The 144,179-nt window shown below is 36.3% G+C and overlaps 1 non-coding gene across 1 annotated transcript; it reads left to right on the forward strand.

The window, feature by feature from the left end:
- The first annotated feature begins 121,040 nt into the window (after positions 1-121,040).
- LOC122496150 lies at positions 121,041-121,180 on the forward strand. The gene has a single exon (XR_006300696.1). It is a non-coding gene; the product is annotated as a U4 spliceosomal RNA (small nuclear RNA).
- The last annotated feature ends 22,999 nt before the right edge of the window (positions 121,181-144,179 follow it).

The following is a 144,179-nucleotide window of genomic DNA, read 5'->3' on the forward strand; positions in this document are numbered from 1 at the left end:
TCATAACAGGCTTACCTAACACAAAGAAAACAGAGATCTAAGCAAAATGTCCAGATGGAGGAATTCATCCCAAAAGAAAGAACAAGAAGAGTTCATGGCCAGGGATCTAATCAAGACAGAGATAAGTAATATGCCTTATCCAGAACTTAAAGCAACAATAATAGGGATACCAGCTGGGATTGAGGAAAGCATAGAAGTCACCAGGGAGTCACTTACTGCAGAGATAAAAAACCTAAAATCTAATCAGGCCTAAATGAGAAATGCAGTAACTGAGATTTGAAACCAGTTGGATGTAATGACCACAAGGATGGAAGAACCAGAGTAATGTATAAGTGATATAGAAGAAAAAATTATGGAAATTTATGAAGCTATAAAGAAGAGGGAAAGAAAGATATTAGATCAAAATGTAGGCTTACGGAACTAGCTGACTCCATAAAGCATAATAACATTCTTACGTAGAAGTCCCATAAGAAGAAGAGAGGGAAAAGGGGGCAGAAAGTTTATTTGAGAAAATTATAGCCGAAAACTTCCCTAATCTAACGAAGGAAACAGACATCCAAATCCAGGAGGCAAAGAAAACTCCCATCACAATCAACAAAAGCAGGCCAACGCCAAGACATATTATAGTTAAATTCGCAAAATAGATTTAAAAAAAAAGTCTAAAAGCAGCAAAACAAAAGAAATCCATAACTTACAAAGGAAGACAAATAAGATTAGCAGCAGACATCTCCACAGAAACTTGGCAGGTTAAAAGGGAGTGGCATGATACATTCAGCGTGGTGACTGGGAAAAATATGCAGCCAAACATACTCTATCCAGCAAGGCTGTATTCAAAATAGAAAGAGAGATAAAGAGTTGCCCAGACAAACAAAAACTAAAGGAATTTATGACCACTAAACCAGCCCTGCAAGAAATATTAAAGAGGACTCTTTGAGTGGGAAAGAAAAGCAACAAAGACTAGAAAGGAATAGAGGAATCTCCAGAAAGAATGACAAAGCAAGTAATAAAATGGTACTAAATTCATATCTGTCAATAAGTACTCTGAATGCAAATGGATTAAATGCTCTAATAAAATTCATAGGGTGTCATAATGGATAAAAATAACAAAACCCATCTATTTGCTGCCTATGAGAGACTCATTTTAAACCTATAGACACCTGCAGACTGGAAGTGAGGGGGTAGAGAACCATTTATCATGCTAATGGATGTCAAAAGAAAGCCAGAATAGCAATACTTGTATCACACAAACTAGATTTTAAGCCAAAGAGGTGAAGAAAGGTTTTATATCATAATAAAGGGGTCTATCCAATAAGAAGATCTAACAATTGTAAATATTTGGGTACTCCCCCAATTTGGGTTGGCTTTAATGACACACTGGATCAGATAGACTTGACAGATATATTCAGAACACTTCATCCTGAAGCAGCAAAATACGCATTCTTTTTGAATGAACATGGGACATTCTCTAGAATAGTTCACGTAGTAGGTCTCAACAAGTACAAATATTTGAGATTGTACCATGCATAATTTTGGATTGAAACACTATGAAACTTGCAGCCAACCACAAGAAAAAAAGTTAGAAAGACCACATGCTACTAAAGAATGAATGAGTCAACCAGGAAATTAAAGAAGAAATAAAAAAAATATGGAAGCAAATGATAATGAAAATACAACTGTCCAAAACCTTTGGGATGCAGCAAAAGTAGTTATAAGAGGGGAGTATATAGCAATAAAAGTCTATCTCAAGAAGAAAAAAAATCTCAAATACGTAACCTAACCTAATACATAAAAGAGCTAGAAAAAGAACAACAAATGAAGCCTAAAGCCAGCAGGACAAGGGTAATAATAAATATTTGAACAGAAATAAATAATACAGAAACAGACATCAACCAAAAAAGCAGTAGAAAAGATCAATGAAATCAGGAGTCGGATTTTGAAAGAATTAATAAAACTGATAATCCCCTAGCCAAACTTCTCAAAAAGAAAAAAGAAAGGACATAAATAAGTAAAATCAGAAATTAAAGGGGAGGGATCAAAACCAACACCACAGAAATAAAAACAGAGTATTATGAAAAATTATATGTCAACAAGTTGGGCAATCTGGGAGAAATGGACAAATTCCTAGAAGCATATAAACTACTAAAATTGAAACAGGAAGAAGTAGAAAATTTGAACAGACCCATAACCAGCAAAGAAGTTGAATCAGTAATCAAAAATTTCCCAACAAACAAAAGTTCAGGGGCAGATGGCTTCCCAATGGAATTCTACCAAACATTTAAAGAGTTAATATTTATTCATTGCAAACTGTTCCAAAAAATAGAAATGGAAGGAAAGCTTCCAAATTCATGCTATGAGACCAGCATAACCTTGATTACAAAACCAGTCAAAGACCCCACTAAAAAGGAGAATTACAAGCCAATATCCCTGGTGAACATGGATGCAAAAATTCTCAACAAAATACTAGCATATTGAATCCAGTGCTACATTAAAAAATCATTCACACAATCAAGTGGGATTTACTCCTGGGTTGCAAGGGTAGTTCAGTATTCACGAATGAATCAATATAATATACCACATTAATTAAAGAAAGGATAAGAACCATTGTTCCTCTATATAGATGCATAAGAAGCATTTAATAAAATACAGCATCCATTCTTTATAAAAACCCTGTCCAAAATAGGGATAGAGGGAATGTACCTCAACATCATAAAAGCCATATATGAAAGACCCACAGCTAATATCATCCTAAATGGGGAAAAACTGAGAGTGTTTCCTCTAAAGTCAGGAAGAAGAGCAGAATGTCCACTCTCAACCATTGTTATTTAACATAGTACTGGAAATGCTAGCCTTAGCAATTAGACAAGAAAAATAAAAGGCACCCATATCAGCAGGGAAGATGTCAAACTTTCCACTATTGTAGAAGACATCATACTTTATGTAGAAAACCATTTCAAAGTAGATGAAATACCTAAATATGAGACAGGAAACCAGAAAAATCCTAGAGTTGAACACAAGCAGCAACCTCTTTGACATTGACCCTGGCAACTTCTTAACCAGACATTTCTCCTGAGTCAAGGTAAATAAAAGCAAAAAAGAAATATTGGAACTTCATCAAGATAAAAAAAAAAACAACTTCGGCACAGTGAAGGAAACAATAAACACAACTATTGTTTTGTCTTTCTGAAGGCAACCTTCATAATGGGAAAAGATATTTGCAAATGACATATCTGATAAAGGTTTGGTATCCAAAATCTATAAAGAACTTGTCAAACTCAACACCCAAAAAATGCATACTCCAGTGAAGAAATGAACAGAAAACATGAAGACATTTTTCCAAATAAGATATCCAGATGGCCAGTAGACACATGAAAAAATACTCGACCTCACTCATCATGAGGGAAATACAAATCAAAACTACAATGAGATACTACCTCACACCTGTCATAATGGATAAAATTAACAACACAGGAAACAATAGATGTTGTCAAGGATGCAGAGAAAGGGGAACCCTCTTATACTGTGGGTGGGAATGCAAACTGGTGTAGTCACTCTGGAAAACAGTATGGAGTTTCCTCAAAAAGTTAAAAATAGAACTACCCTACAATTGCATTAGTAGGTATTTACCCAAAGAATACAAAAATACTAATTTGGAGGGACACAAGCACCCCAGTGTTTATAGCAGCAAAATGTTTATAGCAGCAGGAGCCAAATTATGGAAAGAGCCCAAATAGCTCATTGGATGAAGAATAGATAAAGAAGATGTGGTGTGTGTGTGTGTGTGTGTGTGTGTGTGTGTGTGTGTGTACATATTCAGCCCCCAGAAAGAATGAAATCTTGCCATTTGCAGTGATGTGGATGGAGCTAGAGAGTATTATGCTAAGCTAAATTGGTCAGTCAGAGAAAGACATATACCATATGATTTCATTCATGTGGAATTTAAGATGGAACAGATGAACATGGGAAAATAAAAAAAAGAGACAAGCAAACCAAGAAACAGACTCTTAACTATAGAGAACAAACTGGGAGTTGCTGGAGGGGAAATGGGGGGGGGATGGGTTAAATAAGTGATGGGTATTATTCAGGGCATTTGTAATATGCACTGGGTGTTGTACATAAGTGATGCATCACCAAATTCTACTTCTGAAACTAATATTACCCTTCATGTTAACTAACTGGAATTTAAATAACTTGAAACAAAGAAAAAATAATTTGTACATTTAAGAAATTCAGGTTGGGGGGCCTGGGTGGCTCAGTTGGTTAAATGTCTGTATCTTGATTTTGGCTCAGTCATGATCTCATGGTCATGAGATGGAGGGCTCTGTGTGGGTGTGGGGCCTGCTTGAGATTCTCTCTCTCCTTCTCTCTCTGCCCCTCCCCTGCCTATCTCTCTCTCTAAAACAAAAAAGAAATTCAGGTTATTTTTTATTTTTACACTTTGAGAAATCCTTACATTTTTAGGTTTTACATTTAAATCATTGGTATGTTTTGAACTCATGTTTCTATATGGTACATGCATGTATCAAAGTTTTTGTTTTGTTTTTTTTGATATAGGTATCTAATTATTCCAGCAAAATTTGTTGAAAAGACTATATAGAAAACTTTTGCTACCTATAGGTGTGTCTATTTCTGGACCTCCTCTTCTGCTTCATAGATCTATTTGTCTGTCTTTATGCCTGTAGCACATAGTCTTGATTTTATGGCATTATAATAAATCAACATCAGATAGTGAATCTCCTCCAATTTTATTCTTCTTTCAAAGTTGTTTGTCTCTTCAGTCCTTCACATTTTCTTATGAATTTTATTTTATTTTATTTTTAACATGAAATTATTGTCAAATTGGTTTCCATACAACACCCAGTGCTCATCCTAACAGGTGCCTTCGTCAATACCCATCACCCACCCACCCCTCCCTCCCACCCCCCATAAACCCTCAGTTTGTTCTCAGTTTGTAAGAGTCTCTTATGTTTTGGCTCCCTCCCTCTCTAACCATTTTTTTCTTCCCCTCCCCCATGGTCTTCTGTTAAGTTTCTCAGGATCCACAAAGGAGTGAAAACATGGAATCTGTCCTTCTCTGTATGACTTATTTCACTTAGCATAACACTCTCCAGTTCCATCCATGTTGCTAAAAAAGGCCATATTTCATTCTTTCTCATTGCCACATAGTATTCCATTGTGTATATAAACCACAATTTCTTTATCCATTCATCAGTTGATGGACATTTAGGCTCTTTCCATAATTTAGCTATTGTTGAGAGTGCTACTATAAACATTGGGGTACAAGTGTCCCTATGCATCAGTACTCCCGTATCCCTTGGGTAAATTCCTACCAGTGCTATTCCTGGGTCATAGGGTAGGTCTATTTTTAATTTTTTGAGGAACCTCCACACTGTTTTCCAGAGCAGCTGCACCAGTTTGTATTCCCACCAACAGTGCAAGAGGGTTCCCGTTTTTCCACATCCTCTCCAGCATCTATAGTCTCCTGTTTTGTTCATTTTAGCCACTCTGACCTGCGTGAGGTGATATCTGAGTGTGAGGTGATATCCTGATGAGGAGCGACGTTGAGCATCTTTTCGTGTGCCTGTTGGCCATCTGGATGTCTTCTTTAGAGAAGTGTCTATTCATATTTTCTGCCCATTTCTTCACTGGATTATTTGTTTTTCGGGTGTGGAGTTTGGTGAGTTCTTTATAGATTTTGGATACTAGCCCTTTGTCCAATATGTCATTTGCAAATATCTTTTCCCATTTCGTTGGTTGCCTTTTAGTTTTGTTGGTTGTTTCCTTTGCTGTGCAGAAGCTTTTTATCTTCATGAGGTCCCAATAGTTCATTTTTGCTCTTAATTCCCTTGCCTTTGGAGATGTGTCAAGTAAGAAATTGATGTGGCTGAGGTCAGAGAGGTTTTTTCCTGCTTTCTCCTCTAGGGTTTTGATGGTTTCCTGTCTCACATTCAGGTCCTTTATCCATTTTGAGTTTATTTTTGTGAATGGTGTAAGAAAGTGGTCTAGTTTCATCCTTCTGCATGTTGCTGTCCAGTTCTCCCAGCACCATTTGTTAAAGAGACTGTCTTTTTTCCACTGGATATTCTTTCCTGCTTTGTCAAAGATTAGTTGGCCATACTTCTGTGGGTCCAATTCTGGAGTTTCTATTCTATTCCATTGGTCTATGTGTCTGTTTTTGTGCCAATACCATGCTGTCTTAATGATTACAGCTTTGTAGTAGAGGCTAAAGTCTGGGATTGTGATGCCTCCAGCTTTGGTCTTCTTCAATATTACTTTGGCTATTCGGGGTCTTTTGTGGTTCCATACAAATTTTAGGATTGTTTGTTCTAGCTTTGAGAAGAATGCTGGTGCAATTTTGATTGGGATTGCATTGAATGTGTAGATAGCTTTGGGTAGTATTGACATTTTAACAATATTTATTCCTCCAATCCATGAGCATGGAATGATTTTTCTTGTGACAATGGATTCTATGTTTCAGCTTCTTTGAATGTCTCATAATTTTTATTAGATTGCAGACATTGTCATTTTTACTTATTGAGTGCTGTGTTTATATGTCTATAAATATTTTTGTGTTTTGTTCCTGAAATACATTAAGGTAACTTGGAAGTAATTTGGTTCTTTTGGGTCTTGCTTGTAAGCTTTGCTATGCAGGCCTGGAGCAATGTTTATTTTTGGTTAGTGGTTCTGAATTACAGGTGATTTTGGCCTGCGAAGTATATACTTGTTATATCTGGAGACATTCTTTATTTTCACTACTAGGTGATGGTAGTAGAGGTAGAGTGCTTCTTGAATCTAGTTGATAGAGGCCAGTGATGCTGCTGAACATAGTACAGTGCAAAGGATATCTTCTCCTAATTCAATAAAAAGCTATACAGATCAAAATGTCGGTAGTGCTGAGACTGAAAACCCTGGCCTACAAAAATGATGATGAGTTTGTGCATTAAGGAATAGGAATGATAAGGAGAAGAGAAGCCCAAACTGAGAATCATTTCTGAGGTCAAATAAACAGAATTTGAATCCCAACTACATGAATATTAAGAGAGAAGTCAGTGGTGAAAAAAAGTAAAGTGGATGCTTATGATTCCATTAATTTGGATCAAGAACAGTGAGAAAGAAGACTTTAGAGAAAATTAAGGGCCGCTTCTAAAATTGAAAAGACAGAAAATTGTTTCCTCTTCTGATAGATTTGATGAATGTGGAAGAAAGCTAACAGAACTTTCAATCATCACATTTGTAACACTTGACGATTGCAAGCTACTGTACAACGCAGAAAATATTTGTGAAAATTAAGTAGAAAATCTTTTAAATTAAGTTTAAAATTTATTTGATTTTTGTTTCTTGATGCATGATTTATTGTTACATCACATTGTTGACTCAAACATAATATCAGGACTTGTTGAGATCAAGGTTTCTGTTCCAACATACAAGGTTCATATATCCCTGATCTTCTCGCATACCCTTCCCCAGTTGACGGAATGGTGAGACAGCACTGTCTTACTACTAAATTGTCATGTGTAACTTCTTTCCACATTCCCATCTGTCTGTGTATTATCAGCATGTGAATGTAAGAAAGTCATAGAAATAAGATAAATATTTACTACAGCTAAATATAAAGCTATCCCAATAAATTATTTAGGAGAAATTCTTTCCCAGAGGAAATATCATGAATTAATGTTGGACCTATTAAGTTCAAGTTTATCTAGCCTGGAAATATTCATTAAGAAGAGGAATGTAGATATTGAGTTTGGAAGAAAGGGTAAGGCTAGGGATATAGCTAACATATACATGGAGGCTTGGCAATAGAAGAGAACATGGAAAGTGTGCAAAGCAAGAAATAGAATGGAAAGAAATGGAGGAAAAGAAATCTGAGAAAATTTAATGTAACACAAGAAGGTTTTATAATGTGAGAGTTCATACAATCAAAGGGGAGTTCATATAATCCCCTTTCTACAGACTCTCAAATAGTATAACCTTAAGTTTCTTATGTCTTAAATCAGGGAAAAAAAGGAGATGTAAATAGCTTTCTGATATATTTGTAAACATGAACATCATGTGAATGAAAACTTGGTAAAGTAGAAAAAGGCTACGAATTTTTATAATAGATTATTTTACAGGGGCATATAGGAAAACTTAACATGATATGAAGTAATTATTGCACAGTGATTTTAGTGAACCATTTTCTTTTGGTATAGTTTTGTTTTCAGTCTACTGAGAGAAACAGTACATATTTGGGGTTGAAATTGGCACCAAACATCAAGATGACTTACATATCTTCATTCTTCCAATTAGGCATAAACTCTTCTAGAATTCCTTGTAGTATTCACTGTGACATTTTTTTAAATTTTTTGTAAATTTTATTCATTTTTTGAGAGAGAGACAGAGCGTGAGCAGGGGAAGGGCAGAGAGAGAAGGAGACACTGAATCCGAAGCAGGCTTCAGGCTCTGAACCGATAGCACAGGGACCAATGCGGGGCTCAAACTCACAAACTGTGACCTGAGCCAAAGTCGGACGTTTAACCAACTGAGCCACCCAGGCGCCCCTATTCACTGTGACATTGTAATAACTGCCTGTAAAGAATAATAACTACTAGTTGACTCTTGGACAGCAGGTTGTCACTGAAACTCCCAACAACTGAAGAGTCCCATAAGCGTACTATCAATCTCCTTTCTCCCTTCAGTTTGACACTTTCTGATTTCTTAGTTAATAAATGTTGTTTTCCCTCCACATCTAGGAGTTGTTTGTTCTCTAAAGCAGAAAGCAAAGTTAACGTTAAAGAAATAGTTATATTATGAAATACTAAGATTTATTTTCCATCTGCCTGCTCACTTATGTTTCTTCATTAATTAAGCCTATGAAGAAAAGTGTTATTCAGAGTGTGAAATATCATTACTGAGAAATAGTTCTGAGAAAACTGATATTTTGTGGGTTCACCCAGAATTTTCAAATATTTTGGAGTAGACTTGGTAGTAAGCTTATGTCTGAACTTCTGTTAAAAATCAAATATTAAGCACAATTTGAAGAACATTGTGTTCTTTCGTCATATTTTCAGAAATGTCTACTTAAAAAAATTAACATTTGTTAGACTTTAGAGTATATGTTTTCCTAAACTGAGCATATTTTATACAACAAGTGTGAAACTTCATACACCACAAGTTATAAGGGTTCTGATATGCACTAGTAATAATGATGCAGAAACTATAAATAATGTTTTTAATGGTATTCTCAAAGTAAAATACATTAAAAACATGGAGAAATATATGGGCTTGATAAGATTCATTCATTCATCCACTCATTCTTGAATTTATTCATTCAAAATATTTACTGATTATCTGCTATTTCAGCAGCTCTGGGTATAAAATGGTAAACAGGTGAGCCATTAAGGAAATCAGAAACTAGTGGAAAGGGAAAAGATATGTAGATGATGATCACTCCACAACAGTATTGTTTTGCCTATTCTGTTATATAAAGAGTCCTTTAATAAAAGAGAGCCAAAGTACAGTGTTCGTAATTTAACCTATATCTTGATTGATCCTACTCCCAGTATAACCCGTATTTGTTCTTTAATGCATTACAGTTCTGCTACAATATTCTGTTGTCAGTGACAGCATCTTATTTTTCAGAGAAACGTATATTTTCCATGACATCTATCTATATTTATTTATTTATTTATTTATTTATTTATTTATTTATTCATTTATTTATTATTTATACAAGTTTTTGAGAAAACTTGTGTGAGCACATGCAATAGGGATAAAACATAACCTTCTTTATTATCCAGTATATTGTGAGTGAGAAAGAAGTTAAGGCAGCTGGGCTGTGATCCATTTGCTCCCTTTTCCAGAAGGATGCTCCTGGGGCAGTTGTAGGGAACCAGGGGAGGAAGTAGCCGACTTGGCCCAGTCTCCTTTTCAGCTGCACCTCTGAGTAAAACAAACAAACAAACAAACAGGTGAAATTTCCTAAAGAAAAAGAGCTATTTATAGAATGATCGTAGCAGAATGTCCCTGGTTAAAAATTACTGATGGTAGATAAACCTGAAGTCTATGAGTTTATGAAAGCATAGGTCTCCAGGAAATGTCATATAAGCTATACAACTCTATGGATTATAAAATGGAGATGTTTTATAACTTAAATGTTTTCTGATTAGTAAAGGAAACCTCACCTCACACTTGGAGACCTCATCTATGATTCAGGGCCAAAGAGTATGTACCTTAGGTAGAAAAAAAGAACACCAGGGGACAAACAAGATGTCCCAGATATGCCTTTATTTCACTTATGCTTCTTAAGGATCTATATCCTTGGGATTATTAGGTCTTACAAGGGAGCAGAATTAGGAGACCAGAAAATGTCAGTGTATAAAATATTGGTGGATACACAACGGGCATGATGATCTGCAGGCCAGATGGTTCTCTATCTTCTTTCTAATATCAGAGCACTTTAAGATGCCCAGTTATAGGGATAGGGTCTTTATATCAGCAACAATAAAATTTTTTAAAAGGTGCAAAGGATGGGGGCGCCTGGGTGGCTCAGTCAGTTAAGCGTCCGACTCTTGGTTTTGGCTCAGGTCATGATCTCACAGTGGGTGAGTTTGAGCCCCGCAATGGGCTCTGTGCTGGCAGCGCGAAGCCTGCTTGGGACTCACTCTCTCTCACTCCATCTCTGCCCCTCCCCTATTCATGCTGTCTCTGTCTCTCTCTAAAATAAATAAATAAACTTAAAGAAAAGGTTCAATGGTTCAAATGTGATGGAAAGTAGCCAAATTGCAAATAGTTTCAAATTATGTTAATAATCTTTTGGCCAAATTACTAATCAATAATTTAGACCAGAGTGTTGGGTAGGTATTAACCTATGAGACAAATCTGGCCTACTGTCTATTTTTTTAATAAAGTTTTGTTGGCTTATAGTGTTTTGTTTACATATTGACTATGATTGCTTTCACAGTACAGTGGCAGAGTTGTGGTAAGTGCAACAGGGACCATATGGGGCCCACAAAGCCTATAATATTTACTGTCTGGCTTAACCCTGATTAAGTCTCCATTTTATATCACAATGTATTATAATAAAAACAAGAATTCATTCATGTTTATAGAGATCTTTATAATTTGTTAAAAATTTTGCCATAATTTAACTATATCTTTTTAGGTAGGTGAGGATGATTTTATTATTCTTCCAATTTAATAATGTGGTAACTTTCACCTACATCAGTGTATGCATATTCTTTGAACTAATGATTATGTTTTGGGGTATATGTCTTTAAAAATAAAAATACAGAAAAAATCATTAGTATGCAATTATTAAATATAATGCCATTTTCAGTGGTTAAAAAATGGAAGGCAATTGTTAATTATGACATAAGTACTGGACTGAATGTTATGTAATCATTAACTATTTTAATTAGGAGAAATATTCAGTAATGGAAAAAGTCTATTATGCATCTTACACAAAACAAGTAGACATCAAAGTGGTGTACATTATGAATATAATTAGGTATAGAGGCATGTTTAAAGGACAAAGGAAATACATAAAACTAATAATTATGTTAGAGTAATAGTATGATAATCTTTGAATGTGTTTGATGTGTCTAGGCTGTAGTCCCAAATTATTTAATCAAACACAAACCTAGGCGTGGCTGTGAAGGCATTTTGTAGGTGTTATTAAAATCCATAATCAGTTGACTTTAAGTAAGAAAGATTATCCTAGATAACCTGGGCAGGATCGATTAAATCTTTTGAGAAGCCTTAAAAATAGAGCTCAGGCTTCCATGATGAAAAGCAAAGTCCATTTCAGCATTTTCAGCTTTATAAGAGTTGCAGCCTGCCCTTCATTAAGTCTTCTACTTTGGATTTTAGACTTATCTAGCAGCCCTCACCATCTTGTAAGTCAGTTATTTGTAATGGATACTTCAATATATATCTCTTGCTCATTCTACTGCTCTGATTGAACCTTGACTGATACAGATTTTGGTAACTGGAAGTAGACCATTGCTGTGACAAATCCCTCAAAATATGGAAGTGAGTTTGGAATTGCATAATAGGTGGACACTGAGGAATTTTGAGAAGTATGATTGAAAAAGCCCACATTGGGTACCTGTGTGGCTAAATCTGTTAAGCCTCCTCCTCTTGATTTTGGCTCAGGTCAAGATCTCACAATTTGTGAGATCAAGCCCAGCATCAGGCTGTGAACATGGAGCCTGTTTGGAATTATCTTTCTCCCTCTCTTTCTGCCCCTCCCCCACTCACACTCTCTTTCTCTCTCAAAACAAATAAGCTTTAAAAAAAAGAAAAACTACATTGCCTTGAACAGACTGTTAGTGGGTGTTAACAGCTCTCTTAGAACGAAGCAAGGGAATACATAAATCATCAGAAACAAAACAAAATATTTGTAGAAATATGGACATGGAAGGAGCTGCTAATAAGGGCTAAGGTGAAAAAGAGAAACTTATTATTGGAAACTAAAGAAAAGGAAGTCCTTGCTATATAATGGCAGAGAGCTTAGCTGAATTGTGTTCTTTAGTTATGTGGAAGAAATCCTTGTCTTTCTAGACTGCACAAGATGTGAAAATCAGGCTTGTTGTCAGGAAAGTATGCTCTTAAATGAAAGCCGAGGGTGTGGCTGGAAAACTTTTATTTAGTGGATCAGAAGGATAAAAAGGTCAGAGTATTCAGTTACATAGAGGGCTCTTTGAAGACATTAGGCATGTGATTCATAGGTCTTCTTGGCCATATCAGCAGAAGCCAGGAATGATTATCCAAGAGAAACGTGGAGAACTCTTGTCTTGAAAGAATTTCTTGACAATGTTATACCAGCAGAAAACCCTGCCACCTTGGTTTAAAAGGGATTTACCCAAAAGGTTAATAAAACAAATTAACTGAAAACATGTTCTACCTTTGAAGAGCAAGAAAGAATGATACCTAAGGCAGAATCAGGAGCCCAGAAAGTGGAATCACAAGGCACAGAGGATTATTTCCAAGACTTGAAACCAAATGGAGCTCTCCCAGATGATATAGAAATTGATACCAAATTGGGACCAGTAACACTTTTTAAACAATTTGTCTCCCCTTTTACCTGAGAATGTCTATAAAATGTTATCCCGTATCTGCACACCATTTTATTATGTATGCAAATAACTTGTTTCTTGAGTTTCACTGGTTCACAGCTGGAGATGCATTGTGACTAAGGATGAATTATATCCAGAACCTCAGCCATACCTGATTTAGATAATGAGAGTGGGGCTTTTGAACTGATGATATTTAGATAACATATTTGAACTTTGAGTTGATGCTATAATTGATTGAGACTTTGGAGAATATTAAAATGGATTTAATATATTTTGCATTTGAGATAGATGTAACTATTTCAGGGCCAGAGGGTAAGCTGTGAGGGGCAGAATAATGCTCTCACCTGAAAGATATGCATATTCTAATGCTGAGACTCTGAATAAGTAGCAAGGGGGGGGGGGGAATAAAGTGGTAGATATAACTGAGGTTTCTAGTCAGCAGGAACATTAAGATAAAGAGATTGTTCTGGGTTATCTAAAATAATCCAATAATGTAATTCCAACAGAACTTTAGTGTCAGAGTAATGCAATGAGAAAAAGATTCAGCTGACCACCGTTGGTTTGGAAGATGGAAGGGGGTAACTATAGAAGTGGAAAAGGCAACAAACAAACAAACAAAAAACCTAAAGTCATTCTTCCTTAGAGCTTCCAGAAAGTAATGTGATCCTGCTAACACTTCAATTTTAGTTCAGTGAGATTCATTTCAGACTATGACCTGCAAGCCAAAACATGATAAATTTTCATGTTGTTTTAAGCCACTAAATTTATGATCATTTTTATAGCAGTAATAGGAATGGAAAACACAGATTTAGAGGTAAAATTTTTCTTCCCCTTTCCCCCAAATTCTCTGCACTGTCTATATTATATTTGCAATTGAAAATACTATTTTTTTCTCAGTTTCGGAAAAGATTGGACATGTTCCCAATATTCCAAAGATATTAGATAGAAGAGCAAGAATTTAAACCTATGACTCCTAAGTCGTATATGCTATCTACTGTACCACCCACACTGACCTAAATATGATTAAACAGTGAAAAAAAAATAAAGAGGATATAGCCTGGATGTCATTTTGTAGATTTATACATTCAGCCAGTAATGATTATGCTTCTTCCAGGGGCCTGCTTTATAGAAAACATTGAACATACAAATCTAACAAGAGGGTGCCTGCTCTAGAGAAGCTAAATGTTACAGTATATGACAATTTAAAAGTCTAAAGTTGCTGTGTTGTGAAAGTAATCTTTTTGTCATGACAAAAATGCATGTGGGAGTCCAGGGAAATAAATTTTGATACATATGATGGATGGGATCATATTCTGAGAGCTAACATATCAGACACTTTCACATTGACTTGGTGTAAAAAATCACTAGAGATCTATTGGCTTGGGAGAACGGTCGTGAAATCATTTAAACAAGATTGCTCTAGTGTCTTTATGGAAAGAGATTCAAAAATGGAAACAGAGTAGGAGATGCCAATTAAAAAAAAAAAAACTCTTATAGTAATTCGGATGCAGGGCCATGAGAGATTAACTCAATAAGTAGTGGTAAAAACAGAGGGAAAGGAATGAATATCAATATTTTTTAAAAGAAATATTTATATATTTTCATAACTCTTTGACCCGATGAAAAGAAAGAAGAAATAATCATTGTGACTGTATATTTATAATCTATGAGGCATGAAATCACATCAGACCCAGCAATAGATCTAATCTGTGTGTGTCAATGTCTAAAGCAGAAAAGGTCAGTCCAGTAGGGTTCTCTGAGATTAAATGAAAGCCTTTAAAGAGAAAAAAAAATGATTTGGGGCTCAGGAACTGGCATCTACTCTGTGGTAGGTAACATTTGCAAGAAATGGAGTAAGCAACAGTCTGTGAAAAGGAAAATAAGATGCATCCCTAGGGGGTTGGGGAAGACAGACTATGGGCGCAAAGTACCCAACACTTGAAAGAAAAAATGGACCTGAGATTTAATCAATAGAAGATCCTAAGAGAATTTTCCAACAACCAACAGGTAGATAGAGCTAATAGTTTTGGGCAAGTGGGCTTTACCTCTGATATACCATAAGGCTGTCACCTGGCCCTGAATTCATAGAGAATATGATTTGACTGTTACCATCACCTCATTATATGTCTAGCAAAATTACATCTGTGGAATTGCATTATATACCTTTGTAAAGAACCTAATGTTGTTTTTGATATAAATCTTTGAATTTCATAATGAAAAACCATGTATGTTCCTAAAATGTGACAGTCAGCAAATGTATTAGGATTCAAATATAAATAAGGTGTGATTCCTACTTTTAAAAAACTTAAAATCTAATTTTACTTATTTATACTCATTGATCAGAATCAAATGCATTGCTATATTTAAAAATCTGGTCTTGGGGAAGAAATTCCTAAATATTGAAAATTGGCTGAAAAGTGAATCTTAAGTGAATGCACTCATTTTTAATTAGGTCAATATTTGTATTTCAACGATAATGATTTAAATATAAATGAGGCTCCATTTTCTTGCTTTTTAGACAAAATGTAACTACTTTACAGTCAGAAGTCTGGTTTTAAAGAAAAATGTGGCAGATGTTGTGTGCCCTCTAGTGGCCACGAGGTATATCTTTACATCTAGCTGGAAGTTTCAGGGGTTTTTGTCCAGAGCATTCTTCCACATGCCAAACATACTAATTTTATTAACATCACATTTTAAATATTCCATTAATTCTTACTTTATCTTAACTGCAATAGTTCAAAGTCCAATTCTAACCTTTTAGTATATGGAAAACATATGCTAAAGATTTCCTAGAGAAAATTTTGTAACCACAGAAAATTTTGTAAAAGGCCACATCCAATAAATGCAAAAGAGAAAATATGCAAACTAAATTATCCCCCAAATAAGTATATAGTTCATATTTCCCATTGTGTTAATATGGACCAAAAGAAAAACTGAGAACATCTGGATACTAAACTGCTCTATTAGTCAGGGTTCTACAGAGAAACAGAACCAATGGGGTTTATAGAGAGATGTATTTTTATGGAATTGGTTCACATGATTGTGGAGGCTGGTGAGTCTGAAATCCATAGGGCAAACCAGAAGGCTGGAAATTTATGGAAGAGTTAATGATGCAGTCTAGAATTCAAAATCGGCAGGGTATGAGTTAATGGTGCAGTCTAGAATTCAAAATCTACGGGGCAGGACAGCAGACTGAAAACTCAGGCAGGATTTTTATGCTGCAGCCTTAAGATAGAATTCCTTTTCTTGTTTTTTTTTTAACATTTTTTTTAAATGTTCTATTTTATTTTTTAAGAGAGACAGAGCGTAAGCAGGGGAGGGCAGAGAGAGAGAAAGACACAGAATCAGAAGCAGGCTCCAGACACCGAGTGTGTCTGCACAGAGCCAGATGTGGGGCTCGAACCCACGAACCGTGAGATCATGACCTGAGCCGAAGTCAGACGCTTAACCAACTGAGCCACCTAGGTGCCCCGACCTTTTCTTGTTTTTAAAGGCTTTAACTGTTGGCATACTTACATTATGTAGGTTAATCTGCTTTACGTAAAATCCAGTGATTGTAAACATTAACCACGTTTGCAAATACCTTCACAACAACATCTAGACTAGTATTTGAACAAACAACTAGGCATTATCGCCTAGTCAAGTTGATACATAATAAAAACTGCTATCATTACCAAGAACTGTTTTAAGTGCTTTAAATGTATTAAGCCATTTTTTTTTTTGTTTTCATCATAATTCAATGAGGCAGATGCTATTTGTAACCCATTCAAACTTGCCTAAGGGTCATAGTCAGTAAATGAGGGATTTGGGATTGAACCAGTGTCCTTGTTTTAAATACTAAATATTGATGTTTCAATGTATCTATATTACTTTTTTTTCACAAAATATTTCAGGTAAACACAAAAAAAATAATATAGAATATTGAACACCCTGTGCTTCCCAGTCAGCTTTGTCAGATTTTACCTTCAAAGTCAGATTTGGCTTCATTATTTTTTGAATTTTTTTAAAGTAAATAAATCATTCAAGACACAGTTGAGGTCAGTTGCGTATCTCTCTCTATTTCCGTAATTCACTCATCCCTTCAGAAGTACCCACTCTTCTGAATTTGGTTTTTATCATTTCTATGCATGTATTCTAGAAATTTTAAACACAGATTTATATTAATAAATATTACATTATACCCTTTTTCTTGTTTTCAGGTTTAACTAAATGGTTCAATATGATTTACAAATTACAGTTTGTTGAGTTAAAACACACATTTTGGGGATTTATGTATGCTGATACCTGAGGCTCTAATTCATTCATTTTAACCAGTTTAGTATTTATTGTCTGGATATATCACAACTCATTCCATTCTTTTGCTAGTGGGCATTTGGGTTATTTCAAGATTTTCACAGTTGCAAATAATACAACAATTAGTATTCCATACAAGTGTTTATGTGTCTCCTGTGAGATTTTTCTCAGAGTATACTAAGAAGTTCAATGACTAGTGAGGAGGCAGGTTCTAAGGTGAGCTTCAAAGATTTTCCTTTCTCGGGTGTCCACACATTTGTGTAACCCAGTCCCCCCCCCCCTTGACTGAGCAACCCCCAAGATTTGCTTCTAATCAATAGGATATGGCAATCATTTCCATGATTCAGTTATGCTATATGACTATATCATAGCATACTAGAGCCAGACATTCTCCCTACAGGTGTCATGAAATCAGCAGTTATGTTGGAGAAGCCCATATGGCAAGAAACAGGAGATGGCCTCTAGGGTTTCAAGACTGCCTTTAACCAATAGCAAGCAAAAATTGGGATCTTTAGTTGTATAGACACAATGGATTGTTTTGGCAAACAACTTGAACTTGGAAGCTTATAGAAGGTAAAATATGTTCTCAAAGATGTCCGCATCCTAATCCTTGGACCCTGTGAATGTATTACTTTACACGGCAAAAGGAACTTTGCAGGTGTTACAAAGGTAAAGACCTTCTGATGGGAAGAGCATCCTGGATTATCCAGGTGGACTCAATCTAATGGTAGGAGATTTTAGAGCAGATAACTTTTCCTAACTTCTTCTTTTTAGTAGTTACGGAAAGAGAAGAAGGATCAGAGAGATGCAACGTTGCTGGCTTGGAAGATGGAGAAAGTGCCACAAGGGATGTAGGCAGCCTCCAGAAGCTGACAAGGTAAACTAAAGTCCATAGTTGATATAACAGTCTGGTAAACTTTCCTTTTATTAACTGTAGCAAATATCTTTATCCTGAGTAAAGATCCTAATACCCCTGTCTTGATGATAATAGTAAATTACTTGTTATAATGCACCTAGTGTATCTTTTTCCATCCATCCTTTTTTTTTCTTTTAAATAGGCTACTTTTTAGAGCAGTTTAATGTTCACAGAAAAGTGAGTGAAAATTGTATAAAGTTTCTATATACCCTCTGTCCTCCTCTCCACAACCTCCCCTACTCTCAACATCCCCACCAGATAGGTACATTTGTTATAATTGGTGAACCTACATTGAAACATCATTATCCCCAAAGTCCAAAGTTTATATTAAGGTTCACTCTTGATGTTGTACATTATATGAGTTTTGACAAATGTGTAATGACATGTATCTATTGATAGAGTATAATGTATGTATACTATATATATTATTTACATACAAAATATATATTACAAGTATAAGTTATTACAACATAATTGCATACACACAATATAATATAGTATTATTTCACTGCCCCCCAAATCCTCTGGGCTCTGTATGTTCATTGCTACCTCCCCACTAATCCTGGCAAGATCCCCACTGATCTTTTTACTGTCTCTGTAGTTTTGTGTCTTCCAGAATGTCATGTTGTTAGAATCATATAGTAGATAGCCCTTTCAAATTGGCTTATTTTACTTAGTAATTTGAATTTGTTCTTCCATATTTTTATAGCTTAGTAGCTCATTTTTTTATGTTTCTTTATTTTCAGTTTTAACATTTCTATTTTTAAAATGCTTAAGAAATACATTTTTCATATCAAAGCATTTCATATTTGTGTTTAATTTTGAACATTTTCTCTATCACCTAAGTGGCTTCACAGATAAGGAGATATTTGGGCTTACCAGGCAGTCACCAAAAAGGTTTCTAGTAGGATCTAGCCAATCAAATAATTTGTTTTAAAACAATCAATAGCACATATGTATATTTTTAAATAGCATGTCTGTGTATATAATAGCATTTAATGTGTATTTCTAACATTACATGATTCAAAACCAAGATGTTATGCTTTTCCATTTTTTAATGGATTAACAATAGAAACCTTCTGACATACAATTTTTGAAAGTTGTTGAAAAAGCTAAAAGCTAGTTTTCAGTATCTCTATTCTTATGTCCAGATTCACCATGATACTGACACTGGATGGAAGAAGTGATTAAACACATTAGGTAGTAATTTATAATGTGTTATTTAAAGTCCAGGGGCGCCTGGGTGGCTCAGTCTGTTAAGCATCTGACTTCAGCTCAAGTTGTGATGTCATAGTGCATGAGTTCGAGCTCTGCATCAGACTCTTTGCTGACAGCTCCGAGCCTGGAGCCTGCTTTCGATTCTATGTCTCCGTTTCTCTGTCCCCTCCACCAGTCGTTCTCTCTCTCTCTCTCTCTCTCTCTCTCTCTCTCTCTCTCTCTCTCAAAACTAAATAAACAAACATTAAAAAAAAAGTCCAAAGCTTTCTTAGAGGTTCTCTGAACAAGTGTGGGTACTTTTTTGTTGAAAATACATGATTAATCGTTTGTATCTATTTCACCTGTTTAAACCCAGTCTGCTTTAGTTCCCTGACCAATGGAATATAAAAGACCCATCTAGTGAACTTACATCTTGGTTCTGCTGAATCCTGATTTCCCACACTTACCTTGGTGGTCATGATCCAAAACTGAAGTATGTCCTGCCTCTGAGAAAACAGTCTGCAAGTTGTGCCTAGAAATCTCCATTCTGTCTCAAGGTTGTCTATGCTTTATCCTCTGCTGTGTCATATCTTTTACCTTTAGTAAAGCTTTATATTAATGTATGTTGGTTTATAACCTCCTTGGGAGCTTCCTGGGTGAAATCTAAAACTGGCCCCCATACTTGGAGGGCAAGGAGAGACCAAAGATAGGGGCAGGCCACTCCAGGTTGGTAGGTGGGAGTTTTAGTGAGCAAAGGGAACTTACATATAGGGCTTGTCTTGGGCAGCAGCAAGGTGAGTAGATCTTTGCACCTGCCCACCAAATCTTAAAAGTTATATGGAGGCCTCAACTGGGTTTATCACAGTGGGACTGTATACTTGCCAGATGGTCTCAGTGCCACATCACTATCTCAAGGCTATTATGTCTTAGGGGCCGCTTCTGGGAGTGGGGAAAGCAAGAAAAACCCACAATCCATAGATGGGGATGTTGAAGAGCCTCTGATTGCTGGGGTGCACCTCATAGGTCAACTTGCAGTCGTGTCTTCTTGATGACCTTCCCCAATAGTATACTCTGTGGCTACATGAGTTCTTTGAGTCACCTGACCCTGTGCAATTTGCTGTAGTTGGTGTTCCAGGCAGAATACTTGAAGTGGCCTTGGGTCTATAATTAAATGATGGATAAGGCTTAGTTTGGAGGAAAGGAAGATGAAATGGGATATGGAGCACCTTTGATGCCAGGCTAGCTCCCTCAGGTTGACTTTCAATTCAGTGGTATTGTGACCATTGACAGCAGGATAAACATGTCAACTTGGAAGTGGGTAGATCTGGAGCTGAAGGAAATACCTAAATGGATGAAAAAAATTCAGACAGAAGGGAAGTCAGTCAAGAATTCTGTCCCTTGGCTGCTGTTAGCTGCTTTGGCAAAATGAGAGTCACTAAGAAAAAAACATGAGGCTTTTTGTCTGCCAAGTTACCACCATTGATTCTGTCTGTAACAGGAAGGGACATGATGAAATCAAGGAGTAATATAAATACTTCTTTTGATCAGAATGTTATCCTACCTAACTCACAATCACTAAAAAGATTATATAGGCTTTGTATGAGGTAAGGGTAAAGGTGGGGCTCAAGAGATACCCCAAACCTGGAACATTGAAAGGGCTCAGTCTGTCTACTTGTTGCATAAATAGGGATATCTTAACTTGTTGAGCTGGTTGAGTCCAGAAGGCAGGGTTATGTGAAAATACCTTGAGAGGGGTAATAGTCCAACTGCACTCTTATACGAAGCTGAGTAATCCTGAGGGCACTGAAATGTTGAAAGTACAAGCACCTTAAGATTGATCATATGATGATGAAGTATATTCCAAATTTAGGCTTTTAACCCAGGAAATGATTTATGTGTAAATGGGGCTCACATGCTTGGGATTCTTGTATGCCCCTCCTGTTGAGAGCATAAAAGCACTTGAGAGAAGCTGTCACAGATGTACTGGCTCAACTCCTAAAGAGTTAAGTGACAGGAAAAATACTATTCAGGAGAAAAAAGTTACTTTAAGATTATAAGGGATGAAAAAACCTTAGGACAATTAAACAGAGTGGGATATAGTTCATTAAAAATGTCATGAAAAAGGAATACGTTCCTGGAAAGATTATGTGGCCCATCAGCACCACCAACTCCAGAAGTTATAGAAAAGATTTGTTCACTTTATCCTAGTCATAGTGAATTTTTAAAAATCTTATGGTGATAGGGAAAAAATAAGGATCCTCATAAACAGCAGTGATTAAAACCAGGTGAGTTAAAGAAGATAGATCAGGTTGGTCCTAGAGTGGAAAGTGGGGTGCCATCAGTAGCAGGGTATCCAAGACCTTTTGCATTGGCGTGAGTGAAATGTCGTGGGCGTGATGGAGAAATTTTATCAGAATTGTTCTATGTGGCTTATAGTTTACTGTCATACCTAAACCTGCTAGTAAAAAGCAAAAAGGCAACATAATTAAGTTATGGGGATGTGGTAAATTTTATGGCTTGAAGTAGAAATTTATGAACAAAGATTATTTATGGTTGTGTATCAACTTTACCAGAATGTATTATTCGAACATATGTGACATTTGAATGGGAGGAAAGGAAAGCTCTTCCTTTACTCAAACAATTAGATAAAGAGATGTTGTAAAAATCTGCTCTATATACTGTTTTAATTGGGTGTACTAAATGGAAATCCTTAGAAAGATCTTACCCATTCAATTGGTTAATTTAAAACAATATAGTATACCTGAGGGCCATCAATAAATGCTTGATTTGGTTAAGGATATGTTAGACACAAGTATAATATCACCCACAAAATACTCTTTACTAATCAAATATTACTTGTAAGAAAAGTTGAGGAATCCTGGAAGTTAATTGTAGACTATGGAAGACTGAAAAAAAAAATGGCTCCTCCAAGAGCATCAGCCATGCCTAATAGTATAACACCTCACATTTGCAACAAGCTAAGGAGGATTGGTATTCTGTGATTGATTTATCTAATGGTTTCTTTTTAAATTTCAATGATGGAGGAGAGCCAAAATCATTGTGCATTCCTATTGGCAGAAATGTAAAATTGCAGCCACTGTGGAAAACAGTAGTTATGTTTTTTTTAAAAAATAAAAATAGAAATACTCTATTATCCACTAATTCCACAATTAGGCATTTACTCAAAGAAAATGAAAACACTAATTTGAAAAGATATATCCACCCCTAAGGTTATTGCAGCATTACTTACAATAGCCAAGGTATGGAAGCAATCCAAGTGTCCATCAATATATGAATGGATAAAGATGTGATATATATATGATATATATGTATATATCATATATATATACATACATATATATGTATATATATGATATACATATGATAGGTATATATCATGATATATGTCATGATATATATATCATGGTATACATATTACATATATATATATATATATATCATTATCAATATTACTCAGCCATAAAAAAGAAGAAGATGGCACAAAAACAGACACATAGACCAATGGAATAGAATAGAAACTCCAGAACTAGACCCACAAACGTATGGCCAACTCATCTTTGACAAAGCAGGAAAGAACATCCAATGGAAAAAAGACAGCCTCTTTAACAAATGGTGCTGGGAGAACTGGACAGCAACATGCAGAAGGTTGAAACTAGACCACTTTCTCACACCATTCACAAAAATAAACTCAAAATGGATAAAGGACCTAAATGTGAGACAGGAAACCATCAAAACCTTAGAGGAGAACGCAGGAAAAGACCTCTCTGACCTCAGCCGTAGCAATCTCTTACTCGACACATCCCCAAAGGCAAGGGAATTAAAAGCAAAAATGAACTATTGGGACCTTATGAAGATAAAAAGCTTCTGCACAGCAAAGGAAACAACCAACAAAACTAAAAGGCAACCAACGGAATGGGAAAAGATATTTGCAAATGACATATCGGACAAAGGGCTAGTATCCAAAATCTATAAAGAGCTCACCAAACTCCACACCCAAAAAACAAATAACCCAGTGAAGAAGTGGGCAGAAAACATGAATAGACACTTCTCTAAAGAAGACATCCGAATGGCCAACAGGCACATGAAAAGATGTTCAGCATCGCTCCTTATCAGGGAAATACAAATCAAAACCACACTCAGGTATCACCTCACGCCAGTCAGAGTGGCCAAAATGAACAAATCAGGAGACTATAGATGCTGGAGAGGATGTGGAGAAACGGGAACCCTCTTGCACTGTTGGTGGGAATGCAAATTGGTGCAGCTGCTCTGGAAAGCAGTGTGGAGGTTCCTCAGAAAATTAAAAATAGACCTACCCTATGACCCAGCAATAGCACTGCTAGGAATTTATCCAAGGGATACAGGAGCACTGATGCATAGGGCCACTTGTACCCCAATGTTCATAGCAGTACTCTCAACAATAGCCAAATTATGGAAAGAGCCTAAATGTCCATCAACTGATGAATGGATAAAGAAATTGTGGTTTATCTACACAATGGAATATTACGTGGCAATGAGAAAAAATGAAATATGGCCTTTTGTAGCAACGTGGATGGAACTGGAGAGTGTGATGCTAAGTGAAATAAGCCATACAGAGAAAGACAGATACCATATGGTTTCACTCTTATGTGGATCCTGAGAAACTTGACAGGAACCCATGGGGGAGGGGAAGGAAAAAAAAATAAAAGAGGTTAGAGTGGGAGAGAGCCAAAGCATAAGAGACTGTTAAAAACTGAGAACAAACTGAGGGTTGATGGGGGGTGGGAGGGAGGAGAGGGTGGGTGATGGGTATTGAGGAGGGCACCTTTTGGGATGAGCACTGGGTGTTGTATGGAAACTAATTTGTCAAAAAATTTCATATAAAAAAAAATAAAAGCCTGATAACATAATAAAAAAAAAAAGAAAAGAAGAAGATCTTGCCAGTTGCAACAATATGAGTGGACCTAGAGGCCATTATGCTAAATGAAATATGAGGAAAACAAATGCTATATTATTTCACTTATATGTGGAATCTAAAAAAAAACAAAACAAGTGAATAAACAAACAAAAGCAGAAACAGACCTATAAATACAGAAAACAAGCTGGTAATTGCCATAGGGAAAGGGGATTGGAGGGATGGACAAAAAGGGCAAGGGGAGTGGGAGGTATAGGCTTCTAGTTATAGAATGAGATAAAAGGTACACCATAGGGAATGTAGCCAATGGTATTATAATAGCATTTTATGGTGACAGATGGTAGCTATATTTGTGGAAAGTATAACATAGTTATTGAAGCATTATGTCATGTACCGGAAACTAATGTAACATTGTGTGTTACTTGTGCTTAAATTAAAAACAAACCTTTGTCTATTCATGTTGGACAGAATCCAATACTGGTTTACTGAGTTTCCATTAGGGATAATTAAATTCTACTTAGTGCCATAACTAGTTCAATTTGATTCAGTTGAAATGTGCTGTTACACATTTTATTGATGATATAATGCTGATCTCCATCTGAAGATCAAGTTAAGATAATTAAAAATGCTGATTAATCATATCACTACCAGAGACCAGGTAAAAATGCAGGTTCAAGAATACATGGTAACATTCATGGGAATTATGTGGCCCAGAGACATTAGCAACATTCCTCAAACAATGGAAAATAAGCTACTGTTTCTACCAGCTCAAAACTTGAAACAAAAATTAATTGGCTTGTTTTGTTTCATAAATTTAGTACCCACTCACAAAGTTACCAGAAAAAGAAAAGCTGAATGCGAATGGGACTCTGAACAATAGTAGCCTACCGTGGAGTGTCAAAAAGCCATTACATAATGGATACTTCTGGAGTCCTACAACCTCAAAGATGATCAAATGATAAAAGTGCCAGCAACTCCAACCATACTTGCTGAGCCCTTGGCCAAAAGCTTGTTACTGCCTTCCAGTAGTAACCACTAAGATTTTTTACTTGAAAATTTCCTAATGTATTTCCCAGCTCTAGTATCTGACGATTGTTACTTGTTATTGTGCTTTAGTTAAACCTGCTTCTATTAGAAGGGTGTAAAATTATTTTGAGATCTGAAATACACATCATGGCATGCATCATGTAAAAACAACATTCTAACAGGGAAAGAAATCCAACAGATACTCATCAAATGGAAATGGACCACTGCAATACATAAAAATGTGGCTTCCATGCCTTTGGGTCCTTTGTTAGATCCCCCCCCACCCCACCTCAAATGACAACATTCAGTCTGGAAGGCATTGTGACAGGTAATTGGTTATACTTTGAATAAAGAGGGTAAAGATAAGTCTGCTTAATGCATGGAATTAAAAATTATGTTCCTTGTGGCATCAGAGGAACTAGATCTTAAAAATAAGGATATGATATGGAGTTTTATACATTTTTGTATAAAAGCCAATGAACTGAAAATATGAAAGGACTGGAACATAAGAGGCATTTTACTCTAGAGTGCTATATTATAAAAAACCTTATTAAGGAGGAAAGTCCAAGTTGAAGCCCATCAAAAACAAAAACACCTACAAATTTATAAACAAACACAACACAACTAAAGCCATAAATTGCACACCCACCTTTGGTCTTTGGATGGCTTCTTTGTTATAATAGATGAGCAGCCATGGAAGAATTTGAGCAATGCAATGAAGGGCAGTAAAAAATGTATCCTACTATAGCCTGTCTGATGGGAAAGGATCCTGGGAGCTGCACCGGGACATCTCAAACCTCTTTAATGTTTGCCAATGCTTTGTTCCTACTGCTATATCATATTATTTAGCTTTATTTAAAGCTTAACATATATAATCTCTGAAGTCTTGAGATCCTGTCATCTGGCTCTGTATAATTAATTTAATCACACAAATCAAATTTTAAAACAGGCTCAAACAATATTTCTGTTTTTTTAAGGATCATGATTATCTAATCTTGTTATGGTTGAGTCTTCTAAATCTTATATATGATAGACTTTCCTTCATGTGTTTATTTATTATAGGCTTTGAAGTGTGTGATAATCTTTAGTGGGCTTTATATTGAGTAATTTTGTAGAGCTAAGGTGGAGGTCCCTCTAGAATGCTTTTGTGTTTGCTTTTGTAAGGTACCCCTGGCATTCCACCTCCAGAGGTTGTCGTTTTATATTAATTTCAAAATTTTCCTGATATTTTGAATTTTAAAAATTTATTTTTTATGTGCTGGCTGGCTTTCTTTTTTTTCTAAGTTTTTACTTAAATTCCAGTTAGTTAACATGTAGTGTAATATTTGTTTCAAGTGCACAACATACTGATTCATCCCTTACATACAATACCCAGTGCTCATCACAAGTAGATTCCTTAATCCCCATCACCTATTTAACCCATCTCCCCTCTGGTAACCATCAGTTTGTTCTCTATAGTTAAGAATATGTTTCTTGACCTTTGAAAATTTAAATATAAAATGCTTAACGTGATAGAATATAAAACACAGCAAGAGTGAAGTCAGCATAAATTGAATAGCACGAACTCCAGGGGCCTGTTCCTGACCAGAAACACTGAAAAACTGGCAAATCTGTCAGACTCAACCTTATATGGAATTCTGGAAGATAGTCAAAGGTTTAAAGCAAACAAGTGACTGTTTAACTGGGAGGAAAGCCACTGAAACGTGGTAGGAGAGGTTTTGGGCATTTTAACTTACCTTGGTTCTACCCTACTCTCCAGGATGTTAGCAATCTTGAAGACTTCAGCCCATTTTGGTGGCATGGGTACTTGGGTCCAGAAGGAGCAGAATGGACTTTGTTCCCAAGGAATCGTGTCTGTCTGTTTTGACCTGTCTGTGGGTTTGCTGGAGGACAGATGCAAGGATCTAATCTTAATTTCATCTAACTTGGCACTAAGTGCAGAGAAGTGCCTGTGTGGAGTATGCTCATCAAAGACACAAGTGAAAGGCAAATGAACAACTGTTCTGCCTGGAGAATAAAATAACAGTTGTGGAAAACAATAGACATGCTGAAAGCCTGGGTGGAAAAGCTGGAGAATGTGATATTTTGGGGCATCAAGATTTTAAAAGTTTCTGCATACACTGGGGAATCTAGAAAGCATGTGCATGCACAGAGCAGTGTGCGTGCTTAGTAAATACCTGAGAAGAGCATATGCTTTCACTTCTGGCTGATCTTTATGGTCATTAAAAATAAGAAGTAAAGGATCAAATGGATAATTAAGAGCACTCTGCCATCTTTTCCCTAAGACCATTGATTTTTACCCTCATCCAAGTTTGAAGGTTCCTTTGTGAAAATCTGGCAGTTCAGCAGAGAACTTTTAGCATACTATTAGAGGGAAAAAATCCAAAATTAAATGCAGTGAAGAGGGGCACCTCGGTGGCTCAGTCAGTTAAGCTTCCGACTTTGGCTCAGGTCATGATCTCACATCTCTTGAGTTTGAGCGCCACATCAGGCTCTGTGCTGACAGCTCAGAGCCTGGAGGCTACTTCAAATTCTGTCTCCCTCTCTCTCTGCCCCACTCCCGCTTGCGCTCTGTCTCTGGTTCTCAAAAATAAATAAACGCCAACTAATCTTTGACAAAGCAGGAAAGAATATCCAATGGAATAAAGACAGTCTCTTCAACAAGTGGTGCTGGGAAAAATGGACAGCGACATGCAGAAGAATGAACCTGGACCACTTTCTTACACTATACACAAAAATAAACTCAAAATAGATGAAAGACCTCAATGTCAGATAGGAAGCCATCAAAATCCTCCAGGAGAAAGCAGGCAAAAACCTCTTTGATCTTGGCTGCAGCAGCTTCTTACTCAACACGTCTCTGAGGCAAGGGAAATAAAAGCAAAAATGAACTACTGGGACCTTATCAAAATAAAAAGCTTCTGCACAGTGAAGGAAACCATCAGCAAAACCAAAAGGCAACTGACAGAATGGGAGAAGATATTTGCAAATGACATATCAGATAAAGGGTTAGTATCCAAAATCTATAAAGAACTTATCAAACTCAACACCCAAAAACCAAGTAATCCAGTGAAGAAATGGGCAAAAGACATGAATAGATACTTCTCTGTAGAAGACATCCAGATGGCCAACCGACACATGAAAACATGCTCAACATCACTCATCACCAGGGAAATACAAATCAAAACCACAATGAGATACCACCTTACACCTGTCAGAATGGCTAACATTAACAACTCAGGCAACAACAGATGTTGGCGAGGAAGATGCGGAGAAAGAGGATCTCTTTTGCATTGTTGGTGGGAATACAAGCTGGTGCAGCCACTCTGGAAAACAGTATGGAGGTTCCTCAAAAAAACTAAAAATAGAACTACCCTACGACCCAGCAATTGCACTACGAGGAATTTATCCACAAGATACAGGTATGCTGTTTCAAAGGGACACACGCACCCCTATGTTTGTAGCAGCACTATCAACAATAGCCAAAGTATGGAAAGAGCCCAAATGTCCATCAATGGATGAATGGATAAAGAAGATGTGGTATATATATACAATGGAGTATTACTCGGCAATCAAAAAGAATGAAATGTTGCCATTTGCAACTATGTGGGTGGAACTGGAGGGTATTATGCTAAGTGAAATTAGTCAGTCAGAGAAAGACAGAAATCATATGACTTCACTCATATGAAGACTTAAGAGACAAAACAGATGAACATAAGGGAAGGGAAACAAAAATAATATAAAAACAGGGAGGGGGGACAAAACAGAAGAGACTCATAAATATGGAGAACAAACTGAGGGTTGCTGGAGGGGTTGTGGGGGGGGGATGGGCTAAATGGGTAAGGGGCACTGAGGAATCTACTCCTGAAATCATTGTTGCACTATATGCTAACTAATTTGGATGTAAATTAAAAAAATAAAAAATAAAACAAGTTTAAAAAAAAGAACCATGAAAATCACTAAAAAAATTGAATAAAAATTTAAAAAATAAAAAAAATTAGCAAATGCAATGAAGAGGCTAAGAGGAACAGTTTCACTTTCCCTGCATCACCCCTTCCCTTGATGATACAGCCCAGTGCCAAGAGAAACTCCCTGAGGCCCACGGTTTCTCTCACATAGAAAAATGAGAGCATGTGAGTGAGCACCTTGCTTCCCAGCTGTGTGGGACACTGGGAAGAGATACATTTCCATTCAGAATACTGAGGTATGCTGATGACTGGAAGGTAGGAGCCATTGAAATCGTACCAAGTATCTTTGCTGAGCACAGTGGGATGAAACGGTAATAGCAGGAAGAAAACTGGAAAATTCACAAAATCTGAAAATTAAACAACATACTACTGAACAACCAGTGGGTCAAGGAAGAAATAAAATAAAAATTTTAAAGGCATCTTGAAGCAAGTAAAACTGGAAACAACATTCCAAAACTTAGTGGGTGCATCAAAAGTAGTTTTAACAGGATACTTTTGAGTGATAAGCACCTACATTAAGAAAGAAGATCTCATAAGGAAAACCTTATACCCAAAGGAACCACAAAAAGAACAAATGAAGCCCTGAGTTATCAGAAGGAAGAAATAACAAACGTCAGAGAAGAAATAAAAGAAATAGAAAACAGATAAATAATAGAAAATAAGAATGAAAATAAAAAGTAAAATTGACAAACCTTCAGCTAGACTGACAAACAACAAAGACTCAAAATCAGAAATGAAAGAAGAGGCATTACAACTGATATCACAGAAATACAAAGGATCATAACAGAATACTGTGAACAATTATACATCAAAATAAATAACATAACTTAGAAGAAATGGACAAATTCCTAGAAACATACAATCTAACAGGGCTTGATGAAGAAATGGAAAATCTGAACAGAGCAACAATGAGTAAGGTGATTTAATCAACAATTCAAAACCTCCAACAAAGAAAGGTTAGGAAAATATGGTTTCACTGGTAAATTCTACCAAACATTTAAGGAAAAATTAATACCTATCCTTCTTAAAGTATCCCAAAAATTTGAAGAGGAGGAAATATTCTCAAACTCATTTTGTAAGGACAGCATTACCCTGATGCCAAAACCAGATAAGAACACTACAAGGAAAGAAAACTCTAAGCCTGTATCCTTGATGAATACAGATGCAAAAATTCCCAACAAAATACTAACAAACTAGGAAGGAAAAATAAGATAAAAACAGAGAGGAGGCAAACTATAAGAGACTCTTAAAGACAGAAAACGAACTGAGGGTTGCCGGAAGGGACGTGGGTGGGCGGGATGGGCCAAATGGGTGATGGACATTAAGGAGGGCACTTGTTGGGATGAGCAGTGGGTGTTGTTATATGTAAATGATGAATCACTGGGTTCAACCCCTGAAACAATACTACACTGTTTGTTAACTAACTTGAATAGAAATAAATGAACGCATAAATACGTAAATAAAATACTAACGAGTCAAATTCAACAGCACGTTGAAAGGATCATACACTAGGATGCTGGGTGGCTCAGTCAGTTAAGCATCTGTCTCTTGATCTCGGCTCAGGTCATTATCTCATGGTTTGTGAGTTCAAGCCCTGCATCAGGCTTTGAACTGAAAGCACATAGCCTGCTTGGGATTCTGTCTCTCCCTCTGTGCCCCTCCCCTACTCACTCACTCTCTGTCTCTCTCTGAAAATAAACTTAAAAAAAAAAAGACAATCATACACCAGAATCAAGTAGGATATATGTTTTGAATGCAAGGATGGTTGAGCATATGCAAATCAATAAATGTGGTAATCACATTAATAAAATAAAGAATAAAAATCATATAAACATCTCATAGATGCAGAAAAAGCATATGATAAATTTCAACATCATTTCATGATAAAAACTCTCAACAAATCAGGTATAGAGGGAACATAACTCACCATAATATGTACTGTATGACAAGCCCACAGCTAACATCATATTCATCAGTGAAAGGTTGAAACCTTTCCCTCTATAATCAGGAATATAACAAGGATGTCCAATTTCACCACTCCTATTCAACATAGCACTGTCAGTTTTAGTCAGAACAGTCAGGCAAGAAAAATAAATAAGAGACATCCAATTTGGAAAGGAAAAGTAAAATTGTTTCTATTCGCAGATGATGTGATCTTATATATTGAAGGTTCTAAGGTGTCCAGCAAAAAGTTGTTAGAACTAATAAATGAAGTTGCAGGACACAAAATCAACATAGAAAAATCAGTTGTGTTTTTATACACTAACAGCAAACTATCTGAAAAAGAAAAAAAAAAGAAAACAATTACAGTTACAGCATCATCAGAAATTTAAAGAAATACTTAGAAGTAAATTTAATCAAGGAAGTGAAAGATCTGTACAGTGAAAACTATAAGACATTGAGGAAGGAAACTGAAGAAGACACAAATAAGTGGAAATGTATCCCATGATTGTGGATAAGAAAAATTAATATTGTTAAAATGCCCTTCCTACCCAAAACTACCTACACATTCAATGCAATGTCTACTAAAATTTAAATGGCATTTTTCACAGAAATAGAAAAAAAATCCTAAAATGTTTGTGGAGTTATAAAAACCCCAAATAGCTAAAAATTCCTAAGAAAGAAGAAAAAAGCTGGAGACACCATACTTGCTGATTTAAAACTTTATTACAAAGCTGTAATAATCAAAACAGTATATAATTGGCATAAAAGCCAATGCATAGACAAATAGAACAGAACTAAGAGCCTAAACACAATCCCATGTGTAAATAATCAACTAGCATTTGATAAGAGAGCCAAGAATACTCAATGAGAAAAACATAGTTTCTTCCATAAATGTTGGGAAAACTGGATATTCATATGCAAAGGAATGATATTGGGCCCCTAATTTACCTTGCTCACAAAAAATAATTTGAAATGGATTAGCCTTAAATGTAAAATCTAAAACCATAAAACTCCTTGAATAAAACATAGGGAAAAACCTCTCTGACATTGCTCTTGGGAACAATTTTTTGGATAAGATACCAAAAGCACAAGCAACAAAAATAAAAATAAACTACCTTCTGAACACTAAAATAAAGAATCAACCAAATTAAAAAACAACATATGGGAAGGGAGAAAATATTTGCTAAACCATCTGAGGAGGAGTTAATATCCAAAATATATAGTAAACTTGCAGCTCAGTGGTTAAAAAAAAAAGGAAAAGAAAGAAAAAAACTGATGAAAAAATTTGCATAGAATCTGAATAGATCTTTTCTAAAGGAGACCTGCAAATGGCCAATAGGTGAAATGTTCAACATCTCTAATCATCAGAGAAATGCAAATCAAAACCATGGTAACTTCTCATACATGTAATAATGGCTGTTATCAAAAACCAAAAGAAAATAAGTGTTGGCAACTATGTTGAAAAAACGAGAACCCTTATGCACTTTTGAAGGGAATTTAAATTGGGACGCTACAGAAATCAGTTTGAAGATTCCTCAAAAAATTTAAAAAAAAGCTCTGCTGTGTAATGTAACAATCCCACTTCTGGGTATATATCTGAAGGAAATGAATATACTATCTTGAAGAGATATCTGCATCCCCATGATCTCGCTCATATTTAGAATCTAAAGCTAAATTCATAGAAACAGGGCAGAGTAGTGGTTGCCAAGGACTGTAAGGTGAGTAAATGGAGAGATGTTGCTCAAAGGGTACAAACTACCAGTTATAAGTTGAATAAGTTTTGAGGGTCTACTGTATAGCATGGTGACTATAACAACACTGAATTATATACTTGAAAATTGCTAACAGACTAGATCTTAAATGTTCTCGCTGCAAAGCGACATTTTTATTATGTCAGGCAATGGATGTAATAACTTTATTGTGGTAATCATTTTGCAATATATATGTATCAAATCAATATGTTGTACACAAACTTGCACAATGTTATATGGCAATTATATCTTGGTAAAGCTGGAAAAATAAAGAAGCTAAGGCAGAGTTGTAAATTACCTTGCTATATGCTGAAGGAATGTTTCAACAAGAAGGATTTTTAAATTTTCTTATTTCCTTTTTTTTTTGACTCAAGGCATTTATGGAAATCTATGTTAAACCAATAGCTAGCGACTAAGCCAAAAGAAAAGAGACCAGAAACCACACATGATTAAAAAAAATCCAATGTGGCCCCAAGAAAGTTTAGAAAAGTTACTAAACAAAGAATTACAACCCTACATAAACCATAAACAAAAAATTCTGGTACAATGTAGAACCTGATTTCCAGTGTTTTCTTCATATCATAACATTCAAAATGTCCAGTTTTCAACAATACATTAAGATGCATTCCAAGAAATAAGAAAGTATGACCCATTCACAGGAAATAAAAAGGAGGAGGAGGATTAACAGAAACTGTCCCTGATGTAACATAAACATTGGATTTACAAGGCAGAGACGTTAAATCAATTATCTTAAATATGCTCAGGCAATAAAGTAAACCATGGACAGAAAGCTAAAGGGAAGCCAGAGAACAACATCTCAACAAATAGAGAATATCAATAAGGAGAGAAAAATTATAATAAAGAACCAAACAGAAATTTTGGAGCTGAAAAGCATGATAACTGAAATGGAACATTCATTGTAGGAGTTCAAAAGCAAATATGAACAAGCCACAGAAACAACCAACAAATTTAAAGTTAGGTCAATTAATTTCTCTACTCTGAAGTGTCAGGAAAAAAAAAAAGGAATGAAAATAATTGAACACAGCCTAAGACACTGTGGGACACCATCAAATCCACAAACATACACATAGTAGAAATTCCACAAGAAAAGGAGATGAATGAGAATATTTGAAGGAATAAGGTACAGAAGCTTTCTGAAGTTGATGAAAATTACGGTTCTAGACATCCAAGAAACTCAACGAGTTCCAAGTAGGATGAACTAACAGACTTACACATATAGGCACATTATAATCAAACTGTCAAAAGATAAAGGCGAAGAGAATTTTGAAAGCCTCATACAAGAACCAAATCATAACATAAAAGGAAATCTACAAGAATAACATTTTATTTTTTTATCATTAACTATGGAGACCAGAAGGCAGTAGGATAATATATTTCAGGCACTGAAAGAAAATAAAAGAAAAAAAAAACTGTGAAAAAGGAATTTTATATCTGGCATAGTGTCCTGCAAAATGGAAGAAGATTTGAAACATTCCTAGAGAAACAATAGTTGAGGGACATCATTCCTAGTAGCCCTGCCTTACAAGCATGCTACCGAGAGTCCTTCAGGGTGAATGTAAAGATGCTAGAGAATAACTTAAATAAATGATACAAATAAAGGTAACTAAATATGTAAATATAAAAACCAGTATTATTGTATTTTTGGTTTGTAACTTCTCTTTTTGTTTCTGTATAATTTAAAAGACAAATAAATAAGATAATAATTATAAACCTATGTTAAGAGGCACATGTCATGATGTAATTTGTGAAGATGACACTATAAAGGGAAAGGAATGGAGATGTAGAGCAACAGGGGAATTGAATACTATGGAAGCTAAGTTGCTATAACTTCAAACTAGGTTGTTACAAGTTGGAGATGTTAATTATAATTTCAAATGTAACCACTAAGAATATCACTTTAAAATATTCGCAAAAATAACTGAGAAGGAATAAAAATGGTATGTGACAAGAAGAAATAAATACGGGTGCCTGGGTGGTTCAGTTGGTTAAGTGTCTGACCCTTGATTTTGGCTCAGGTCATGATCTCGCGGTTCCTGAGTTCAAGCCCTGCGTTAGGCTCTCTACGCTGAGGATGTGGAGCCTGCTTGGGATTCTGTCTCCCCCTATCTCTCTGCTTGCTCACCATCTCTCTCAAAATAAATTTTAAAAATAAAAATAATTAATTAATTAAAAATAAGTCATTAATGGAAGAATCCAGAACAACAGAAAAAGATATACCATATTGAAAATAAATAGCAAAATGCAGAAGTAAGTTCTTGACTCTGTGTTATTAACTTACAATATGAATGGATAAAGTTTTTAGTTAAAAGACAGAAATTAGAAGAATGGTTAAATAAATAGGCCCCATCTATATGATTTCTACAAGAGACTTACTTAAGAGTCAAAGAATCTACTAGGTTAAAAAGAAAGAGATAGGAAAATATATTCCCTGCAAACCACAACCGAAAGAGCTAGGGTGGCTGTACTAATATTAAACCAAATAGACTTTAAGTAAAACATTGTTACAAGAGGCAATGAAGGACATTATATATTGATAAAAGGATCAATCTGTCAAAAATACATAATTATATGCATATATGTACTTAGTAATAGGGCCTTAAAACATATGAAGCAAAACTTGACAAAATCAAAATAGACAGTTCTTAAATAAATAACAGTTGAACATTTCAATACACCACTTTCAGTAATGAATAGAAAAATTAGATAGGAGATCAGTAAAGAAACAGAGGACTTCAACAGCACCGAAAACTAACTTTATCTAACAGTCATGTACAAAACACTCTACCCAACAACAGCAAATATACATACTCTTAAGTGCACATGGACCAGTCTTATGATAGACTGTATGCTAAACCACAAAACAAGTCTCAATACATTTAAAAAGACTTAATTAAATCACACAAAATATCTTCTCCAGACATAATGGAATTAAACTAGAAATCAATCACAGAAAAAACATTGGGATGTTTATAGTAGCATTATCAACAATTACCAAACTATGAATAGAGCCCAAATGTCCATGGACTGATGGATAAAGAAGATATGGTATATATTTATAATAAATATTATTCAGCCATCAAAACTAATGGAATTGACATTTGCAACAATGTGCATGGAGCCAGAATGTGTTATGTCAAGTGAAATAAGTTGGTCAGAGAAAGACAAATATATTATTTCACTCAAAGGTAGAATTTAAGAAACAAAACAGATGAACAAATGGGAAGCGGGGGGAGAGAAGAAAGAGAAACAAACTGTAAGAGACTCTTAACAATAGAGAACAAACTGAGGGTTGATGAAGGGAGGTGGGTGGGAGATGGGCTAGATGAGTGATGGGTACTAAGGAGAGCACTTGTGATCAGCACTGGGTGTTGTGTGTAAGTGATGAGCCACTGAATTCTACTCCTGAAACCAATCGTGCACTGTATATTAGCTAACTAAAGTTCAAATAAAAAATAATAAATAAAAACAAATTCTCAGTATTAGAAATAAAAAAGGACTACCCTGAGGTAATTTTGTGGCTATATCTGATTATGTTTTTTTAATGTTTATTTATTTATTTTGAGAGAGAGAGAGAGAGATGCTCAAGCGGGGGAGGGTCAGAGAGAGAGAGAGAGAGAGAGAGAGAGAATCCCAAGCAGACTCCCATGCAGGGCTTGATTTCACAAACTATGAGATCATGACCTGGGCCAAAATCAAGTCTGACACTTAACCAACTGAACCACCCAGGCATCCCTATCCCTGTTTCTGTTAAAAAGAAGAATGATCCCAAATCAAAAACCAAAATTAAACTGTAAATAACAAGAAAAACAGGAGTAAGCTAAAGTCAAAGCTAGCAGATGGAAAAAAATAATACAAATTAGAGTGGAGATAAAAGAAATAGAATAGAAAAACAATAGAACAAAAAGTTGGTTTCTTGCAAAAAATCAAGAAAATTGACAAATTTTTAGCTAGACCAGAGACAGAGAGAAAGAGAACTGGCATCAGAAATGAAAGTGGATGCATTATTAATACAAAAAAGCTATCACAAAGGACCACATACTACATTATTTCATTTCTATGAAAAGTCCAGAATAGGCAAATCTATAGACAGAAAATAGATTAACAGTTGCCTAGGGCTGGGGGGAAGTGGGTTTGAGAGTGGTGGCTAAGAGGTATTACATTTCTTTTCAAAGTGATGAAAATCTTCTAAAAATAGAGTGTGGTGATGGACATACACATCTGAATATTCTAAAACCATTGAATCATACACTTCAATAGGTGAAATGTATGTATGTGAATTATATCTCAATAAAACTATTAAATACTTCTGAACTAAAATATATTAAAAAGAGTTTGACCCTTTACATTGGAATCTGGGGATGAAATGGTGACTAGAACTGAGCAAATGAAGAAATCAAAAAGAGATCTTTGTTACTTCCAGGGCCAACACAATTTTGTGCAAGAAAGGACATGATATAAAGTAAATATTACTTAGCTATGAATTGTGATTCACAAATAATTATAATGAGAGGGAAAATAAAGGATGTGGTATAGTGGAGGACAGAATGGGAGAGAGTGAAATCCTTTTCTTTGATTAGGGAATTTAATTAATAATATCTAAAAGAGAAAAAAACATCAAGATGTAAAAGTATATGTACATTAGTTAGATCTATAAATGTAAATACCATCAGTCTGAAAAAGTTAAATACCTCTCAGAGAGGGAATTAGAACACACAGATAGGGACTCCTGTTTTTCATATGTATTTTTAATTTTATTTAATCACACTTAATTTTGATTAAAAGTTTAAATTTAAGGAATGCAGTAATGTGTACACTTAATATATACCTAAGCAAAACTGTCTAAATGAATAGCAACACACACACACACACACAGATATATATCATCATAGCTAAGAAAGTAGTTTCCTTTGTATTCTCTAACATTTCTATTATTTTTTAATGTAAATAGACCAGATCTATGTCTAAGTAAAAGAAAATTAGGCCCCAGTAATTTGATTCTGCCTCCTGCCAACATAGCTTGCACCGTAAAATATAAAAGAGGCAAAGAAAGGGTAAGAAATTAACAAAGAGACTATTGTAGATGGTAATTAATCAAGAACACAAAAATAGAATTCTAATGACTTTATACTAATTTAGGAAATGGCATGCTGGGAATAATTGCAAGTAGATTGCCCTATGCTGACACCTAATGTTCACAGAGAACTGTAAGAAAATTTTGAGTGTGGACCTGGGCAGAAAGTCAAGTTGGATCATCCAGCTGTGTGGATGTTCTTACTCAGAAGTTCCTTAAAAAAAATTAAAAATAAAACAATGGGTCACATACTCAGCTAATACACATAAGCCATAACAATTAAGCCCCAAGAATGCCACTTGTTTGTATGAATAAGTCTGTTTTTAAAAGTAACTTTTCCACAAGTCAGTAATACAAAGTATGGGAAAATGTAAAAATTAATCATTCTACTTAGTCTCACTGAGTGCACAATGAACAATTGGTACAGCAGAGATGGATATGGCAATTAAAACACTTTATAGATAAACTTAGGTTTAGATACAGATATATCTTCCTTACAATGTATCAATAGGTCATTTCCACAGGGAATGGGAACGGACACAGCCTTCTAAGTTGTCTCTTAGACAGTGCTAAAAAGCAATACAGGGGCATTAAGCTTCCATTCAAACATTTATCCCTGTAAAAAGGCTTTGCACATATTGTCTTTTGTTCAATATATAACCTAGTCAAAACTTATTTATCTTGAAGTGGCAAGTTTTTTTTTTAATTCTCTGCTAATAGAGTGACATATCACCATGTAAACTGCTGATTAAGGTTAATATATGACTAGGCATTAAAGGAGATAAAAAGGAAACACAAACCCCCTGGACTTAAGATACTTAGATGTCTCAGCTCTTGATTAGCACATCAGATACAGTGCTGCTGGACTCTTACTAAAAAGACATTGTCATCAGTCCTTCTCCCATTTCCATGACAATAATATTAGACTTAGAAAAAAATGAAAAATCTTCAAATACCAGTTCTGTTCAGTCTGTGTTTCAACATCAACCTCAATTTTTCCAGTGATGTTGCAAATACTACTCCCTGTGGTAGACTCAGCTGGAATTTAATCAAATAGAACTGGAAAAATTGTTGAATATTCAGATAGGACTAGGAATATATTATATTTTCTCTGTAAGTAAAGACTTAAAGGGAACTCATTACATTGTATTTCTCTTCAGGGGTCTTCTAAAATACTGTTAATGGTAATAGATCATCATTGCAATGTTAAAGGATTTTGTTGTTTATCAGGAGCAAATCCGGAAACATTAGCACTTTTATACACTTTCACCATATAAAAAGAGATATTGTGTGTTAGTTAAAGGCTTGTATTTGAGTATAGAATTACCTAAAATGTATCAATTCCTAAAAGCTTTAGACATATTTAATATTTGGAGCAAGTGAATCTCTATTATTAATGCTACTATTTGAAAAGGCAAGGCTGTTTAAGAGTATGAAGATATTGGCTTTTAAACATACAGTTCTTCAAAGAAGAAATATTTTGGAAATAAAGAAAGTTTGTATTTTCAACAGCGACTTACAGGGTGTTGTTTTTTCCTCTTGAACCGAGAGCAGCAAGGGTGACTGAGTGCTGTAGGAAAAACCTAATAAAACCCTGTCTCATAACCCAACTTCTTCTTAGTTTTCAGATCTTACTTTGCCTAGTTCAATATTTCCCTATCCATCAAAGAATAGCTTTAAATAACTTGATTTATGAGCATTATAGAAGATTATTCTTTTCCTTTCCCCCCCCCCCTTTTTAATTTACACTAAGGATAGTGAAGGAAATCACTGTTTAATTCCTTTGAAAAGAAATGTCATTATTTCTTTTCAAAATATTCTATATAGTTTATGACTGAACCATAAATCATCATGCCCAGTGAACAGAGAAGCATTATTGTGGATAATAAAGAATAGTTGCAGATCCAAAAATTACAAAAAATATATGTATAAAGTCTGTGTTACAGCAATCATAGATAAGAAGGTATCATTGATTTTCATTTCTTCAACATCTGAAAAAATCCTACTCTAACCCCACTCAAGGAACATATTGTTTGAGAAGCTGACCTTATTCTTCTAGTTAATTGTTCCCTGTTCTATGATTATTTCATATTACTTTGTAGATTACTTTGTACTATTTATGTCTGATTTATTTTAACTCCTGTCTGGACAATAAGCTCCTTCAGATTACTGTTCCTATTTTACTCTTATGTGCATTCTTAGCAGTCATTAATTGGTTCTTTCATTAAACATCATTTGTTGAGTATTCATTATGTAGTGTTGAAGGTGAAAGTAGTGTTGAATAATTGTCACCTTCTTTCCAAAGCTTCAGTCTAGTGGAGAAGACAAACGTTTATTTGTTTGATTCTTAATAACAAATGAAATGGTATAATGGTATACCATTATTATATATGGTATATAAATTGTATATATGGTATACCATATAAATGGTATAATGTTATAATGGTTATAAACAGAGATATATAAAGCTAGCAAAAGGGTTAAAGCCTCAGCTGACATCTGTAGCATGATAATATGTTAATTAATCAAAACAATGGCAGGGGTGAGGTAGGGAAAATTTTAGGAATTGAGAAAGTGCAGGGAAATCCTATGTGGTGAGAGGGAACATGGCCACCACAAGGCAATTCCCAGAGTAATTAGAACAAAAACAGAGGTTTAGGGATGAGGAGAAGCTGAAAAGGAAGGTAAAGCCAAGCCAATTAAGGGTCTAGCTGGCCATATTAATGGTCTTGTATTTTACCCTCAGAGCAATAATAAATCAACGAAGGGACTAAATGAGGTGATGTTTTAATAAGTTGTGCCATCACTCTCAATTTTACATATATTAATAGTTGCAGTATGGAAACCAGATTGGAGCAGAGTAAGAATAGATGATGGAAGCCAATGAATATAGGTCTTGGCCCAGTGCTGACATGATCAATGGATTGTTACCTCATCCGCAAATACATCTGGGTGGCTTACCCTCAAAAATTTTTATAACCCAATGACAAAAATCTCAGAAACAGAAAGGATTGCATTGAGGATTTTTTTAAATTCCAGCCTAAAAGTAATTCACTGAGATTCTGGAAGTCTAGAGAATTTGAAGTGATAATGGTTGTTAAAAAAGAATATTTAGAGGCTATTTAGATAGCTACTGTTTTCCCATCTTTTAAACACTGCTCTGTCCATTTGTTTTATATACAGTGAGACACAAAATATAAATGGGCAACAGTAAAATTATATACAATATAGAACTCTGACCCAAAGCCTACAGCAACGGCTGAGGAAACCAATCCATTATCTACAGTAACCAGCCCTTCAGGAACGCAGCCTGCTATTTGTAAGTCAAGCTTGTAAGAAGTCCGACTGCAATCTGTTGTAACAATCCAAGAGCCAAATAGTAACACTTAAGCCAAAAATACTAGACTTGATTAATACTGGAAGTTTCCATGATTTTTGTCTGACTTACTACCAACCAGAGAAAGCAAATATGTACCCCCAAATAATCACATAAAATGTCCCATTTCTTGTTAACTCATCTCCAGCTTCTGCCTACTAATAGCTTCCACTCAGGGCGGAATCCTTCCCTTTTTTTTTCTACTCCTCTGTCTGCCTTTGACTCTGCCAGCCTTTGACTCTGCCAAACCCATGAGTGATGATGGCTGACTTCCTTGCTAAAACTCTGAATAAGTACCTTTTGCTTCTGCTCATTTGGTTGGTCTTCATTTATTTCCACAATAGACTCTGCAGTAGTGAGTTCTGTTGTGGAGCTAAGTATCCATTTGCTACTTCTAGCTGAGATATTGAATGGAAGAGCTACTGTGTCTTTGAGTTAATATGTATGTGACTGTACATGTGTAAGAGAGAGAAAGAAAGAAACAGAGGAATAAAGAAACAGAGAATGAGCAGGATATTTAGGAGTGGAATGTTGTTATATTCATTTGTTCAGCTCATTTATATTGAGTGTCCACAATGTGTCAGGCACCATTTAAGGCCTTTTTGATACATAGAGGACAAGCCAACGATCCTTGTCCTCATGGAGCTTATATTGTAGAAAAGAAAAAGACAATAGGCAATGAACATAATTAAAAAGTAAATTTTAGGGGCACCTGGGTGGCTCAGTCAGTTGAGTGTCCGACTTCAGCTCAGGTCATGATCTCGCAGCTCCTGAGTTTGAGCCCTGCGTCGGGCTCTGTGATGACAGCTTGGAGCCTGGAGCCTTATTCGAATTCCATGTCTTCCTCTCTCTCTGCCCCTAACCTGCTCACATTCTGTCTCTGTCTCTCTCAAAAATAAATTGACATTTAAAAAATTTTAAAGTAAATTTTATAGCATTTTAGAAGATGGTAAGTTGTATTTAAAAAATAAAGGCAAGGTAAAGAGGTTGTCAGGGGTGTGGGTGGAGAGTAATTTAATAGGTTGTCAGAGAAAGCCACATTATGAAGCCGATAGTTGAACAGAAAGTTGAGGAAGAGGATGAAGAGTGAAATAAGTACATTTATCTGGGGCAAAACTCTTTTAGGCTGAGAAGAGCTAAACAAGGGCCTAAAGATAGAAAGATGCTGTGTATGTTCAAGTAATAGCAGAGAGGTGAATGTGGCTGGGGTGAGTCATAAAGAAGAAAGGAGATGAGGCCAAGAGGTGGTAGGGTTTATATGGGGGAGAGAGAGAGAAAGCTGAGAGGCCATTGCAAAAATTGTTGCTTTTTATCTGAGTGAAGTGGGGAGTGGTTGCAGACGGATGGGTGGTGGGCAGATAAATGGCATGACAGATTTTGAACAGACCCTCTGCAGCTGCACTGAAAATAGACTAGAGGGGACAAGAGTGGCTTTATGGTACACACTATACATTTTAATATTTACATTTAAATATTAGTGTGTTTAATAATATAAATATTCACAAAGCAACTAAAAATACAACTAGACAGTTCTGGAAACACCAATTCCAGAGGTGTTAGGGACTTGGGATTCTTTCAGTTTTCTCTTCCTCTTCACCTCCTCCCTGTTCCATCAAACTACTGTAGACTACTCTAGAAATTCCATAAGCCTGAAAGAGGACATATGGCCTCAAATAAAATTACATTAGGACAAAACATTTTAGGGGTGCCTGGGTGGCTCAGTTGGTTAAGTGTCTGACTTCAGCTCAGGTAATGATCTTGCAGTTCATGGGTTTGAGCCCCACATCAGGCTTGATGGTGCAGAGCCTGCTTGGGATTCTCTTTTCTTCTCTGCCTCTCCCCAACTTGTGCACCTGTGCTCGCTCTCTCTCTCTTGCATGCTCTCTCTCTCTCTCTCTCTCTCTCTCAAAATAAATAAACTTCAAAAAGAAGAAGACAAACATTACAATAACATCCCCTAAATTCAAGCCCAATTTACAGATCACATGATGCCTGTGTCAACTGTATAATTTTCAGTCTCGGTGACAGTTATGTCCAATATCATTCCACCATAAGTAATTGAGCAAGATGCATTGGGAAAGAGTATGAACCATTAGAGGAATTTACAATATACACATTCTTAGACAAATTGTGATAACTTCTAATTTTTAGGAGGAGAAAAGTAGAACTGAAATAAATGTAATTTAAATCATAACATTAATATTGAAGCTCCAAGAAACTTGCTTCCTCAGAATCTTGCCCACGGCTCATGTCAGAAAATCCCTGCATTTTGATGTTAAAGCGATGCTGAAAAGTAAGATACTGGACTGATACCAAAAGAAAAACACATGCAGAGAAAGCTGTCATATGCCATAAAACAAAACAAAATAAAACAACATCAACAACACAACAACAAAGAAAATGTGTGGTTCAGAGGAATTTATTACCTGAATATTCAATCTGTTTTCCAACTAATCATGTGAAGACAAATTTGAGATGGAGGAATGTAAAATGTCTTACATTTTGGCATCAAGAAGCTATTCTGCCTTTTTTCTATTTTCAATGAAGAGGAAAATGTAGGAATCCAGAAAGAATGCATGTCCAGTTAACCGGCTGTGGCCCACTGTCAAGTTATTCCTTTCCAACCATAATATTTTCTGATGGTTAAGGGATATTCCAAGAGTATAACTTATTTATATATTCAAATTAAATGAACAAAGAGCTATCTTCACTACTTTTTCTGAAGCCAGTTATCAATACACTTGCAGAATATCAAATTGCCGATTATCTTTTTTTCACATCCGCACATTTAGCGGCACTAAAATTATGTACTTAAATTTCAAATAATCATTAATTTCAACTAACAACTGCATAAAAGTTAAAATAGATGTGCCTCTACCCATTAAATTCATGCAGTATGCAAATGAAAATATATTAAACTCCAAGGGACTAAAAATAGCTTTGTTGAAATTATTGTTTAAAATAATTAATTTTAGGGGCTCCTGGGTGGCTCAGTCGGTTGAGCGTACGACTTTGACTCAGGTCATGATCTCATGGTTAGTGGGTTCAAGCGTCATGTTGGGCTCTGTGCTGAAAGCTCAGAGTTTGGAGCCTGCTTCAGATTTTGTGTCTCCCCTCTCTACCCCTCCCTCACTCACGCTCTGTCTCTCAAGAATAATTAAATGTTTAAAAAAATTTTTTTTAACTAATGATTTTATTTTATTGTTTAAAAATAATTTAATTTTAAAATGGAGTTTGCAACTCTTCTTTCCTTTCCATCTTTAAGACCTTTTACTGGAAATTGTATTAAATACACAAATGGGAACTCTTCAGACACCATTCAAAGAATCAAAAATTATTTCCCATTATATGACAAAGAATATCATAACCAGTTCTTAGGTCTTTTTTTTTATTAACCTGTTATTGACTATGGCACATGGCCCCCAGAATGAAAGCTGTATTCCTAAACCTGGCTTACAGTCAGGTGTGGCCACGAACTAAGTTTTTGCCAGTCTCTGAAACTTCTATTTTGGGTGTTTCTGTCTTCTAGCAGAAATTATGTTACCACTAACACACATTATAAACACATCTTATGTACCTGAGAGTACAGATATAAAAATTAATAAGTGTGGTATAGTGAAGGGCATGTGGAATATGGATGGCGTCAGTGTATCTGAGTTCAAGTCCCACTTTGGTCAATTGCAATAGCTGTTTACTTCTGGCAAATCAGTTAATTTTCAGAGCTTTGGTTTTCTCATCAGTAAAGTTATGATAATAAAAGTGATCTTATAGTTTTGATGGAGTAAAATAAAAATGTCATATAAAGTGAACCAGTCTATAGAAATTCTAGTTACAATAGTGATATGCCTATCTGAATATATAAATAAACGACTATATAAAAGTACAAATTCTTTTCACCTATGTACTGAAAGAATGTATATTACTGATGGTCTAAAACTAATAGTCTTTTTGGGGTTTGATTTTATTCATTTCTAATTGATTAGCAAAAGATAGGTAATAAAGATGAGGAAAACTAGTGTGATTTTCCTTTTTGCATTTAGCCAACAGATAACTGGAAACATAGGTGTGTACTCAGCCTTTTATAATACGAATGTGAGGCAGTGGGAGAAATTTGATTGTGTTAAGTATGTGGTGAGATTCTTTTGTGCTGTTTCATTTACTGTTATAAGCAACCTACCTACAATTGTTGACCCATACATCTTGCTTTGATGTATACAACATTCCTGTAGAATATCAGATTGAGTTAAAACTCATTTAGCCAAGAGAACAGAATTTAATTAAAATCAAGAGAATTCCTTTAGTCCCTAGAGTTCTTAATAGGAGCACTGTCTCATGGAGGTAAGATCTAACCACACCCCACAAGCACTTGCCACTGTATTTTCCTGCATACTATGGGCTTATTCCACTCTCATGAAAGACTGTAATAATTGAGTGCTTCTATATAGAGAAACATTTGTTATGAGTTCTGTTAGGTTTTGAAATAGGCACAGCATCAAAATATCTTGTCATTACTGGGTGAAAAGGGGAATAAGAATTAGTGCCCACGTAATCCTGAATAACATGTCTTCTTCCAGATTCCCAGCCTATTTTTCCCCATATGTGTGCATATTCGTACATGCATTAGTTGTGCAAACATTTTTTTGTGTAAATCTCTGTATATATTACCATAATTTTGCCAAATATGTCACTATTGGCTACGATCTTTAATGAAAACATTTCAATCTAATCTCATTTTCTTTCCATATATACACTTTCCACTATACACACATAGTCTACTTTGATGGATCCTAGTAGTTGAGTTGAGTTTCAGTAAAAAGTATAATTTAGTAGATTAGACCAGAAATACAATTGAATCCCTAAATCATCTCTCAATTGTCTGCAAAAATGGAGGTGGATAATTATATGAAAGTATAAAAGTATTTTCTCTGTGGGGCACCTGGGTGGCTCAGTCCGTTAAGCATCTGACTTCGGCTCAGGTCATGATCTCACAGTTTGTGAGTTCAAGCCCCTCATTGGGCTCTGTGCTGGCAGCTCAGAGCCTGGAGCCTGCTTAAGATTCTGTCTACGTCTCTCTTCCCTTCCCTGCTTGTTCTCTCTCTCTCTCTCTCTCTCTCTCTCTCTCTCTCTCAAATATAAAATATAAAAAAGAAAAAAAAGAGGCATCATTAAAAGTATTTTGTCTGTGGGTTTGGAAGCCATTTTTTGACCTATTATGCCAATATGGATCTTTTTAAAGACTCAGATATCATAGTGCTTTATTTCATACTTCTTAACAAAAAGTAACTATTAAGGTCTAATGCAGAGAAACTTGGGATGGAGCACAATGCTACATTCTGACATTGGACATGGACTAAGTCCTCTGACTGTGTATAGCATCTCATTGTGGAGAGACAGGCAGCAAAGCACACATTAAATCAGTGCAATCTCAGTGCTCACCACCCTTGGGTCATGAGGGAAGAGGTGTGGTATTCCCATGATTTTGACCTCTTTACATAGAGAAATTATTTAGGATTCTTGGATTAGTCAACAAAATCCTCCCCAAACAAGCTTAGCTGCAAATCCAAGCAAGTAGGCTAGAAAAATGCATTTAGATTAAGAAGCAAAAATAGAAAGGGCATATTAATTATCACTCTTCATAAAAATATTTAAAATATATATAAGAGATTTAAAAGATCCCGCTGTAAATTTACAATGTTTGGAATTCCAACCTTAGCATATTGGATGATGGAATGTCAATAAAGCTAATTAAATATTTCCATAAGCTGCAGAAGTAAAGGGACCTGGAGGAATCATCTGTTGACATTTAAATATCTGCTGTGCAAAGTGGAAAGCAAGATTTGATCCAACAATGCCACCTGGTTAATCCAGCAGTTTTTATTACCTGGCAAATTGTTTTTGTGCAATAGTGCGTTTTTATGAAATTAGCTGGATATTGTCAGTGTTCTAATCAACATTTTTTTCTCATCTCCCTTGCACTGGAGTAACTCCACTGTAACAGATGTTTCTCTCTTTAGTGCTGGGGTAAAACTGCATGTATCTTGACATAGGCAGGCAGCACTTGGCTTTGGAACATTAAGTCTTCCATCAGGTTATTCTTTCAGTTTCAGTCATTGGCTCGAATAGGACTGTTTCGTCCAAGCTCAACAACATGGTATCCAAACACTATTTCTCCATTAGTCACCTGGTTCCACACTCCAAAATGCAATTCATACTTGGAAACAAGTGTGTATCCATGACCTTTTAGGTCTAACATGGTCTGGTGAAAGCATATTGGAAGAGTGTTAGTCTCACCAACTCACTTGGTGACCTTTGACAAATTACTTGACCCCAATGTGCTTCATTTTCCTTTCTACACAGGGAACAGGAGGTGATAATATATAGCTTCCTTCCTTATCTTTCAGGATTTTAAGGATAAAATGAAATAGCTGTTACTTACATTTTGTTTTCACATGTTGATGCTGAAATGTCTTTTTCTGTGCTGGTAGAAACACGTCGCCACATTTATAAGAAAAATGTGGAAAAGGATTTAGTAGAAACACAATTTACTCCATTTTACTTCCTAGAACACATTTATTCCAGTAAATGATGATGCCTGGTATGTTTTAAAATGGTAAAAGCACAAGATTCAGAATTCAGAACTCAATTGAAATTCTGACACAGCTACTTTAAAGGTCTCTGCTTCATTTCCAGAGACTTTGCCAATACCTAGCTCCATACATTTGGGCATACTTAGCTCAATCAAATTTGAGATGAAATCTTGGCTGAGATGTAGAGCATTCTAACAGCAAGTTCTTACTCCCCAAATCCAGTGACTCATAAACATCTGCTGGCCTTCCACAGTGTTCAGCTTGTCTAGCTCCTTGCAAATAAGGTCCAGGAAACAGGATTACTACTTAGGATATCCAGGGAAGATGTGCTTCAAGTCACAGCTCTTCCAGACCTTGAGCCCCTTCTGTATGAGTAGTACAGTTTCCATTCAGGTCTAGAGTTCTAATGAAAACTCAACTCTGGCATATTTTCTGGAATACAGAATCATTTGTGAATGATAATGAGACTCTCTACCCTGCCTTTTTTTTTCTGTCCTCCTACCTAAGACTGAATCCATTCCCTCATAAATTAAGGTCTGACAACTATTCGTTCATCGGAAGACTGTTTCTGAGTTCTCTAAAGTTGTACTCAAAATTCCAAATGGAAATCTTTGTATCAGACCATTTACAGAGTCCTAATTTAGACTTTTAGGTCATCTGGACATGAATAGCCTGATCACTGGAAACTCTGAGGTAAAATTTTAAAGCTAGATCAATTCTCTTGTTTCTATTCCATTGTGATTTATGAATATCCTAGAAAGCAGGAACCTCTCCCAGACAGTCCACAACACGTATTGATTACGATGTGTCAAGCATAGTGTCTGGATGGAGTTATAATGAATTAACATTTATTTAATATGTGCTATGTATTAGGATTATTCTCAGTGGTTTTTTTTCATCAGCACAACATCATGAGTAGGTATTATTCCAATTTCCATTTTGGAACTTGAGGCACAGCAAGGTTAACTTATTTGCCCATGGTTACATACCTAGTTAGTGGTAGAGCTAGGATCTGAACGTGGACAGGCTGATTTCAAAATCCATGTTCGTAAGTGCTATGCTATCCTGAGTCCAGGGAAGTGATTAAATATTGTTTCCTGGGGAGGAGTTAAGATGGTGGGGAAGTAGGGGGACCCTGGGCTTTCCTGTCCCTCAAATACAGCTGTATTGAGGTCACATCACTTGGAACACCCAGGAAATCAATCTGCAGAATGGCAGAAGGATCTCCACAGTTGGAGGAAGACAGTTTGGCAGATGTAAGGGAATTGGAAGTGAATTGGGGGAGACAAAAATGGCAATGCTGTGGAGGGAGGGAAACCCTTTTTGTAGAGAGACAAAAGGGAGACAAAGAGGGAGGGGTTGAGAAAGTACAGCATCAAGTGTGCACAAGAGGAAAACCATTGTGGACCATAGCGGAGAGAGAAGTACTGAGTGTCCCAGGTCTTTTTGTTTTGGTTTGGTTTTTGGTTTGGTTGTTTGTTTTTGTTTTTGAAAACTGTTTGCAGCTCAAATTTGAGGTTTCAGAAGTATGCAACTTTCTTTAGAGTGGAGCTGTAGCATACACTCCTGGGGAGGAGGAAGCTGACCCCAGAGTGTATAGTGTGGTGTAGAGATCTCCAGGGTGCACTTGGAGAGAATATTCCCTTCCTAGAGTCTTTTGGAAGCAGATTTATTGCCTCCCCAAGGACAAAAGACCCTGCAAGTGTCAGGAAAAGGCCTTTCGTCAGCAGGGGACAGAGGTGCACCCAGAGGGAATATAACCTTTACTGCTTAAATGGTGATATACCATAGATTCTGTGCAATAATGTAGCTGTGGGCCTGTTTTTCAGGGACAGAGGGCTAAAGACATAGCAAGGAAATGCTCTACTCTGGAGGAGGAGAGCAGATCTGCACAGTGCTTTGGGTTTTGTATCCCAGCCGTACACCGAAGGAAAAATGCAGGAGAGTTGTGTCGCAGGGCATACTGACTGTCCTCCCTATTCTGTGAGGGCTGCCTGAACAGCAGGGGGTGTGAGATCCCCTGTCTGGGGATGAGTTATTAGGGTAGCACCATTTTTCATCCAACACCAGCATGGTGGTACTTCAAAGAGCAGCACAGTGGCCCTCAGTGGAGTAAGGACCTGCTTACACCAATCCTGCCCCCCCCAACCACGCATGCCTGGCAACTGCTTATTTACTGAGGCAAGACTGACTCTGAGCCAATGCAGCAAACCTCTTCTCCAGAAGACTAACACAGCCAGCAACCCCATGCACCAAGTCTACTGAAAACTGAGTGCTTCAAAATGACACCTACAGTTCTTTTTTGTTTTTTAATTTCTAATTTTGTTTTTCTTTTGGAACCGGGCTCATAGTTTCTTGTTTGTTTGTTTCATTTCCTTTTCTCTTTTTTGAATCAGACTTTTTAATATTTTTCTTTTTACTTTTTTTTTTCTTTTATTTCCCCTTTCTTTTTCTTTGGACTCAACTTTATAGGTTTTTCATTCTCTGTTTGTTTTTTACTGTTGCTGTTGTTCCTGTTCCTTTTCTCTTTTTCTGGGTTCAGGCTTTTTCCCACCATTTTTTCTATGGTTACTTCAACAAACAATAAAAGCATAGCTAGTTAAAGGAGCAAATGTTCCACCCCTGCAAAAAAAGAGGAACTCTGCATAGGACTGACCAGTGAGAAAGAGCAGCCCAAACACAAAAAAGTGTACACACAGCATACACCAGAAATACTTACTAAAGCTCCTGACCCCTTTTTAATATAGAAATACTCCCAGGTTTAGGGAACATAACAAGCTTTTAAAACACACAAAAGACAGAAACTTAACCAAAGTGACAAGATAGAGGAATTCTCCCCAAAAGAAAAGTCAGGAAGAAATCATAACCAGGGACTTGCTCAAAATAGATATAAGCAATATATTTGAATAAGATTTTAGAACAACAGTCATAAGACTACTAGCTGGGCTTGAAAAAAAACATAGAAGACCCAAGAGAAATCCTTGCTGCAGAGATCAAAGACCTAAGAACTAGTCGGGATAAAATAAAAAGTGCTATAACTGAAACGCAAAACAAACTGGATACAGTGACAATGAAGATTGAAGAAGCAGAAGAGAGAATCGGTGATATAGAGGATAAAATTATGGAAAATAATGAAGTTAAAAAAAAAAGAGGTATGGGGCGCCTGGGTGGCGCAGTCGGTTAAGCATCTGACTTCAGCCAGGTCACGATCTCGCGGTCGGTGAGTTCGAGCCCCGCGTCAGGCTCTGGGCTGATGGCTCAGAGCCTGGAGCCTGTTTCCGATTCTGTGTCTCCCTCTCTCTCTGCCCCTCCCCCATTCATGCTCTGTCTCTCTCTGTCCCAAAAATAAATAAACGTTGAAAAAAAATTTAAAAAAAAAAGGTAAAGGAAATTGTTAGATCATGAGGGGAGACTTAGAGAACTGATTCTATAAAATGAAAAAATATCTGCATCATAGGAATCCCAGAAGAAGAGTGGGGAAAAGGGAAGAAGGTTTATTTGAACAAATTATAGTTGAGAGCTCCCCTAATATGGGGAAAGAAACAGGCATTCAAATCCAAGAGGCACAGAGAATAATCCTCAAAATCAACAAATCAGGTCAACACCATGACATATCATAGTGAAACTTGCAAAATACAAAGATAAAGAGAGAATTCTGAAAGCAGCTAGAGAAAGAAAGTCCTTAACCCACAAGGGTAGACAGATAAGGTCAGCAGCAGACCTATCCACTGAAACTTGACAGGCCAGAGGAACTGTCAGGAAATATTCAATGTGCTGAATGGGGAAAAAATATGCAGCCAAGAATTCTTTATCAGCAAAATTGTCATTCAGATAGAAGGAGAGATAGAGTTACCCAAAAAACAAAAACTAAAGGAGTTCATGACTATTAAATCAGCCCTGCAAGAAATTTTGAGAGGAAGTCTCACAGTGGAAGAAAAAGAAGACCAAAGCAACAAAGACTACAAAGGACCAGAGAACATCACCAGAAACACCAACTTTACAGGTAACACAATGACACTAAATTCATCTTTTAGTAATCACTCTGAATGTAAATGGACTAAATGCTCTAATCAAAAGACATATGGTATTACAATGTATATAAAAAAAATTGAGATCCATCTATATGCTGCCTATAAGAGACTCACTTTGGACCTAAAGACCCTGGAAGATTGAAAGTGAGGAGATGGAGAACTATCATGCTAATGGAGGTCAAAAGAACCATCTATCATACTAATGGGGGCTAAAAGAGTAGCCATACATAGATCAGACAAATTAGATTTTAAAACAAAGACTGTAACAAGGATGAAGTAGGACATTATATCATAATTAAGGGGTATGTCCATCAAGATCTAACAATTGTAAATATTTATACCCACAACTTTAAAGCACACAAATATATAAATCAATTAATTAGAAACATAAAGGAATTCATTGCTAATAATACCATAATAAAAGGAGACTTTAATACCCCACTTACAACAATGGACAGATCATCTAAGCAAAAAATCAACAAGGAAACAATGGCTTTGAATGACACCTAGACCATATGAACTTAACAAATATAATCAGAACATTCCATTCTAGAGCAGCAGAATATACTTTCTTCTTGAGTGCACGTGGACATTCTCCAGAATAGATCACATACTGGGTCACAAATCAGCCCTCAACAGGTATAAAAAAAATCAATATCATACCGTGAATATTTTCAGATCACAATGCTATGAAGTTTGGAATTAACCACAAGAAAATATTTTTAAAGTCCTCAAATACATGGAGGTTAAAGAATATCCAACTAAACAATGAGTGGGTTAAACAGAAAATTAAGGAAGAAATGAAAAAATACATGGAAGCAAAGGAAAATGAAAACATGATAGTCCAAACCCTTGAGATGTAGCAAATGCAGTCTTAAGAGGAAAGTACATTGCAATCCAGTCCTATCTAAAGAAGCAAGGAAGGTCCCAAATGCAAAACCTAACCTTACAGCTAAAGGACCTAGAAAAAGAGCAGTAAATAAAGCCTAAAGCCAGCAGAAGAAGGGAAATAATAAAGATTAGAGCTGAAATAAATGATATAGAAACAAACAAACAAAAAACCAAAAACAAATCAATGAAACTAAATGCTGGTTCTTTGAAAGAATAAACAAAATTGTTAAGACCCTAGACAGACTCATCAAAAAGAAGAGAGAAAGGACCCAAAGAGATAAAATCACGAATGCAAGAGGAAGAGATTACAACCAATACCACAGAAATAAAAACAATTATAAGAGAAAACTGTGAAAAATTATATGCCAACAAACTGGTCAATCTGGAAGAAATGGACAAATTCCTAGAAACTCAGACACTACCAAAACTGAAACAGAAAGAAATAGAAAACTTGAACAGGCCAATAGCCAGCAAAGAAATTTAATTAGTTATCAAAATTCTCCCAACAAACAAGAATCTTGGGCTACATGGCTTCCCAGAATAATTATACAAGATATTTAAATAAGAGTTAATCCTTTTCTTCTCAAACTGTTCCCAAAAAATAGAAATGGAAGGAGAGCTTCCAAATTCATTCTATGGAGCAAGCATTACTTTGATTCCAAAATCAGACAAAGACCCCACTAAAAAGGAGAATTACAGGCCAATATCCCTGATGAACCTGGATGCAAAAATTCTCAACAAGATATTAGCAAATAGAATTCAACATTACATTAAAAAATCACTCACTATGATCAAGTATGATTTATTCATGGGCTGCAAGGATGCTTCAATATCTAAAAAAGGATCAATGTGATACATCACATCAATAAAAGAAAGGACAAGAACCACATGATCCTCTCAACAGATACAAAAAAGCATTTGACAAAATACAGCATCCATTCTTGATAAAAACCCTTAAGAAAGTAGAGATGAAAGGAGCATACCTCAACATCACAAAGGCCACATATGAAAGACCCACAGCTAATATCATCCTCAATGGGGTAACACTGAAAGCTTTCCCCCTAATGTCAGGAACACAACAGGATGTCCACTCTCACCACTGTTGTTCAACATAGAACTGGAAGTCCTATTCTCAGCAATCATATATTAAAAATAAATAAAAGGCATACTAATTGGCAAAGAAGAAGTCAAACTTTCACTCTGCAGGTGACATGATACTCTACATGGAAAACTCAAAAGAATCCACAAAAACAAAAAACAAAAAACACTAGAACTGATACGTGAATTCAGCAGTCACAGGATATAAAATCAACATACAAGAATCAGTTGCATTTCTATATGCCAATAATGAAACAGCAGAAAGAGAAATCAAGGAGTCTTTCCCATTTATAATTACACCAAATCCCATAAGATATCTAGAAATAAATCTAACCAAAGAGGTAAAAGATCTGTATGCTGAAAAATATAGAAAGCTTATGAAAGAAATTGAAGAGGACACTAAGAAATGGAAAAACATTCCATTCTCACGGATTGGAAGAACAAATATTGTTCAAAATGTTGATACTACCCAAAGCAATCTATACCTTCAATGCAATTCCTAGCAAAATAATGCCAGCATTCTTCACAGAGCTGGAACAAACAATTCTAAAATTTGTATGGAACCACAAAAGCCAAAGTTATGTTGAAAAAGAAAACCAAAGCTGGAGGCATCACAATTCCATACTTCAAGCTATATTACAAAGCTGTAATCATCAAGACAGTATGGTACTGGCACAAAAACAGACTCATAGAGCAATGGAATAGAATAGAGAACCCATAAACAGACCCACACATGTATGGCCAACTAATCTTGACAAAGCGGGAAAGAGTATCAAATGGGGGTAAACAGTCTTTTCAGCAAATGGTGCTGGGAAAACTGGAGAGCAACATGCAGAAGAATGAACCTGGACCACATTCTTACACCATACACAAAAATGAATTCAAAATGGATGAAAAACCTAAATATGAGACAGGAAGCCATCAAAATCTTAGGGATAAAACAGGCAGAAAACTCTTTGACCTTGACCACAGTACTTCTTACTAGACATGCCTCCAGAGGCAAGAGATATAAAAGCAAAAATGAACTGTTGGGACCTCATCAAGATAAAAAGCTTCTGAACAGGAAGGAAACAATCAACAAAACTAAAAGACAGCTGATGGAATTGGAGAAGATATTTGCAAATGACATATTGTTAGTATCCAAAATCTATAAAGAATATAACAAACTCAACAGCCAAAAATAAATAACCCAGTGAAGAAATAGGCAGAAGACATGCATAGAAGCTTTTCCAAAGAAGACATCCAGGTGGCTAATACACCCATGAAAAGATGCTCAACATCACCCATCATCAGAGAAATACAAATCAAAACTACAATGAGATACCACCTCACACCTGTTAGAATGGCTAAAATTAACAACCCAGGAAACAACAGATGTTGGCGAGGATGTGGAAAAAAGGGAACCCACTTGCACTACTGGTAGGAATGCAAGCTGGTGCAGCCACTCAGGAAAACAGTATGGAGGTTCCTCAAAAGTCAAAAATAGAACTACCCTACGATCCACCAATTACACTACCTGGTATTTATCCAAAGGAAAATATGCTAACTCAAAAGGGCACATGCATCCCAATGTTTATAGCAGTGCTGTCAACAATAGTGAAACTATGGAAAGAGCCAAAATGTCCATCAACTGACAAGTGAATAAAGAAGCCAAAGCATAAGAGACTCTTAAAAACTGAGAACAAACTGAGTGTTGATGGGGGGTGGGAGGGAGGGGAGGGTGGGTGATTGGGTATTGAGGAGGGTACCTTTTGGGATGAGCACTGGGTGTTGTATGGAAACCAATTTGACAATAAATTTTATATTAAAAAAAGCCAATTTAAATATGAAGACAGATTTAAAGGAAAAATATGAAAAAAAATAAAGAAGATAAATAAAAGATGTGATACCACATCTTCTTTATGGAAGATGAAATCTTGCCATTTACAACAATGTGGATGGAACTAGAGTGTATTATGCTAAGCAAAAGAAGTCAGTCAGAGAAAGACAAATACTTAATGATTTCACTCATATGTGGAATTTAAGAAACACAACACATGAACATAGGGGAAGGGAAGAAAAAATAAGATAGAAACAGAGAGGGGGGCAAACCATTAGACACTCTTTAGTACAGACAACAAGCTGAGAGTTGCTGAATGGGGAGTGTGAAGGGGCCTGGGCTAAATGGATGATGGGCATTAGGGAGGCACTTGTTTGCATGAGCACAGGGTGTTATATGTAAGTGATGAATCACTGGCTTCTACTCCTGAAACCAATACTACACTGTATGTTAACTAACTTGAATTTAAATACATAAATTAAATTTTAAAAATATATATTATTTCCTGGGAAGAGGTGATGTTTGTTAACAGATTTCAGGAGTAAGTAGAAATGGCCCAGGCAATAAATTTGGGAGAGAGCATTACCAAAAGACAAGACCATGGGCAGAGTATGTGAGCGTGAGAGTACCTAACTGGTTTGGGAAGTATGAGAAATTCAGCACAGAGCAAAGGTACGGATTGAAGGAGCAATGGAAAGATGGGAAAGAGCAAGAAGAGTCATGCCTAACATCTTAGCTGTTTGAGTTTTAGCATGATGTTAATGAGAAAAGATCATATAGTTCCAGCACAGGAGTGACATAGATACTACCACCCTTAGACATGGGCAAGATGGATCCCTGTGAATGGAATTTAGAAGAGAGATCTGAGTGATACACTTACAATTCTGTGTCATTAAAATTAGTAGGGATCAGTGTCACAAAGAAGAATGTTTATACTATAGACTATAATATGTCAGAGACCAGGAAAGAGCTGGTTTTAAAAGAGAAGGGGAGTTAACCTCTGTCAAATGCTCTAATATATCAGAAAAAAATAAAGAACTAAAACTTGTCAGCAAAGAGCATTGAGAGCAGAAAGCAAATTGCCAGTGAAGATGAATAATTAGAAACTGTGAGATTAAACTGCTTTTCCCAGAAGTTTGGTAGTAGAGGATAAAAGGTTTTCTGCTGAGTGTCATTGTGACAATGTGGCAGTGTTTGAGAGAAGCAAGAGTTCAAGAAAGATAATGTTGTTTTCAAGGTTAGAGTGGTGAAGGATGTTTATATTCTGAGTGAAAAGAGATAGAAGGTAAGGCTGAAGACATAGAGGAGAGAGTGTTGATAACTAATGGCATAAGAGAAGAGTGGATCCAGAGCACATATAGAAGGACTCACCCATGATAGAAGAAAAACTATTGTATGAAATTGGAGAGAAAGAGAATGAATGGATGTGACTACTTGCCTCAGTAGAAATTTTTTTGGTTGCAAGTAACTACAACCCATTCAAACTAGTGTAAACAAAGGGAGTGGGGGTAATATAAGCTTCAGAGGTATTTGCTAGGATCTCCAAGCAGAAGACACAAATCACCAGGGACTGGAAAGAGGAACCAGGGTCTCATTAAGATCCAAAATCAGTCTATTCGGGGCTGTAGTTCCCTCATATCAGCTTCCTTTGGTACCCCTGCTTCAATATTGCTTTCTCTCTGCCTTCCATGTGCACATGGCTCCTGAGTGTACATATGGCAGTTCAAAGCATCATCCAAAACTGCCTATGATCTCTGAAACCAAATTTCAAATTCCCAGAAAAGATAATCTAATTGACCCAGCTTGAGTTATGGGCTGACACCGTCATCTGTGGTCAGGGAAACAGAGTTGTGTTTTTGAACAAAGAAGAACCCTTCAGCAGCAAAGAACCCATCTCTGAAAATTCTGAGTCTGCATCTGAAACCCCCGTCCCTGACTCAAATTATTTATTATTTACCATGTAGGCAAGTTTGTTAGTGAGGGAAGGACAAGAATTGAAAGAATTCCTGTCAGATGGCCTTTATTTATTGAGTTGGGAGGCAGAGTTTACTTAGTGTGATTATGGCAATGTTATATAAAATAATTCTAATCAGAGTAAAAAAGGTTAAAAGTGGCTGTTGTGAGAAATAGGAGCTGGATTTCTATTGCAGCCTATGAAATTTCAGTAAGACACATTGGGTTTCCAGCTGAGACTAAAGACCATGAATCTATGATGGTGCCAATTCAAATTATGTGCGTATAGAAATTCTTGGCAGACAGGGTGTAAGAAGAAGCTGAATGAATGGACTAATCCTGGGTTAGAAAGTTTTTAGGGGGTATTGTAGAATTTTAAGTTTACTTAGAAGAAATAATAGACAAGGCAGTGAGATATGGGTGGCTTAGTGGTGTAAGTAATGAGGTTTTAGGGGACTGAGAGTCCGAGAGAGAGGGGGAGAGAGAGAATGGAGAAGAAAGGGGGGAAGGAGAAGAGAGGAAATCATGAACTTAGTAAATGATGTGTAAGCATAAAAATGTGAAACAGCTTGGTGGAAGTTGTGGTAGAGTTTGTATTTGGAATGTTGGGTAATTCTTAGCAATGACTAGTTCCAAGTTACGACCATGGGTATAGTTGGCTGCAGTAAAGTTGAGGTGCAGGTGATTGACGTTAAGAAAGGCAGTAAATTGTGATACAAGGTTACTGGATAGATGAGCATAGATATTGAAACCATCTTGGACGATAGTGTAATTTAGGGGTGTAAAAAGACTTGAGCCAGGTGCAGCAAATAAAGTCTGACCTTGAAGCCTTAGATACCAGCATTGAGGTGGAAGGTAGAATAGCATAACACCATAAACCTAAAGAAGAAATTTTTATTTGAGTGTGGTGGGATACTGTCTTTGGAGAAAAGAGGTAGAATCCTAACACTCTTTCCTTCTAGCCTGCAAAGTATAGAATTTTGGATAATAAGCAATCCCCATTTAAAGATATAACAGGGGAAGCAGAAATTCTCACATGATCGGATTTTGACTTTAACAAAAGTCAGTAGCTTAGAATAGTTGGTTTCTTTGTCATGAAATTGAATTATATCTGGCTCAGTGGAATGGGATCAAATCAGGAAATTGTTAAGAGGTGGAAAGAGTATCAATAATAATGAAAATTAATATTTTAGGTACTTCCTATTACCTAGACACTTCCAAGAATCTTAAATGTAACGTTATCTCATTTTTAATCATCACAAGAACCCATGCAATATATACTATTTTGCCTGTTTTACAGAGAAGAGAACAGAGACATCAAAGGGTTAACAGCTTGCCCAAACTTGTGAAGACAGTAACAGGCAAAAACCAAATGATTCAAGCCAGAAAGTCTGATACCTGAGCATCCTCTTAACCACTATGCTATAATGATGGAAAGATGCAGGCTAGTTGAGAGAGGAGGACAAATTTAGGAACTCAGCTATGGAAGTAAGGTGAAGACAGAAGGACTTGCCTTTTTGGCTAGTAGTACAAGATTACAGCAGTGCCAGGCACGGAAGGTTCATATGGTAATCACATTCCCTGAGAATGTAAGTGCCGTGTAACAGGTACAATGACTGCACCTCAAAACGTGCAGGCTGCAGAGTTTTCTCAGGGTTTCATAGAAACCTTTGGTGAGAAAAACTCACATACCTCAGAAAGTAAGGGGTAGGGAACCCTAATTCTAGTCCAAGTATGTAAGTGGAACAATTAGTTGGTTAAGGAAACATTACCCTCTTTTCAAAGAGTCCCCATCCCTTCTCCAAAGATGAGTTCACATATTGAAACACCTTTAAAAGAGCTCCAGTCTAATTGTGCATCTAACTAAATTAGTTGACTTACTTTTCCTACTCTTCCTTTCCTTAAATAGCTGCCAGAGGTTTTTACATTTCATGCGGTGACCCTAGATTGGCTAAATCACATGATCTCTGTGAATATTAGTGCCCTCACTCATAAAATACAAAAAAATTACAAATATCAGAGTCATAAGGGAAAGTATCAAAACATACATATGAAAATTATTAGAAAAATCAAAAGCACTAAGTAAATAAATGTTGCTCCTGTTAATATATAATAGTATCTTTCACATTTGGATCACTTGTGATATATCCAGAATTTTATTGTTTTTTATATTTATTATCTCATTAAACCCTCATCACAATTTTTAAACATGAGTATTACAGTATATCTACTTTATACATGGAGAAAATTATGCTTAAATGCCAAACATTAAATCATGGAGTGGGATCCACTTTGACTTCAAAGCAATGTTCTTAATATATACTATCCTCTTAACATTAGTTCATACTTTAGGTAATCATCAGTGGTACATAACAGTAAGCATAATTATTATAGCCCTTTGTATAGCCATATTTCAAAATATGGAGCCCCTAGATATGTGGCTTAAATATAAACCATTTAGAGCGGAAAAGGGAAAAGTACTGTAAAACCTAGAATAGTCATTATTTCCAATATTATCTTTTGTTTCAGCCCCAACTGACTAAGCCTTCATGCAACAGACATATTTGGAGTTGTAGTTTGTGTGAGTATAGCTGTCAGCCCAAGTCAGTTTTTATCTGTGCTATTACCGTGGAATAATCAATTACCTTTTACTCCCCAAAGCTTCCTTGTTTGGACTTCGAATAATATGAACACCCTACTTCAATATTTCTCACTAAACCTAGAGGGCTAGACCCTGTCATTGCTGCTACAGGGACAGACTCTGCTTGTACTCATATAGACAGCACTGTCTCAGAGTCACTAGAATATCCATCCTGAGTATGATGCAACATTTACAAAATGCTTCCTATATTCTACAACTCTTCTAGTAGGCACTTAGGTTAATTTACACTGGAAAAAGTCAGAAACCATGAAGTATAAAAAACTAATTCACATCCCTGTATTCTTACATAAATGTGATTTAAATATCATATTTTTATTTCTATCAAATGTCATTACAGTTAATTTTGAATTATATCACTAATATGAAGTAACCTATGGTAACCTATCTCTGGTGATACATTTTCTTTTTTTTTAATATTTTTTTTCAGATAAAGAGAAAGGGGGGGAGGGAAAGTGAGCAGGGGAGGGGCAAAGAGAGAGGGAGACCGAGGATCCAGAGTGGGCGCTGCGCTGAGAGCAGTGAGCAGACGCGGGGCTCAAACTCATGAACCACAAGATCATGACCTGAGCCGAAGTTGGTCGCTGAACCGACTGGGCCACCCAGGCACCCCTCTGGTGATACATTTTCTAAAATAAAATATTATATTTTCTAAATTTTCACACTCAGAAAATTACTCTTTGTTTGACTTTATGCTGAATTTTGAACTTTTCCTTGTACTGTTCTTTGCATGGTTAGAATTGTAATCTCTCTTGCCTAACTGAATACAGTTCTCATTTTACAATGCTTAAAGTTTCATCATGTCACCTTAGAGATACTATTATATTTTCCTATTCTATAATTTTCATATATTTCAAATATATTGATACAAGGTTTTTAAGATGATGATTTCTGTCAACATAAAAGAATATAGATCAAGTGCCTTCAACAACACTGTTTTCTCCAAACAGAAAACGGTAACAAGAAAGTTAAGAGCAACTCTTTAGACAAAGTACCTACGAACTGTTGAAATACAGATAAACTCCTAAGAAAAAGTTAAATGATATTTACCAATATAATAATTCACACTTGGATGGATTTTAAAAAGCAAAATACCTTTCTCTGAGTTTGATACGCAGAGCTTTCCAGTAGAGGGCTCCACAAGACTGAAGGATGTTATATTCCACAAAAAATGAGGAGGTTCCTCTTATGAAGCCATTTTATGATTATACCCAACATAGTAAACTGTATTTTGAAACTCCACCCTTAGCATTTTCCACAACCCCCTACAGTAGATTGAGACTTTTTAAAATGGTAATCCAGTACTGATTACAGTGGGATCATTAGTTTGATTTTAACACTCTAAGGTATATGTGAACTAGCTCTCTTCTATGGACTCTTGTCTGGTGATACAAAGCAATCTACTGTCTGAACTGCAGGACGCTTGTGGACAAAAGAAGCTGTTTCCTTGGAAACGACTATGTGAAAGCTCTTGGAACATCTCCTCCCCAGGAGTTAATTTGTTTCAGATGGAGAAAGGTGATTACTTATGAGTCAGAGAGAGACAGAGAGAGAGAGGGAGAGGGAGGGAAGCTTCTAGGGTTTTTTTTCCTATCATCACTCTTAACTTTTTCAAAAATGTAGAGTAGATGGCAACAGCAAGACTAAATATCAATGATCTTGTCACTACGTAAAATTATTCCTTTACAGCAATTTTTACCAATCTGTAAAAGAGACAGAGTAAGAATAGAAAAGGAAAATTTCCTAATTGAACAAAAGTAGTCCAAAGTGTGCTGCCTGCCCTTCCCAATTTCCCAACTTGCTGGAAGTTGTCCAATGCTCTGCTTCTAAATTTAATGTTGATCATTATAAAGCTCAGATGTTTACCACTTGGGTAGAATTACCTATAAAAGATAACGACCTCATTTAATAAAGATGGAATTCCTGACTTCTTAGTTTTCCAGTCCACAGCTGACACTTTTAAGTATCTATTTGCCACAAAGAAGGACCTAAAATCTCAGTAATTGTCTTGCAAAGATACTTCCTTTTCAAAAATGCCATGTAACAAGTAGCTTAGTTCAGTTACTTAGGTCCACTTATAATTGGTTTGTTTTGGAAAGTACAATAAAAATTAACTGTAGCACACATGGAAATTCCATATTAAAATGTAGGGATTAAATGGCAGCTTTTCTGAAATTTCTTTTTGAATGGCTAAGAAGTAAGTTTGATTACACAGTTTTTGGCCTAAAACACTGGGTTTTGATCTCCTATTTGTATAAGGACTTATCTGCATCTACATTGATACCAACCACTTTCTTCTGCTAATGCACTGTTTTCTCTGGCTCTTTTATACTTTTTCATTCATGTTTAAATGTGGGCCTTTCCCATTCTCAAAGTTCTTTTGAGACTCTGACTTTGATCATTTCACACATCTTTAAGTATAACTCATACACAAATTTTATCCTAAAATGTTCGCCAGTAGCTTTGATTTGTCACCATAATGTTTTGTTGATATCTTGCCTTGAAAGGTCAAAAATCAATCCTTGTCTTTTCATGCATCTCCTCTTGAATTCAGTATTTCTAAAGTTGTTTCGCTGTTTTTCCAGTATCCCAAGATTGAATCCTTGCAAGTGTCTTATCTCTCTCTTCAAGACTCCCACATAAAGTCAGTTGATAAAAGAAAAAAAATTCTGTCACTTTTCTTTACCTTAGTCTCTCACATCTTTATTCTGTCACCTTTGCTCATTCTTTCTCTCCTGTACTTTTATATGGTTTTGCAGTAGTACATTTTATGTCTTTCCCTTTTCATTCATCTTATACATTACTCTCAGCAAAACTTCCTAAAGTACTGCTTGGCTCCCTTCATGTACCTGATTTAACTAAATAAAATATAAATCTTAAACTTGACTTTCCAGACTATCTGTGATGTTGAGAACTTCAAAGTACTGTTCTGAATTCTCACCTCCATGCCACCTCCAAGCACAGTGTGCTCCAGAAAATTTACATAAGTGCTTTTCCTCAAAAACACCATGAAATTCCCTACCTCTCTGCATTTCTTATGCTATTCCTTCTGTTAAGAATACATTTTAATTTCCCTTCTTCTACTTAGGTCTATTTATCTGAAATTTTCTGCTCTTTCGGGGCCCTTGTTGTTGTAGTTAATTGTGATTGTGTGACAAATTACTCCAAGACTTTGCAGCTGAAAACAACTAACAGTTATTATCTCATATGTTCTTTGCCTCAGGAACTCTGGGCATAATTTGGAGGATGTCTGTGTGTGTCTCCCTCTAAGCTGTAATCAAGGTGTCAGGCAGGGCCGCAGTTATCTCAAGGCTTGATCGAGAAGAGAATCACTTGCAGACTCACTCATGTGGTTGTTGGCAAGATTCGGTCCACCATGGACTGTTGACTGAGGCCCTAACATTCTTACTGGCTTTTGTTTTGTTCTGTTTTTCTTTTTTTTAATACCTGTTTTTATTTTTATTTATTTTTTAATATAATTTATTGTCAAATTAGCTAACATACAGTGTATACAGTGTGCTCTTGGTTTTGGGGTAGATTCCCGTGATTCATCGCTTCCATACAAGCGCTCATCCCAACAAGTGCCCTCCTCAATGCCCATCACCCATTTCCCCTCTTCCCCTGCCCCCAACAACCCTCAGTTTGTTCTTGGTATTTAAGAGTCTCTTATGGTTTGCTTCCTTCCCTGTTTGTAACTACTTTTCCCCTTGCCTTCCCCCATGGTCTTCTGTTAAGTTTCTGAAGTTCCACATATGAGTGAAAACATGATATCTGTCTTTCTATGACTGACTTACTTCACTTAGCATAATACCCTCCAGTTCCATCCACGTTGCTGCAAATGGCAGGATTTCATTCTTTTTCATTGCCAAGTAGTGTTTCATTGTATATACAAACTACGTCTTCTTTAGCCATTCATCAGTTGATGAACATTTAGGCTCTTTCCATAATTTGGCTATTGTTCAAAGCACTGCTATAAACATTGGGGTACATGTTTATGAATCATCACTCCTGTATCCTTTGGATAAATTCCTAGTAATGCTATTGCTGGGTCGTAGGGTCGTTCTGTTTTTAATTATTTGAGGAACCTCCACACTGTTTTCCAGAGTGGCTGGACCAGTTTGCATTCCCACCAACAGTGCAAGAGGGTTCCCATTTCTCCACATCCTCACCAGCATCTGTTGTTTCTTGAGTTGTTAATTTTAGCCACACTGACCAATGTGAGGTGTTATCTCAGTGTGGTTTTGATTTGTATTTCCCTGGTGATGAGTAATGTTGAGCATCTTTTCATGTGTCTGTTGGCCATCTTGATGTCTTCTTTGGAAAAGTGTCTATTCATATGTCTTCTGTATGGAGGCTGCCCTCAGTTCTTTGCCTCCACATAGGTCCCCTCCCACTGTGGCAGCTTACTTCATGAGAGAAAGCAAGTGAGAGATCTAGAGAGACTGACCAAGGTGGAAGCCAGTGTCATTTTGCAATGTAATCTCAGAAGTGACATTCAGTCACCGTTGTGGTATTCTGTCCATTAGCAGAAAGTGACTCAAGGGGAGGGGATTACATAAGGATGTGAATATCAGTAGGTAAGAATTATTAGATGCTGTCTACCAGTTTTCACTTCTTAATTGTCACCCTTTTCCTGTTTCTCTCAGGAAATACAAGCTTACTTTGTTGGTATTTGAATTCCTATACTAGTCGATTGGCTCCTTTTTAGTGCCACTAATCACTCTTCTGTTTTTATTAGAGTACATCCCTACATACTAGCTTTTGACTGTAATATATTTAATTCTCAATTTATTTCTACCACTATGGTTTTTTTAATTATTTATTTATTTATTTACTTATTTTTAAAGTTCATTTATTTATTTTGAGAGAATGAGAGCATGCACATGAGCAGGGGAGGGTAAGAGGAGAGAAAGAAAGAATCCAAAGCAGGCTCCAGGCTGTCAGCGCAGAGTCCAATGTGGGGCTCCATCTCACAAACCATGAGAGATCATAACCTGAGCCAAAATCAAGAGTTGGCAGCTCAACTGGCTGAGCCACCCAGGCGCCCCAATCAACCACTATCTATTATGTTTAGTATTTTTTGACTAAATATTGCTGAATGGTTCCTATCTCTGTCATCATCTCACTTAACAGGAGAATCAGTGCCTTGGTACCTTCCTATTCAAACTCTTAACCTCAAATAGCATGAACACTCTAACCAGAAAAAGCAACATAAATTTCCAAAACACCCAGTGGAGGAAAACTGGTAAAATGATCCAAATTTTATTTTTTCTTACAGGACTCTTGGTATGCCATTGTGGTTTTTAAACAGTGGAATGTTTTTAAACAAAGTACTACTACAGCAAAATATTCTTGAAATCAAGAAATGGTTCTACTGGCATTTCATCTGTATTTGCATTACTTTCCACAGAAAGCACTTAGACATTGCTGATTAACACATGGTCCTGAGATAAGCACACCACAGGGTTCCTGTCTCTTGCCACATAGATGCAAACCTTGTACCCTGGAGAGTAATCTAAAACTCATAGTAATGAAGATTGGCTTATAAGGAAATGCTCATACTTTCTTACTGAAACTTCAATCCAGACAATAATTTCATAAAACATAGTCTAACAGTGAACAGATGTAACATCCTCACCTCACAAAATAGGGAAAGGGAGTAATTACTTACCACACATTATATTAGTCAAACAACACCCTACATTATTTATTTCTATACATCATGCTGTATAATTCTTCATGCTTTTTAAAATATTTTACAAATACATTGCCTACATTAGCTTATACTGTTCTCTTACCAGAAGTGCTCTACTTGCTTCAAGAGCATCCAATACTGGCCACTTACAAATGCGTGTATATTATAAACAAGTGCCAAATGTCAGTGATTTATTCTCTGCTTTGAATATAAATAATAAGTAGGCATGCAAATTATGAATATATCATATTATTCAAGTATTTTTTACTATCAAAACATAGCACCATCATGCTTGATTTTAATCATTGATAATTTTTCCTTCAAAGACATGTTGTTTGGAAGGCCAGAGGAATTAGGTGATGCTCCAGAAACATTCAGAGAACAACATTGCCCCACATGATACACAGAAGTGTCATAAATTAAATGTACCATCTTCTGCTGTTTAAATGAACTAGCAATTTAAAGGCCCTACGAAACATACACAAAGTTCAGAAAACATTATATGTTTTTTCTACAAAGGTAAGAACTGTAAAATTTGATTCCAGAGGTGGGGGGGGGGGAGGAGGAAACCACAAAATCCTTGAATTCCCTCTGAGATTAAGTTAGAATCCAGATCTTCCTGAATTCAATTCCTTTTAACATTTTGCATCAGATCTTTAGTTGATCTGGTTTCCCAAAAGATATAAGTTTCGCTTTCATAATTCATTCCCAGCTTGGCCTGGAATAAGATAGCTTACCTCCACATTCTTGGCAAGCGACATTTCTTTGCTGGAAGAAAAGTTCACCTCTTAACTGAATGTTTGGCTAGAGATCAGGAAAAAAGTAAGATCCGATTTCTTTTACACTTGACTTCCTTTTTCATGTGACCCTTGCACAGAATTGTCTTTATTCTTCACTCTGTCAGCTGAAATATAATAAATTATGCCAGTTCCTGTTGATCTAGCACTCTTAGGAATTCTTAAATATATTCCACAAATAATGTATCTTTCAGTTCATTGAAATTTAGCAGCTTGAGATTTCATTCATCTCAAACAAAGGATATGAAATGTGTCTTCTCTACTTCTTAAGAGGCCCAATGTACCAACTGCCTTTAAACTACTATTTGATTTTCCAGGCTTCTAACTAGAGCCAATGTTCCTTTACAATGTTGCTGACTCCTCCATTTTAACCTTCTCTCTTTTCACCTTCTGGGCCAGCAAATTTTTCTCATCCAATTTTTAAACTGCTGCTACTTTCTATACACAAAGTAACAATCCCCTACCAACTCTCCTTCTCTTACCTCCTCCCCCTGCCCCCTGCACAGCCTAGTCAAGAAGTGAAGGCATGCAGGGAAGAGGTAGAGAGAGCTGTGCATTCTAAAACCACATTTGCATGAGTAGAGTGGTTATAATTGAACCATTTTAATATTAAATTCTTGCTATTCCAGTGTATATGTGAGGGAACCTAACTATCATGTAAAATAAGTAAAAAATTAGATTATTTCAGTCTCAAATTAAAATAAGACAAACATGCCAAGAATAATGACATTCATTAAAATTTACCAAGTATTGAGACAATATAAGTGTTTTGTTGTTGTTGTTGTTGTTATTTGGTTGATAAAGTATAATACAATATTGGAGGTCTTCTGTTATTGTTTATCTAGATATCTATGTATGTACACATTGTTATACATCTATGTATATATTGTTGTATATATTGTTATCTATGTATATATTGTTGTATCTTTCAGTCATTCTCTCTGTCTCTCTGTCATCTATCAAGAGAACACCACTGCTCCACCATTGGTATTATGTACCCCTAATGGTGTCTTGTATAAGGTCTTGAACATTGGAGGCTCTCAGATTCTTGTTTAGTCATTTTGAAGTGAGTTTTTTTTAATGTTTATTTATTTTTGAGAAAGAGAGAGAGACAGAGAATGAGCAGGAGAGGGGCAGAAAGAGAGAGACACAGAATCAGAAGCAGGCTCCCGGCTCTGAGATGTTAGCACAGAGCCCGATGCGGGGCTCTAACTCACACGCTATGAGATCATGATCTGAACTGAAGTTGGACGCTTAACCGACTGAGCCACCTAGGCACCCCTGAAGTGAGTTTTTAAGTAAAAAAAAAAAAAATATATATATATATATATATATATATATATATATATATATATACACACACACACACACACACACACACACATAAAACAGAAGAATCTCTTGAAGTTTCAATAGGAACAAAGGCCCCTAAAGTGTTTTCAGCTGAATGTTTGAAATGAGAAGGAAAATAAAGAAACCTATCAGAATCTAACCAAGAAAACAGCTTTTTGTGCCACCTATTTTAATGGGGAAAATTTAATACAGGAGAATTACAAAGGCAACAAATGAACAAACAAAACTGAGTTAGCAGATAGTAACTTCAAGGGGCAGCCTTCGTCTGTAGGGCTAATGGAACAAAAAGGAACAACTGGTCTCAGACTCTAGAAGCTTGGAGCAGGCTTCGGAAGGGGTTGAGACCCACAGCTTCTAAAGGAAGTGCTGTCCTGTTGATGCTGGCACCTCAGATATTCTGAAAAGGAACCCCAAGGAGCTGAATTCACACCTCTGAGAAGCCCAGCACCAGGAGGGTGCTAGTACCTCCTATATGGCTATTTAGGTTACAAAATAATTATATAAACAATGAGTGAACCAACTGCTGCTGCCAGAGGGGGGAGGAAGAGCCATTCCTCAGGTGACACAAATGGGAATAGCAAACAAAACGGAGGGAGTATTTCCCTTCTTCCTCTAGCCTTCCAAGCTCCCTTCATTTGCAGAACCTAATAGGAAACAGCTGGTGAAGCAAAACTGTGGTTTGCTGAGTCCCAACCCCAGAATCACAAAACTGAACATGGAAGACTTTGAGAGATGATAGCTTCATAACCAGTGCAAAAAAGTTAGAGGGAACCCACTGAACAAGAAAGATATGCAACATGACTGGAGCAAATTGTCTGAGTGTGTGTGATGATTGGAGGATATGGTAAGAAGGCTGGAGAAGGGTGCTAAGGTAATCTAAGCGGTCAGGAAATTTTTTGCCCATAGTAGAGCCTTGGCATCTGGTTCACATTTCTTTCTCCATGTCATGGATGCTACTCTCCTTACCTCAGGCCTTTGATGACTCCTTGTTGGCTGTAGACTGAAATGCAACTGTCTTACCCTGTGCTCATATCCCTTTATGGTCTGGCTCCTTCCTTCCTTTCCCATCTCATCTTCTCATCCTCACAAGGGCCCCTGCTCTAGTTACCTAAAATTGTTTGCAATCTCCCAAATAGGACATGTTGACACATTGCACATGCTCTTCTCTCTTTCCAGTATGCTCTGTTTATCATTCAGAACAAAACTGAATTGTCTCCTCACACAGGCGAGCCCTGTCTGTGTAGCCAGGACCTCTAATAATTTATCTGTATCACTCTTTTTATTTTTCTGACCTCATGTCATGCTTCCCTCTCCCCAGCTCACTCTGTATCAGCCACACTTGCCTTTATGTTCTCAGGATTTTACACTAGCTTGTGCCCTCCTTGGAGGGCCCTTTCCCCACATTTCCATATGGTTCACCCCCTCACTTCTTTTAAATATTTGCTTAAATAGCTCCTTCTTGATGTTTACTTAACCTTAAGAAAATTGTGACTGCAAACCTATTTGCCCCACACTCTCTATTCCTTTCCTTGCTTTACTTGTCTACATAGTCTTTATCACTTTCCAATATACTATGTAACTTATGTCATGACATCTCCTCAGTAAAGACAAAATTTGGTCTGTTTTGTTTACTGTTTGTCCACAGCACCTGGACAGGGTCCGCCACATGCTAGGTCTCAGAAAACATTATCAAGTTAATGAGTTGGGACTGAATAAGACATTACAGAGCACTAGGATGCTGGAAAATTTTAGCTGCTGTAGAAAGGTAATGAAACATGGGAGCAAAAGAGAGGTAGTGGATTTGGTGACTGTGGAAAAAGGAGAGTTGCAGAAAGCCTCTGAATGAACTAGAAAGTTATACCATCTGCCCACAATGAGAAGGGACACGTGCTCTGCAGCACCAGCAGAAAGAGGACTTCCAAAGAGAGAGAGAGAGAATGACAAGTGCCCAGAATACCTGTCTAGCTCTGTGAGGCCGTACTGGAGTACATTCAACTGGTTCCTCCACTAGCTGTAGCTGCATTTCACAGAGCAAGCACACGATTAGTGGAAGGAGATTGGCATTTGTAAGCATTGTTTCTTAACTGAAGAAATGGCAGTGGTCTGAGAATAACTGATAGAAGAAGGCCGGTGTTGATTGGACCTTTTCTCTAGGACTTGGCAAGCAAGAAGTAGAAAAAAAAAGAATAAGTGCCACTTGGTTAGATTTTCAAGGAACGTAGGATGTGTGGGTGAGAAAGGTCCACCTTTCATTTAACATAATGAGTCGAAAGAACGTTTGCAGCAACATTAATAAGAGATTGCCCTCCAGCTTGAGCCAACTCATACCACCCAAGCACACAGTGGAAAAAGATAGATAGCTGGCCTGCAAGGGGTGTTGGAAACAGGACTGGCCAAAGAGAATGAAAAGCGGACAGAGTAGAGATGAAGTCAGTCATCTGCGGTGGTGATCGAGGTCATGATAATGAAGAAAAAAGTCTGTTGTGAGTAGTTTTGAGGGAATTTAGGAAAAAGATGATTTCAGAGTAATGCATTCAGATGATGTACTTGTGCAGTGTGGTGTTTCTTAGGTTTATTCATATTTATTCTGAATGTCTTATTATTCCCCCCACTCACTGCTCAATTTACCTTGCAAGGCAGATGACTGATTCCGTAAAACTCAAGGGACAATGCCAAGACACCAGCCTGTTAAAATTTCTTGTTTTTGAGAGTAAGAGTTCCATTATTTAAAGTACATGATTTCTGTGATCATATGCTGATTGGTTGTTTTCAAACTAAGGTTTTAAATTATTTATGGGGGCACCTGGGTGGCTAAGTTGGTTGAGCATCCAACTTCGGCTCAGGTCATGATCTCAAGGTTCATGACTTCAAGCCCCGCATTGGGCTCTGTGCTGACAGCTCAGAGCCTAAAGCTTGCTTCAGATTCTGTATCTCTCTCTCTCTGGCTCTCCACTGTTCACACTCTGTTTCTCTCTCTCAAAAATAAATAAGCACTTAAAAAAAAATAAATTATTTACAAACAGTATTAAAGTGCTTAAACTCCTGAGGTCTGGGATATATACTTAATATGCAGGTAGCTTAATGTAATGTTGGGTATGGCAAGAAATAAGTAGAACTTTAGTTTGCATCTGTATTAACCCTTGAGTTATTTATCAGGCTTTTTATTTTTCTTTTAATATTAAATTCTGAGTATTTGAGACCACTAAATTCTGAGATTTGGTATTTTAAATGTGCTACTAATATATCTAATTTTCTCATTTATATCATTTCAACTTATTCAAAATGAAGTTTATAAAAAAATGGAATTTGTCCTTTTACAGATTGAGAGTATACAATTTTTTTTTAATTTTTTTTTCAACGTTTATTTATTTTTGGGACAGAGAGAGACAGAGCATGAATGGGGAAGGGGCAGAGAGAGAGAGGGAGACACAGAATCGGAAACAGGCTCCAGGCTCCCAGCCATCAGCCCAGAGCCTGACGCGGGGCTCGAACTCACGGGCCGCAAGATCGTGACCTGGCTGAAGTCGGAGGCTTAACCGACTGCGCCACCCAGGCGCCCCTTGAGTATACAATTTTTTAAGAGGGATACAATTAAGAACTGTTGATAAGAAGCAGTATTAAATACACCTACAGATTTTTAAAAATATTATAAAACCTCTAAATTTTTGAAATCACTGTATTCTCACATATTAGGTTATTATGGGCTCAACTATTTCCAAAATTATACATTTGACCTGTTAATCCATTGGCCACATTTTTCCATGAACAGAATTTTATACAGTGAAAAAAAAACCATGCTATTCAAAAATGTACTCAACTTTAATCCAGCCTTACAGTGCTTTTAAAAGTACTTTCTTTGACAATGGAAGAATCTATATAGCATGCCAAAGTACACATAGCCAGCACAGATATGCAAGATTTTGCTTGTTTGGTTATAATTTTTAAACTAGTCTAATTATCTACTTATCTGGTGTATGACCTGTATTGTCACCTAATATTTTCTTACCATATTCTGAATTTTAGAAAAACATTCTACCAGGATATAATATCGTCTATGGGGTAAACAATGACGTGCTCATTAAACTCCCCTACAGTATAACTACAAAGCATTCTTTGAAAACTTAGTATTTAATGTAATTAGATTATAAAGAAGCTCAATGTCACAAGGAAAGTTTTTGTAAATGTTGAAAGTACATATGGCTACAAAAAGAATGAAATGTATATAAAAGTATTGAATTCATAATGCATTTTTAGGTAAAACCTATCATATACTGGGAATGACCATAATTACTTGGATTTAAATCAAGAAGGACACCAATCCCTTCCGAAAATTTGATTCTCTCCTTAGGCATATAAATGCTATATCCATCTGTATATTTAACCAAAGACTCTCCCTCCCCAGAGAACATGCTCTGTAAGGGTAGATACTGTCTTTTTTTTTCTTTTGTGGCAATCTCATCCATTGTATCCCCAAGACTTAGTACAGTGGTTGGCCCATACTAGGGGCTCAATATGTATTTGGGTGAATTAATAGAATAAATCTTATGAATCACCAAACATTTTAATGCCCACATGGCAAAGTTTATTATATTCTAGAATACATGGTTAGAATCAAAATTAGTTAAATATCTGAAGCCTGTTGAAAGAAAAATCTGGGGAAATTTATTTTATTGTTATCATTTTTTCAGTTTTTAAATCTTCTATTAACCCTAAACATCCATCCTCAGGGAAATGTTTTCCTAGGCTCTGGGTACATGACCACAGATGTATTGGATCAGTGTTGAAAAAGTAATTGAACAACTCAGCAAATCTGTTTTGCTAACGGCTGTTTAACATATCATGAGTTTCAGGGCCGGTACTTCTAGTTTCCTACTGATGAATGCAGGCTTATAGATGAGTCGTGATTCACTGTGCCAAGACAGTTTTCAGATTTTTCTGATTGTTAGTTTTAGCACTCAAACCATGATACATGATATTCATGATCATCTCACATTATTCACCAAAAATCTGAAAGTAACAGAAGTTACACTTAGAGATCTATCCAAGACCTTTGAACAATTACAGGACGAAAGAAAGTAGAAGAGCATTAGAGGCCAACAGAAGTGGCTTTCCTGGTATATTTTCTGACTCCAGACTTAGTTGCTCATGTTCAGTAGCTTTATGTATGTCCTAACACCTTTAAACAAATTTGTTGTCTTCTAGGGAAATTATTTATATCTAAAGTTATTGGATACTTAGCCTGACCATAAAGCAAAAGAATCATAAAGAGGATTTGATTGTCATGTCCTAGTATAATCTACATAAAGCCAAACTGGTTTGTTTATGCCTAGAAGTCAGCCTGAAGACAGAGTTTTATTAAAATAACCAAGAGTCTGGCAATAGTAACAGATTAATGTAAAATAAACTATCTAATTGTCTTAGGTAGGATTCTGGAATAGAAAAAGCACATTGAGAAGAAACTAATGAATTTTGAATTAATTCTGTAGTTTAGTTAATAATAATGTATCAATATTGATTAATTAGGTGTGACAAATGTACTATAGTAATATAAGATGTCAATAAGAGAGGCAACTGGGTATGGGCCATTTAGCAACTCTCTGGACTATTATTATAAGTATTTTGTAAATCTAAACTTGGATTAAAGATTTTAATGTAAGACCTGAAACCATAAATCTTCTAGAAGGAAACCTAGGCAGTAAGTTCCTTGACATAGATGTTACCAATGATTTTTTAAATCTGACACCAAAAGTTAAGAGTAATAAAGCAAAAATAAACAAGTGAGACAACATCAAACTAAAAGCATCTTCACAGCAAAGGAAACCATCTGCAAAATAAAAAGGCAACTTACTGAATGGGAGAAAATATTTGGGCTTCATATATCTGATGAAGAGTTAATAATATCCAAAATATATAGAGAACTCACACAACTCAGTAGCCAGACATACAAAAAAACACAAAAAAAAACAAAAAACAACAAAAAAACAATCCTATTAAAAATGGGCAGTATATCTGAATAACATTTTTTCAAAGAAGACATGCAAATAGCTAACAGACACATGAAAAGATGCTCAACATTATTAATCATCAGAGAAATCCAAATCAAAACCACAATGAGATACAACTTCCTACCTTTAGAATGGCTACTATCAAAAAGACAAGAAATAGCAAATGTTAGCAAGGATGTGGAGAAGGGAATTCTTGCATACTGTTGGTGGGAATGTAAATTGATAGTCACTCTGAAAAACAGTATGGAGGTTCCTCAAAACACTAACAATAGAAGTACCATAGAGGTGCCTGGGTGGCTCAGTCACTTAAGCATCTGGCTCTTGATTTTAGCTCAGGTCATTGTCATGGGGATCTAGCCCTGTGTCAGGCTTTGTGCTGACAGTGCAGAACCTGTTTGGGATTCTCTCTCTTCCTCTCTCTCTTCCCCTTCCCCCCTCTCTCTCTCTCTCTCTCAAAATAAATAAACATTAAAAAAAATAGAAGTACCATACAATCCAATAATTCCTCTCTGTATATTTACCTGAAGAAAACAGAAACACTGATTTAAAAAGATTTATGTACTTCTGTGCTTGTTGTATTTACAACAAATAGCTATTTACAATAGCCAAGATAGGGGAATAACCTGAGTGTCCACTGATGAATAAATGGTAAATAAATTGTGTGTGTGTGTGTGTGTGTGTGTGTATGCATGTATGTATATATGTGTGAGTGTGTGTGTGTGTGTGTGTGTATACTCACACACACACTCTCACACATATATATATATATATATATATGCAGCTTTAGAATTTAAACTTTTTTTTAATGTTTATTTTTGAGAGAAAGACCATGAGCAGGGGAGGGACAGAGAGAGAGGGAGACAGAGGATCTTAAGCGGGCTCTGTGCTGACAGCAGTGAGTTCAATGTGGGGCTCAAACCCACGAATCACAAGATCATGACCTGAGTGGAAGTCAGATGCTCAACTAACGGAGCCAGCCAGGCATCCCTAGAAAAATTTAATGGAAAGAGGTACAATTTGAGATTGAGATTAGGCAAAACTGCAGTAAATACATACCATAACAACTGTAATTTAGTCCAAAAAGAGCATGTCATCAAGTTTAATAGTAAGTGGGGGTGGAATGGGAAAGCTGGTAATCTGTGTTTTATCTTGTTTTTAATATAGGATGGATAATACATTCTTCAGGTTATACATATTTTTTAATTAAAACATTTTTTTAATGTTTATTTATTTTTGGAGGGAAAGAGAATGAGAGCGGGGGAGGAGCAGAGAGAGAGGGAGACACAGAATCTAAAGCAGGCTCCAGGCTCTGAGCTGTCAGCACAGAGTCCAACTCAGGGCTGGAACCCACAGAACAGTGAGATCATGACCTGAGCCAAAGTTGGACGCCCAACCACCTGAGCCACCCAGGCGCCCCTAGGTTATCCATATTAATTAAATATGCTTTGGAAACAAAATTCCACTTCATATTCTGGCAAACCCACCCTACGTTCCTTAGGTTAATATTTTTACTCTATTAATCGTACTGCTATAGCTAAATCAACTAAATACCAGTTTATGTATTGTTGCTCGAAAGACCTACAGACAGCAAGGTCTATATTTACCTCAAAGGGAACTTTTTAAAATAAAGGAGGAAGCAATAATGTTCCATATGAGTGGTACTGGGCAAAATACATAATGAAATATTACTCAGCCATAAGAAAGAATGACATTTTGCCATTTGCAAAAACGTGAATGGGCCTCAAGGGCATTATGCTAAGTGATATAAGTCAGACAAAGAAAGGCAAATACCATATGATTTCTCCTATATGTGGAATCTAAAACAAAACAAAACCAAGCTCATAGATACAGAGAAAAGATTGGTGGTTGTCAGGGGCAGGGAGTGGGAAGATGGGGGAGAAATGGGTGAAGGAAATCAGAAGATTAAAAAAAAAAAAAAGAAATTCAATCTTAAAAACCAACTTGAAACCACAGTTCTGTGACCCATCTTGACTGTTATTTTATAACATTAAAGTGGAAAAATGGAACGTAATATATTTTTAAAACCAAGTAATAAATTGGTTAATTATAATTATACAGAATGCTTAAATGTACCTTAGTAAAGATAGATTATTTTGAATTATAAAAATGGTTTAATATTTATTATTTTTGGTTAATTTGTTTAAGTTTGGTAGGAAATTAAAATGGAAGAAAGAGATGTACAGAAAGATGATTCAATGCAATTTAAGTAGAATCAGTTCTAAACAAGTAACTCTGTGATACTTTAAAATAAAATTTTATTTTATTTTTTTAACGTTTATTTATTTTTGAGACAGAGAGAGACAGAGCATGAATGGGGGGAGGGTCAGAGAGAGAAGGAGACACAGAATCAGAAGAAGGCTCCAGGTTCTGAGCTGTCAGCACAGAGCCCCATGCGGGGCTCGAACTCACGGACCACAAGATCACGACCTGAGCCGAAGTTGGACGCTTAACCGACTGAGCCACCCAGGCGCCCCTAAAATTTTATTTTTTAAAGCAAATTGCGTTGAAATCACTCTAAAAAAAACCACTAAAGATTCCATTAAACACACCAAAATGATTGAAATGCAGCATTTTTTATTCTTCTTTTCCTTAGTATCTTATGCATCATACCTGCCTCAAAAACTCTTTACACTGCCACATGAAGATTCCTAAATTCTTATCCCACAACAGACTGCTAGAGCTATTTAATTCATCCTCCTGTTTCTCATTTCTTCCCATCTATACCACAGTTTCTCTGTTATCTGCTTCATTTTTTTTCTTTTCTTTTTTCTCTTTTCTCTTTCTTTCTTTCTTTCTTTTTCTTTCTTTCTTTCTTTTTCTTTTTTCTTTCCTTCTATTAAAGTTTTGCCTCCCTCTCTGTTTTTATCTTTTTTTTTGCTTCTCTTCCCGTACGTCTATTTGTTTTGTTTCTCAATCCACATATGAGTGAAATCATGATATTTGTCTTTCTCTGACCAACTTCTTTCACTTAGCATAATACACTTTAGTTCCATCCACATTGTTGCAAATGACAAGATTTCATTCTTTTTGATCACTGACTAGTATTCCATTGCATATATACCACACCTTCTTTATCCATTCATCAGTCAATGGACATCTGATAGTGCTTCCATAAATATTGGGGTGTGCGTGCCCCTTTGAATCAGCATTTTTGTATCCTTTGGATAAATACCTAGTCGTGAAATTGCTGGGTTATAGGCTGTTCTATTTTGAATTTTTTGAGGGATTTCCATACTGTTTTCCAGAGTAACTGAACCAGTTTGCATTCCCACCAACAGTGCAAAAGGGGGAAACCTGCTTCATTATTTCACCATATGCTCAGTCATACTTTTCTGCAATCATTGTGCAAGGCAAATTTTTGTATGTGTGTGAGAAAATGACTGTACATGTATTCATATTTTAGAAAGCTATAGATTATAGCCCAAGAGGCTTTCAACAAAACAATATTTTATAAAATAGTTCAAATGAGGTTTGAAAAAATGTTTCTTTTATTATTTTTTTAATGTTTGTTTATTGATTTTGAGAGAGAGAAAGAGAGAGGCACAGAGAGAATCCCACGCAGGCTCCATGCTGTCAGTACAGAGCCAAATATAGTGTTTGATCTCATGAATCATGAGATTATGACCTGAGCTGAAATCAAGAGTCAGACGCCCAATCAACTGAGCCACCCAGGCACCCCAACAATGCTTCCTTTACATAATCTAGCTGTCTTCCTTGACATGGAAATGAAAGCTTGATAGCATCATATTGCCAGTTCTCTACAAATTAATGTATGTAGTCATAGAAACTCTAAAGATATTCCTTCAAAATATTATGGAGCTTAAAAACTAATTCTAAAATCTGTATAGAATGGGATGGGTTCAGAAGTAGCCTAGGTAGTTCAGGAATGAGAATAAGGATAAAGAGCTGTCGTTGTAAGGTAAAGTTATCACCATCTGCTATACCTATATTTTATGGTTTTTTTCCTCTTTTTTCTACAAATAAAATATGTTTCTTGATGGAATATTGTCTCTCCATCCCATTGTTGTATCCCTTGTTTCTTCAGCAATGCCTAGCACATGATAGCACTTTATTAATATTTATGGAAAAAACTAATTATACACATATTATCTTTAGGTCAGTGTAGTAATTGTGGAAAGTAGCCAAATAGCAAAAGACCAAGAAACAAACACAAATATACTTGGGATCTTAGTATAAATCAAAGAAAGCATTAAAAGTCAGTTAGACTCAAAGGAATCAGGACTTTCTGGTCAATTTCATAACTGGGACAAGAAAAGAAAAAAAATGACATGAACCTGAAACATCTTTTCTGCAAAAATAAGAGTAAGTAAAGATGTTAGGTAACTACATTAAAGACGGAACCAAAGAATGATGGGGACACCTGTAAAAGTCATAGAAGTCATCTTGAAGGGGCTGCCACTGGCCAAATTTGGGATAATTTACACATCAAAATAAATATGATATTAGGAGATAATATATTGAAGAAATTAAGAATCCATGAGTCAACATTGATATAAATGAATGAATGATGCTGAATGAATAAAGGAATGAATGAATAGTGAATGTTCTTCGTTGCAGGAGAATGCCATCTCATAAATGTAGAAGGAATGATAGAAATATAAAATTACCATTTGCCAACCATCATAAGGAATTAGATGCAAGAAGGGGTTGATGTAAATATGTGTGTGAATCTAAATAAACATTGGCTATATAAAATAATATAAATAAAATAATATAATCTAAAATAATAATATTATAGTCTAAGTTGTTGGATTAAAATTTAATAAGACAGAACTAAAATGCTGGACAAGACCATAATATAACTTTGGACAGGTTGATTAGAGTTAAAGCATACTACACTCTTTTTTTTTTTTTTTAATTTTTTTTTCAACATTTATTTATTTTTGGGACAGAGAGAGACAGAGCATGAACGGGGGAGGGGCAGAGAGAGAGGGAGACACAGAATCGGAAACAGGCTCCAGGCTCTGAGCCATCGGCCCAGAGCCTGACGCGGGGCTCGAACTCACGGACCGCGAGATCGTGACCTGGCTGAAGTCGGACGCTTAACCGACTGCGCCACCCAGGCGCCCCTACACTCTTTGTATTAATCAGAAGGAGTAAGAATAAGGATTGGTTTTAGATCTTTAAAGTTAAATATGTTTTGTTGCAAAAATCTGCAAGAAATTTCGTTTGTCACTAACAGTTACAAACAAAATGTTGGTTGGGGTTATGGTAATCCAGACTAGGAAAGCTGAAGAACTACTTGCAAAGCTCACTCATATGCCTGGCAAGTTAATGCTGACCATTGACAGGAGACCTCACTGCCTTGCCTCAAGAACCTCTCTATAGGACTCCTTGGGTGTCCTTTCAAAGCAGCAGCTGGCTTCCTCCAGAACAAATTATCTAACAGAGAGAGAGATTGAGAGAGAGAGAGAAAGAGAGAGAAGCCCCAATGTTATTATGACCTAGCTTTGAAAATCATACTCTGTTTTTTCCATAATATTTTATTGGTTACATATGATAGCTTTATTACATATGGAAGGAACTGCACAAGGGCAGTGAATATCAAAAGGTAAGGATAATTGGGGGACATTTTCTAAGTTGACTTTTAAGAAATGTGTATTCTACAGTTGCTGGATATGATATTATAAATACACATTAGCCCAAGATTTTTATCTATATTAATTAAATCTTCTATATTCTTATTTTTTAATTAAAATAATGTATAGTATACTAATAATAAAGCATACAAATCTTGAAATTTGACAGATGTGTACATCTATGTAACTAACATACATATCAAGAAGTAGGACATTACTGGGGCACCTGGGTGGCTCAGTCGGTTGAGCGACTGACTTCGGCTCAGGTCATGATTTCACAGTTTGTGAGTTCGAGCCCCATGTCGGCTCTGTGCTGACAGCTCAGAGCCTGGAGGCTGCTTCTGAGTCTGTGTCTCCCTCTCTCTCTGCCCCTCCCCCACTCATGCTCTGTTTCTCTCTGTCTCAGAAATAAACATTAAAAAAAATTAAAAAAAAAAGTAGGACATTACTAACACCCAGAAATCCCCTCCAGGCCTCCTCTGAGTAACTACTTCTCCAAAGGAGACTGGCTTTTGACACTGTAGTTTAGTTTTTCATGCCTTTTTTAAAAAGGTACATAAATATAATCATACAGTATACACTCTTTTGTGTCTACCTTCTCTTGCTCAGTTTTATGAATTTCAACCGTGTGGTTTCATATAGCAATGGTTCATTCACCTTCAGTGCTATGTGGAATTAGACTATTTGATTACATGAAAACATTTCTATTGTAGCTATTAATGTTCATATAGGTTATTTCCAGTTTTCAGCTATTACAAAGAATGAACCTCTAAAAAGTTTTGTACTTGTATTTGGTGTACAGATGCTTATAGTTCTATAAATGTATATAACTACAGTGAAACTGTGGAGTCAGAGTCCCAAGTGGTTTACCGAGTTATATTCCTTCCATAGGCATATGAAAGTTCAGTTGCTTCACATTCTCACCAATCCTTAATGTAAACTTTTTATATTTTAAAATTTTAGCCCTTCTAATGTATGCATAGTATAACTTGTTATAATTTTAATTTACATCTCCCTCCCTGACACTTAAAAAAAAAGTTTGTGTATAATAAATATACATATCTATTAAATATAAACTTTTTTAATATAGAAGATATGTTCTGCACAATTTAAAAATAAAAAGTAAATATTTATTGTAAATTCTATATAAGCATTTGATTTTTATGATGTTTTGGTGATTTGTATGGAACTCTTGTTTCTGTAGCTAATCTTTGGTTGTATTTCTTTTTTTTTTTAAGTTTACTAATTTATTTTTGAGAGAGACAGAGAGAGAGAGAGAGAGGGGAGGGACAAAGAGAGAGGAAGAGAATCCCAAGCAGGCTCTGAGTTGTCAGCACAGAACCCATTGTGGGGCTTGATCTCATGAACTGTGAGATCATGACCCGAACCAAAATCAAGAAACAGGCCTGGGGTGCCTGGGTAGCTCAGTTGGTTAAGCATCTGACTTTGATTCATGATCAAAGGTCATGATCTTATGGTTTGTGAGTTCAAGCCCTGCATTGGGCTCTGTGCTGACAGCTCACAGCCCGGAGCCTGCTTCAGACTCTGTGTCTCCCTCTTTCTCTGCCCCTCCCCTACTTGTGCTCTGTCTCCCAAAAATAAATAAATGTTAAAAAAATTTTTTAAAAAAAGATAGGACACATGATATTTTTGTTTATTATAACATTATAAATGAATTGAAACTAATTGGAGATTAATCCTCCCCTCTTCATTTTTCTTTGTTTTTAAACGGTTAAGTTCATGGGGTGCCTGGGTGGCCCAGTTGAGGCATCCCTTTAGCTCAGGTCATTATCTCACAGTCTGTAAGGTCAAGCCCCATGTCAGGCTCTGTGCTGACAGCTCAGAGCCTGGAGCCTACTTCAGATTCTGTCTCCCTCTCTCTCTACCCCTCCCCCACTCACACGCTGTCTCTCTCTCAAAAATAAAATAAAAACATAAAAAAACTTTTAAAAAAGGTTAAATTCATCTTGTTATCAAGTTAAAAGAATTTAAAAGTATATACAATAAAATATGAAAGATTCTTTTTATTTCACTTTCCTCACAACTGAACTCTAATTTAAGACAAAAGTAGTGAATTGTTTGGTTTGCATTATTCCAGAATGTTTTCCTGTAAATCCATTTCTAATTTATTTGGTGTATACATGGAATTATACACAGTACTCCACAACTATATATATTTTTTAATTGAAATAGTTTCATGAACATATATTCATGTCTGTACATTTGGGTCTCCTATATGCTTTTTATTTTTTTTAAGTTTATTTATTTATTTATTATCCGACTGAGCCACCCAGGCACCCTCATGTGTTCTATCTTATTCTTTAAATTTCAACCATATCTCCCACAAATTAGATATTTTATTTTACCTATTTATCTTTGTAAATAATTCTTTCACTTGTCCCAAAATAATCTTCTCTAATTCTCTTTTGTATTATATTTTTATTTTTTTTTTTAGTTTTTATTTAAATTCCAGTTAGTTAACATACAGTGTAATATTCATTTCAGGCGTACTATATAATGATTCGACACTTCCATACAACACCTGGTGCTCATCACAAGTGCATTTCTTAATCTCTATCACCTATTTCACCCATCTCCCCAAAGTAAAAATTCTGCACAGTGAAGGAAACAATCAGCACAACTAAAAGGCAACCTGTAGAATGGGAGAAGATATTTGCAAATGCCATATCTTATAAAGGATGAGTATCCAAAATATATAAAGAACTTATAAAACTCAATACCCAAAAAATGAATAATCCAATTAAAAATGGGCAGAAATGAATAGACATTTCCCCAAAGAAGACATCCAGATGGCCAACAGACACATGAAAAGATGCTCAACATCACTTATCATCAGGAAAATACAAATCAGAACTACAATGAACTATCACCTCACACCTGTCAGAATGGCTGAAATCAACAACACAAGAAACAAGTGTTGGGGAGGATGTGGAGAAAGTGAAACCTTCTTTCTTGTACTGTGGTGAGAATACAAACTGGAGCAGCCACTGTGGAAAACAGTATGGAGGTTCCTCAAAAAGTTAAAAATAGAACTGCCCTAGGTTCCAGTAGTTGCACTACTAAATATTTACCCAAAGAATACAAAAATACTAATTCAAAGGGATACAAGCATCTTGATATTTATGGCAGCATTATCAACAATAGCCAAATTATGAAAATAGCCCAAATGTCCATCAGTTGATGGATGTATACATATATATATATATATATATATATATATATATATATATATACATACACACACCACATATTCTTTATCCTTTATATACATATATATACATATACATATATATATACACACACACACACACACACCACATCTTCTTTTTTTTTTTTTAATTTTTTTTTCAACATTTTTTATTTATTTTTGGGACAGAGAGAAACAGAGCATGAACGGGGGAGGGGCAGAGAGAGAGGGAGACACAGCATCGGAAACAGGCTCCAGGCTCCGAGCCATCAGCCCAGAGCCTGACACGGGGCTCGAACTCACGGACCGCGAGATCGTGACCTGGCTGAAGTCGGACGCTTAACCGACTGCACCACCCAGGCGCCCCGACCACATCTTCTTTATACACATACACATACACACACACACACACACACACACACACACACACACACACTAGAATTTTTACTCAGCCATGAAAAGGAATGAAATCTTGCCGTTTGCAATGATGTGGATGGAGCTAGAGAGTATTATGCTAAGCAAGATAAATCAGTAAGGGAAAGACAAATACCATTATGACTTCACTCACATGTGGAATTTAAGAAACAATATAAACATGCATAGGGAAAAAGATAGATGCAAACCAAGAAGCAGACTGTTAACTATAGAGTATATTATATTTTTAAATTAAAAATAGAAAGACTTCACCACAAGGAAGATGCTAGGAAGACTAGGTATTCTGAATCATTGGAGGCTGTGATAATTTTTTTCAGTTATTTCTCTAAAGCCTTTTAATATGTCTAATTTCTTTATTACTGAATGGCAGCTAATGAGGAAGCCATTCTTTTTAATTGCATTCATTCTTACAGTCTGTTGTTCTCAACCCAATAATTGTTCTTCCAGATAATTCAACACAGACATATGTCAAATTTCTATTCCGGAAGAGCAAGGAAGGTATTTTTGAATATAGTACAGGAAAACTCCAGATGCATACTTATTTCTTGTGTATAGAAGAATTTATGTTAATTTATTAGGGTGGGAGAATTAGGGAGATTTTGTTAAAGGGTACACATTTGTGACTAATAGATAAATTAGTTCTGACAGTCTAATCACAGCATAGTGATTATAGTCAACAATATATATTATAAACTTCAGAGTTGCTAAGAGACTAGATCTGAATTGTTTTCACTGCAAAAAAAAAAAAAGATAATAATGTGACAAGATAGAAGCGGCAGCTAATGGTATGGTGGTAACCATATCGCAATATATACATATATCAAATCAACAAGTTGTAAAATTCAATCTTACCCAATGTTATGTCAATTATGTCCCAATAAAAATAAACTTTTAAAAATTTAAATAAACTGTTAGCTGTTAGATCAATTAAGAGTAAGAAAAACAAAAATCTTTATTTTACCTTCACTTACTCCTTCCTTTTCTAATTCTCTTCCTTTTTTTTTTTTTACATACATCTGAGTTTCTGACCTATATTATTTTCTCTCTTTCTGATGAATGTCTTTTAATATGTCTTGCAAGGTAGGTAGGTCTACTGGTAACAAATTCCTTTAATTTTGTTTGCCTGAGAAAGTCTTTATTTCTCCGCTTTTGAAGGATAATTTTATAAGGTACAGATTCTAGGTCTTTTTTTCCTTCTCTCAGCACTTTAAATATTTCACTCCACTATCTTCTTTCTTGCATGGTTTCTGAGAAGCTGGATATAATTCTTATCCTTGTTCCTCAATGGGTAAGGTGTTTTTTTTCCCTCTGGCTTCTTTCAGGATATTTTCCTTATTTTGTATTTACTGTAGTTTGAAAATAATATGCCTGGGTATAATTTTCTTGGCATTTATTCTGTTTGGTATTCTCTAAGCTTCCTGGATCTGCGGTTTGATGTCTGACATTAATTTGGGGGCGTTCTGTCTTTATTGCTTCAAATAGTTTGTTTTTCATTTCTGTCTTCTCTTTCTGCTATTTCATTTTTCATATATTACACCTTTTATAGTTGTCCAGCAGTTCTTGTGTATTTTCTTCTTGTTTTTCAATCTTTGTTCTCTTTGCTTTTCAGTTTTGAGGTTTTCTATTGAGACACCCTCATACTCAGAAATTCTTTCTTTAGCTGTGTCCAGCTTTGATGAGCCTATCAAAGGATCTTCATTTTGTTACAGTGACAATGTTTTTGATCTCTAGTATTTGGTTTTTTTATTTGTTCTTAGAATTTCCATCTCTCTACTTACATTGCCCATCTATTATTACATGCTATCTACTTTATTCATTAGAGTTCTTATCATATTAAACATTGTTGGTTTATATTTCTGGTCTCATAATTCCAAATCCTTGCCATATGTAAATCTGATTCTGGTGCTTGTTTTGTTTCTTCACACTGTATTTTTTGCCTTTTAATATGCTTTGGAATTTTTTCTTGATAACCATACATAATTTTTAGAGTAAAAGGAACTGTGATAAATAGGCCTTTAGTAAGGTGATGGTATGGTATGGTGGTGTGGGGATGCATTTTACAGCCCTATAATTAGATCTCAGTCTTTTTATTTATTTAATTATTTTGAGAGAGAGAGAGAGAGTGGGGAAGGAGCAGAGAGAGAGGGAGAGAAAGAGAATCCCAAGAAGGCTCTGCACTCTCAGTGTGGAGCCCAACATGGAACTCAAATTCATGAACCATGAGATCATGACCTGAGCCAAAATCAAGAGTCAGATGCTTATCTGACTGAACCACCCAGCACACACCCCACATCTCAGTCTTTTAATGAACTTGTACCCCTTGACTGTGAACTTTCTTCCTCATCCTACCCCATTATATATGGGACATAATAGCTATGATGTGCTAGAGTTGTGTATTTCATTTCCCAGAGTAGATTAGGCTGTGATGAAATCCCAGTAGTTTAGACGGTGATGAAATAATTTCTCCTGAGTATAAGCCTTGTTAAGAACCTGGAAGATATGCCAAGTGAATAAGCCAGACACAGAAAGGCAAATTTCATGATCTCACTTATATATGGAAACTTAGAAAGTTGAACTCAGCTATAGAATGGTGATTACTAAGGGTTGAGGATAAAGGAAATAGGGATATATTTGTCAAAGGGTACAAACTTTTGGTTTTAAGATGAATAAGTTCTGGAAACCTATGTACAGCATCATGATTATATACAATATACAATATATTCTATGTTATACTACATACAGTGTACTATATTAAATAATAATAATGTGCATTTGAAATTTGCTAAATGTCAAGTGTTCTCAGCACATACAAAGAAAATACAATATGTTATATACTATATTATAAACAGCATACTTTAAACAACAGTAATAATAATATATTGTACACTTGAAAATTGCTAAGAGAGTAGATCTCAGTTTTTCTCACCCCGAAACAAAATGTGACTATATGAGGTGATGGATATGTTAATTAACTCGTTGTAGTAATCATTTCACAAAGTATACATATATCAAAATATCATGTTGTCTACCTTAAATATATACAATTTTATTTATCTGTTATACCTCGATAAATTAGTGAAAAAAACAGAATGAACATGCATGGTCCTTACTCAGTTAGATGCAGATGTGATGGTGGGAGCTGAACTAGCCACTTTGGTAGTAGACACAGAAGCCAAGGGTGATAGTGACAGAGCTGCTCTGTTAGCCCTGGTCCACTGACATCTGGGCTCTTGTAAGTAAGAAATAAACTTCTATCTTATTTTTTTTTAAGAACAAAATGCTACAGCATACATCCAAATGGTTCCTTTTCCTCTCCTTCTGCTAGAAGCAGGCGGAGATTCTTCTCTGATACTCACTGTGAGAATCTGGTTAAATTCTTGAAGGTCAAACCCACATAAGTATGGGAGCACCTTATGACTGCTCACCACTTGAGTTTTTAACTCTCAAACTAGTCCACTCTGAGCCTCCAGCAATTTGTAAAATTACAATGCACAGTTTCCTACCCCAGCATTGGTTCTTGTGGAGGTTCTTGCCCAGAAAGTTTCTGTTCTGGTAAGTTGTGCTTCTCTGTATTAACTAGTCTCTCTAATTATGAGGGCAGCACTTTGTCCTGTGACCTCACTTCTCTGACAGACCTAAGAAGAGTTGTTCGTTTTTCAGTTTTTTCAGTTTTTACTTGGTTTTACAACGTAGTGATGACTTTTAAGCCACTTCCATGCTCTACCAGAATCTGGAAATCCCTCTGATTATGCTTTTCACTTCACTTTATCGGTCTGTGCTTCTACTCCAGACACACTAACCAAGATTTAGTTCTACTAATGTTCTTTGCTCTCGAATATGATTACATCAAAAGTGAGAAAACTCTTTCAAGAAAATTAGGTTTCCGTGGAAAAGAGAGTTATGATTAGTGGAGCGTTGATGGTGAGACTAGGGTCATGGTTCGATGAATTGGTTAAAGGGGATAAGGCAAATAGCAATTTTGAAGTCATTAGGCAAAGAGAACGTAAGTGATGGAGCAGGGCCCAGAAATGAAAATGAATTTGACACAACTTTCTTCCAAGGATGGCAGAAATTTAAATATCTCACTCTTGGGCAGCAATTACTGATTATGATTAGTGAGAAAGGAACTATAGTCTCAGAAAGTTTAAGTGACTCACTCAAAGTTACAGTGGCCAATTAGTGTAAGAAGATCCTGACATCCCAAACACACCAATGACTATCATAATTTGATTTTAAATACTTTACCACCTCACAGAAATATGAAGCCAAAAATTTTATCTACCATGAGTTTTGTACCTTCGGACCATTGCTCTTTTTTTTTTTTTTTCAAAAGTGAAGTTAATTTTGCAGGGTTGTTTTTAACAAAATTGACTCTGTCAGAAATATTTTTAAGAAAGCCATTAAGCCATCACAAGTGTAGTACTATGGTTTCAGCTTGGGCCTTCATTCTACAAAACCATTTCTTCTGATTGTGAAAGGACTTCTATACTAAGCGCCATTTCATCGTGATTACTTTGGACATGATATAAACACACATTTACATGCAGGAAAATAAGAGATGGCATTTTATTTCAAAATTATCATGATATAAAATGAAGTAGATACGAATAATGAGAAAACTGCATTTTAATACTAAAGGAGTAGCTGAAACCATAGCACTTATTCAGTAGATTGGCTTTTTCAGTATAATGATGAAATTGTGCAGGCACACAATGCAATACATTAAATAATATATCAACTAAGTACTGTTAAATCACAATTTAAATAGACTATCCTTGATTGCTGAAGTTCAGAATATACACTAGGGAAATCAAGTTGTTTTGAACTAGTTATATGGTCCTTAAATAAGTTATGCTTTGCTAATGCATTTGCTTTTGTACAGAATTTTGTTCTAGACAAAAGAAGATTCTTATATAAATACCTAATATAAGATTACCAAAATATGCTCTTATCACAATGAGAAATGCAATCCTTCTCCAAGTCAGAAATTTGATCTTGGTAGTACTCATAATGAAAGTGGCATTGTTTTAGAATCAAAAGGACATTAGATTTTGTTAAGAGAAGTGCATTATACAACAGTCTTTGTCATTAAGTAATCATACAGTTTGGGGATGGTCATCTAGCTTTGCCAGATTTCAGTTTCCTAACTGGAAAATGAGAGTTACATAAAATAACTCAAAGATTTCTGGTTCTAATATTAAGTATCATTTGGAAAGAGCTTACCATGTGCTAAACAATTTATAAACCTTTTAATTTTGTGCATAACAATCTGTAAGAGAGATATTACTCTCATTTACAGATGAAAAGCCAGAAGTTCAGAAAGATTAAGTGTATTCACAATTAAATAGTTAATTAGTTGTAGAACCAGATTTTGAATCTCTCTTTCAGTCCCCAAAACCCACTTTATTCCCTTTCTGTCACAATAACTATTATTTTTGACTAATACTATTTGCTACCCATTTTTGAAATGACATTCTTTAAGCTTTGTAAAAAATAAAAGAAGCAAACACATTAATTCCTCTTGTCTTTTCTGAAGAAAAACAAACAAAAAAAAATTCTACAACACACAGTAGGAGGAAATCATCACTGAAGGGCTTGCAGTTCACAGACAAAGGCATGACTCCCTCAGTCTCAGGAAGTATGTAACAATGTCACTGTGAATATGCAAAACCTACAAACCAGAAAGTGACAACCTGTGCTGTTGGCACACTCAGCCAAGTCTACTCACAGTCGGACCTGCCCACAGTTATTTTCACATGCTAAAGTACGTCTGCAGGTGATTGATTTCTCCTTTTAATAATGGAGGAAAAGGAAAATTGACTTTGCAGTAACTGAGCACTCTATGTAGGGATTGTGGAGGTGATGTGGAACTATCCCATGAAGAAGGCAATAGTGAAAGGGAATGAAGGTGTATACCTTCCTTGCCCTTCAGGTGGAAGCTGTTATGACAGGTTAAACAGATGACCTTGAATCTCTCTTGAGTTTTGCATCCAGTTTAAAATCAGAGAAAATGGGGCCCTAGGTTGGCTCAGTCAGTTAAGTGTCCAACTCTTGATTTCGGCTCAGGTCATGATCTCACAGTTTATGAGTTCAAGCCTCACATCGGGCTCTGTGCTGACAGTGTGGAGGGATTCTCTCTCTCCCCACCCCCCTTCACACTGCCCCTACCCCACTCACACACACACACTCTCTCTCTCAAAACAAACTTAAAAATTTTTTTAAAAATTAAAGTTTTATGAATAGAATACTCACAGGGTAAATTTTAATTGAGTGATTCTTATGATTCATATGAATATTTTTAAGAGATGGTCTTGGGCCTACCTGGCATCAATACATTTTTGCTACTGGAGGGCTCGACCCTCTGCTCTTCAGAGTCACCTGTTACCCAGTCAACCAGCCTCTGTTAACACTTCTGAACTAGAAGGAGACATTACACTACAGGTCATTTGATCTGGATTTCATGAAGCCTCCAAATGGCTCATCCCAGAGTGAGGTAAGAGCATGAACTACTCATAAGTTGAACTTTGACCAGTGGGAAAGCAAGAGTTAATGGAGCCATGCAGATAAAGTCCCCCCTTTAACCCACCTACCATGAATTACTGTGAGAGAGTATTGTCTGTATAGCCCATCCAGGAAAGTCCTGCATGCTGAGTGACATTGTGACTCTTCCCAGCCCATCATGAGATAGTAGTGAGCACAGTAATGTGCTTCGCGTGGCTTCACATCTTTCCTTGCCTCACTCCCCTTGTACTCACTCTTGCTTTTCTGGTTTTGTACTCTTCTCCAATAAAGCATCACCACTGGCATCCTTGCCTGATTCTGTTCACTGGGAAATGGTCTGTGACAGTGGATCTGCTGAACTATAGAGATGATAGAATAATTTGTGAGAACCACAAAGAGTAGCCTGGGTTCTGTCAGTTGGAAGGAGAAGTCAAAGTAAAACTAGTCTTTATAGATATTCAAGGTATGCTGGGCACAATGCCTCATTTTATCATATAATTCTCATTATAAAGATAAGGAAACAAAAACTTGGAGAGATCTGTTAACTTGCCCAAGCCACAGCTTTTATAGAAAAGTGCCAGGATTCAGAATTAGGGTTTTTTTAATCCCTAAACTGTAAACTCTCTATAACTAATAAATGGAGGAGGTGAAAAAAGACACATTTTTTGTATGCAGACATCCTAATTAAATTTTCAGTATGATAATTCACACATAAACAACTAAATTAGGAGTTCTTCCTTAGAAACAACAGGAGCTAAAGTAAAAATATTATAACCATCCTGCCATTGTGTTCCTTCTTCCAAGTTGTGTCAAATAAAGTAATTTCATTTAGGAAACATTTTGAAAAGAGTGCAAACTCTTAAAATATAACTAGTGTATAAAAAAATGACTCCAATAAAAAAGAATGAAAAATCCAAAGATTCATTGTACTGCCGGCATATTGTTGGCAGGTATTTTAAAATCCAAACTCCAGAACTGAATGTTCAAGCTACGTAAGGGAAATGCCCAGGGGCAGTTGGTCTGGGCCTGGACCACCACTCAGACCCGTACACTGGCAGCAGGTAGTCAGTGGTGAACTTTTCAGCACAGTTGAAGGCATTTACAGGAAAGCCAAGATTGAAGGTGAAGGGAAATGAAATGGAGGAAATGAAACAGCTGTATTATTCAAATGTGCTGCAGACAAATCTTCAGCTCTGGAAAAATGCATTCTGTATTCCAGGTAAATGTATTAGGTTAACTGGTTCCAGGTGTTTTAAAGGATAATTGATTCATTCAAAAAACATTTTTTAAGTACCTACTGTGTGAAAAGCAGTGCCATTAAAAAGAATGTGTGAACAGCCTTCAGTCATTTCTGGAATTCTTCCCAAATCCAAATCATCAGTCTTTATTTTATTTTCATACACTCACAAAATCGGAATTTTCTCCAGTATAATTATTGCTTAAGGATCTGGGAGGTTAATATGCAGTCATTCTATTTACAATCTATACTTTACCTCAAAGGTTTTCTCTCCCTCTCCCCCAAAAACCTGAACGACATTTACTCTGGTATTTTTTGTGAAAAATTCCATATGTTTAAAATGCTTTGACTTTATTGTTTGCTACAGAGAATTTTCCAGATTTTACCTAGAGAATTCTAAGGTAAAGCACATTATGAATACTAAGAGAAAATTTCATTGTTTCCTGAAGTAGAAGATCTGGATAATATAAAACCACAGAACATAGTATTATTCTTTGTCCTCAGTTTGTGGTGACTACAGGAAAATAATTAATACAACTGAAATAGAGTTGAAATGAAAACAACTGAGGATATTTATTATTATTACTTGCTTGTTACTTAAGCATATTTTACTATGAGAAAATTCTTTTGACAGAGGTATTGATCCTTTAGAACTTCAGTTTCATTTCAATGTGCTGGAAGTGGAACATAATGTAGTGACTTCATAATTGTAATATATATGAATATAGATGTCAGCCAAGATTCTTTGACCAAATTTTAGTCAGGCTTGTGAACCCTCTCCTAGGATCATCTGTGCATTTTCTTGTAAAATCCAGTTTTAGTAAGAATTCTACTAACTTAAGTTAGCAGGAATCCCCCCACCATCAATATCTGATTGGGTTCCTCATCTTTCATGATCCCCAAGTGATGTCTGATTATACTGGTCTGTCTTCTGGGTAAGCCAGAATTCCTCTTACCACTGATGTTTTCTCTTAGTTCTTTTCCTTTTTTAAAGTGTTTATTAATTTTTGCGAGAGAGAAAGAGAGAGAGAGAGAGAGAGAGAGAGAGAGAGAGAGAGAAGGGGAGGGGCAGAGAGAGAGGGAGACAGACGATACGAAATGGGCTTTGCACTGACAGCAGTGAGCCTAATGCGGGGCTCCAACTCAATAACTGTAAGATTGTGACCTGGGAGGAAGTCAGACACTCAACTGACTGAGCCACCCAGGCACCCCTCTCTTAGCAATTTTCTGCCCACTGAACTCCACCCTGCTTCTTGGCTATAAGTTCCAATTTGCCTATGCAGTATTTAGAGTTGAACCCAGACTCTCTCCTCCATTGCAAAATTGCATTGTAGTAGTCCCTATACCTATCACAGTGGTACCCCATCCCTTTAAATAAAGCCTTCGTTAATGTGCTTAAGATGTATCATTAAACATTTATTCTTTGACATTCCTTAATTAATATTTAAAAAAAATAATAATACTGTGATAAATATCCTGGAGGGCAAAACCTTAGGCACATCATTTATTCTTTTTATTCTTTTTTGCTACTCTGACAGGTTGAATTCCATTGCTCTGTCTTCGAGCTGACTGATTCTTTCTTTTGTTTCATCTAGTCTTATGTTGGACCCCTCGAGTGTTCAACTTTCATTTCCAGTTCAATTATCATTTTCTTCAGCTCTGTGACCTCTATTTGGTACTGTCTTATATTAAGAAGTTCTCACCGTGTTCATCCATTCTTCTCTCCAGTTCTTTATGACCATGACTTTGAACTCTTTATTAGGTACATTACTTATCTTCATTTTATTAAAGTTTTTTTTTTCTGAGGTTTTATCTTGTTCTTTCATTTAGAATGCATTCCTCTGTTTCTTCATTTTGCTTGACTCTCTATGTTGGCTTCTTTATAGTAGATGAAATAACCAATCTGTCTCTTACTATTGAAGGAGTGGCCTCATGTAGGAGATGAAACTTGTCTTTCAACCCTGCCTCAGTTCCTGGTTGTCTCACAAACTTCTGTGCTTATGCAAGCAACATATTACATTTTTAATAACTCCTAGTAGTTGAGGATGTGCCAAGACTGATCAGTGTCCCACAGGGGAGGATGTAGCACCTAAATTCTGGCTGACTGGAAGCAGCATCAGCATTTAAAAGTGTACACATACATACAGTCCTATGGGACTATAAGCATAAGCCCTACTGACCCCCAGAGCCTGGTGATCTAGAGGCGTCCCCTGAGCAGCAGTTACAGAAATTGTGGCTCCAAACTAGCGTATAGACTTTTTTTTAGTGATACTGGTGAACTGGAACAAGGCAGAGGGAGAGCACCAAGATGGCATCCATAGTCTATATTCCTTGAGAGCAGCTCCGTAGGCCACTAAATGTGTGCCAAACCTAAGGCCCACCTGTCAGGCCAAAGTTCCAGGACAAAGTGGCTTCCTTCACAGAAAGACTGAGGAGGGTGCCTCAGCCCACTGTCTGTGCAGTGCCTGGGGGTGGTGACATGCCAAAAACTCTCTCTCCAATTTCCATAGTCCCATGGGACCCAAGAATGCAAGCCCCCATGAGCAGGCATTCAAGGGGTGTCCCCTCGGCAACAGCTGTGAAAACCACAGGAGCCAGACACAAACACCAGGGCACCAGGCATGTGTAAAAACCCCCTTCTAGAGACACTGGAGCACTGGAGCACAGCAGAGGGTGAATGCTAAGATTAAGCATATAAATATATTGAGCAAAAGGTTTAACTCACATAAATATTCAAATATGCAGAAAATTAATGTAATAGCTTTTATTTAGTCTTTAAGTAATTGGGCTTTTTTTTTCCTATGATTCTACTCACTTGCTAGCAGGAAGAAAATAAAAGGCCAATCTAAGTCATACACTGTTCTGATCATTAAAATAATCCTAGGAGGGTTCACTCTCCCCCAAGAAATAAACACATGTGGGGCAACTCTTAGGAGCTGCTTCCTTCCGTCTTCCCTAAATAATGCTAAATGGGGATGGAAGATTACAGGAACTATGAGAAATTATCTTTCTAGGATGTAGTCTAGCTAGAGAATTCTATTTTGCATATCAAAAAATGAACATAACTTCATGCCTTCTGTAGAGAAGTATAACTCTCTTCCATTTCCTCCTACCTCCACCAGATAGATGGACAAAAACACCTCTTGTTTACCAAGACGAAAGTCACCTCGAAGGAAAAAGAGAACTAGACTGAATGTTTTTCATAATGTTACCACATGACAATGAAATTCCTAGGAATGCAATGCATTCCTTTAGCATGTGAGAGTGCCTTCATACTACTTTACTCTTTACATATTTCCACCTTTAAGACCAAATCATTTTTCTATTTTTTAAATTAATTAATTAATTAATTGTATTTATTTATCTTGAGAGAGTGAGCAAAGGAAGGGAGAGAGAAAGGGAGAAAGAGAATCCCAAGCAGGCTCTGCGCTGTCAGTGTAGAACCCAATGTAAGTCTCGATCTACTGGACCTTGACATAGTGTCCTGAGCGAAGATCAAGAGTCAGATGCTTAACCGACTGAGCCACTCGGGGGCCCCAGTTTTCTATTTTTGATATTTTATTTATTATTTGTCTTTCTTTAACCCACCATTCCTTCTTCTGTGTAATGTCATAACGTTTTTGCAAAATTTCCCACGAGATGCTGCTTTGGAAATATTAATTTTTCCTTGCCATTTAATTTTAACTATGTTTGTATGTAAGTACTGTTTCTCCTTGTTACCATTGTTTGACTTGTACAAGGTAAAAATAAAGGGGGTTGAAGATAGGAAGGTATGTGATAGAAACATAGATCCTCTTTGACTTATCCAATCAAACTTAACTTACCATGGTATCAAAAGATGAGGACCTCTCATATAATCTGCTGGCTGCCCCCTGGCTTCCATTAACAGAGTCTTCTGCTTTTTAATATATTTAAGTGATTCATGCCACATAATTTTTCTACTTTTGAAAGTACATTCACAGTTTTTGAAAACACCAATCCAAAATTATCTCAAAACCTAGTCTAAATTTAATATATCCATAAAATCAGGTTTACAAAAATCGAGGCTTACCTTTCCTTTGGCCTACCTAAAATATTTTACAATAACCACAACAAAAGGAAACATGAATACAGTACTTTTTTGAGCCAACTGTTAAACTTAATATATATTAATTTACTTAATCCTTAAAACAATCCCAAAAGATAAGTACTAAACTTTTCCAGAACATACAGATGAAGAAACTGAGGCATGGTGAGTTTAGTTAACTTCTCCATAGCTTTACAGTTAGTGCAACATCATTTTTTGTAGGATTTTGTAACCAGGATATATCTTAAATTTTGAAAAATCTCTGAACCCCATGAAATTCTATGAAAAATTTGGTTAGGTATTCAAATATGGATTTTTCTAGGTAGAACATCTCTATCTTTGCAGTAGATTTTGAAAGTAGTCTGGGTTTCAAAAAATGGTTACAAACTAGCTAAAGAATTTCAAGTGTTATTCTCTAAATTATCTAAAAGTATACTTTTTGTAATTCTTCTCAATCTACATTGGAATCCAATAAATATTTTTTTTATTTGACAGAGCATCTGTCTTAACTTAGAAGTATTTAAATTGATAATAAGAGAACAAGTAAATTAACTGAGCAGAAATAAATGAAATCACAGTTCATTCATTAATCATCCTTACTAAATTATAATAATAAATGTAATCTAGAAATGGGTAGGCATATAGCAGTATTTATCTCAATATACGATTAAAATTATATTTCTCAAAGAACATAGCACAACAAAAATATATGTTATTAGATCAAGGTCAATATGTTTAGACAGTATATCATAAAAGTAGGTTTACTGAAATCCAAGATGATACTTTACCTTAAAATTGAAGATTTTTCTATAATTCTTGTAGAATACAGGTGATAATGAATATGTATTTGTTTTTGTTTTGAATTACAAAATTTTTTGAGTCTGTGATGTGGGGTTTTTTGATATCCTTTTCTTAATACTTATTTGACCTTATATTTGCTTGTCAACAAATATAATTTTGGCACTTGAAGTCATATGAGCTATAATTATGATACAGGCACACACATACACACACACACACATGAACATCTCTAATGTATAATTTGTTTTTTAAGAAGCATATTTAGTAACGTCTTCTCTAGAATGTACTTATTTATATTCACATCAAAATGTGAACTCAAAAAGTATACTTTTAACAAAATCACTTTAATTCTTATCCAGTTGCTTTGATGGTTCATTCATAAATATCCAAACCTAGCATTCTGTGTTAGCATAATTTTATTCAATAGAGTAGATAAGAATAATATACATTTATTTTAGAAATGGCAGGATCTGATAACTAGACTGGTCAAGAATATCTAGAAATATGAAATGAGTCATTTAAAACAACTGAAGCCCAGGTGTGACATCTTTGGAGGACAAGATTAAAGTCTTGAAATGGCAATGAGAATGGTTTATGTTTACAATTCTTCATGATTGCAGGCTTGTCATGAAAATAAATTGCCTGTAGTCCCTGCCATTTTCTATTCTTGTCTCATCATGATAATAAGGAATCAAGTTTTTTTATATTCAATATATTCTGAAATGCAATTTCATATAAAGATGTGTAGGGTACTAAAACGCTTGCTACCTATGTTTACTTGTAGATTTCACTTACATTCATATTTCTGAAGGTGTTTCCTGCTTTGCCTACTAATACATAAAAATTAAACCAAGATTCTAAAATATGGATGCAAATGATAGTATCCCCCAATCTCACATTAATTTCTTAGACGTGAATTTTTTTTTCTAAATTCAGAAATGCCCAAAATTTTATCCTGTAACCACTGGTAATTCATGAAGTAGAATGGGAAAAGCCAATATTATTGTCGTACTGTTTTTTGTTTGTTTTTTTTTTCAAAGAAACATGAATGTTTTGTGTGGTTAGGTCACTTGCTATCTTATTATTGTTTCCTAAACTACTCCCATACATCAGTCTATGGTTGCAAGGTTCTGATTTTGATATGTAAGATAATTTTCCAGTCAATCTGAGCAAGACTGTAGTGCATAAATGCTGGAATTATCACCCTATTAAGAGAATACAATTGGAATAGAGCATGCTAGTATTTTTTAAACAAGAACAGGAAGCTGTTAGGTTCAAAATCTTAAGAACTATCATAAAGATCAATACTATGTGTTTACTCTCAACATGATCATGTGATTATATTTTTGGGGACTAGAAGAATGTCAAAAAATGAGTAAAAAAAACAGGAAAATTGTGGAGATTTAAAAAAACTCTTCGGAATCATAAATAAACAAAGGAATAAATAAATGTCAGGATAAAACTATCTTACAAAGTTTGAGTAAGAGCAAAATACCTGGTACTTTCTCTGTTATAAACCTTCTCAGAATTTAATGATTTAGTTAATTCTGTTGTATGTTACATCATTAGCTTCATGAGGACAGATATAGCATGGCTATATGTCTAGTCTATGGGCACCTGTGTTCAACACATGGTGGACACTCAATAAATGTTCGCTAAACTTGTGAGTATTTATCTTGAATATCCAATAAAGAAAACTGAGTGGAGACTATAGAAATATTAATAGGTTTTAAAAGTAATAAGAATGCCAGCAATATTGTATCAAATATTGAGGTAATTAGAGAAAAAATAGGAATATATTGATAATACAAAAATATAAATACACGTGTAGCTTATAGAATTGTGCCTCACTTTATTGTGCTTCAACAGGTAATTACATAATTGACAAAATTGAAGATTTGTGGCAACTTCACATAGAATAGGTCTATCAGCGCCATTTCTCCAACAGCATTTGCTCACATTTTGGTAATTCACACAATATTTCAAACTTTTGCATTATTATTATATTTGGTACAGTGATCTGTGATCAGTGATTATGACTTATGGAAGCTTAGATCATGGTTAGCATATTTTAACAATAAAGTATTTTTAATTAAGGTATGTACATTCTTTTTGTTAGACATACTGCTATTGCACACCTTAGTATAACGTATACATAATTTTTAGTGTGAACATAACTTTTATATATGCATGGAGAAACCAAAAAATTCATTTGACTTGCTTTGGGATATTCACTTTATTGTGGTGGTCTACGATGGAAGCCATAATCTCTCTGAGGTATGCCTGTATAATATAAAAAATGGAAAATCTTATTGCCATTTGGGATGCCTATGTATCCTCCTACCCCTTAATATTATTATAAAAACTTTGTTTTAACTAAGCTGCTCTACTTTTGTTACCAATTTCCCTTATTACAAATTATATTTCCTTATTTAACTTTTGCACATATTTTCCTATCAGTGAAAATTGGCTTCACCCCTTATACCAATCATGATTGATTCGTATTGGCATGTTGAGGATTGCAGAGACTACTCTGTGTTTAGAGAGGAAGAATGCTTGACCCTATTAGCAATGTCTGCAGAGAGTGAAAGTATTAGTTGAGGCAGCCTGAACTCATATGTTTGCTGATGTTTAAAATCTTTGTGTATAATTGTTTCTCCCCTTCTTTATACTTACCCAAATGCCACCAAATCTTCAAGGCCTAGAATACATGCTATCTCTTCTATAATAGCTTTCATAAGCATTAATGCTAAATGATCTCATCTTTATAGGTATAAATATTTGCCTAATTTTATGGTTGATGTTGTTAATTATGTACCCTAATTATTTTTTGAACTATGAGATTGTAATCTCTTAAGACCAAAGGCTGTATTCCATGTAAAATCTCACTGTATCCCAATTGAAAGATAGTTTTATATGTAAAATTAATCAAGGTAGGTTTCTATATCGGTATACTGGTGTGTTCCCTTTTAAGCTTAATTATCAGCAATATATGCTCAAAATTAGTATGTAAGTTCCTACAGTTTTACATATTACTATAGTATTCTACTGTAAATGTGTTTTATTTTGTAAAACTGGTTTCAAGTTAACTTTTCCAATTAAACTGTCATAAAGTCTCATCTGCATCTTAATTCTTTTATTATTATTATTTTTTTAAACGTTTATTTATTTTTTTGGGGACAGAGAGAGACAGAGCATGAACGGGGGAGGGGCAGAGAGAGAGGGAGACACAGAATCGGAAACAGGCTCCAGGCTCTGAGCCATCAGCCCAGAGCCTGACACGGGGCTCGAACTCATGGACCGCGAGATCGTGACCTGGCTGAAGTCGGACGCTTAACCGACTGCGCCACCCAGGCGCCCCGATTCTTTTATTATTTTTATTGGCATCATGTTTGAGAATTTTCCCCAATCCCTATTTTTTAAAATATAACATATTTAAATATATTATAAAGCAAAATTTCATTATTTTGAAACTCTGAAATGTTTAGAATAATCCTTTGCATTGTGAAAAGTTTTCTCTATTCCAAAATTTGCTGTTGGTAGAACCAGCCTCTTTTAATAAACACAAAATTGTTCTTAGAGGAATGTTAGCATTAATATACTAAATGCAAAATGATCTTTCAAGTTCAGAGAGAGAGGGAGACACAAAATCTGAAGCAGGTTCCTGACTCCAAGCTGTTAGCACAGAGCCCAGCGTGGGGCTCAAACTCACAAACCATGAGATCATGACCTGAGCCAAAGTTGAACGGTTAACCAACTGAACCTCCCAGGTGCTCCCAAATTAATCCCAATTTCTAAGTTTGAGGTTGAAATGTCCTTCTGTGTATGCATCATCTTTGACAACAGGCATCACCTGACAATCTCATCCTCAACCTTAAGCTTAGCTGAAGCTTCACCTTCTTCTGGAATGTTTGATATAATCACCTAGATCCTCGTCCTGAGAAAAAGGTTCAAGCCTTTCCTCTCCATATTCCCACAGCATATTCTAAGATCCTCCAGTTACTTCCGTTAGTCTTTATCACCCACATTAAATTTGTTTGTTTACATGTATATCTACATCACAACTTGTATCTTTTTTGGAAAGCTATGCTTTTTGGCTTTTTTGGTTTTTTTTGCATTTTATATCCTCAGGGCTTGCTACTGATTAAATAATGAATAGAATAAATAAATACACAGAAAATTGATTCACTTGGTGCTAGTAGAACTTTCAGTGCATCCTACAGTTAATGAATCCAGATCCAAAGCTGTCACTGACACTTGAGAGCTTGGGAAAATTACTTAAGTTTTCTATACCTCAGACACTTCTTGAGGGAATGGAGATATATGAGATATATGGTTGTGAAGGTGAAATTGGGAAATGCACAAAAATTAATTGTAAGCACACAGTGTGTCAAACAAATAGTATGCTGTAAATAGGTAATTTGGGTTATTTTTCTTTGTTTTGATTTTGCTGTTATTGCTATTTATTTTTTTTTTAATTTTTTTTTCAATGTTTATTTATTTTTGGGACAGAGAGAGACAGAGCATGAACGGGGGAGGGGCAGAGAGAGAGGGAGACACAGAATCGGAAACAAGCTCCAGGCTCTGAGCCATCAGCCCAGAACCCGACGCGGGGCTCGAACTCCGGGACCGCGAGATCGTGACCTGGCTGAAGTCGGACGCTTAACCGACTGCGCCACCCAGGCGCCCCTGTTATTGCTATTTAAATATAATAATTACACCACTAAGTGACTACTATAAACTAAGTATTATAAAGTATGTTTAAGGGGTATCCTGGTTAACACCCAAACTCTACATTCCCTAATCTCTCTTCTTGATCATGTATGAGACAGAGAGATGAGGAAGCTCGTGGTGGGCAATGAAAGAGGTAGGAGGCTGGTGTAGGTTCCATGAGGTTTCGAGTTAACTGCTTCTTATCCAGTATAGGGGAGAAAGGCCCTATATGGAAATGAGGCAGAAAGTCAAAGTCTAAAACAAGTTGGAAATCAAAGCAGATAAATCACAGAAGCAAAATATGATCTGACAAATGTGGCCAACTGGAAAGAAGACTAAAGCACACAAATGAGAATTGACCCTACAGTAATACCAAGGATACATGGGTGTGCTATGGGTGGTGATTGTTTGCTTCTTTACTGGTATATTTTTAAATGTAGATTTTGGTTCAAATCATTTGGGGCATGACTACACGTTACACATGCATTTAAAAAGGTTGAAGCAGAATAGTATTTTGGGGTTATTCTCTTGATCCAGCTAACATTTAAAAAATATTTTCAACCTACCTTTGAATGCTCAGGGCCCCTAATCAATCGAGCAATCAATAAAAAGTATATATTGACTACCAAATATGTCCAGCCCGTGCTGGTCTTTTAGAAGTCTAACAGACACCGTCAGGGACTATTTAGGTGATTGAGTGGGTAAGACCCTTAAACACATAAAACAGATCTGAAAAATCTGACAGTAGAATTTCAGCATTTATTATTAATTAAACAACATTAATTGTATATCTTTCTTAAATGTATTGAACAATTTCCTAATTTCATAAAAAGAAGAAATTTAATATAAGTAAATGGCTCTTAATAATTAGTTAGCATCCCCAGTATAAACATTATTGGCTATTCTCTAAGAATAGTACTCAGCAATTTTTTTTTTATGTCAGAAGCAAAGCACTTATTTCTAAAGCACTCATTTGTAAAGCAAAGCACTCAATTCAGAATTGTTGAATTAAAGAATAAAGAATAAGGGCACCTGGGTGGCTCAGTCGGTTAAGCGTCTGACTTCAGCTCAGGTCATGATCTCACAGCTTGTGAGTTCGAGCCCTGCGTTGGACTCTGTACTGACAGCTCAGAGCCTGGAGCCTGTTTTGGATTCTGTGTCTCCCTCTCTCTCTGCGTCTCCCCTGCTCATGCTCTGGCTGTCTCTCTCAAAAATAAATAAACATTAGCAAAATTTTTTTTAAAAGAATAAAGACTGAATTCTCAGGGTGCCTGGGTAGCTTAGTCGGTTGAGCGTAGACTCTTGATTTGTGACTCAGGTCATGATCTCAAGGGTTTGTGGATTCAAGCCTTGCGTCTGGCTCTGTGTAGACAGTCAGTGCAGAGCCTGCTTAGGATTCTTTCTCTCTCTTTGTTTCTCTCTCCTTTTCTCTCTGCCCCACCCCCACTCATGCATGCACATACTCTCAAAACTAAACTTTATTTAAAAAAAGAATAAATTACCTTATATTAAATATTCCTTATATAAAATATTTCATGTCTGAAGTGACATGTATACATTAAAGTGTATAATTAAATGCAACACTGTTGGATACAAGTTCCACAACTCAATCTCAAAAATAAAAATATCTAGGAAGTCTGCATAGTGAGGAAAACAATTAACACTCAGTAGTTATGTTTCTATTGTGTCTCCTTTGGCATGTGCTGGGTACTAAGGAAAGCCTGAAATACGTACTTAACTGAAAGAAATCTGTGCAGCACTAAAGGCATTTCAGGCAGACTGAACTGCATGTACAAAGAAACAGATTCAAGGGGGAGAGAAAACTTGGTGAACTCAGGAGATGGCAAGAAATTTTGGTTTGACTTACATGAAGGGAAATAGAGGATAAGGCAGAGAAGAGAAGATGGATGGATCCAAATGGCCAAGAACATAGAATATTCTGCTTGGATTATGAATATGGTTCTTTTTAAAATTTTTTTAACGTTTGTTTATTTTTGAGACACACAGAGAGAGCATGAACAGGGGAGGGGCAGAGAGAGAGGGAGACACAGAATCTGAAACAGGCTCCAGGCTCTGAGCTGTCAGCACAGAGCCCGACGCGGGGCTCGAACTCACGGACCATGAGATCATGACCTCAGCCGAAGTCAGACGCTTAACTGATCAAGCCACCCAGGTGCCCCTGAATATGGTTCTTAAATATCAGTGTGTTTCATGACAGAAAGAGAAATTAAGGAATCGATCCCATTTATAGTTGCACAAAAAACCATAAAATACCTAGGAATAAATCTAACCAAGGAGGTTAAAAATCTATACACTGAAAACTATAGAAAGCTTATGAAAGAAATTAAAGAAGACACAAAGAAATGGAAAAAGATTCCCTGCTCCTGGATGGGAAGAACAAATATTGTTAAAATGTCAATATTAACCAAAGCAATCTACATATTCAATGCAATCCCTATCAAAGTAACACCAGTATTCTTCACAGAGCTAGAACAAATAATCCTAAAATTTGTATGGAAGCGTAAGAGACCCCGAATAGCCAAAGCAATCTTGAAAAAGAAAACCAAAGCAGGAGGCATCACAGTCCCAGACTTCAAGCTATACTACAAAGCTGTAATCATCAAGACAGTATGGTACTGGCACAAGAACAGACACTCAGATCAATGGAACAAAATAGAGAACCCAGAAATGGACCCACAAATATATGGCCAACTAATCTTTGACAAAGCAGGAAAGAATATCCAATGGAATAAAGACAGTCTCTTCAGCAAGTGGTGCTGGGAAAACTGGACAGCAACATGCAGAAGAATGAACCTGGACCACTTTCTTACACCATACACAAAAATAAACTCAAAATGGATGAAAGACCTCAATGTAAGACAGGAAGCCATCAAAATCCTCGAGGAGAAAGCAGGCAAAAACCTCTTTGGTCTTGGCCGCAGCAACTTCTTACTCAACATGTCTCCTGAGGCAAGGGAAACTAAAGCAAAAATGAACTCCTGGGACCTCATCAAAATAGAAAGCTTCTGCACAGCGAAGGAAACAATCAGCAAAACGAAAAGGCAACCGACAGAATGGGAGAAGATATTTGCAAATGACATATCAGATAAAGAGTTAGTATCCGAAATCTACAAAGAACTTATCAAACTCAACACCCAAAAAACAAATAATCCAGTGAAGCAATGGGCAAAAGACATGAATAGACACTTCTCCAAAGAGGACATCCAGATGGCCAACCAACACATGAAAAGATGCTCAACATCACTTATCATCAGGGAAATACAAATCAAAATCACAATGAGATACCACCTTACACCTGTCAGAATGTCTAACATTAACAACTGAGGCAACAACAGATGTTGGTGAGGATGTGGAGAAAGAGGATCTCTTTTGCATTGTTGGTGGGACAGCAAGCTGGTGCAGCCACTCTGGAAAACAGTATGGAGGTTTCTCAAAAGCTAAAAATAGAACTATCCTACGACCCAGCAATTGCACTACTAGGGATTTATCCACAGGATACAGGTGTGCTGGTTCGAAGGGACACATGCACCCCCATGTTTATAGCAGCACTATTAACAATAGCCAAAGTATGGAAAGAGTCCAAATGTCCATTGATGGATGAATGGATAAATAAAATGAGGTACACATATACAATGGAATATTACTCGGCAATCAAAAATAATGAAATCTTGCCATTTGCAACTACGTGGATGGAACTGAAGGGTATTAATGCTAAGTAAAATTAGTGGGTCAGAGAAAGACAAAAATCATATGACTTCACTTGTATGAGGACTTTAAGAGACAAAACAGATAAACATAAGGAAAGGGAAACAAAAATAATATAAAAACAGGGAGGGGGACAAAACAGAAGAGACTCATAAGTATGGAGAACAAACTGGGTTGCTGGAGGGGTTGTGGGAGGGGGGATCAGCTAAATGGGTAAGGGGCACTAAGGAATCTACTCCTGAAATCATTGCTTCACTATACACTAACTAATTTGGATGTAAATGTTAAAAAATAAAAAATAAAGTTAAATTACAAAGTTAAAAAAAAATCAGTGTGTTTCAAAATCACCTGGTGACATGGTTTAAAAATGCAACTGTAACCAAGGAGGTGAAAGACCTGTACTTTGAAAACTACAAAACACTGATGAAAGAAACTGAAGATGACACAAATAGAAAATATCCCATGCTCGTGGATTGGAAAAATTAACATTGTTAAAGTGTCCATACTACCCAAAACAATTTATAGATTCAGTGCAATCCCTATAAAAATACCAAAAGCATTTGTCACATAACTAGAACAAATACTAGTGAAATTTGTATAGAACCACAAAGACCCCAAAGAGCCAAAGCACCTCTCTCCTCCCACTTCCTTCTCTTTCTTTTTTCTTTCTTTCTTTCTTTCTTTCTTTCTTTCTTTCTTTCTTTCTTTCTTTCTTTCTTTCTTTCTTTCTTTCTTTTCTTTCTTTCTTTCTCTTTCTTTTTCTTTCTCTTTCTTTCTTTCCTTCTTTCTTTTTCTTTCCTTCTTTCCTTTTTCTTTCTTTTTCTTCAGCTGTAATTTATTGAGGAGCTACTTACTACCTACCAGTCATTTCATTAGTGCAAAGATTCAATGTGAGCAAAAGTGGGTACATTTCTTTGGAATGTCTTTGTTTGGTTTTGGCATTAGCACAATGCTGGATGGCCTCATAGAATAAGTAAGCAAGTATTCCTTCTGCTATCTTCTGAAGGAGATTGTAGATAATTGGTATGATTTCTTCCTTAAATGTTTCATAGATTTCACCAGTGAGTATATTTGGGCTTTGTACTCTCTGTTTTGGAAGGTTATTAATTGCTGATTCAATTTTTAATGAGTATAGGCATTTTCGGATTATCTGTGTCTTATATAAGTTTTGGCAAATTGTCTTTCAAAACTTAGCTCTTTTTATCTATAGGTTATCACATTTTTGGGCATAGAGTTACTCATAATATTCCTTTATTATCCTTTTAATGTCTATGTGATCTGTAGTGATGTTACCTCTGTAATTTTTTTCTTTTTTTTAAATATTTATTTATTTATTTTTGATAGAGAGAGAGTGAGCAGGAGAGGGGCAGAGAGAGAGAGGGAGATAAAGGATCTGAACCAGGCTCTGTGCTGACAGCAGCAAGCCCAATGCAGGGCTCAACCTCAGGAACCACAAGATCATGACCTGAGCCAAAGCCAAACACTCAACGGACACTCAGCTGATTGAGCCACCCAGGCGCCCGTACCTCTTTAATTTCTGATATTAATAATTGATGTTTTCTCTCTCTTTTAGCTATCAAAAAGCCTTTTCAAGGCTTCTCAATTTTATTATTTTCAAAGAACCAGCTTTTGTTTTCTTTGATTTTCTTTTATGTCTTCAATTTCATTGATTTATGCTCTAATTCTTATTCTTTCTTTTCTTCTGCTTACTTTAGATTTAATTTGTTCTTCTTTTCCTAGTTTGCAAGTTGGAGAGTTAGATTATTGATTTTAGATTTTCAAAAATTTTCTAATGGATATGTCTTTTTATACTACAAAATTCCCTCTAAGTACCATTTACACTACAACTCACAAATTTTGGTAAGTTGAATTTCATTTTCATACAGTTCAAGTTTTTAAAGAATTCCTCTCGAGATTTGTTCTCTGACACACATGTTATTTAAGAGTGAACTGATTCAACTCCATCTGTTTGGGGATTTTCCAGTTATCTTTCTGTTATTAGTTTCTAGTTTAATTCCATTGTGGTCTGACAACAGACATGGTATGATTTCTGTTCTTTCAAATTTGGTACAATGTGTTTTATGACCCAGAATCTGTTGTAAGTAAGTAGTTCTTGTGAGCTTGAGAACAATTCGTATTGTCCTGTTGTTGATTCAAGTAATCTGCTGATGTCAGTTATACCCACCTCACTGATGGTAGGTTATTGAGTTCAACTATGTCCTTACTGATTTTCTGCCTGCCGGCTCTATCCATTTTTTTTTAATTAAAAAAAATGTTTATTCATTTTTTTTGGGGGGGGGCGCCTGAGTGGAGGAGGGGCAGAGAGAGAGGGAGACCCAGAATCCAAAGCAGGCTCCTGGCTCTGAGCTGTCAGCACAGAGCCCGATGTGGGGCTCAAACTCACAAACCATGAGATCATGACCTGAGCCGAAGTCGGACGTCCAACCGACTGAGCCACCCAGGCACCCCTCTCTGTTTTTGATAGAGGAGTATTGAAGTCTCCAGCTGTGATAGTGGATTCATGTATTTCTTTCTGCTGTTTTATCAGTTTTTCCCACGCATATTCTGATGTTCTGTTGCTTTGAGCATTTAAATTAAGTATTGTTTTGTCTTCTTGGAAATTGACCTTTTTATCATTATTTAATGCCCTTCTTGCTCCCTGGTAACTTACCTTGCTTTGAAGCTTGCTCTGTCTAAAATTAATATACCTACTGTTGCTTTCTTTTGATTAGTGTTAGCATGGTATATTTTTCTCCATCCATTTACTTTTATTCTGTAGGTATCTTTATATTTAAAGAGGGTTTCTTATAAGAAAAATGTAATTGAGTTTTGTTTTTTTTATCCATTCTGACCATTTCTGTCTTTTAACTGGTCCATTTAGTATATTAACATTCAAACTATTAATATAGTTGGATTAATATTTATCATATTTGTTACTGTTTTTATTTGTTGTCTGTTCTTTATTCCTATTTTTGACTTCCACTCTTTTTTACCTTTTGTGGTTTTAATGGAGCATTTTATGATTCCATTTTTTCTCTTAACATATGTTATGCTATTTTTAATGCTTTTTATTGAATTCATTTGACTTTGAAATATATATTTACAACTAATCCAAGCTCACTTTCGATTTTTTTAGTGTTTGTTTTTTTTTTAATTTTTTTTTAATTTTTTTCAACGTTTTTTATTTATTTTTGGGACAGAGAGAGAGAGACAGAGCATGAACGGGGGAGGGGCAGAGAGAGAGGGAGACACAGCATCGGAAACAGGCTCCAGGCTCTGAGCCATCAGCCCAGAGCCTGATGCGGGGCTCAAACTCACGGACCGCGAGATCGTGACCTGGCTGAAGTCGGACGCTTAACTGACTGGGCCACCCAGGCGCCCCTGTTTTTTTTTTTAATTTTTTTAATGTTTATTTATTTTGAGAGACAGACACAGAGTGTGAGTGGGGGAGGGACAAAGAGAGAGGGAGACACAGAATCTGAAGCAGGCTCCAGGCTCTGAGCTGTGAGCACAGAGCCTGATATGGGGCTTGAACCCACAAACCATGAGATCATGACCTGAGCCAAAATCAGACACTTAACTGACTGAGCTACCCAGGCACCCCAAGTCTACTTCCAAATAATATAATGTCACTTCACTGGAAGTGTGAATACCTTATAATGATAAAATAATTCCAGTTCCCTGTACCTCTCTTTTGCTATCATTGCTGTCATTCATTTCACTTATATATAAGCTAAACATAAATATATATTTATACATAAGATATGCACATAAGCATATGTAATCTGTTAGATCAATTAAGAATAAGAAAAATAAAAGTTTTTATTTTATCTTCACTATTCTTTCTCTGATGCTCTTCCTTTATTTAGATCTGAGTTTATGACCTCTTCTTTTCGTCTCTGAAGACTTTTTTTTTTTTTACTATTTCTTGCAAAATAGGTCTATCTGGAACAAATTCAAATTTTGCTCTGAGAAAATCTTTAATTTCCTTTATCTTTTAAGGGTACTTTTACAGGGTACACATTCTAGGTTGGTAGTGTTTTGTTTTGTTTTTTGTTTTCTCTTAATGCTTTAAATACTACACTCTGCTCTTTTTGCCTGCATGGTTTCTGAGGAGAAGTTGGGTATAATTCTTACCTTTGTTCCTTCACAGGTAAGAAGATTTCTTCTTCTGGCTTCTTTCAGGAGTTTCCCTTATCTTTGATTTTCTATAATTTGAAAATTATATGCCTACATGTAGTTTTCTTGGCATTTATTCTGCTTGATTTTTCTTGAGCTTTCTGAATCTGTAGTTGTGTGTCTGACATTGATTTGGGGACGTTCTCAGCCATTTTTGTTTCAAATATGTCTTCTGTTCCTTTCTTTCTTCTTCTGGTATCCTATTATGTATATGTTACACCTTTTGTGGTTGTCCCACATTTCTTGGATATTCTGTTCTGTTTTTTGTTTTTATTTGTTTTTTGTTTTTGTGTTTTTTTTTCAGTATTCTCTTCTCTTTGCTTTTCAGTTTTGGAGGTGTCTATCAAGATACCTCAAGCTCAGAATTCTGTCCTTAGCCATGTTCAGTCTATTAATGAGCTCATCAAAGGCATCCTTTATTTTTGCTACAATGTTTTTGATCTCTAATATTTCTTTTTGGTACTTAGGATTTCCATCTCTCTGCTTATTTTGCTCATCTGTTTTTGCATGCTGACTACTTTATCCATTCAAGCAATTAGGATATATATCACAATTATCTTATATTCCTGGTCTGATAATTCCAGCATCCCTGTCATGTCTGGCTCTGATGCTTGCTCTGTTTCTTCAAATTGTGGTTTTTGCCTTTTAGTAGGACTTTTAACTTTTTCTTGGTAGAGACACATGGTATACTGGGTAAAAGGAACTGCTGCAAATAGGCCTTTAGTACTGTGGTGGTGATGTGTGGGGGGGAAGAGTTCTATAGTCCTATAATTAAGTCCCAGTCTTTTAGAGTCTGTGCCTCTGGGCTGTGAATTTCACAAGAGTTTCTCAGGCTTTCTCTCCTTCCCTTATGTAGAATAGAATGGCTAGAATAGGCTGGAATTGGACATTTTCCTTCCCTTGGGTCAGTTAGACTGATAATATCTCACAGGTTAGACTCTGGCTAACTAGTTTCCCCTGAGGGCAGGCTCTGATAAAAACAAAGAACTGTGGAATATATCAAAATGATTCTTTTTCTTCTCTTCTTGCCGGAAGCATGAGATGATTTTTCTCAGATTACTGTGATAGCCTGGTCAGGCTCCTGAAGTAAAAACTGACAAAAGTATGGGAGCCCTTTATAACTGCATCCCTCCAGACTTTTTTTTAACTATGAGGGCTGTCCACATTGAGCCTCCAAAAACTTTTAGTGGCAGTTTGGGTTTTTTTGTTTGTTTGTTTTACTCTGGTATTGGTCCAAAAAGCAGTTTCTGCACATGAGTCTTTACTCTGGTTAAGTTTTTACTCCCTGTGTTTACATGTCTGCCTCCCCAATATTGGAAGCAGTGGTTTGCCCTGTGTCCTCCACTCTATCATAGATCAAGAAAGGTTGTTGATTTTTCATTTTGTTCATCTTTTTACTTATTGTTAGGGTGGAGTGGTGTCTTCTGGCTCTTTACATGTGGAACAGAAACTGGAAGTCTTCTAGATAGTTGTCCTATCTTGTAGTTTGCTCTTCCTACCTAGATGTCTTACAGGGGAGAAGACTAATGGGAAATTAATGGAAGTGGTTAAGGGCTAGGAAGAGGTGCATTAGAAACTAACCTCATCAAACCAATGTGATGTCTTGGTGGTGTGAATGTTGAGTGGGAAGAAAGAAGACACATTTATAGATAAGAATGATATGTTTCTACCAATGCAAAGAATTTTGAATCAGAAATCTTACATTTGAGTATAACCCCATTCTTCCACCATTAACTTACATAAACTTTTTTAAGGTACTCAGTGCTCAAGATTTACTTATCTGTAAAATGATAGTAAGCGTAAAAATGTTAAAAGGCCAGCCAGCCCACAACATTAAAAGACCAAATAAGATGAAAGTGTTTTATAAATTATAACAGGCATGTTGATATAATGTGACACTATTAAACAAAGTACCATATGAAGAAATGCTTATGCTCTCTTGAGCTTAATCTATAAATACTCATTGGCGATGATTTGTTTGCAAGTGTTTATTGTGACAAGAAGTGTAGCTATAAATTGCCCATCTCTTTGGCATTTATTTTTTTTTAATTTTTTTTTCAACGTTTATTTATTTTTGGGACAGAGAGAGACAGAGCATGAACGGGGGAGGGGCAGAGAGAGAGGGAGACACAGAATCGGAAACAGGCTCCAGGCTCCGAGCCATCAGCCCAGAGCCCGACGCGGGGCTCGAACTCCGGGACCGCGAGATCGTGACCTGGCTGAAGTCGGACGCCTAACCGACTGCGCCACCCAGGCGCCCCAGACATTTAATTATCACAATAAAATGAGCAATGGTCGTAGAGTCTGCACCTTTAGAACTGATTTTTTGGTGATTGTTGAAATTCCTTCTTTTAGCTTCTCACTGGAGGATTTTGAAGAACCAGCCAGTCTGAAATTCCTATACAAACAAATCTACCTTTAATGTAGTCACAGTTCCATACGTTAAGCTATGGAGTTAAACTCAGGTTTCCAAAAAAAAAATCTTCCTTAACAAAAAACATAAATACTCTGGCTTTCCAACTTTTATAAACTGGGTCAAAATTAAATTTCAAGAGTGAGATGTTTCCTTAATGTTTCCTTAAATGAACTGTTGACAACTCTTTGGACCATTTCAGTATTAAATTTGGCTTCCCTCACAATAAGGCTTCTTCTGTGCAGATTGTTAAAATCTAGTCACCACACAACCGTAGATCCAGAATTTTCATTTTTGCTCCAAAATGTCACTGGAAGGGATTTTGTCCTTACAAACTGCATAAAATTTACAGTAGTATATTTGTAAAAGCAGAATGCTGAAATAGATCTGCTTTGATTCCTTGGTAAAGAGAAAAGGGCAAGAAGCTTCAGCTTCTATTTACCCTGGCATTAGCTCAAGATAAGCCTTAAAATTGCTTTTTGGTGTACAAACAGTGTGGTTTCTCCATCAAAAGGTTATTTGTTATAAAAGGGCTTTATTCTGTAAGACATTGGGTACATTCACTTTTTAATTAGAGCTGCCAAACTCTAGGCCAGGGTGAGGTCAAAATCATCTTTTTATGACACTCTTTTTCCTGATTATAAAAGTAATAAGTGCAACAGAACCAATTTCTTTCCCAGAGGATTCTCTCAAGTTAACTGCACCATGAAAAAAAAAATTAACCACAAACTGATGCCCCAGTGTTGCCCTTTCATGTCTTGAAAACTTTTTTAAATGCTGCATTGTGGTACAGAGAAACTATGTTTGGGCTAAAAGTGGGGTTGTGTTGTTATTGTTATTTTTTCTGTACCTCTTTCTCGTAGTGCTCTGGCACTCAATGAATGAATAAATGAATATATGAATGAATAAGTGAATGAGCTTTTACATGAGACATTCTTTATTTTCTCATGGCCTGCCAGATGGGCAAGCCACAAAATACAGTGGCAAATACAAATTTTATGCCACTTCAGTGTTTATTGCTGAGAATTATGGCACAATATCAGGAACACAGTGACTAAACATGAGAATTTTTATCACTTAAGTCAGTAATGAAACAGTGACAGTATATTTGAGACATTAATTGGATTATTTGTGGAGTTTTGTTTTTTTTTTTTTTTTTGGTGATGAGTTTTTTTTAGTTCTTTATATATAGTTTTTTACATTAACCCCTTATTGGATATATTGTTTGCAAATATCTTCTCCAGTTCAGTAAGTTGCCTCTTAGTTTTGTTGATGGTTTCTTATGCTATGCAAAATCTTTTTTATTTTGGTGTAGTCCCAATAGCTTATTTTTGCTTTTGTTTCTCTTGCCTGAGGACACATATCTAGAAGAATGTCTTTAAGGCCAATATCTAAGAGATTACTGCCTATGTTTTCTTTAAGGAGATTTATAGCTTTAGCCCTTGCATTTAGCTCTTTCTTTAGTTCATTTTGAGTTTATTTTTATGTATGGAGTAAGAAAGTGGTCCAGTTTCATTCTTTTGCATGTAGCTGTTCAGTTTCTCAACACCATTTGTTGAAGAGACTGTCTTTTCCCCATTGTATATTCATCCTCCTCTGTTGGAGATTAATTGACCATATAGCATGGGCTTGTTTCTGGGGTCTCTTCCCTGTTCTAGTGATCTATGTGTCTCTTTCTGTGCCAGTACCACACTAGTTTAATTGCTATAGCTTTGTAGTATATTTTGAAATCTCTGATTGTAATCCCTCTGCTTTGTTCTTCTTTCTCAAGATTGTTCTTGCTGTTTGGATTTTTGTGTGTGTGTGTGGTTCTGTACAAATTTAGAATTATTTGTTATGATATATTTGAGATATGAAATCAATGTGTTTTTTTTTCACTACAGATTCCTGTTTTTCACGTCCCCTTATCAATTTAATTCTTTAATTTCTCATTTTACAGAAGTAAGGTGAACAGAGCTTAAAACAAAGACCATTCTTCAACTTTGAGTATCAAGCTTTTTAAGTATGCTTTCACAGATAAATGAAACTTTTGAAAAATAAAATCTTGTTTCAAAAATAAAAAAGAAAGAATATATTATTTCCAGTTCACAAAACACCCCTTTGCAAAGCCAGAGCAAAGTTTGAAAGTTTGAACTTAGGGGTTTTCTATGAAAGACACAGAAGAGAGGCTGGAGCCATGTAAAAAATAAGTCCCTGCCATTCAAAGGAAAAGGACAGTCCTTTGGTGTTGGGATGGGATTGGAAAGATTTGGAAGAGAAGACATCATGTGCAGAATCAACTTTCCCTTCACTCAACCACTCAGCTAAACCCTGAAAGACAAGGCAGGTTGTTCTGAGAAGAAATAATAAAGCCCAAAGAAGGTGATGGGGATTGAAAGTAAAGGCCCTTTTTGTGCCTGGCTTCCTATTTAAAAAGCTGAGTGGAAACAATGTTATAGGGCATATCATAGCATCATGGTTCTTCCAAAGCAGGATGAAAGTAGAAATTTCAAGCTTGGGCCAGTTCTCCATAGTCTGTGTGGCACACATATTGGTTCTTAAGGGATTAGAGAGGAAATATGGACATGATGAGAATCCTGGTGGACCATGACTTCCAGAGTGGCCCTATTGCAGGATACCAGTGATACGAAGTCACCAGGACATCAGCATGAGACAGCATGGACTGAACTAGAAGACTTTTCTTTCCCAACTCACAGGACAGGTACTGTTTGCCCTCCACTGTATCCTACAATATTCGTACAGAAAAGAGGAAGAAAAGACCCTTCCAGATCGGAAGAAATTTGAAATGTCCATCCAAAAGACACTGACAACAGGAATAAATATTGGCATACTCAGACTAAGGTTTGATTTTGCTTTTCTCTGTTTTTCTCTCCTTAATCAGTGAGAAAGAGTACTTCAGAGCAAGGTGAAATCAGATACAGAAAATAATCATACCACATTTTAACATGTCTGAGTTGTATATAAATTCTGACCCCACTAAAATGGCATTACCCAGACTTTCCTAGGAACTCCTTAATCTCTGCTTCCATTTTTGGCTATGGGACTGTAGCAAGGTAATATTAACATTCCCAGGTTAATAGTTGCATATTTGGAGGAATAGGGCAACTTGTTCATTCTGAGGAAAATCCCATAATTGTGAATATGCACAACTATGCTGTCCCACACAACATGATAGTAAAGGCTGATTATGCTAAATCGTTTCAGTATTATTGGTTACAATTTTAAATATAAAAATGTAAGTTATACTTAAAACCATAACCAAAACAAACTAACATAAATGGCTTGGAAATATTTCAGAAAAAAATATATCGAAATGAATGTTATTTTTGGAAAATAAAGGTGTGCTAAATTAATGTACCTTACACAATGTTTTCTAAGAATCGATTATGTTAAAAACTAGTACTTGACACAGTTGTGGTACTCTTGGTTTAGTTATTTTCATTTAAAAAATTTTTTAATGCTCATTTATTTTTGAGAGGGAGACAGAGTGAGAGTGAGGAAGGGACAGAAAGAGAGAGAGACACAGAATCCGAAGCAGGCTCCAGGCTCTGAGCTGTCAGCACAGAGCCTGATGTGGGGCTCGAACTCACAAACCATGAGATTATGACCTGAGCCGAAGTCTGTTTTGCCTAATTTTCCTTTTGAATGCATTGACACAATGAAAGCAAAGTGAAATTTGATCATTTGGATAAATATAATTTCTTGAGTAACTTAAAGAAATAAGTCTCTTATTATTTTATTTTTAGAGTAGTGTTAGGGGTAGTCCTGATATCCTTTCCCTAATCCTGCATTTTAATTATCTGAATATTGTGCTTAGATTTTGCCAGTGAAAATAAAGCCCAAAGATGGAGAAATGTATATCACTTAGATCTCAAGTTCTTAACCTGTAAAATCAAAAGTTTGGACCAGAAGAGAGTTAATATTTAAATGTTCAAAGTTTTGTGATTTGGACATTCTTTAAAATTCATCACATTAGTCTGATACTTATAATAAAATCAGAAGAAACAAACACACACACATAATTGCATTCATATCCATTATAGCATCACACTTAAGTTATTTCAAAACTCCATAAAAATTATGTAAGGAATTGCTTAAATCTTTGGTTTTGTAGAAGGAAAAAAAAAAAACCAAAACACTGAACTTTAAAATCAAGAAAGGCCCCACATAGCCATCTGGTGGCTTCTTAGGGAAATACATCTGAATCTTCCCATCAATATTTGAAAATTGTTATATTAAAGATAATAAATTATTCTAAGTATTTGTATGATTCTAAATATAATCTAAAACATTTTAATTACTTCTAAATTTATATTTGCTTTTATATTTTTCTTCAAAGCGTGAAGATTTTCCCATCCTAATATCATTGTTCTTTGCTATTTATTCTAAATTAGTTCATTGTTACATTGTTAAGATACAGCTTCTCTAAAACATCATCCCCACATACACTAAGCACTTAAAGTTAGATAACTTTCTACATTGTCTTTTTATAAATACCTATATGTATTACTTATATATATAGGATCTTTCAATCAATACAATATACTATTTTATATATATACACACACACACACACACACACTATACTTTTACTATTACTTATATTGCTTATACTTGTACTTAATATGTATATATATACTATTAAGTATCAGGCCTCATAATCATATGGAAGGCATAGCCCAAGTTTTATAAATAACACAAAAAAGTATCTGTCTAGTAATAGATCAACCTATGCTAACATTGTTAAGCTTCATGGAAGTATAAGAAAATCAGAGAAAGACCTTATGTAGCTCTAAAGAAAGGTAATTACAGAAAAAAAGCCTATCTGTGTATTGCTTTCATATACTATATATCATTTACATAATTTTCAAAGATTCTGAATATGTGTTTTTAAAAAAAGGCTTTGTTTTTAAGATAGTTGTTTCTAAGCAGTGACATAAAAACAAGTTTATAATATAATATGAACATGATTAAATGAAGAAAAATTATAAATATTCTAACTGAGGTTTTGTAGGCAGAGACAAAAATATGTAAATTTATTAGAAGAGTGTTTTCCTATATGCCTGTATAAAAAAGGAAAGAAAGAAAAATAAATTTAGAATTATGAAAAATAATCCATGTAGTATATTTTCCCAAAAGGCAACAATATTCTCAATATATTAAAATATAAGGACTGTTCAATAAAGCAAGTAGATGAGGTTATCAGTTCATTTGCATAACACAATGATTCTATTGGTAACAGTGTTTTGCTAGGCTTCTATGGCATCATTCCTTAGGAAGGTTAGTGTAATGTTCACTTAAATATGGAGGCTCATCTACACATATAACTGAGGTGAAAACTGCTTAGAATTGATTTTCAAATGTGTAACATCTTTATCCTGTATGATTTTATTGCCAATTTTATGAATAGTGAGTTTTTCAGTCAATAAAACTTATAGAAGCAATATAGTGAGGTGAGGATACCAATTTAGAATACAATCACTCTGATAACTAAGGAAAACATTAAAACAGTCATCAGCATTTATTTTTCAATTCTAACATTTCAATCCAGAAATGTTAGTGTGAAAAAGTTCTCATTAAAATTTGAGACTTTTAGGGTGCATCTGGGTGGCTCCGTCGGTTAACTGTCTGACTCTTGGTTTCAGCTCAGGTCATGAGCTCAGGGTTCCATGAGTTTGAGCCCCACATGGGGCTCTGTGCTGACAGTGTGGAGCCCGCTTGGGATTCTCTGTCTCCCTGCCTCTCTGCCCCTCCCCCGTTCATGCTGTCTCTGTCTCTCTCAAAACAAATACAAGAAAAAAAAGCTTCCAAAGGTGAGTTAAAAAAAAACAAAAAAACACAAAACTAAAAAACTGTGACTTTTAAAATCCTTGTAGTAGAAGTAGAACTTAGCTAAGATGATCAAGACTAGTTTCCTCAACGTCTGACTTCTCAGTGTAATTTGTCCTCCTCTCATCCTCAAGCCAAGAAAAATATGGAAACATTAATTTGTTTAGATTTTATTTTTTAGAGGTGTGTTAGGTCACAGAAAAGTTAAGAGGAAGGTACAGGGATTTCCCATATACCCTCTGCCTTCCCCCATTGTCAGCATCCTCCACCAGAGTGGTACATTCATTAGGACTGAGGAACTTCTTATTGACACACACACCAAATCATTCAGTCTATAGTTTACCTAAGGGTTCACTTTTGGTATTGTACATTTAATGGTACATTTTATGGTTCTGACAAAGGTATAATGACATGTATCCATCATTATAATATCATACCAAATATTTTCATTGCCATAAAGTCCTCTGTGCTCCACCTCTTCATCCTCCCAACCCCCACCCTCAACCACTGGCAATTGCTGATCTTTTTACCATCTCCACAAGGCTTGACTTTTCCAGAATGCCATATACCTTGCAGCCTTTTCAGATTAGCTTCTTCCACTTAGTATTAAGTATTTAAACTTCCTCCATGTCTTTCATGGCTTGATAGTTCATTGCTTTTTACGGCTGAAATATATCTCATTGTCTGGATATACCACAATTTAATCCATTCACTGTTTTTGATTTTGACCATTTGAATAGGTGTGCAGTGGTATCTTGTTTTAATTTGCATTTCCCCAGTGACATATAACATGAAGCATCTTTCTTCTTGATGCATCTGTGCATCTTCCTTGGTGATGTGTCTTCGGCTCATTTTTTAACTGGGTTGTTTGTTTCTTATTGTTGAGTTTTAAAAATTCATTGTATATTTTGGATAATAATCTTATATCAAATATGTCTTTTGTGTATATTTTCTCCTATTTGTGGCTTATCTTCTCGTTCTCTTGACAATATCTTTCACAGAGCAAACATTTTTAATTTCAGTGAAGTACAACTTATCAATTCTTTCTTTCATGAATTGTGCCTTTGTTATTGTATCTAAAGTCATTGTCATACCCAAAGGCAGCCCTATAGATTTTCTCTTATGTTCTCTTCTAGGAGTTTTATAGTTTTGCATTTTATATTTAGGTCGATGATCCACTTTGCATTAACTTTTGTGATGGATGTAAGGTCTGTGTCTAGATTTTTGTTTTTTTGCATATGAGTCTCTGGTTATCCAGTGCTGTTGAAAAGACTATCACTGTTTCTTTGTGTCTTTGTCAAAGAACAGTTGACTATATATGTGTGTACCTATTCCTAAGTGCTCTATTGTGTTTCATTGATCTGTTTGTCTATTTTGCCAATACCACACTGTCTTGATTCTTTAGTTTTAAAGTCTTGAAGTTGCTACTGTGTGTCCTCCAAATTTGGTCTTGTCTTTCAGTATTGTTGTTGACTATTCTGGGTCTGTTTCCTCTCCATCTACACTTTAGAATAAGTTTGTTGATATCTACAAAATAACACTCTAAGATTCTAATTGGGATTGCATTGAGTCTATAGTTCAAGTTAGGAAAAACCAACATATTGTAATATTGAATCTTCCTATCCATGAATGTGGAATGTGTATCCATTTATTCAGTTTTTTGTAGTCTCTTTATCAGAATTTTATAGTTTTCCTCATATTGATCTTGTCCATGTTCTGTTAGCTTAATACCTAAGCATTTCTTTTTCTTTTCTTTTTTTTTTAGGCTCTAATGTGAATAGCACCATATTTTGATTTAAAATTAAAAATTTTTTTTAATGTTTTACTTATTTTTGAGAGAGAGAGACAGAGACAGAGACAGAGACAGAGACAGAGAATGGGAGGAACAGAGAGAGAGAGGAGACACAGAATCCAAAGACAGGCTCCAGGCTCTGAGCTAGCTGTCAGCACAGAGCCTGACACCGGGCTCGAACCCACAAACCGCAAGATCATGACTTGAGCCAAAGATGGACGCTTAACTGACTGAGCCACCCAGGTGTCACAACCATATTTTGATTTTAAATCTCACTTCTTTATTGCTGGAATATATGAAAATGATTGACTTTTGTATATTAACCTTGTTACCTGTAACTTTGCTATACTTATTAGTTCTTGGAGTTTGTTATTATTGTTGTTATTGTTAATTCCTTAGGATTTTCTACATAAATGATATTACCTGTAAACAAAAATAGATTTATGTCTTTCTTCCCAATATACATACCTTTTATTTCCCTTTTTGTCTTATTGCATTATCTAACACTTACATTGCAGTGTTAGAAAGGAGTGGTATAAAGGGACTTCCTTATCTTGTTCTTGATCATACCAGGAAACTTTTATTTTCTCAACATTAAGTATGATGTTAGCTGTAGGGTTTTTGTATATATTCTTTATTAAGTTGAGGAAGCCTCCTGCTATTCTACTTTGCTGACAGTATTTAATATGAATGGCTATTGGATTTTGTCAGATGCATTTTCTGCATCTGTTGATATGATCATGGGATTTATTTATTTTTATCCTGTTGATGTGATGGATTACATTTACTGATCTTTTAAAAAAAATTTTTTTCAATGTTTATTTATTTTTGAGAGACAAAGAGAGACAGAGCATTAACAGGGGAGAGGGGGAGAGAGAGGAAGACACAGAATCCAAAGCAGGCTGCAGGCTCTGAACTGTCAGCACATGTCCCAACACGGGGCTCAAACCCATGAACCATGAGATCATGACCTGAGCCAAAGTCAGATGCTTAACCTACTGAGCCACCCAGGTGCCCCCACATTTATTGATTTTTTCATGTTGAAAACCAATCTTGCATACCTTGGATAAATCTTACTTGGTCATGGTGTATAATTATTTTTTGCATTAATGCGTTGAATTTAGTAATATTTTGTTGAGGATTTTGCATCTATGTTCATGAGAGACATTGGGTCTGTAGTTTTCTCTTCTTGTAATGTCTTTGTCCAGTTTTGGTTTTAGGGTAATACTTGCCTCAGAGAATGAGTTAGGACGTATTTCTTCTGCTTCTATCTTATGAAATAGAATATAGAAAAATTGTATAATTTCTTCCTTAAATATGTGGTAGAATTCACCAGTGAACACATCTGGACCTGATGCTTTCTGTTTTAATTATTTATTCAATTCCTTTAATAGGTATAGACCTATTCAAATTGTCTATTTCCTTTGTCAGTTTTGGCAGATTGTGTTTTTCAAGGAAATGTTCCATTCATCTAGGTTAACAAATTTGTGGGCATAGAGTTATTCATAATATTCCTTTATTATTTTTTTCATATCCATAGGGTCTATGGTGATGTCTTCTCTTTCATTAATATTGATATCAATATCTATGTCCTCTTTCTTCTTAATCTGGTTAGGGGATTATCAATTTAATTGATCTTTTCAATGAATAAGCTTTTGTTTTTACTCATTTTCTCTATTGATTTCCTGTTTTTAATTTCATTGATTTCTACTCTAATTCTTATAATTTATTTTCTTCTACTTACTGTGAATTTAACATTCCCCTCTTATTCTAGCTTCAAAGATGGAGAGTTAGATTATGACTTTAAATCTATTTTTCTAACATATTCATTAAATGCTATAAAGTTCTCTCTAAGCACTGCTTTTACTGCGTCCCATAAATGTTGGTAATCTGTGTTTTCACTTTTAAATAGTTCAAAATATTTTTAATTTCTCTTGAGATTTCTTCTTTAGAAGTATCAAATTCTGAAGATACAAAAAAAAATAAGCAAATACGTGTAGGAAGAACTGAAATCATATATATGATTCATATATATGAATCATATTGTTTTGTATTTGGGGGTTTTTCAGATTTGTTTCCTACACCTACCTAAGATTTTTGTCCAAGCTTTGCAGAGTGGCAGTATCGTAGCCAATGAGGTTTACTGAGGCGTGATTATTGCTAATTGAAAGCTTTTCCCAATACCCCACCATGATGACTTGAAATATAGTACACACTGGCAATTTTTGATAGTCTCTAGGGAGACTGGGGAAAAAAGGAAGATTTTTGTCCAAAATGTTGATATAAATGATCTATATCAAAAGGTTTATGCCTTTATTACTATCCTGAGAAACACGGGTTGCATTTGTTTTTGTGTGTGGTGTGTACTTTTTAAAAAAAAAAAATGGGTGAGAGCGAAGATTCTGGAGTAGATATTCCTAATCTAAATGCCCATTCTACTGCTTAATAAATATCTCTTATTGAAAAATGTCTAAGAGTAGGGTAATATTGGTAATATTTTTTTCATTGTGAAATAGGGATTGTTTTCATGTTTATAAGTCACATTTTTGTGCTTCTTTACTCTTTTGTTACTTTTGTTACTAGGCATTGTGTATAGAACAGTGGAGATTAAGATATAATTTTCTTTTATTTAGTTTTATGTATTTCTCAGAAAATTCAAGCATTTTTCTCTGCCTGACATTTAGGATGAAGGGCTAATTATTTAGATACGTCCTAAAATTAAGTTGAATGGGGGTTGGGTTATACCTTTAAATTCAATTGACTTTGCCCATGATAAGAGTAATATCCAACCTTTCATGTTGCTACCATTTTGATCATATTATTATTGTTATTATTATTATCATTATTTTAAAGCTTATTTATTTATTTTGAGAGAGCGAGACAGAGAGAGAGCGAGAGCGAGCGAGCGAGAGAGAGAGAGAGAGAAAGCAAGTGGGGGAGGAACAGAGAGAGAGGGAGGGAGGAAATCCCAAGCAGGCTCCACGCTCAGGAGGAGCCCTATGTAGGGCTCTATCTCACAATTCCAAGATCATAGCCCGAGCCAAAATCAAGTCAGTCGCTTAACCAAGTAAGCCACCCAGGGACCCCAATCATATTATTATTTGAGGCTGGATTGTAGTTTCAGATATTTTTGAACCAAGTGGCTTTGGAAAAAAGCAGAATAAAATAAGCCTTGGCTTGGGTACACATGTAGCAACCCATGACTGAATGTGGTTCTGTTATTTCATTCTGGTTTTTTCCAAAGCCACTTTTTTTCTTTTTTTTCTTCCTTCCTTCCTTCCTTCCTTCCTTCCTTCCTTCCTTTCTCTTTTCTGTTTGTTTTTTGTGAGGGGTGAAATTTACATTTACATTGGAGGAGGCAGGGGACAATTGTTAGTGCTATTTGTTTTGTATTTGGGGATTTTTCAGATTCTGTTTTGTCTTTCCAGCCCATCCTTTTTTCTAAGACCTAGATGATTCCTTCTCATCCTGCTCTCTTTTAATGACAGGGCCTTCCTCTGTCCATTCCTATCTAGACTCGATGCCCACTTCCAGTAATGGAAGCTGACACCATGGCTCTCTGCTTTCATATGGAGAGCTTATTTTGTCTGGAATTCAATTCATTGAATTCACTTTCCTTATATTCAATGTTCTTTACTAGTTGCATGGGACGCTGTTGTTGTTGTTGTTGTTGTTGTTGTTGTTGTTGTTGTCATTGTTGTTGTTAATTTTGTCTGTGTTTTATTGTTCTTGCTATAGAAGCAAGGTTTTCTCACAGCTCTACATGCTAAGAGGAATGCCATTTATCTGCATTCCATATTAGACACAACATCATGTAGATTCAAGTTTAAATGAGGTAAAATAAAAATTTAGAGAATTCTATTTATTAAAAATTTAAAAAGAATACATATGCTTAAATCAATGCATAATTCCAAGTTGTCTGCTTATCTTTCTATGGCTGCACAAATATTTTCAGTGTCTCAATGTCTCAATGTAGCTTAAGGATAAGTATTGATAATTATTAGGGCAAGTTCTCCTTCCTTTTTCTTCCTCAAGACTGTCACCGTTTCTCTTGGCTTCTTGACACTTCATCAAAACACCCATTCCTTCAATTGTATTTTAAGAGGAATTGAAATAACCACATTAGTATATGCCATAGTACAGTGACCAATAACCTTCTAAAAGCCTTAATGTCTTTTCAAAGACTTATTATCCCACATTAGACTCATATTAATGAATTTTCAGGTAATTTGATAAAATGAACTAACTTCTCAGCCAAAGGTTATGTATATCGTTAAAATGTGTATGTGTATTTTAAATAGTCTTTCTACCTCCATTTCTTTGCTTGTGTACTTACATAAGTACAGAATTCTCTTTCATTAAAAAGAGTTCTGTTTCATTTTACCATTAAAATCTTCTATTCAAAATTCTTAACAGGATTTAGTACTGCATGATTCCTTCTTTTATGGTTCTGTCCCACACATATCCCTTATTCATATGAACTTTTATTGAATTTTAATTGTAGAATTTTGTTATGTATTATTCTCATATTCTATAATCCTTTCACACATCTTGAATTCGGTATTATGAAACTTCTGGTTGCAAGTGACAGAAACCCAACTCAAAAAGCTTAAATATAGAAGTAAATGTATTGGCTCTACATAACTAAACCATAGAAAGACAGAGATAGAGCGTATTTCAGTAACACAGGCTGGAGCCTGGAATTCAAATAGCATTAGCACTCTCTCTTATTTTTCCTCCAGCTTTCTCCACCTGCAACCACCATCACTGGTCTAGATTCTATATATTTTTGACTCAGGTATTTCAGAGTAGTAGGTAACTTGTCTGGGTTTATATCTTAACCAGTTTATGATTCTAAAGGAAAGAGCTATTTTCCATCTACTGTAGAAATTTAAGGAAAGACTCAGATTGTCCCAGTTTGGATCACTTCCCCACCTCTTGCACACTATGACCAAGCGGATACAAAACTCTCATTAGCCCAGCCTGAGTTATGTTCCTCTCTTCGGCTGGAGAATGGGATAGGCTAGGGTAGAGTACTCTGACTGGCAACCCATCGTCACCTATCAGAACACGTAGGGTTCTGTGAAGTAGGACCCAATGTCTGTATGTGTGTGTGGGAGTTAGGTGTGGGGATGTTCTGATAGTATCCAGAAAAGAGGAGGATTTCTTGGCAGATGGAAATAACAACAAACTCTTGGAAAGCAGGAACTATAGCTTATCCTTTAGTGGCTTATTTTTCCTGTTTCTCTTCTGAACAGAGAGATCATAGGAAATATGTATGGCCTAAGTTTATTGATTAATGGTATAGTTTTAAAAGATACTTATAAGAAATTTTGTTTTGTTTTGCAATTGTATTTGGACTGAATTGAAATGATCTTGTTTTTTATACCTTTTTTTTTAACACTGGTGAGGTATAATATTTATTTTTGAGAGAGAAACAAAGCATGAGTGGGGGAGGTGCAGAGACAGAGACAGAATCTGAAGCAGGGTCCAGGCGCCAAGCTGTCAGCACAGAGCCCAATACGGGGTTTGAACCACGAACCACAAGATTATGACCTGAGCCAAAAACAGATACTTTGCTGACTGAACCACCCAGGTGCCCCAAGAAAGAAAACCAGAGAATGATAGAATGTTTACAGGATGATGTAAAAATGTTGAATTCAAACAGTTTAAGATTCATATCAATCAGTGGTAGAGCATAGGAAAATATATTTATGTTAGTTGTAGAGCTGGAATAATTTTCGCTCTCTCCCCAAGTCTTATGCGTAATTCTAGGCATAACTTATAACCCTTCGTTCATAATCTTAGTGATCTGTGGAATTCTAGCCTTTACTAGCCTCTCCTTTGACTGATCCTACTCTGCTTATTTGTTTTTGTACTGCTCCGAAGTAGAAATTTGATCATTAATTTGAAATCACAGAATAATGGGATGTTTATCTCCCTTAGTCACTTCTCACAAATATGTCTTAGCTGTTGGGGTGGCTCAGTCAGTTGAACAACTGACTTCGGCTCAGGTCATGATCTCAAGGTTTGTGAGTTCGAGCCCCATGTCGGGCTGTATGCTGACAGCTCAGAGCCTGGAGCCTGCTTCGGATTCTGTGTCTCCCTCTCTCTCTGCCCCTCCTCCACTCATGCTCTGTCTCTCTCTGTCTCAGAAATAAATAAACATTTAAAAATTTTTTTACAAATATGTCTTAGCTGTCTCAATTAGGTTCTATATTTTTCTAAGAAAACAGCATGCCTTCTGCTTCTCTTTAAGTCTGTATAGTACTGATCATAGTTCTGAACATACAGTCTTTCAGCTAATATTTGTGAACAGTAAGGAGTCAGAATAAATGTCAAGAACTTTCAATAGGATGTGTCTTGTTACTACTTTGAAAGTAGTTTGGGAAAAAAGCATAATGCCTGCAAAACATGCATTCTTATATTTACTGTTACAGATGCCAGATCTTTACCATCCTCCTAGAGATCTGGAAAAGAAGAGGATTAATGTCATCACCCTGGCTTCTTAATAGACAGGTGAATTTATGCCACTAGAAGTGTATAATCAGGAGAGGAAAGGATGGGAAACTCTGCTGGCTTCTGTAAATATATATTCAATATAGGGGGACCAGATATTTCTCTTCTTACACCATTCAGGCTGGAACAACAATTTAGATCCTTCTGGAGTTCATCTTCAATTCTTTGGAGAAAATGACAGCGTATAAATAATTGAAAATAAAAGAATTCTTTCAAAAAATGACCAAAGTCTACCTTGCCTGTATTACCTGAAATAGAACAAAGAATATATCTATTTCCCTGAGAAAGCATCTGTGTTAGGGTCCTTTTCTCAATTAAACTTATTACCAGAGCCCATGAAAGTTATAAGGCAGGAGAGCCATTATTAGAGAGCCAATAATTAGAGCAGCAGTACATAGTGGAGACTAGAACCCAGGTACTAGCCCTATGTAATGTGGTTTTAACTGGTCTGCCCTTACTAAGAGGAAGATGGAGACATAGGTTTTCTGTATTCATGACAGCTATACCCTATGTGTGTGGCCTTGCTAATACACTGGATACACTTCCAACATGGCATAACTAAATCAAGCAAATCCATTTGTCACTAACTACCATGCATCGCTCTCTTCTACACCTCATGATTTCAAATTTGGGTCACATGGGGCACCTGGCTGGCTCGGTTGGAAGAACATGCAACTCTTGATTTTAGGGTCATAAGTTTGAGCCCCATGTTGAGTGTAGAAATTATCAAAAACAAAGAAACCTTAAAAACAAACAAACAGGGGCTCCTGGGTGGCTCAGTTGGTTAAGCACCCGACTTCGGCTCAGGTCATGATCTCATGGTTCCCGAGGTCGAGCCCCATGTCAGCCTCTGTGTTAACAGCTCAGAGCCCAGAGCCTGATTCAGATTCTGTCTCTCTCTTTCTCCCCTTCCCCTGCTTATATTCTCTCTCTCTCCCTCTCTCTCTTTCTCTCTCTCTCTTTTATCTCTCTCTGTCTCTCTCTCTCTCAGAAATAAGTAAACATTTACAAATTAAAAAATTGAGGCACCTGGGTGGCTCAGTCAGTTGAGCTTCCAACTTCAGCTCAGGTCATGATCTCACAGTTCATGGGTTTAAGCCCTGCGTCGGGCTGTGCTGTCAGCTGTGCTGACAGCTCAGAGCCTGGAGCCTGCTTCAGATTCTGTGTCTCCCTTTCTCTCTGCCCCTCCCCTGCTCGTGCTTTGTCTGTCTCTCTCTCTCTCTCAAAATAAATAAACATTAAAAAAATTATTTAATTAAAAAATAAAAACAAACAAATTCAGGTCACATAATTCTTCAGTCTGTAAATCGCTTCTGTAAAAACTCAAATCAGTTAAGAAAAAGATAACATTTTTGTTTCCAAATATAGAGGAACAAGATCACAAAACAATATGACAGTGATAAAAGAACACAGTTGGCCTTATTCTTGAATTCCAGCACAGAAAACATTTAATTTCCTAAAACATAAAGACACACAGATAGTTAGCAGCTGTTTTTATTGTAATGCAGACTAGTAAAGTTTAGCCCAATTTCTCACTTAGAAGTATGTTAGAGTATGCTTGAGGCCCAAGCATGGCCCCTGGTAGTGGCTTATTTCTCTTTGCACCATTTAGACCACAAGTTTTTTGGGTGGGGTGTATTGACTGGCCATATCTGATTCCCTTCAGGAAGATTTGAAACCCAGAATTTCCCTTGGTCAGTAGGGAGTAGAGGCAGAAGAAAAGGTCGTGTATCTATGCATATATGAGTCTGAGGCAGCCTTAGAGTGGCATGGCCCAGACTGAGATCCAAATGGACCTTGTGCCCCTGAGAGAAGTGTGGAAGTAGCCAAGAGAAGTGATTCTAGAGAAAGCCTGCAGTCAGGACCCAGGAACAGTGACACAACAGCTGGTAGGTCAAGGACCAAGAATTTTCGGGGACCACAGGCAACTTAGGAGAAGCCAGCAGGGACAGATGGATACTAGGTACTCGTTACTGTTCAGCGTTTGGTGTTAAGAAAGCTACTGAGAATTTTGATGAGGTGAAGGTGAAGGTTTGAGGAAAGATCCTGAATTAACTAAGATCACCTGGAGTTGACTAAGGCTAATTTTCTCTCACAGAGACTGGAAACTTAAAAACACATTGTTTGCTATCAAAATATAAATTTCCATTTCCAGTACAACTGGTTTTGTGGACTGAGAGTCACATCTAATACATTTGCAAAGCAAATTTGTTCCAAGAAAACAGATAATCAGTGGCAGTTACTTTAGGTTTTAAACTTTGTCTTTTGTGAGTTTCCATTATTGTGGGAAATGATTTAGGAACACAGCTGAAGAAAAGCAGACAGCAGCAGTTCCAGAGCAAGGCCCTAAGCTCTTCAAATGTGAAAGCAGACATGCCCAGGCCTGTAAGGACTGTAGGCAAGAGGAGCGTTGAGAGGCCTGTCTGCGTCGGGGGTGGAAATGCTTTGTGGGAGGAAATGGATATTAATGAAGTGGCGTTTTGTGACAAAATTTCTCAGTTTTGAAGAAGACAAAGGACAAAGTCTCCTCAGAAATTCAACCTAAATAGAGTCACAGGCATCTGGTTAAAGGATTGTTGAGGGAGATTTGAGTATAACTTCTGCATGACACACAGATGGACACAAGCGGCTAAGAACAATTAATTCTTCTGGTCTTAGTGATGGTGGGTCCATCAGTTCACTTTTTTGTCCCCTCCTCTCCCTGGTGGCCACTTGATGTTCCAGCCAGTTGTTCCATAGGGCACGAGTCACTGTGGCCAGTGTGAAACAAGGGGGCTTATAGGTTAGGCCTACATGAAATGTGAAATAGAAGGTGAACAATAATGTTATAAAATATGTCATAAAATAAACTGTTTCCTTTTACAATAAACACTTTTGGCAACAAGAAAGCAAAAAAATCATAATTGTCAAAAAATTGAGTACTGAAATTTGTTTCTCAGGACAATTGATGATAAATATATAACTGGTCTAAAATATTTGCTGACCCTATCATCTACGGTGGGAGTATAATGATATTACTAACCACATAAAAAACAGAAGAAACAAACCTGATCAAAAAGCATTAACAACTATTTCAAAAAGCAGCAGTTAACTTAAAAAGATTATGCTTGAAGACAAAGACTGAACGAGTGTGGCTGCAGAAGGTACATTTACCTGTCACACTGTGGTGCATGACTTTTCTTATGGATCAAAAATCTGGGAGCGCCTGGGTGGCTCAGTCCCTGGGTGGCTCAGTCTGTTAAGCATCCGACTTCAGCTCAGCTCATGATCTCATGGTGAGTGAGTTCAAGCCCCAGGCCTGGCTCTGTGCTAATGGCTCGGAGCCTGGAGCCTGCTTCAGATTCTGTGTCTCCCTCTCTCTGTCCCTCCCCAGCTTGCACTCTGTGTGTGTGTCTCTCTCTCTCAAAAAATAAACATTTAAAAAAAATGTTATTCTGAATCAATTTCAACTCTTTTATATTGGAACTATGGGTAATCATTGTATAAGCCAATTTTAATAATAACCATAATTCCTTCATACAATTTATAGAATCGGAGAGCTTTGAAAGTTTATTTTTTCTGAAGTGAAATATTTGATGTTGTTATGAATGCCACTGTGAATTCAACTAAGAAGATAAGGTTAAAGATAATTTTTTTGTATTGATAATGTGAACGAATATGTTTTCATGAGATTTGGCATCATGATCAAACAATGTAATTTTTCAGTTAGAAACCTATGGACCAGAACTATACTTGGAATTAGTTGTACTGCAAATGTAATTCACAATCGCATCTGTATTAGTTTTCTATTCCTACTGTAACAAATTACCACAAACTTCCTGGCTTAAGCAACACACATTTACTCTTTTATAATTCAGTAGATTACAAGTCCAACACAGGTCTCACTGGGTCCAAATTGAGGTGCACCAGGGCTACATTCTTCTAAGGAAGCTCCAGAGGGGAATCTATTTTGTTGTCTTTTCCAGACTCTAGAGGCTGCCTACATTCCTGGTTTGTGTCCCTTTTTCTCCATCAGCAAAGTAGCATCCTTTGGACCTGCTACTGTCACCACACCTCTTTCTCTGAGCAGAAAAGGTTATCCATTTTTAGGACTCATGGGATTAGATAGGGTCCATTCAATCCAAGATAATCTCCCCATCTCAAGGCCCTTAACTGACTTAATTTACACAGTCCATTTTGCTATATAAAATAACATGTTCGCAGCTTCCAGGTTAGGGCATAGAAGTCTTGGGGGGACCAATATTTTGCCTACTACAGCATCCAAATAAACTGTGATATCCTACCAACCCAAATATAAGCTTCTGTAAAGACTCTGAAGTTTAACAGTCTCACGGTTCCAAATCTACAAACAATAATAAGCACTATAAAACAAAATCAGAAGGGCCAGGAGAACATAGAGCAGAAAATATTTCCTTGAAGAAGTTTGAGCTGATACCTGAAGAATGGGTAGAAGATAAATAAGCCAAGATTGTTCAGCCATGTCAGCTATAGATCACAATGCTTTCAAGAAACTAAAAGAAACCCAATATAAAGGATGTCTAATGAGTAAGGGGAAGAGTGCCATAATCTAATACCCACACAAGAAGCAGAGAACAGATCAGACAGGCTTTTTAGGTTGTTAACTTTTTTTTTTTTAAATCTTAAGTGCAGTGAGAAGTAATTTAAGAGTTTTAAGCAGGAGGAAAAGTGTGGTAATCAAATTTGGGATTTTATAAGATGGTTCTGGCTTCACTGTGGAAAATATGGGAAGACACAAAAGTAGATGCAAGTTACTCAGAGGGTAGACACAGGTGCTATGGACTCATAATCTACTCTTAGACATCTGAAGGTCACCTTGATCAATCTCAGGTCTTCTCACACAAACCTGGTTTTCTTTAGCATCCTCCATGTGAATAAAAAACTATCTAGTCCTGCAAGCCAAAACCTTGGAGACCTCTATGCTATTCCCTCTCCCCACTTCCCAATATCCCAGTCCCATTAGCTTTGTCTCCTAAATAGGTCTTGAATCTGTATCCATCTTTCTATCCCCACTGCCAGGCCTGGTAAAAACTGCTTTCATTTCTTGCCTGAAATCTTGCAATAGCCTTTTAACTGATATCCACATAGATTCTCGCCCTATTTGGTATTTGTACTGCAATTGGTGTGATTTTTCAAAAGTGCATATTTTATTAAAATCCTTCGATTATACTTTGCATTCCTCACTTCCCCCTCTTCACATTCACACAACACACACACACACACACACACACACACACACACACACACACCATACACACATTTAGAACTCATAGGTATTCTAGGCTCTCTCTGTCTCATGATAGGGCCTTTTCATGTGCAAGTTTCTCAGTCTTTCTTTCTAGAATGTTTTTCCCTATGCCTAGATCACTCTAATCTCTTTCATATCCAAATAACTCAGGGAAGCATTTCCTAATATTTTGGGTTTTTTTTTATGCTCTCATTAAACAGTAATGTGGACATCTGGACCCAAATCTAGCCGAATTTGATTCCTAAGCCCTTGTTTTTAATCGCTAAAATATACAACCCCCCTCTAGTATAAGTTCCCTTCTCCATTGTCCCATAGTTCAAGAAAGGCTGCACTATTGAATATGTAATCGGTTTTCAATTTGATTTTCATAAGGACATGAACCTAAAAAGCAAAAACCCGACCAACGTTGAATGAACTTTTTGTAAAAGTAATTTTTTAACTAATCTTTGTGCCCAACATGGGGCTCAAGTTCACAACCCTAAGATTAACAGTCACACGCTCTACCTACTGAGCCAGCTAGACACCCCTTTTTTTCTTTTTCTTTTTTAATGTAAAGGTAATTTAATGTTTAGTAGTTTTTGTTAACACCTCAAGTAGACACTTAATAAATGAGAATTAATGATAAGGATTTCCAAAGTCATGCTTTAAGAACAGACATAGCAAGCGTATTCGTTAGTGCTTCCGTCTGGAAGCAGGACAAATGAACCAGTGCCACTGGGAGGGCTCTCACAGCCATTAACCTTCATGAAAAAAAAATTGTGAACTCAATAGGTAACTCTGCAAGTCGTCTTAGCAAGTAAAAGAATAAGTAAGAAATCCTCTGTTCTTAGAGAAAAGAGGTGAGATGTACTAATGAGGCTGCTTAGAGAGGTTTGCATTTTCACTATTTGTGCTGAGATAGATAAAAAGGGCTCCAGTCTCCAAGGCTGTCACTCCATCACCCTTCACAACACTAAATTCTCTTAATTCTCTTTTTTACTTTCACAGCTAAGGATGTTATCACTTACTCTGAGGTCACTGAGAGGGTAATACCACTCTTGGTGACGCTAATGAAAAGGTACAGTGGTGTCATGAGTTAATTGCATAGTTACCACACAATTACCAATTTATGCTCTACGGATGTTAACAGAGAATGGAAGTTGCTAACATTATGTGTACTGAATACTGCCTTATATATAAGAACAGTGCTTGGTAGCATGTGACATTTGCATGAACAGGTTTAACTCACATAAATAGAGAGGATTGAGAAAATGTATGCTTTCCCATATTATTGTTCTAAGGCCACTTAAAAAAAGACCTTATAACAATGATCTTGATTTTAACTATCTCCTTCCAAATCATTCAGATTTCAACTACCTGGTTGCTACATTTAAAAAAATTAATATTCAGCGACAAAAGTAGTTGTTTCACTCCTGAATATAAGCTTCAATTCAACTTTGCTTTTCTGTAAGAAAAACATGTAAGTCATATGATGAGTAAGATGTACAGAAGGTAGAAATAGATTAGGCTACACGGACTCAGTTTCCACAACAGAAAACAATTCATTAAAATACCATTTTTGTTAGATGTAAGTAAATCTCTTTTTCCAGTATTTGGTTCGTTCTTTACTTCCACCTAATTTTCAGGATCTTTGTGTGTGTTTTCCCTTTTGAATCAAGTTTATTAAGGTATAATAGGCATATGGTGGAATTAATTTATTTGAAACATACAATTCAGCAAAACCCACCAAATTTAAAACAAGGCTTGTTTGGTGACCCTCTGAAAGGTGGCTTCACTAAAAGCTAGGAATTGATTGCTTCTATAAAATGATTCATGGCATCTCTAGAGTGACCTCTTCAGAAATTTTACCTGAACACTAAGCAGAGTCCATATCTTACCTATAACCATACAGATGAAGAGTAAATATATGTAAAATTTCTATCAAAGAATGTCATGTTAAACAGTTTTCAGTTATACCCAACTTTAATCTACACGTTTGCTAATAATGAGGCACAATGAGCAGGGTGATAAGAGGCTGTGATAAAAGTTATGAATTCCTGACATTATTCAATCAAATATATGCATTAAGTATGAGGCACTTGTAGGAAGTAGAGATACAGTAGTGAACAGGACAGAAACAGTGCCTGTAATTTGTTTCTTCATCCTTCTTAACATTTTCATAAGCTATTCAGTACTGTGTACTAAATCAGTTCCCACTTAAACTGACTAGAGTAGATTCTGTTCTCTGAATGCTGACCAATACAACTACTAATGCTTTCTTTTATATTTGCATGGTCCCAAAGTCTTCTGTCTTTCACTGAATATGCCTTGACTGCTGACTCAGTATACTGCCCACACTGTAGAGTACATATGGGATTACCTCCCATTTCCATCGATGGGGAAAGCAATTTTCCAATTGTTTAGAGGTTGAATAGAATCTCCATTGTGCAGAGAAGTGACCCCCATTATGCTCGTCCTTAAACAGCTTCATGCTCATGGTTACATAGGCTGAAAAATAATGTTAAGGTTAATACTTGTACACATCAGGATCAGGATTGATTAGAACAGGTTCTCAAGTGTTGTCATTGGAGCAGCAGCAGCAACATCACCTGGGAATCTCTTAGAAATGCAGATTCTTGGTACAACCCCAGATCTAAGTCAGAAACTCAAAAGGTGAGGTCCCAAAATCTGTGCTTTAACAAATCTTCCAGATAATTCTGGCACACACTTAGTTGGAGAAACTCTAGACTGAATTATGTTCAAATAATAAACTTGTAATAACTTAAAACACCAAAGGTTTATATCTTGCCCATGCATGATACTGTGGTGTGTGTGTGTGTGTGTGTGTGTGTGTGTGTGTGTATCACCTGGGTGCTGTCTTCTATGATGTCCTTGCTTCAGAACCCAGGCTGAAGGGATGCTGCCACCACCATTTTAGAGGGGAAAATGTATCTGGTGATTAAATCTCCTGTCCTAAATTTATGCAAGTTGCTATCACTTACTTAGAACTCACTAGCTAGATGTGGTTACTTGGTCCCACACAATTATAAAAGCCTCAGGAATGCTATCTAACATATCCCTGGAAGCTTGTATTCAGAAATAGTTAGTGAAAAGCTTTTATGATGACCACAACCCATAATCTGAGAATCAAATATTTGACTCATTCTCATTTATGTAGTCAAAACATACTCACCCTCTAACCAAGGGAAATAAAACAAAATTCCCATCCAACAGAGCATCAGGCTCAAAGTCTATATTCTTTGGGTGATGCCTCAGTTTTTAAAGTTGGGGGTGATGTGTGATAGTCTTTATAGCAGACCTGGATGTAGTTCTTCCTGATCTAGACACCTGTGCATAAAAGACAGAGTAACCTCACCCCAGTACCAATAGTGGGACCCTACACCCTATGAATAGTGTGTTCCTTCAGGCTCTCCAAGAAACAGATGCCAAGTTGCAAATAAACACATAATTATTTTGTAAGGGGTAACGCCTATGAAAGAGAATGGGGATAGATCCAGAGAAGGGGAGGAGAGATATCAGAATGAAATGTAAATCTGACACTGAATGAAGGAGAAAGGAAAGAAGTGTTGGGTATAAGCATCCTAGATGGCTGTGCTGTCAAAAAAAAAAAAAATGCTCAACCTAGGCTTTTAGGAGTTACTATAGCCAAAGTCAGCTGTCAGAGTAATTCTTTATCTCCTAGAAATGGGCTACCTTAGTATCCCTGGTAACTCAGTCACCAACTGTGAGAACACATGGGAAGAGTGATACAAAGGTAAACATGGAAACAGATATCAAAGTGGAGCATGTGTTCAATCAAGATCCATGTAGTCAGAGGTCTGTAAGGCATAATCTCATGGACACCACAATCTTCAACCTGTGTCATACAGATACACTTCTCATACAGGTTCTAGGTACAGCTCCTCATGGTTCCTAGGGACCCCTTTTCCTGAATGGAACTTCAGGAGAGGGAGTTTAGTGAGATGAACTACACTCCTATTGTTGCATTTGATCCTGGGGACAGAACTGGTAAGCTACCTCTCTCTCCTCCACCCTCCATTCTAATAACCCTCACCTTTAGCTACCACCTTGGTATTTACAGGTGGAAAAGCAGCCTTACCATCTCCTGATAATCCGGATTTGTCCAGCAGGATGATTCCTTTTATCTGCTGGCCCCTGGAAACAAGGAATCCCAGCTGCTCTGATAGCAGCCATGACTTGTAGTTCGAGAGGAACCTTGCTATGTCCTCTTCAAGAGTATACCTCTTTAGGTACTAGAACTTCCAAACCTACAGATACCAGAGTTGTGGGGATAGGAAACACTGTATTTCTTAGTGGGTCATTGGAATGATATAGAAGCCACTTTTGCTCTCATTTCCTGATTCCTGGACACAGGCATCTTTCCACGTGTAGACATAAGACCATGTAGAGTTCTCTGATTTGATAAATACTCCTATCTTGAAGGATGGCACTGCAACAGTTCTATGAAGCTGGCTGCCTCCGAGTCATGCGGCATGTGACATGACCCATATATCTTCTGGTAATGGGTCTGCTCTCACACCTCTGGTTAGATAAGCTGGTGTGTGGGTTTTACCGGAATTTAATTCTAGTTACCAACCTGGCATACAGAAAGGAAATGTGGGAAGCTTCTAAACTGGAAGGAAAACATTTTTTCTCTTGATTGGGAAAGTTTTCTCCAGCATCTTCTAGCTCTTGCTAGAGAAGCCTGGGCCACTTCTGTAACCCCAAAGGGTCCAGGGGGTTTACATGGCCTTAAGGACATCCAGCTAGTTGTGCTGTGTGTTCCAAGTATCATGTGTATCATGATTCAAGATTCAAGGTTTTTTTCCTTATAGTGTCCTGACCTTTATGTAACAGAGTTGCCATGGCTGTGCATTCAAATGTGTTTGATGTCCTATAATTCTACCAGTTAAGTCTTCAGCCTTCCCTCAATTGTAACTGTATTTCTACTACAGGTAATAAGGGTCTTTTTGTAAGCTCTTTGACTTTCATACTCAATTTCTAACTGCTGGTTAAAAGCCCTCACTCCCTCATCATTCTTCTGCATGATGTGACTACAATTGAGCAGAAATAAGTGACCTCGGCTGTCCTTTTAGGCATTGTTCCCTTCATATTTTTATGGATACCTGAATCATGATCATCTGTTCCATAACATTCCCCTACACTGGAAGCTTTTTCCAGGTCACCTCTTGTGAAGTCTTGAGCAGTTGTTCAGCCATTTTGTGCCAGTGATTATCTCTATTCCATCCACCAACCAATATGGTGTCCTCCTCACCTGCCTGGTGATAGGTATACTAGTTTATCTTTTACTCTATGGAGTTAAGAAATATTTGAATCTTACAAATTTACATGTCCCTAAGCATTTTTATTCTCTTTCAGTTCTTCTTATAAATCAGAAAAATCACCTTTTAGTCATCTTTTTTTCTTGTAATAGTCAAACATATTCAACAGCAACAGGCATTGTACCTAACTACTACTTTCTGATCGTGTTTCCTAGCACTCAAGTTAACTAGGTATATAATCTGACTTCCACACGGACACACTTCATGGATCCCAGTTTCTGAAACCAGTTTGCTCACCATAAATGTATGCCCAGCCCTTTAACTACTGCCACATATTTTACAGTCTTAGTTTCTCTGTAACGCAGCATCCTACCACTGGTACCAACTTGTTTCAGTTAAAATTGGCAGATTATACTGCATTAACAAACAAACCTACAGATCTCAGCTTAAAAACGAAGATTTTGGGGCGCCTGGGTGGCGCAGTCGGTTAAGCGTCCGGCTTCAGCCAGGTCACGATCTCGCGGTTGGCGAGTTCGAGCCCAGCGTCGGGCTCTGGGCTGATGGCTCAGAGCCTGGAGCCTGTTTCCGATTCTGTGACTCCCTCTCTCTCTGCCCCTCCCCCGTTCATGCTCTGTCTCTCTCTGTCCCCAAAATAAATAAACGTTGAAAAAAAAAATTAAAAAAAACAAAACAAAACAAAAAAAAAAAAACGAAGATTTTTCTCTCACTTATACAAATATCCCCAGTGGAGCAGCTGCAGATTGTATTCTGCACTGTACTCCCTTTTGCAACCCAGGCTGATGGAAGATCCACTATCTGGATCATGAGTGAGAAAGAAAGCTCTTAAGGATGTCCTAGCATCAATTAAATGCATCAGCCCACAAGTGGCACTGCTTCTGCTCACGACTAGTTACATAGTCCCACCTACCTATGGACATACAGGAAGTGCAGAAAACAGAATAAGAAATATTCAGAAGGTATCATCAATAGCTATCATAGCACCAAAAGAATGACAGAGGGAAAAAAAAAATGTTTCTATAAGAATTCAAGAAAAATAGAAAACTCTCTGAATTATGGTGATTGGAACATTTTTTCCTCCCTGAATGTACAGAGCTTTTATTGTTATGCCTTAAAAGAGAATTGGAATAAATATTCCAGGAGAGTGAGACAACCAATACAAAGGGATGGATGGTTCCAAGCTTTATTTTTAAGAAGTGGCAAATACCATGAGTTTACTAAGTTCCATTTCATCTTTTTCTTTTCATCCCACACAACAATTACAATTCCTTGTTATTCACTGTTAGGTGGGGCCATGTAGCTATTTCTGGACAAAGGGATGTGTATCTGTCTGAGGCTGAGGCAGTGAAAAGCTCCTTAGTGATTCTCCAGTCTCTCCTAGTTCATGCTGTAGTGAATATGGAGGTATCTTGCTGAAATGGAGAGCCACAAGTTCTGAGTAGCACTGATAATTGTCGTTTTTTTAGAGCACACCTTCGCTGAAGCAGCCTTTACATGGAAAGTATACTACTTTTTTTTTTTTTTTTGTAATTATGCCACTGAGATTTTGGCCTTTTGTGTTGCTGCCACCCAGCCTACCCTAATATAATTAATATAGGGAAAAAAGCTGTAGAAAAAGTTGGGACCAGATGTGAACATCCATGTGTGCTCCCGTTAGAAGTTTTAATAATAGTTCTTTGCAGTTATTCAGATATCATTTAAAATATTGGACACACAAAGCTTAATAAACAAAGTAAATTTTGTTGTAGGAAAAAAAATACACTTACAGCATGTTGGTTGGCTTGGGAAAGGCAGAAACTAAAGGCAAAGAAACCGGTTAATGTATGACTCCATTGGTTTAATGGAAGGGGAAAAGAGACACAAAAGCTTTTGTAAAGAAAAACACCAGAAGTTTGTGAGTAAATGGCCATGAAGAACAAGGATTAGGGAGATTACTCTGAGGTGTCATGCAAACATGCTAAGGAAAAGGGTGGCGACTTTCTCAGAAATAGGAATTTTGTGGGGAGAGGATATTTCAGTGAGTTTATCTGAGGTGATGGTAAGGGTACAATCGGATGAAAATTCCAAGCAGATAGAAATACAAAGTTGGAATTCAAGAAACGTAGGCCAATGAGATTTGGAGTATGGTTAAAGGTGAGTGAAGGCACAAATAATAAATAAATAAATAAATATATATATATATATATGTATATATATATATTTATATACATATATACATACACATATATGCATGTACATATATATGTACATATATATATACACATATACACACACATATATACATATATATAAAACGGGGGTGCCTGGGTGGCTCAGTTGGTTAAGTGTCCCACTCTTGATTTTGGCTCAAGTCATGATCTTAGGGTTCGTGGGTTTGAGCTCCTTGTCAGGCTCCACGCTGCCAGCATAGAACCTGCTTGGGATTCTCTCTCCCTCTCTTTCTGCCCAATTTTTAATTAATGATTATTGTCATTATTAGTAATTATGGAAACATAGTAATACTAGGGTAGTATTTTTAGAGAATCACAAATGCATCTGCAAAACTTGACAAGCAGCCCCACAAAAATTCACTGGTTCCTTTTTTTTTTTTTTAATTTACCATGTCTGCAATGTGTAAATTGGAACATTGATAACCTTATGCATACGAGAAAGAGATAGAAATGTGGTTAAATTTAAAGGAAATCCCACTGCCCTGACTCTTGATGATGCCTGAAATTCCACCATTCAAGGTTTAGTTCCTCGATTTAAAATCTTTGCCTGGTGGGGCGCCTGGGTGGCTCAGTCGGTTAAGTGTCCAACTTCAGCTCAGGTCATGATCTTGTGGTTTGTGAGTTCCAGCCCTGCATCTGGCTCCGCGCTGACAGCTCAGAGCCCTGAGCCTGCTTCAGATTCCGTGTCTCCCTATTCCTCTGCCCCTCCCCTGCTCATGCTTTGACTCTGTCTTTCAATAATAAATAAACGTTAACAAAAAATTAAAATCTTTGTCTGGTACTATTAAAATGCAGATGGTCTTGGAAGAAATAAATCATTAAACTATCAGTAATTATGAATTTGTTTCTCATAGTCCACCAACGGCTTATCTATAATGGACTAAGATGAAGAAATTTAGAGCATGAAGTGCCTTCTGAGGTAAGGCTTTGGCAGCCAAAGGGCAAGCAACTACTACCACCTCCAAATTTTATTGAAAGGAAATGTAAAAGGAACCTCAAATACATATTACATAATAATAGAAGAATAAAATGTTCTAATAGGGAAAGCCAAATTTATTTGCTAATAGTCACAAAACCTGTTTTCAAGATTAAAGACATGTAAAATTAACTTCAAGGGATGAAGAAATAAGACAAGTATGGTATATATATAAGGAAACTGAGGTAGTGCAGAGGGGAAAACTGATAGACTGTTGGAGGGAGCTTGATAGAGGGCTACAGGAAAAGATTCATTTACAGAAAAGGCAATGTGCATAACAATGAGTGAATGCTCATCAGAAAGCAAATTCTGTTTTTCTTTCTTTCTTTCTTTCTTTCTTTCTTTCTTTCTTTCTTTCTCTCCTTTTTTCTTTCTTTCTCTCTTCCTTTTTCTTTCTTTCTTTCTTTCTTTCTTTCTTTCTTTCTTTCTTTCTTTCTTTCTTTCTTTCTTTCTTTCCTTCCTTCCTTCCTTCCTTCCCTTCCTTCCCCTCCCTCTCTCTCCTTCCTTCCTTCCTTCCTTCTTTCCTTCCTTCCTTCCTTCCTTCCTTTTCTTTTTGTCATACTTTTTAGTTTGTTGGTAAGACAAACATATTTATAGCCCTCAGGGAAGAAGCCACTGGAGAGACAGAGTTTGAAGATACAAGAAAAAGAAGTAATTGATAGAACAGGCCAGGCATAGACAGGAAGGGGTGGGATCAAGAACACAGGTGATGGGATTAACCTTAAATGAGAGCTGACTCTCTTCTTCCTGTGACAATATCAGTATTTATTCCTGGGAAGGGGAAGGTGCACTTAGATCTACATGGGTACACAGGAGAAATACAAAGGGCCTGACTGCTGTAGTCTCCAGCTTTTATTTGTTGTCTGATCTTGATTGGAGGTATGCAAGAGATCAGGAAGGCAGAACTGGTGACTTCATTTGTGAGTTATTAAACCATGGCAGGAATCCCAAGCCAGCTGCTATCAGCTTTTGAAAACATTCACTACTTTTAATTCATACCTAGGTAATACAGTCTACTTAATAATTAATATTTCAAATCTTAGGGATTAAAACAAACAAACCAAAGCAGGAAACACCTTGGATCAAAGACTAATCATTCATCTACAGTTTCTAAAATGACCAATATACCAACCTCGTTCTCATGTCACAGCCATATGCAGAGAATTTGAATACATTAATTGTGATGATTTAAGATTCTTGACTCCTGAACTAAGTCATATTTATAAAGTAGCTGCCCTGAAAAGAGGAGAATATTTTGCGTAATTAGAAAAAAGATAAAGTATGTTTGGAATGTATATACGTTTTGTTTAGGAAATGAAATTTGAAATTAGCATGAGGTAAGGAAGGAAGATAATTGAGCTGACAACGCCAGTTAAATTCAGGGATAAATCTTTGGCAGTATGTTGGAGGGCTTTTCATGCACTGTTTTGCTTAGCATTGGTAACTTCATTACTTGAAATTAAGGAACCTGTGGACATAAACTATAGGACAAATCTACAGAAAAGGTTTGTATATCTGTCAAAAATTATACTCAACAGATGAGGTGAATGAATATGTTATTTACTCACAACAATATGTTTTTTTAGTACTTGATGTTTGTGAGTGGTAATTTTTTTTTCTTTTCATTTGGATGTCCAATATTCTGCAGACCAAATTTTAGCATTCAAACAAATGTTTCTTTTGGATGTATTTCATATCCACTGTATCCCATAACATGAACTTCGATGGTCTCTTCTTGCCACTTTTCTCTATGAGAGGCAGTATGACCTGAAAGATGCCAGCCTTGACTCTGGAACCAGATCAGCTCTGCACTTACCAGCTTTATAATTCTGATCCTCAGCTTTCTCACCTATAAAATTGTGTTAATAATACAAATCTTCTAAGGTTGTTGTAAGCACTCAAGTGTTAACTGACTGAAAGCCCATAAAACTGTGCCTGGCACAATGTAAGCACACACACACACAAGTCAGCTATCATTAAAATATGATGATGATCTTTTAATGACTATTCTATTCAGCAAACTTTCTTTTTTCTTTTCGATAAACTTACTTGTCAAAAACTTTCAATGTAAAATTTTTTTTTCAATATTTTATAGTGCAAACCTCAAGAAAATATAAGTTACCATAACCAAATAGATTTTAACCTGTCCTGTTTTTGATATTTTGTGAAGTCAGTTTTTAGAGAAGTATAATACTTGTAACAAGGCATCAGAAGCAAGTGTATAAATATAATTAACTTTATCTTCTCAATTTTTTTTCTTTCCTTCCTTTCTTTTCTCTTATTGTCTTGCAAAATGGAAGATGTTAATTTAAGAATCCAAATAGGAAAGATATTAGCTTCCTTTTCAACTTTTTAAAAAATTTAAATATCAACTGAAACCAAAACTGATAGTGAGATTAATCCAAAAGAAAACAACATAAAATCTATGTGAAGAGGATATGCAGAAGAAAAACGAGTATAATAATAAAATGATTATCTTAGCAAAGCTCAGTAACCTTAATGATTACTAAAAACAAAAGGAAATGGAGTTCAATTGAATGATTATGTTACAAAGTCCCCAATATAATACAATTATTTATTTCCTTTCCTTCAGCTTTAAATTTTCTTGTTCATTTCTTAGACTTGTTTTGTTTACAAATAAGAAAACAGCTAAAGGAGACTTTAAAGGATGTCTTCAATCAGCATTTTCTTTTATGCCCACTAGATGGCAGGTATAGGATTCTGAATACCTTTCAGAAGCTATGTGTCTGCTATTCTTATTTGCAGCACTAGATGAGAAAACCGATTTGGTTCAAAGTACGAAATTTTAGAAATTAGACTCTTTTTTACTTTTCCCACTCATCTCCTACACATAGTCTTAAAAAAAAAAAAAGAACTGGTAAAACCTGTAAAGGGGTATAAAGCTTCTATCTACAGTTAGAGTAAAACAGCCCTCTTGCATGTTTGTTTTCTTTATTGAAAAACTATAAAACTAAAATATAACAACAGATCTATACGTAACTAGACATGTATTCTCATGTAAAATGTTTGAGATTTTTTTCCCCTCCTTTGGGCACATACAACCTAAAAGAGTGTGTTGTCTCTGTATGATCTCAATCCTTTTATTTTCTCTCAGTGGAAGAATCCATGGATCCCTGTTTTGCAAGGGGCAGTTAGAGATTATGTTATAACTTGGTAATTGATTTTTTTTTCTTTATGATAGGAGATAGTAGGGATGTAGGGAACGTTAAAAAAATTCTTTTTCTTTTTGCCCCACTGTTTTGATTAGAATTTTTTTCCCCTGGTTTAAAACGAAGTTGAAATAATCAAATTTTCTGGTTTGAACACGTGTGCCTTTCCACTGAGGGGTCAAGGCCTTGGAAATGTAAAGGGCCAATCTTTGTTACAGAGGGGTTCATTGCAGAGAAGGGCGTGTTCTGTAAAGACAAACAAGTCCCACAGATAGTTGCCAAGGGCACCAAATACATCTTTGCATTACACCTTGAACTAGCATGCTCATATCACTTCTTTTTTATTGCATGCACCATAAATGACTGTAAAAGTTTGCAAATCTTGCAGAGACCTTGGCAATCAATACTTCAGTAGGAAATCTACAAAGAGAGGGGGTGGGGAAAAGAGATCCAGCCTAGCAGTTTGCTTTTTATTTGGGCAGGGGAAAAACGTTTGGAAGGTCGATGCTGAGAATCATTTAAGGTTGGATTTTCATAGTGTCTCAGCCAAATTAGTAACACAAGCAGTGCAGTTTCAATTTAGACATTATATCTGAAATGTTGGCTTTATTTATGTTCACAGGTGAGGTAGTCTGGAGACACTCCTGTGGCCTTACTTACAAGGGCTTACTCCCGGTGCTCCTGGTCTGTGACTTGAGCATAGAATAAGGACTAATTTTTATCTGGATCAGTGTGTGACCAAGCAGGGTGCCTGGCCCTGGAGGCCATGCCTTTTCCCAACTGTTTTTAAGAACCTGACTCCCCTAAAAGGGCCAGGCAAGGTTCTGGAAGTTGCTTTTTAGGATCTATCTGCACGGTGTTGGTGTTGGTGCTGCTGGACAGATGCTGGACAGATGCTCATGAATCCCTCCTCCGTATTCAGTCTGTCTGTTCTACTGGTTTTGTTTTACCACGTTAAATTCAAGGCATTAAAGGTGGGTGTTCCATGAAAAGTCTGGCAAACCAGATGGCTGACGAGGGTACCAAAGCCCGGAATCGAAGTCACAACCCCCTACCGCTCTAGGCCCAAGGCGCAGACCTAGCTGGAGGCTAACTGTGCAGGGTCGGAGGAGATGAAATGGCTCAACATTCCCCTTCCTGGGGGCGGGAGCCTGCAGCTCTACAGCTCCGGCGATCTGTGCCCTCGCTTTGGGCTGCTCTAGGGAGCAAAAAGGCTGTTCTTTCCCTAAAAAGGACGGGGGCAGCGAGCGGCCCTGCACCCGAGGCCTCGCCGGCTTCAGGGTTGTTCCCGCCTCCACCCCCACCCCCGACCTTGCTGACAGAGCCCTTCCCCCGCTCCCAGTCCCAGTGACCGGAATCCCGGCCTTCTCTTCTGATGCATAAAACATTCAGTGGCCTCCAGGGAGTTTTTGAAATTCTGGCGTAGGCTGCTTTACCGGTGCTTTCGCCCCCAGGGTCAAACACAACTCCAACGGTTTTGTTGGGGACGCGTTTAGCGCCGCTCCAGAGTCTTTAATTTCACCTGAGTCCCCGTGGCCACATCCCGCCCGCGGTCCTTTACATTACGAGGACCTTGGAAGGGGTCACTGGGCTTTGCCCAAATCCAGAAAGGACCAGCAGGTGGAGAATTGTATGAGTTTTTGATGTCTCCTTTTCTTTCTTTTTTTCTTTTTCTTTTTTTTTTTTTTAATATCCTGGGTGCAAACGCGCGTGAGGGTGGTTGGTAATCCCCACTGATTGCGCCCGTGCGTGCGATGGCCGGCTGCAGTGTGGGTGTGACTGCGATCGTGGAGGGGCTGGTG

Source organism: Prionailurus bengalensis, chromosome F2 (assembly GCF_016509475.1).
Source record: "Prionailurus bengalensis isolate Pbe53 chromosome F2, Fcat_Pben_1.1_paternal_pri, whole genome shotgun sequence".
Taxonomy (NCBI): Eukaryota; Metazoa; Chordata; class Mammalia; order Carnivora; family Felidae; genus Prionailurus; species Prionailurus bengalensis.